Below are 139,234 nucleotides of genomic sequence, written 5' to 3'. Positions count from 1 at the left end.
CCGACGGAGCTCAGAGGGTCGGCGGCTGCCGCGCGGGGACCAAAGCCTCCTCCACCCTGGCAGCGAGCACCCCCCGGCCGCCGGCCAGCGCCTTCGCCCCGCGGCGCAGCGCCAGTTCGCATGCGCACAGCCCGGGCCCGCCCGTCCCCCGAGGCCACGCCTCTGGCCCCAAATGGGCGGAGGCCGCGGGGCGGGGCCGGGCCGGGCAGGCCGAACCCGGGGAGCCGGAGCCGGAGCCCCCGCCCCAGGCCCGTGCGCGCTGGATCTCCGGCCGGAGCCCGCTCAGCCTCCGGCCCGGTGCCCGCGCAGTGCCCTGCATCTCGGAGTCTGGCTCGGCCGCGGCGACGCGGCAGGTAGGAGGCGCTGCGCGGAGGGAGGCGTGTGCGAGCGCGCGCCCTTAGGTGTGTGTGTGTTTCGGGGGCGTGTGTGACGGTGCAGCGCGGGCCACAGCGTGCCCCGGCAGCACGAATCTGTGTACCGGGTTGGATGTCGAGCGGACCCGGGGGGGGGGGATGGTGAGCGCGGGCCTGGAAGCCTGGGGGACGGGGATCTCGATGATCCCTCCTGGCCCCCGGGGCTGGTCCCCACCCCCACCCCGCGGCGAGGGGCCTTTTCCTACCTCCCCTCGGGTGTTCCAGAGGCGTTACCTAGTGCAGATGCGCTGGGGCGCGCTTAACACCCGGGGCTTGACTGTCTCCTCCCCTCTTCTTCCTTGCAGTTCACCTTTCCTGTCCCCCCCCAGCCCCGCTCCACCCATTCAGTCCCCCTCCCCGTTCTAGGTCCCCTCCCCCATGGAGGCTTGCGGAGGGGGCAAGGCCGAGGCTCCTGGCTGTCCGAGCCTGTTCCCCTTCCTGGCCCTCCTCTCCAGGTTGGATAGGGGCCTATCACTTTTGCTGCAGGGCTTGGCTGTGTGGGGGTGGGAGTATCCCGGAGAGAATGGATCTTCAGCTTCTCTGATCCTGCCCAGGTTTCCACCTGCAGCCCTCAGGGTTGGGGTCTGGGGGGACCCGCCTAAGGGATCAGAGATGAGGTAGAACAGACCATTAACAGGTGCCAGGTTCTCTCCTGGCGTCATTTCATGTGGTGGGATTCAGCCCCAGACCCCACACAGATGAGGAGGTGGGGCACAGAGGGGTAAAGTCAGCTGCCCTCTCAGGGCTGCTGAGCCAGAGTTTGAACCCAGGTCCACCAGGCAGGCTCTCAAGCCAGGATCTCCTCCCTGAACCTCCAGTTGGAGAGAAGGACTGAGGGCAAGTATCCCGGGGATTCTCAGGAGAGAGGGTTCTGGGCAGACTTCTTGGAGCAGAAGGGCCGAAGGGTGAGATTCAACCAATTGTTCCACAAGGATTGAGATATCCCAGGGTCCTTGGGCGGGTGCTTTCTCTTGTCCCCAGAGTCCTGGGGGGAGGTTGGGGAGGCCTGTCTGCTTTCCTCTACTGAGAGGCTGGGCGGGGTAGGGTGGGCCCAGCTGCTGCTGCTCCAGACCAGGCCAGAGCTGGGTCCCAGCACTGAGAGGTGCTAAGGCAGGGTAACTGCCCTGAGGAGCCTCTCTTCTGACAGGAGGAGCAGATGCGTCAACAGATTAGCCCCTGCCCAGAGTTGTACCCAAGTGCTGGGAGCTCAAGGCAGGGACTGATACTGGTCCGGGAGGTGGGGATGAGTTCACTTGCAGATTCATCAGAGCAGTGTCTCAAAGTTCACCAAGCTGGAAAGAAAAGGCAGGGCACTGCAGGCCCAGGGAACAACATAGGCAAAGGCTTGGAGGTGTGAAACTGAGTGCTGGTCCAGTGGGTCAGGTATTAAATAAGTCAGCTGTGTGTCCAAGAAGGGTATCTTTGGCTGCTATAGTGGGTGGGCTTCTGTCGAGGGCAGTGAGGAGGAGGTCATGGCAGGGAGAGGCATCCTCCCCTTCCCTCTCCCCTCTGCTCTCCCCAGGCCCCACCCAGGGCTAGGCTTGGCTGGAGACGGTGGGACCTGATGGGGGCTCCCAGAGCAGGGGTGGATGGGAGGTGCCAAGAGGCTGCACAGGGCTCCAGTGCAGGGGAAGGATGGGTGGGGGCACCTCTCTGAGATGGGGACTACCATTGGGGGTGGAGCAGGTCTGGAAGAAGTCCACAAGATGAGGTTTGGACAGAGTGGTTGTGAGAGGCCTGTGGGCTTTTGGGGAGACATCTGGGACACTGCTCCAAGGCCAGTGCTGTCTCTGGATGCTTTTGCCTCTGCATTCACTGCAGGCTCTCAGGACAGCCCTGGTCCCCAAACAGGAGGCCCCCTGGGAATCCCTAGTGGGCACAAGGAGGCCTCTCCACCACCCATCCTAGCTGCAGGGCTTAAGCCTTCTTCCTCACTGTGGAGACTGGCTCTGTACCTTCCTACCTGCCTGTGACCTTGAGTCAGGGAACTTCTGTCTCAGTTTCCTGTGTATGGAATGGGGATAAATGCTGCCTTATCACAGGGATTTGGGGGATGATGAGGATGAAGTTAGATCATGACACTAAAAGCACTTTACTAAGTGCTTGGTATTTGGTAGCTGTTATTATGAATGGTAATTAACAATCAGCATCACTTAGTCCCTTCCCTGGGGAGGGAGCCTAGGAAGACTGAGAAGGGTGGAAGGAAACAGGGTCTCTTCCATTCAAGTGGAAGCCCCTCTTCATTGTGGTGGGTGAGGGAAACTACTGACCCCCTCACACCCCTCCCATGAGTAGTCTCTCTGCCTGACCAAATCCTGGCCTCCCAAATGCTCCTCTCTCCTCCAGAGAGGCTGGGGCTGGGCAGCTGATAGCACCCCCAGAGGACATCACATGAAGTTTGTACAAGAAGCTCAGCCATTTGCCTTGGGCTCTCCTGGCTGCAGACAACAGGGTCAGTGACCCCTGCCCATGTAGCTCTGCAGCCTGTCTCTCCCCCATCTATTCAAGCGTTTTGAGTGCCTTTGGAGCCCCTCCCAGACACCCCTGGAGTCCCCCAAGAGACCTCTTCTGCCCCTTCATCCCTTGCCCTCTCTGTTCAAGATACTCCTTGGCTCGCCAAGGTCCCCCGTGGCTTGGCCTATGAGGCCCCCCAGCTCTGCAGCCTCTTCTCTGCGTTGATGAAGACACCCTGGGATTGCCTCACTTCAGTTCAGGCCTTTCCACTGACTTCCCTCTGGCCTCAGGCCTTGCCTTTCCCTGCTCACTAAAGGCAAAATGGGCCAAGTCCCTTTGGGGTTCTAAGCCGAAATGTTTTACAAAGCTGGCCCTCAGGCTTGGATGTGAAAGTTGTGGAATATGTGCATTTGCCTGTAATGGCCTGAGTTACTACTCCCCCCTCTGATTGTTCAGACATATGTTTCTAGGGGCACCCAGCTTTCCCAAGGATAGGAGTGTGGGGTGCCAGTGGCTGAGGCTATGGTAGCCCGTGGGTGTACACTGTGGTTTTCTGCTGCAGGGGAGCCTGTGGTCAGCCGTGGGAGAGGGGACTGATGGCCAGAGCAGATCAAAGCCCACCCATTGGTACCCAGCTGACCATCAGGGTGTGCCCGGGGAGGTGGACAGAAGGCCGAGATCCTGCTAGAACCGTCTGCCTGCCCTGCACTGCCCAGCCGCCCCTGCCCCAGTGTCCCCCACTGCTGTGTAACTTCTCCTGCCAGTCAGGGAGGCAAGGGCAGGTGATTTGGTACTAATAACAGTAACTAAGACAGTGGAGCGTGGGTGACTTTGTTTGACGCTAGAGCAATTCAGGGTGTGATAACTTCATCCTTACTCACTGGCTTCCCTGAGCAGGAGAGAGGGGCGGGACCTGTCACCCACCCCGTCCACTGTTCGCCAAGAATGCTATTCGTTTCCTGTGGCTGCTATAACAAATTACCACAAAGTTAGCTTAAAAACAGCACAAATTTATTCTCTTACAGTTTTGGAGGTCAGAAGTCCAACATGAGTCTTAGGGGGCTAAAATCCAGGCTGGTTCCTTCTGAAGGCTCCAGGGGAGAATCTGTTCCTTGTCTCTTTGGCTTCTGGTGGCTGCTGGTGTTCCATGTGACTGCATCACACCGGTCTCTACTTCTGTCCTCCCGCTGCCTTTTCCTTGTCTGTAGTCAGATCTCCCACTGCTTCCCTCTTCTAAGGACACTTGTGATTGCATTTAAGGTGCACCCAGATAATCCAGGATAATCTCCCAATCTCAGGGTCCTTAATTGCATCTGCAAAGTCCGCTGTGCCATCTAAGGTCACATTCACAGGTTCTAGGGATTCAGACATGGACATCTTTGGTGGCCGTTATTCAGCCTACCGCAGGACCAACTGCAGTGTCATTGCAGGCACCATCCCCAGCCCCCCACTCACCCTGGGCATGCACAGCTGCTGGCTTCCCTGAGTCACAGCCGTGCTTGCCCTGGGAGGTCACTCTCAGTGTCTGCCTTCCCTCCTGCCCAGGAGCCTTGCTCAGGGAGGTTTGGAAGAGGGGAAGGTGCTGGTGTGTCTCAGTGGGTTGCCCAGTGACTGGACCCTGTCCTGCTCCTGACAGTGCACTGGGCCTTTCAGGGTGGAGCACAGCTCGTTTCAGACATTCATTTTCTGAACCCAGTGCTCTGCAGGCTCATTTGGTCTTTATCATCACCCTATGAGGGCTGGGGCCAGAAGGGGGCCCATTTCGCAGATGAGAATCCCAAGGCCTATTGAGACTGAGTCCCGAACGTAGAGGAGTTCGAGAGTGGGGTGGACAGGTTGGGCCAGCAGAGTGGAAGAGACTTTATTTTACAGATAAGAAATCTGGGAGACAACTGCTGGGCCCCTCCCTGGGCCTCAGTCTCCCCATGTGAGGATAGGTGTATGGATGGGACATCTCTTGCCCAGCCTTACATTCTGAGGCTCTGAGCGGCCCTCTGCCTGGACATGGGAAGGAGGCCTTAGCATTCAAGGCTGCCATGGGCAGGAGCCGTGCTCGGGACTTGCCCTGAGACGTGGTCCACCATTTTGGGCAGTGGTGAGCCTCCTGGCGCCTCCAAGGAGGAACCCAGCCCAGCCCTGGGGAGCACCTGGCCTGTGTGCTATGGACCCTGCCTAGCATGGGTCTGCATTGCATCCCCGTGGCGAAGGCCATGCCATGCCAGGCCCTGCTTCTCCGTCAGGGCCGTTTCTACAGCCTGGTCTCCCTGCCTGTGCCCTGGGCCTCCTTTTTCTTTGACTCTCTCTTGAATCGTCACACCCCATCACCCTGCTAAGTCCTCGACCTGGCTTTCAGGGCCCGCTATGACCCGGCCGTGGCAATATTTCTGAACTAGCTCCTACTTCCTTCTTCCTCTCCCCTGCACCTGTCCTCCAGCCTTGCCTAAATAGTTTCTTCTGCTCAGAATGTCCTTTCCTGCCCCAAACATTCTGCCTTCATCTCTAGAAGTTGCAGTCTACCCTTTGAGGAGATCCTGCTTTGATACCGCCTTCTCCATGCAGCCTTCCCTGCCCCACCTGAATGAACCACTCCCTCTAGAGCCGATCTGTCTGCCTTGGCTGGGGTCTCTCTCTCCTCCACCAAACCAACCTCTGGGCAGAGCCCCATCTGACTCCTTGCTGCTTCTTGGCCAGACACAGAGCAGGTATGATGAAGGGTGGAGTGGGTCACTGTCTTTGCCTGAGGGAGAGGGTGGTGGGTCAGGCAGAACAGGACTGTGACATGGGACAGTCTCGTGCCTCTGCCTTGAATGGTCTTCATCCCCCTCTGAGCTTCTGTCCCCCATTTTTACAGTGAGAACAGCACAGCTCATTTCTGAGGTTGTGCAGGAGCTGGAGCTGAGGAATGGCACCTCAGTTTCCTAGTCTGAGATATGGGCACCGTCTAACAAGCTTTCAAACCTTGAGTATTTGATGCAGGTGGTGCAGGAAGCGGGGTGGGGAGTTGGGAAGGCTGTCCTGGTGACCAACTCACAGATTGAAAAAGAGCAAGAAATGTTCCCTGCCCACCTTTCAATGCTGAGAGCCTGCAGGCCAGAGGGCAGGTCTTGCCTGGAGTCACACAGCCCAGTGGGGCAGAGGTGGCCTCAGTGACCTGATCAAGTCTCATTGTGTCAGGTTGTCTCCCCTATAGGGAAGTGAGCGAGCACCTGTGCCCTGAGGCGCCGAATATCATGTCCCCACCCCACCTGGGTAGTAGAAGAAAGAATGCTCCCTGCTGGACATGCTCAGCCACCTCTGTCCCCCAGCCCACACCTTCTCTGCAGGCTGTGTACTGGGCTGGGCACCCCCACATGGGGTGACCCACTGCCCTGGGTTGCCCAGAACTAAGGGGTTTCCCAGGATGCGGGTCTTTCAGTGCCAAAACCATGATGAGCTAATCACCCGAGGCTGAGCCTGCCCACAGAAGCCCCAGGAGTGCGGCCAGGTTCTTGGCTGCTTCCCGTCCCTGCCCATGAGCTAGAGCACCTTTCTGGAGCTTGCTCTCCAGTGTACACCCTGCTGGTAGATGCTTCCCAGCTCCCTCCTCCTCACCTGGGCAGGACCCAATTCCCAGATGAGGAACAGCTGTGGGGCCAGGTCTTGTGACTCAGGGCCAGCCCTGGGGGGGGGGGGGGATCAGAACTCCAGGAACACCGTCCCCCAAGGACCTGTGCCCCACGTGCCTGGCCCTGCCCTCCAGGCCCTCTGTGTTTCCTAGGAGCGACCCGTGCAGATTTATGTTAGAAAGATCATTGCAGCTGGGTGGAGATTGGAATGGACACAGACAGAAACGATAAGGGGTGGAGAGGGGAGAAGAAAGACAGGATTTCCCAGCCCCGGTGCCAGCCTGCCTGGCGTTGGCTAGAGTGACTCACTGGGCCTGGCCGCCTTTACTCCGGTGACAGAACCCAGGAGCCCGGAACCCTGGGTGGCCCCAAGCCCAGCTCTCCCTCCCCCACAATCTCCCTCTCCCCTCCTGCCATCCATGCCTCAGTACATGGTACATGGGAGAGATGGGGTCCTGGAAGATCACAGCACACCCACAGTACGACAAAGAGGCACATGAGCATCTCATTAAAATGGTGGCTTATGGGGCAGGAGGAGGATGGCAGTGGTGTATGGAATAAGAGGAAATAAATACGTGATCAAAAACAGAAGCACACAAGTAACCAGTTAGTCACTAAACTCTGAAGCTCTGCCCTTCCCAGGACCCCTCCCCTGGCATCTGGCTTCCCTGCTCTGGCTCAGACCATGGCACTCCCTGCCTGGGTTGCTGCACCAGTATCTGACCCTTTGTCTCGCCCCCCGGCTCCCCCATGTCCCCAGTGTGAGCCGATGCCTCTCAGCCTGGCATCCTCAGCCCTGCAGTGCTAGTCCTGCCAGCTCCCTCAACGGGGCTCCGCCTTGTCCCCCAGCTGTCACTTGGCATCTCCACCTCCTCCCTCCACCTGCACTGGTTCTGCCCTGCTGTCTCTCGCTGAGATGATCATATGGTTTTTGTCCATTCTTTTAATGTGGCGTATCACATTTATTGACTTGTGTATGTTGAACCCTTCCTTGCATCCTTTGGATAAATCCCACTTGATCATGGTGAATGATTCTTGAAATGAATTCAGTTAGCTAGTATTTTGTTAAGGATTTTTGCATCAGTGTTCATCAGGGATATTGGCCTCTAATTGTCTTTTCTTGTGGTGTCCTCGTCTGGCTTTGGTATCAGGGTAATGTTGGCCCCACTTTTGTATTTTATATGAATGGAATCATAAAATATTCTTTTGCTTAATGTTAGGCTCGTGAGATTCATCCATGGGGTTGCATGCAATAACAATTTGTTTATTTTATTATATGAATATACAACAACATATTTGGCCATTCTTCTGTGGAGGAACATTTACAACTATAACAACTACTACTGCAGTAAACATCGCACATGTTTTTTGGTGAATATGTGTATGTATTTCTGTTGTACATATTCTTATGAGTGGAATTACTGGATAATAGAGCGTGCATTTGCTCAGCTTTAGTAGATATAGTCAAACGGTTTTGTAAAGTGATTGTACCAATTTACACTCCCACCACCAATGTATAAGTGTTCACTTCAGATTTTGTGTGTATATACGTGTGTGTTTATGGTGTTTTTCACTTTAGCTATTCTAGGGGGGTTATAGTGGTATCTCACTGTGGTCTTAATTTGCATTTTCTTGATGTTTAGTGAAGTTGAGCACTTTTTCTTCCATTTATTGGCCATTTGGATATGCTATTTTTCTTACGTTTTCTTCTAAAAGCATTATTGTTTTACCTTTCGGTTATATTTACATTCTATCTGTAACTTTTTTTTCTATCTGTAATTAGTTTTTGTGTGTAGTGTGAGGTAGACATCAAGATGGATCTTTTTCCATCTGGATAACCAGTCAACCCAGCACCATTTGTTGAAAAGACCATTCTTTCCCCAGTGCTCTGTGGTGTCACCTTTGTCCTAATTCAGGTGTCCCTATACTCATAGCCTATCTCTGACCTTTCTGTTCTGTTCCATTGGTCTGTCTACCCCTGCGCCAGTGCCACACTGTCTTGATGACTAGAGCTGTAGGATAAGTCTTGTTAACTGGTGGTGTAAGTCCTCCAGCTTGTGTTCTTCAAGTGGCCTTGGCTATCCTTAGCTCTTTGACTGCTGGTTTTGGGGCCCTCTTGCTGCACTTGGGCTGAGCTGTGTCCTCTAGTTCTTGTAATACTCCTGAGGCTGATTCTGGCTTCATTATCCCACGTCTCAAAGGCTCAGAGAGGTCAGTGACTCGCCCCTGCCACACAGCTCTAGAACCGATCTTGGCTCCCGCCTCAGCAGTACACTGCCCTTCATGGCTTGGTGTAATGCTAGGGTCCCACCTACACCACTGGTAACTTAACGTTTTTCCTTAAATCCATTTTCTTTTCCTCTTTCTTTTTCTTTCTTTCTTTCTTTCTTTTTTTTAGTGGTTGGCCGGTACAGGGATCCAAGCCCTTGACCTTGCTGTTACCAACCCTGCACTCTAACCGACTGAGCAACTAGCCAGTTCCTCTCCTAATATTTCTTAAAGGAAACTGTATGTCTGCTGTAAATGAAAAATCAGTATTAATGTCCATAAATACAAGATAACTTGAAGAATCTTAATAAAGTTTAAAAAAAATTATCCCATTCCAGCCAGATACTGTTGCTCATGGAAGGCTCTCAGCCTGAGGTCTGCTTCTCCTTTGTTAAGTGTGAGTTGGGCACAGGCTGTAAGGGGCTAAAGACATGCTGGGCCAAACTGAGCTCTCCTCAAGAGAGAATTGGGAGGGAGATAACATTCTCGATGACTTCTTTATGGCTGTCTCAGGGTGCCCCCTAAAATTATCACAATATTAACCCAGGACCTGCTTTGGGAAGCCTTGGTGAGATAGGGGTCTGGAAGGCTTAGGATCCATGGACTTTGGACAAGGTCCTTGGTGTTCCCTCTAATCAATGGCTTTGGTGGCTATGATGTCCAGGGAAGGCTCCCTGGGCTCAGCCCTCCTCCTCCTGCACCTGGTGCAGCATGGCCTGTCAGAATACAAGCCTTTTTTCCACCCCATGCACAGCTAGGCTGTCTTCACCGTCTCCAGCAGGTCCAGGGAACAGCAGACTAGCCCACTATCTCCTGAAAGGGACGTTCACACCTTTCCAAAGTGAGCTTCTGTGGGGCAGGCCCAGGAGCAGATGCCACTTTCTGTCCTCTGCCACCTTAGAGGCAGGAACCAAGTAGGGACTGGGGGGCGTCCTGATTGACAACAGCTCAGAGGGGCTCCCGACTTGCCCAAGGACACAGAGCCGCGAAGTGGTGTGGCTGGCACTCAAACTCAGGTCTGACTGACTTGTCTCCAAGCTCTGTGGCAAGCACTCCCAGCCCCCCGATTCTGACCCAGCTCAGCACCTCCACTGTCATCCACGGGACCCTCCCTGTGCCAGGCCAGGTCTGAATCGCCATGCATTTTCATGCCTCTGAGCCTTTGCTTGAACTGTTCCCTTTGCCTAGAATGGCCTTTCTCTCCTAAAGAATAATCTGCTTCTGTGGCCAGGCCTTTGGGAACGCTTCTCTGCATTCTCGCTGGAACCTCTGAAATAACATATTTTCCATTCTGCCTTGTGTCTGTTGGTCACAGTAGACCATGAAGTTTCATGGGCCCCTGATTTGTCAGGGGCCTGGAAACATGTCAGTAAACCCCAGATGTTCATTGTCTGGTATTGACAGTCCACAGGGGTACAGGGCATTAAAGTACACTCATGCGCCACGTAACGTTTCACTGAGCAAAGGACTGCATGTATTCGAATGATGGTTATCCCATAAAATTATAATAACCATATTTTTACTGTACCTTTTATATGTTTAGATACACAAATACTTGCCATTGGGTTACAATTGCCTGCAGTATTCAATACAGAAACATGCTGTACAGGTTTGTAGCCTGGGAGCCATAGGCTATGCCATATAGCCATGTAGCCTTAGGTGTGTCATAGGCTGTGACATCCAAGTTTCTGCAGGTGTACTCTATGCTGTTGGCACAGTGATGAAGTTGCCTAACAAGGCATTTCTCAGAAGGCAGAAGGACTGGGCCACGGCAGAGAGTACCAGGGCCACAGCCACCCCTCAGCCTGGACAGTGGGGTGTGGGCACTGGCTGGCACCCAGCCATCAGGAAGAGGAAGAATGGAGAGCAGGGCTGGTTTAGTGGGAAGGGGCGGGCCCAGGCTTCAGCAGACTGAGTGTTGGTGGCTGTGACTTGGCAAGCTCATTGTCCTTGGGAGTCCCTGCCACTCTTTGAGCTGTTTTAACCACCTGTGAAGGAATTCCTCCTGCACTCACCTTTGTAAGTTCATCCAACACAGTTACCAAATCCCCTACACCCCTGGACCCTGGGGATACAGAGGGGAGCTGGACACAGGCCCTGTCCTGGAGGGGCGAAGGGTGGGCTGGGGAAGTGGACAAGTTGTGTGTGGGTGGGGTGCAGTGTAATGGCGCTGTCCCAGGGGTTCCAGGACGGCAGAGGCAGAGGGGGGACTGTGGAGGAACAGTGTGTGCAAAGGCTCAGAGAACACAGCATTAGGGGAACTGCGCGGTGCTCGAAGCACTGAACTGGCCCAGGTGGGGATGGCTGTGGCAAGATTGGCAGGAAAAGGGAAGAGGGCAGGCTGACAGGACAGCTGGGAAGCTCAGGCTGTCCTGAACACATCGTAGGGTTCGTGCCTGGCCCAAACACTGTGAAAACGCTATGAAAACCAGAATGCCATGGCCCGAAGCTCAGGCCTGGAAGGAAGAGGCTGGGCCTTGGAAGCCAGCTGTCCTGCCTCCTCATTTATCTGTGGCCTTCAGTGACTATGCCTGGAGCTTCTGGGAGAGCGCGGAGCTCAGCAAGAGGCTGTTGTCTCTGACCCTGTAGGGGTGTTGGCCAGTGGAGGCAGTGGGAGGTGACCTTGAGGCAGAGGGAGGGTGCAGGAGGGCAGTCTGCACAAAAGCCAGGGGCCAGAATTGCCTGGCAGAAGGAGGCCAGGGTCAGCCTGGCTGCAGGTGGTGGGAGGCTGGAGGGATGGCTGAACCACGCTAGACCCTCTGCCAGCCAGGCCTGGTGCCTGCTCTCCTGGGCCCGGCCTAGCAGAGCTTTTCTCGCTCACTCCCCACCTCCCTGCCGTCCTCCCCAGGAACAGACCCTTCCAGCAGTGTTGGTCCCTGTGTGTCCTGGAGAGTGGCCAGATCTTCATTCTCCTCCAGGTTGGCTGTGTGACCTCCCCAGCTCACTCCCGCACTCTGGGCCCTCTGGGCTCTGAAACACTGGAATTGCAAGAGCTGATTTCTGGGCACCTGCTTTCAGCTTCTCTGATCTAATTCTTGCAGCTTAAATTGCTTCCTGAGCTGACCCTGCTGGAAACCCACAGTGCTAATGACTCTCCTTGGTGACTGTGTGCCAGAAGCCCAGGAACTGGCTTCCCAGGCTCTCCCTTCTCTCAGGCCTCCAAGGCTGGGAAGGTGGGTGGAAGAGGGCAGAGCTATTGGCCTCCCTGGGCAAAAGGGCGGCCAGAGAGGTTAAGTGGTTGGCCTGAGCTCACACAGCAGCGAGAGAGTGAGTCCAGTATGGATGTGGGGGCAGAAGACAAAGTGGCTGTGGGTGCAGAGCAGGGGAAAAACCAGCTCTCAGCCCCCTCGGCCGGGGAGGATGATGGGCCCTTCCTGCCCTCCTTGCTGTCCATCCGTGTCCACACTCACCTCCCATTCTCACCTCCTTCCCTTCCGGTTCCTCCCTTCCCTATAGAATCCCCTCATCTTTTCCTTCCCGTGAGGCCCAGCTCAGCCAGGGTGTGTGTGGGGAGAGCCCTACCCAGGCCGGCGCTCAGCCATCCTCCTGAGTGGCAGAGCCACAGGGCAAGGTGAAGGCACCAGAGTTGGAGGATCTGGGTTTGAGTCCAGACTCCGCCATGGGAACCTGGGCAAGTCACCTCACCTCTCTGAGTCTAAGTTCTCTTTTCTGAAAAATGGCAACAATGTGCCTGCCCAGCACTGTTTGCAAATAATAGACACTAACCTCTAGCCAAGTGGTTTGCACATTGTAGGTGCCAGAGAAATGGAGTCTCTCTTGGGAATGAGAGGAGGTTTGGCCGCTTCTCTGTCGTTCTTCCCGTCTTGCCAGCTTGGCAGTTTCCTCAGCCTTTGGTAGATGACAATGGCATCTTCTGGTTATTGAAGCAGCTTGGTTCTCATTGTAGAGATGGGAAAATGGGGGCTCAGAGAGGTCAAATGATTTGTTCAAGGTCACCCAGCAGGTGAGTGGTGCAGCTGGGATTGGCACCCACATCAATCTTGGTCTCAAACTTCACCCCAGAAACCAGCCTACTTTGCCTCAGTTTTCTTCAGGGCTGGGCTGAGGAATTGTGGCCTGTACCTCAGTGGAGTTGCAGTGTTGCCTCGGGCAAGCCCCAGGAGGAGTAGATGCAGGGGGTGTGGAGCTCCGCTGCGGCCTGATGCAGTCTGAAGGAGGGCTGGCATAGATGGATGGTCATTTGGGTGCTTTTCTGTCTGAGCACCTGTCAGTGACTGAAGTGTCAGGCCCTGCTGGCTGCTCCCCCACCCCCACCCCCCTCCCGGAGGTCTTCCCTGACCATGTCAGTCTAGTCTGTGTCCCTTGCACTTGATCAGCACATTGGTTCAAGGTTCAGGGTGCTGGGCCAGGCCCACCTGGGCTCCAGGGAATGAAGGGAGAATTAAGGAGCCATGAGCCTGCTTTCTACAGAATTGGAGACATTTATTCCAGAGGTGTGATGAGGAAGACAGAGTGCTGGAGGGAGAAGAGACAGACAGGATTTCTGTGGAAGATGGCTGAGGGGCACCTGGGACAAGGTTTTCCTACGCTAGGCAGAAATGCACCATGCTCGGCTGGAGGTGAGGGTCCAGAGGAGAGACCTGGAGACGTATGCTGCCACTTTCCTGTGGGTGTGACACCAGCCAGAGGGGCTGGGTTGGCCACTGGTCTGATTCAGTCCAGGGAAGTCTAGGGAAGGCTGGTTAACCAAAGGAAGGGAGGGGGAGGCGGATGCGGCCGGGCCAGCTCTGGTGCTGTTGGCCTGCTGGGCTGGGATCACCTCTAAGCATCCGAGATGAGAGAATCCAGGCTGTGGAGTCAGGCCATTTGGATCCTATCTCGGCTCCCCGCATACCAGCTGTGTGACCTTGGGAGGCCTGTGCCCCTCTCTGAGCCTCCTCTCCTTGCCTGTCTGATGGGGTTGACGATGTGCACGTCACAGGGCTGCTGGAAGGGGAGCCCAGGAGAACGGTGCCCAGCAGGACTCCAGGCTTTCAGTGAGTGATGGTCTTGCCTTCCTGTCCCCCAGGTGTTTCCGCCTCCCCTCGCTGGGGCCGCAATCACCATGTTCTCGTGCGTGAAGCCCTATGACAACCAGAACTACTCGGCCCTGAAGCGGGCCTGTCTGCGCAGGAAGGTGCTCTTCGAGGACCCGCACTTCCCCGCCACCGACGACTCGCTCTACTATAAGGGCACCCCAGGGCCCACGGTCAGGTGGAAGCGGCCCAAGGTCAGTGTCTGTCCTGCTGGAGCTGGGTCAAGCAGGCGCAGACCTATCATGGTGTTCAGGGATGTTGGGTGGCCGGGAGGAGTCATCCCAGGGCCCCCGGCTGCCGAGACAGTGGAGGGGCCGATGCTGGGCGCCCTTGCGGTGGGACTTGACCTGCATGGGGAGCCCTTGCTCCCTCTTGGGCCTCAGCTTCCTCACAGGGAAAATGGGGCAGTAACCTCTGCCCTGCCACCTCCCTCCCAGGGTCGTTTTGGGGATAAAAATGAAGTAATGCGGATGTGACCGTTTTTTAATAAAATGGAGAGTGACATTCAAGCATAAGGAATTTACTTTCCTGATTATTATTGTAATGATTTTCAAATAGCCATTTGCTGCATAAATGAAAAGTGTTTATGATGATTAATCAGTAATAATAGTAGTAAAAAATAATAGTTCCTACCTCACAGGGTTGTTGTGAGGATTAAAAGAGGAAATGCATGAAGAGGGCTGGCACAGAGCCTGTCGCCCAACACAGGGAGCCATTACCGTGAGTGTCGCTAATGATGAATTGTGTGGCATCACGTGGGCCACTCCCCTGCCCTGGCCTTGGGCCCTGAGGCTAGATTGTGTCACACAGAAGTGTTTGGCCTCCTGCTGTGATTTCACCCTCTTCAACTTTGATTGCTGGGTGTAAGGGTGGGCTGGGGAGGGGGTCTGCTGCTTGTGTCTGTGGGCCCTGTAGAGTGGGTGTCCCTGGGGGCCTGGGGGAGGGCCAGGGTGCTGGAGGTCATCGCCCCAGGCCCGTCTCCAGTCTCCACGGCTGTGCTGATGGGACATTAGTGTGGGAGCCCGTGCTGACGCTCAGGGCCTGGAGGAGGCTGGGACTCCTACCACCCAATAATCGAAGAAGGCGTCTCAGAGCTGAAGGGTGAGGAGGCTTTTGCAGGAAGGGCTGTGCAGGAGGAGGCACAGAGTGAAGAAAGACGTTTACACTTGAAACCCTCAAGCTCATCTAGGAAATGGCAGTGCAGCTGGAGCGTGTGGCACGTGGTGCAGAGTGAGGCTGGAGAGGAGGCCCAGCATGTCCTGGGGCCAGCAGGTCTGGGCCGAGGCTGACGTGCCAGGCCAGGATGCTCAGCCCTTGCTCCAAGGGCAGTGGGAGCCATCGAAGGCAAGGTTTTCAGCAGCATGTGACAGGGTCAGATTTGCGTTTTACAAAGTTCCTTCTGGCTCCCTGGACTTTTTGGGATAATGAAATTTCATTTTCTAGTTCCTCTCCTTGGCTATGATCTCAAGTCCCTTCCAACTGAAAAATCCTGTGTATTTTCTTGGACTGGGACTCTTGAGATGTAGAGAAACCGAGGCCAAGTGGGGAAGGCACATGCCCCAGGTCACCCAGTAAGCTGCTGGCAGAGGCAATCTAGGACCCAGGAGTCCTGCCTCTCCTGGCTCTGCCTCCCTGGCACTAGATAAAGGGTCCCTGGTGCTTTGACCTCAGCCCCATGAGCTGCAATAGAATCTCTGACCACTACACTGCTTCTCCAGATCTCCCAGGAGCCTCCTAGCCTGGCCACAAGATTTCTGCCTCTCAGGCCTCCGCTCTCCCATGCCTTCCTCTCTCTTTGTCAAGAGGGTGGGGAAGGAGGCCAGCCTCAAAGGGCCTTTGTGTGGCGTTGGGTCGGGGGAGGAGGGTGGACACTTGAGCTCTTTGCCCTCTTCTCATTCCTCCCCCTTGCTGCCCCCATTCTGACCCTCTCCTGCCCTCTGGCCATCACTCAGACGTTGTAAGTCTTAGGAAGGAGGCTGGTGAGGCCTGGTTGGGGCGGGCAGGGCTTGGTGCAGAGAGAGGAGGAAATGCCAGGCTGGCTAGCTCACCATTCCCCTGCTGTGTGACCTGGTGGAGTCACCTGCCCTCTCTGAGCCCCTTTCCTTGCAGGTTCAGGGGTCCTGCCCTGCCTCCAGTCCTTCATTGCCTTCCTCGCTGGGCACTGCCCAGTGCTCTGCCCTTCCTAGACTGGCTGAAGAGGAGGAGCCAAGCTGCCCCTGTCTTAGATGTGGAGGAGGGTGACAGATGGCGTGCTGAGGGAGACAGCTGGGTGGGGTCCACAGTGCGGCAGTAGGGGAGGTCAGTTCTCAGTCAGAGGCACTTCACGGCCAGCGCAGGCTGAACCGTGTTGGGTGGGGACGTGAGACTGTAGGCCAGGGTGTGATGATGGTCCATGTCACTGCGTGGATTTAGAACACCATGGGTGTAGGCAGTGCCTGTGGGTGAGGGCAGGCCCGAGTGACAGGAGGGCTCCACTCTCCATTGAGAGGATGGGAGGTTGTGAGCAGGGTGTCAAGTTCATCTTGGTTCAGGGGTGTGGTGGGTCCAGCCTAGGGGTTGATCATTAACTCCCAGCTGCTTGGCCCTTGGCCAGCGAGATGAAACTTTGGCCTGAGACAGATGTGTTTCTGTGTTCCACTTCCTGGGCCCTGTGACCGAATGTTTACAAATAGGGCAGAAAGCCAACATTTTCTACAGCCCAGGGAAGCCCTTCCTCATTCCCATCCTCACTCCAGCTCCTCTTTAAGTTGGTCACAGTTGCTGTGGCCTCTGTGATCTTGGAGGATCTCCTCAGCCAGGCTCCCTGCCTTCCTTCCTCCCAAATCTAATGAGGAGGCTGGTTTTTGAGCCAGGTGGACTGGGCTCCAGCCTTGGCCCTACTTAACTGGAGGTGTGACTTTGAACAAGCCACTCCCACCCTCTGTGGCCTCAATTTCCTCATCTGTACATGGGGAGAGTAATTCTTGCTGATCATGGTTTCTGGGGGTTGAAGTGATTGAGGTATCTGTGATGTCAGACATGGGAGGCAGGTGACAATCTTTAGTTCCCCTCTCTTGCCCACCTTCTCCGTGCGTGCCCTGTGTTGGGGACCCAGAACCAGCCCTGCCTGGGACGTCCCATCTGTTATTTACTCTGCAGTTGGGACCAGGCCTGGTCTTCTTCAGTCCCCACCACTGGCTCACTGTTTTTTGCTCTTTCCAGTGCAGTAGGCACCTGCTGGCCTCTCCCACGGGCCTGGCCAGGGAGATAAGAGGAGAATGGGGACTGTCAACAAAGCCTGGGAGCTCAGGGAATCCCAAGGGTGTGGACAGGAGCCACCTTCCTTCTCTCTCGGGCCCAGGGCCATAGTAGGGCCTGCCATCCCTGTGGGGTAGTGTCCCCCCATCCAGCACCCTGCCTCCTCCATTCCAGGCCTAGAGGTCCTTTGGTAGAATGCAAAAGGGAAAAGTAGGGGTCCTACGAACAGATGTCAGTTTTGGAACCTCCCAGAATTCTATCAAGGCAGTCTGATGGTCCCAGCCCCATCCCCTGGGGCTCATGTTCATCCAATGGTTGAACATTAGTCCCCTCTGTGCTGCGACACAGCCAATTTGCACCAAGGCCTGGCAACACCCAGCCTTCTGAGCCTCTGCCCTGCCCAGGAATGATCCTCTTCCAGGCATATGTTCAGAGATAGAGTTCAGTGGGGTCAGGGAAGGCTTCTTGGAGGAGGTGGACTTGAAGGGTGGGGGTTGCCATGGGAGGCGATAGGGGGTAGGGGTGGGGGGAAGCAAGTCTGTTGCAGAGGGGGCAGGCCACAGGCTTTACCTCCTGAGAACGCTGCCCTTCTTTCCAGTCCCAGGCAGAGGTCCCTCTTCCCTCCTGGGCCTCAGTTTCCCAGTTGCCTGTTGGTTCCTTCTGTGATCTTAGATTCTAGGAGGGAGGTGACTGGGATGCAGGTGGATGGACAAGGGGAGGGGGGGGAGGGAGGAGGCTGTGCAGGTGCAGTGGACGGGTGTGTGTCCTGTACCCGCTGCCCTGCTGTGTTCCTGTTTGCGCACCGGGACTGGAACCTGAATTTCCTGTTGTTGAGGGAGGGGAGTTACATGGGCAGTGACCTGCATCTGGTGGAGCTGGTCTAACAGGCTGGGAGGGGCCGAGGAGGTGAGAGGTGACCACAGGTGCAAAAGGCTGTGCCCTAGAGGCGTGTTGACCAGAGGAGTGGTCACGCCCCAGCCCTCAGGGATGGGTCACAGCAGGCCCCCACCCAATCCAGTCCTGCGAGACACTTTGTCCTCCCTTCCTCCCAGGGATCCTATCTGTAGCCCCAGGGGAAGCTGCCAAGCCCCACTAATCCTGGAGGTGGGCAGAGTCAGCTCTGCCCTGGAGCACACAGGCTAGTGCAGAAGACCCAAAGGCACAGCCAGCGTGGACAGTGATGGAACGGAGCATAGGGGCCAGGTGCGCAGAGGAGGATCATTTCCTAGGCAGCATCTGTCTCGAGGGTGTGGCTGGACCCCACCTTAGGGGATGTTTGGAGTCTCCATTCCCCCCTGAGCCTCCCTCTCCATGCCTCTCCCTGCCTGCTCTGCCGGAGCCACTCTCTTCAGGCAGCATCTGATTTCTCTCTGGGCTCTTGCTGTAAGAGCTCTCTTAGAGGGTCAGGGTCTGACCTGCTATGGCTCCTCCTTCTCAAGGGCCCTGCGTGTGGGCAAGTACCTTCCCTGACTCACTCTGTGGCCCATGTCCAGCCAATGGTCAAAGAAAGGTGGCAGGACAAACACTGGTCCTGAGAAGCCTGGCCCATGGTGGTGGTGTTGAGGGCCTGAGTATTCCCTGACCCCTTGGTCTCATTGCTTTATAGCAAGACCCCCTAAGCTGGGCTTAGGACAGGTGCAGGGGGACAGGTGAAGGAAGGGTGACTTTGTCACCCATAAAACCTAAACACCTGGAGGCTCTGGAGCCAGACTTCCTGAGTTTGAATCTCAGCTTACCTCTTCCTGTGTGGCCCTGGACAAGTGACTTAACCTCTCTGTGCATTGGTTTCTTCATCTGTAAAAAGGGGATGCTAACAGTACCTATCTCACAGGTTGGTTTTGCACAGTGCCTAGCACATAGCAGGTCCCAGTCATTGTGACCTGTTTCTGTGAGTGTTCCTTTAGAGGAGTCTTAAGGTAGCCTCTGGATTCCAGGGCAGACCCTAGGTGCCACCAACTTCAAGTGGTTTCTTTTGGTTAGAGTTGGTGAACCTGAGCCTCTCCCAGCAGTGGGAACACGCCAGGAGCCACCTCTTGTCTTCTCCCTCCCAGGCTGCCCAGTTGCCCCCAAGGTCCCTGCAAGTCACGACTATAGAACCCAGGAGTCCAGACTCCTGAGCTCAGCCTCTCTTGGTCCCTCTTTCGAGAGCTGGGGAAGTGTATGGGGCCGGAGCCCTATTCAGAGGGCCAGGGCCAGGCTGGGATGGTTGGATCTGCCCCACAGGTCTGCCCTGACAGTGTTGTTTGTGGGGAAGAGAACCCTGATCGGGAGCCCAGCAGACCTGAGTTCTGTCCCATCAGTCTACGTTGTTGCCTTGTGACCACGGCCATCACTGCCCCTTCCTGGGCTCAGCCTCCTCTGTGGAATGGGGGTGTTGTGTCTCTGTTGCAGGGCCCTGGTTAGGAGGGTCTGGACTGGAGAAGCACCTCGGAGTCATCTCCTGCTGCAGTTCTTGGTGATGCCAGGTGGCAGGCCGTAGCACAGTGTGGCCAGACATTGAAGCCCTCCTCTCACCCCATCCTGCCTGCCCTCCCAGGCCTCAGAGAGGCAGATGCTAAGTCATAGCTCCCTCTGGCTCAGAAGGCTGGGCTGGGTGTGTGCCAGGCCTGGGAGATAAGATAAGGAGGGCAGCAGGGAGGGAGGCCAGGTGCTTCTTCCTGCCTGTGCTTCCTGAGAGTGTAGCCTTGGGGACAGGATGAGAGCAGATGGCTGCACTGAGTTTCTGTGACCTAGAGAGATATTACCAAGACTGTGCTCTGGGGAAGCTGCCCTGCAGCTTGGCCCTGGGTCACCCTGCAGTCCCAAGTGGAAGGAGGGGTCAGGTCTCAGAAGCTGCTCATGTCCTCTGGGGAGTTAATGGCCCTTTCTCTGGACCTTGAAAATGAAAACATTTGTTTTCCTGGAAGCGGGGGCAGCAGGAGTCCTAAAACCTTAGTGAGAACTGAGGGCTCTTTGTCCCATTTCTCCCGCTGAGTGCTCCGCCTCCATGATCTGTGGAGTTCTTACACAGCCCTGCAGGATAACAACCTGTCTTCTTTGCACAGGTGAGGAAATGGAGGCACAGAGAGGTTGAGCCACTGGCCCAAAGTTGCACAGCCAGTAAATGGGAAGCAAGAATTCAAGTTCCGGCTTCCTGGCTCTGCTGCCCTCTGCTGGCCACCTGTGGCTCTGTTGTGATTGAACTAGCTCAGGAGCACCTGCTGAGGTGGAGGCAGGCGAGGAGGCCTGTTGCCATCGCGCTGTGTGGCTAGGTGTGCTATTCAGCCTCTCATCTGTGAAACACGCATATTGACCACCTCTCAGCACCACGGAGAGATTTGATCGTGGTGCCAGAAGGATGCTTGGCGCATGGAAGGCATGTCTCAGTGGCTGCCTCCCCCACCCCATTGTAACCCCGCCTTGGAGGGCATTTACTCCCTCTCAGCTCTGTGGCGTGAAGGTGCTGATGGGAGAGGAGGAGAGCCTGGGGTGGACCTCCTGGACACAGGTGACACATGCACGCCCCAGGCAAAGACTGGGCAGGGGAAAGGGAATGCTCTCATGCCCAGCCCTGCCTCGGCCCAGCCCGTTGGGCCCACATCAGGCACAGACAGGGCACTCAGGGAGCTCTGTGGGTGTCTGCTCAGCCCTGCTTCCTGGGCTGTGCCGCACACTCTGCTGCCCTGCAAAGATCTAACCAGCCCCTCAGCTCAGGCCTGGGGGTGGGATGTACAGCTGTGGTGAGGCTGGGCAAGCGAACCCCTCCAGGTTGCATGTCGTGGTGCTACAGCCACCCATGTAGGTCTGGGCTTAGCTTCCTGGCACCTGCAAATTCACACACTCTCATTCTCTTTGGGTCAGGCCCTGGGCTTGGCACTGCGTACACTGATTCCTCACAAAGTTGAAATTATGCTTTCTGCCTTATAGATGAGAAAGCCGAGGCTCAGAGCTCACCAGATTGCAGAGTGAGCAGCTGGAATTCAGTCGCCAGTCTGAAGCCAAAGCCCATGTTTTTCTCACTCCACAGCACTGCCACAGGGGGGTGGGGCTTTTAGGGAGAAAGCTCCCAAAGCACGAAGAGGTGGAAATCCCAGAGGGCAGTTGGAGCCCACCCAGGCTGGCTACCTCTCCACAGCAGAGCAGAGGGCCTCCAGAAATAGGAAGGGCAGGGCATGAATCCTATCCCTGCCCAGCGGCCGCCCCACCTGGTTTCCTGGCCATGTCCCAGGGAGCAGCCCCTCTGTGTGCCTGCCTGTCTCCATGGAGAATCAAAAAGGAGTTTCTGCACGCTTCGGGCATTTGCTTGCTAAGTGCCTTTGAGAAGTCAGGGCCACTCTCTGAACTTCCATTCCTTTTTTTTTTTTTTAAGTTTTATTTTGTCGATATACATTGTGGCTGATTATTGCTCCCCATCACCAAAACCTCCCTCCCTTCTCCCTCCCCTCCTCCCCCACAACAATGTCCTTTCTGTTTGCTTGTTGTATCAACTTCAAGTAATTGTGGTTGTTATATCTTCTTCCCCCCCCCCCCCCGGTTTGTGTGTGTGTGTGTCTATGTGTGTGTGTGAATTTATATATTAATTTTTAGCTCCCACCAATAAGTGAGAACATGTGGTATTTCTCTTTCTGTGCCTGACTTGTTTCACTTAATATAATTCTCTCAAGGTCCATCCATGTTGTTGCAAATGGCAGTATTTCATTCGTTTTTATAGCTGAGTAGTATTCCATTGTGTAGATGTACCACATTTTCCGTATCCACTCATCTGATGATGGACATTTGGGCTGGTTCCAACTCTTGGCTATTGTAAAGAGTGCTGCGATGAACATTGGGGAACAGGTATACCTTCGACTTGATGATTTCCATTTCTCTGGGTATATTCCCAACAGTGGGATAGCTGGGTCGTATGGTAGATCTATGTGCAATTGTTTGAGGAACCTCCATACCATTTTCCATAGAGGCTGCACCATTTTGCAGTCCCACCAACAATGTATGAGAGTTCCTTTTTCTCCGCAACCTCGCCAGCATTTATCGTTCAGAGTCTTTTGGATTTTAACCATCCTAACTGGGGTTAGATGGTATCTCAATGTGGTTTTGATTTGCATTTCCCGGATGCTGAGTGATGTTGAGCATTTTTCCATGTGTCTGTTGGCTATTCGTATATCTTCCTTAGAGAAATGCCTACTTAGCTCTTTTGCCCATTTTTTAATTGGGTTGCTTGTTTTTTTCTTGTCAAGTTGTTTGAGTTCCTTATATATTCTGGATATTAATCCTTTGTCAGATGTATATTTTGCAAATATTTTCTCCCACTCTGTTGGTTGTCTTTTAACTCTGTTAATTGTTTCTTTTGCTGTGCAGAAGCTTTTTAGTTTGATATAATCCCATTTGTTTATTTTTCCTTTGGTTGCCCGTGCTTTTGGGGTCGTATTCATGAAGTCTGTGCCCAGTCCTATTTCCTGAAGTGTTTCTCCTATGTTTTTTTTAAGAAGTTTTATTGTTTCAGGGTGTATATTTAAATCCTTAATCCATTTTGAGTTGATTTTAGTATACGGTGAGAGGTATGGATCTAGTTTCATTCTCCTGCATGTGGATATCCAGTTATCCCAGCACCATTTGCTGAAGAGGCAGTCCCTTCCCCAGTGAATAGGCTTGGTGCCTTTGTCAAAGATCAGATGGAAGTAAGTGTGTGGGTTGATTTCTGGATTCTCTATTCTATTCCCTTGGTCAGTGTGTCTGTTTTTATGCCAGTACCATACTGTTTTGGTTATTATAGCTTTGTAGTATAGCTTAAAGTCAGGTAGTGTTATGCCTCCAGCTTTATTTTTTTTGCTCAGCATTGCTTTGGCTATGCGTGGTCTTTTATTGTTCCATATAAGTGTCTGGAGAGTTTTTTCCATTTCTGAGAAAAATGTCTTTGGAATTTTGATGGGGATTGCATTGAATTTTTATATCACTTTGGGTAGTATGGACATTTTCACCATGTTGATTCTTCCAATCCAAGAGCATGGGATATCTTTCCATCTTCTTGTATCCTCTCTAATTTCTCTCAGCAGTGGTTTGTAGTTCTCATTATAGAGATTTTTCACCTCTTTGGTTAACTCAGTTCCTAAGTATTTTATTTTTTCGGTGGCTATTGTAAATGGGCAGGCTTTCTTGATTTCTCGTTCTGCATGTTCACTATTGGAGAAAAGAAATGCTACTGATTTTTGTGTGTTGATTTTGTATCCTGCTACTGTGCTGAAATCATTTATTGAACTTCCATTCCTCATCCATACAATGGAATAACAACCCCTACTCCTCAGGCAATGTGAGAGTCAGATGAGACAGCATGAGGAAGAGCCACACAGGGCCTGGCCTGCCAGCTTCCCGCTATCCCCTCATGCTGTGCTCGTCATGTGTGATTTTGGTGCTTTTCTCATCCCTGCACACCCATTCCATTGCAGGAGGGCTGGCCGGGGTGGGCACTGCAGGTCTGTGGGAGAGTGAAGGGAACTGAGCCCTTGTTGATCAGGGAGGGGCAGAGGCCAGGAGGAAGGTGGCGGCCCAGGGTCTAGTGCCCTCACGTCCCTTACAGTGTTCGCTCATTGTCAGACCTTTGGCAGAAGAATGTCTCTGGCTAGGGAAGGGGAGAGGGCATTCCAGGTGGGAGCTGGGGGAGGCTGGATTGTTGGGGGAGGTGGGTAGGTCTCCACGCTGACAGTGAGGTCTCCTTTCTGCCGTGGGTGGGCATCCGGTGCGCCTTGGCTCCTCATGTTCTCCCCTCACCATCTCTGCAGGACATCTGCGAGGACCCCCGCCTCTTTGTGGATGGCATCAGCTCCCACGACCTGCACCAGGGCCAGGTGGGCAACTGCTGGTTTGTGGCAGCCTGCTCGTCACTCGCCTCTCGTGAGTCGCTGTGGCAAAAGGTGAGGCCGGGGGTGGGGTGGGTGGGTGGGAAGCTGGGGAATGTTAACGCAGCCTGCAGCCCTCACTGCCAGACAGGTGTAGCCTGAATGTGGCAGATGAGACTTTCGAAAGCCTTTGTCAGGGATGGGTGGAGGCAACACCAGGGCCCCTGGTACTGGCCCAACATCAGAATTGCCTCCCCTCACCTGCCAGCTGCGGATCTCCTGGGGCAGGTGCTGGGAATCTGTGTAGCTTCCAAGGCTACTCTGATGTGCCCCCTCCTCACTGTTGGGGGCCCATAGTGTGTCCTTGGAGCCACTTAGCAGAATACACACCTATGAAATGTGGAAGCTGCCGGCATCATGTTCACTAAGGGAGTTCAAGAGACCCCTGCCAGTAAACTGCTGTGTGAATTTGGGCCCGTTGCTGTCCTTCTCTGGGCCTCACTTTTCCCAGTTGTTTTGCAGAAGTGGTCCAGACGATGCCCAGCTTTGTGATCCCTGGTTCCAAGCTGCTGGTGTTCTGGACCAGGGCCAAAGAGTTTGTTGGAAAGAATGGGCTCTGGTCCTGCCAATTCGTTGTCCTCCAGCAGCACTTGGCAGTGTGGCCCTTAAATCCAATGCTCAGAGCTCCCCTTGTGGGGAGGTGGGAGGTGGGTGTGGAGGCTGGAGTGGAGGCTAGAGCTTGGCTCTCTGAATTATGGCAGAGATTGCAATGGAAACAAGGGGCACCCCTCCGGGCAAACATGAGCCATTGCCCTTTGCCATCTGTATTAGTCCGTTTTGTGTTGCTATAACAGAATTTCCTGAGACTGGGTAATTTATGAAGAACAGAGGTTTATTTGGCTTACGATTCTGGAACAGCTGCATCTGACCTGTGCCTCAGGCTACTTCTACTCATTGCAGAAAGTAGCAGGCAGCTGGCAGGTACAAGCAAATCACATGGCAAGAGGAAGGAAGAGAGAGAGAAAGGAGGTGCCAGGGTCCTATAAACAACCAGCTCTCGCAGGAACTAATAGAGCGAGAACTCACTCATTAATCCCCCCACTCATGGGGAGGGCATTAATTCATTCATGAGGGATCTGCCCCCATGACTCAATCAGTTTCTAACACTGCCACACTGGAGATCAAATTTCCACATGAGTTTTGGAGGGGACAACACATCCAAACTCCATCATCATCTCTGCCCTTTCTGCTCTCCCTAAGAAGGGGCTGGCAGGGGGCTGAAGAACACAGGGCATCTGAGTCTCCCAGGCTTGGGTTTGAGCCCCACCCTCACCATTTGGTAGCTTTGTAACTGGCCTCAGGTAACACATCTACAAAATCAGGATAATCAGTGTAGGTGTCTTTCGGGAACCTGTGAGGGTGAAACGAGCTATCGTACTGAAAGTGCTTTGTGCAGCGTGGTGTTTAGCAAATGCGGGCTGCGATTACCAGTGTTATAATTGATTTTTACAGAGTATAGGGGTGTTCCTGTGCAACAGGGCACAAGCAGCAGAGGGAGTGTTTCCTCGTCCTCTGAGGTGTCCCTCAGCCGTTAGAGGGAGCTGTGCCCTCAGCTGAGGCTGGGCCTGTGGTAGGCGCCCTGTTTGCATGTCTTCCGAACAAGGGTGACCAGGGTGGGCATCTGTGGAGCCTGGCCCCTGATGGTACTATGAGGGTAGCGGCAGATGCATGCCATCGAGGCCTCAGGGGCTCAGCACAGGCCACTGCTATGCCTGGATATTTGTGGGACGTCTGAGCTGGGAGGGCCTCAGAGAGCCACATGTGGGATCATTTTACTCATAGGTCTCAGGCCCAGAGAGGGTCGGGGCCTGGAGCTGTTCTCTGGGTGTAGGGCTGGTCACCTCCAGCCTCCAGGCTGCTACCACCTTCTCTGAGCCCAGAGCACCATCTCCCTGCCTCGGAGCGCCACCCCAGCTAGGTCAGGGCTCAGCCTAGGGCTGGTGGTGGCACGTGGGAATTCTGCAGCCCCCACCTCCTGCCCTGCCCTGTAATTGCCTGTTTGTCTTGTCATCTCCCCTCTTGAGGTGAGCTCCCACACGCCGAGCTGGCCCAAGTTATATCTTCCTGGTGAGCCCAGGAGGGACCTGGTGTAGAGAAGGCTTAGGAGAGCTTCAGGAATGGAGCTCCTCCTCAAACTGTTGGACCCAGCTACTGACCAGCAGCCTTGCTGCCCCAGACCTTGCAGGGCCGGGCCTGACTTCACTGTGTCCTCTCCTGGGGAATAGGTTGTCTGGTCATTTGTAGGGAGGAGCCTTAGCTTGCTGTACATCCTGTGTGGTCCCCTGGTACAGCTCCCCATCCACTGAGTGGAAGAAATGGCCCAGGACTGGCAGGCAGGAGGCCTGTCATTGATGCTGTGCAACCTTGGGCAGGCCTGTGTTTCTCTGCATGCTGAAGGTTCCTCCTGCAGGGTGTCAAGGCACCTGGCCCAGGTGGTCTTGGAGGCAGCCAGGGCCAGGAGGCTGATCTCCGCTAGTATGGGTCCCCGGGGAGGCTGGGGCAGGGCTAGGTGCTCTTGGCTAACTGCATTTCCTCCTGTGCTGCTCTGGTGATAGCCCCTGGGTCCCAGAAGGAGGCACAGGGCTCCGGGGAGCTCATTACTGTGCCTTACCTCCCTCCTGTCCCTGCTGACTGCACCCTGTTTGTTGTCACTCCTCAGTTTCTGGGCCTGTTGCCCTTCAGGGCCTCCCCAGCCCAACCTTGTTTTCTCCATGGAAGGGCAGCGTGGGGGCGGTTCTCAGCCTGAGCTGCACCCCTGCTCCCCCCACCCAACCTCACACTCTGGGGATGCTGAGCCTCAGATAGGGGCACATCACATCCTTGACACACATGCCCCCTCCTCCAGGAAGCCCCCCTTTACCTGGGGCCAATGTGCACAGGGTTCGAAGCCAGCCAGACCTAGGTTTGATTCTGGCTGGGTCGCTTGCTAGTTGTGTGACCTCAGGCAGGCCACATTCCTTCTCTTGCCCTCAGCGTAAACCTGACCTTTCCAGCCCCCAGGTTGTGGGAGGATTAAAGGTGCTGAGGAGGGCAAGACCATGGCATGTAGGGACAATCGTTAGGTCCTCTCCCCGCCCCCTTCTCTGGGCTCCCCACCTACTTCTCTTTCTGTCAGGCCACCTCTTGGCAGCAGGCTTCCCCCATCCTGTGGGATCCCTGGTGGGCAGGGCAGTGGAATTCAGGCGATCAAGTTTTGTGAACCTGAAATCAGGATGTGACAGCAAGATGGAGCAGCTGCCAGCAGCTTGTCCAAAGCCAGACCCAAGGTCCAAGGTGAGCTCGTCTGCCCTGGAGCCTGAGCTCAGGGACAAGCCTGAGGCCTGCTCTGAGCCACAGTGTGCCTGGCCCTGGGCTGGGCCCAGGCCCAGATGGAGTCAGTCAGGCCGGAGGAAAGCAAGTACCTGGACCTCCGCAGGACCGAGTGCTGGATGCGGGCAGTCCTGGGGCGGGGTGTGGGGAGCACGAGGTGGCAGGGCCAGGCTATCTTTTAGTTCCATTTAAAAATGTTTCCCACCCTCTCCCTGCCCTTGTTATAGAAGCAACTCATGCTCTTTAAGTGTATAGCAAGCCATTCACCACGTGTTAATTGAGCACCAACTATGCCCTGAGCACCATAGTAGGGACCAGGGACAGAAGATGTGAAAAAGTACAACAAAGTACAAAATTGCTTAAGGTTTTCGTTACTCAGAAACAACCAGTGTTAAGGGTTTTTTGTATTTCCTTCTAGTTTTTTTTCCATTTGGGATTAAAGAGGCTTTTGTTTGTTTCGTTTTATTGTCTTTTATATACATTTTTGCAACCACATATGCAAGTTTGGAGCTTGCTTTCTCCTCTGTATTCATTCCTATGACCAGGCTTTTGGTGGGTCGTCCGAATTGTCTTATGGCTGGTCTATGGACATCAGTGGGCCCAGACCCCCTGCAGCCTCCTGCCTCCTTCCTGCCCCCTTGGCCTCAGGCTTAGTACATCCCCCTCCTCCTGCTCCCCTCCCCCTTTCCCTCCCTTTCCCCCACTGGCCTTCCCCTGGCTCCCCAACCCTGCCCTCCTGCCCTGTCTGTGAGACCCGAGTCCTGATCACAGCACTCTCCACCTTCAGCCCCAGGCTGAGGAGACCAGGCCCTCCCCAGAGGTCCTCATCAGTGTCCCTGGATCCTCATCAGTGGAGGCTGACCCGCCTGAATCCCTCAGGATCCAGAAATAGGGAATCCTCTTCCCCTAGTGCTGCTTCCAGACTACGACCTCTCCGTGCAGCGCCTGGCTCTAGCATGCTATTTGGCTTCCCACCCTCAGCCCACTCTACTGCCCTCCCCTGCCAACCAGCTGCCTGGCCTGTCACCCAGGCACGAAGGGCTTGGTACCTCCAGCTTCCCAGCCCTTTCCACCCCAAGTACTGTTGTATCCCAGGGATTACTCTGTCTGTGGCTCATACCTTGTCCCTTCCCCTTACCCCCTCCCCACAATTGTCCTGGTCTTAGTTCTTGGTTTCATCTCTGTCAACCTTCACCTTCAGCCACCTCTGTCACTTGCTCCCATAGCCACAGCCTGGGCCTAGAACTGATGTCCCTGGAGGTCTTCAATCAAAAGATCTGACCTGACCTTCCAAGCATCTTGCTCACTCCCCAACTCCAACACACACCTGCCTAGTGCCCGTGTGCTCTCTCCCCACCTGCCCACCTTCATCTAGTTGTCCTTGGCTTTCATCCCTATGGTCCACCGCATCAGCTGTTCTCTTGTCTGTGCTATTCATTCATTCATTCATATATTCACCAAGCATTTCTGAAGGCCTCTGTGTGGTGGGCCCTGTTCTGGGTGCTGGCTTAGCATGATGAACAAGACAGACATGGTCTCTGCTCTCTCAGGGCTTACTGTCTAGTGGGGTGGGAGAGGCATCACAAACAAAAACTGAGCAGACACACAAATGAAAAGCAAAATTTAGTGCTGGGAAGGATAGAAAGAGCTCCTCCCGATGGAGGAAGGAGAAGCCCCCAACTGTAGCTCCTCACCAAGTTGTTCACCTTGGGAATTGCTGCCAAAGGCCCACAGAACTGACCCCAGTGCTTGAGGTGTTTTAACAGGACCAGGTGCTCTGTCTATCTTGTGCCCCCCTCTGTTCACGTAGCCCAAGATCTCGTGGATTTACTTGGCCTCTGTCTAGCAATTGACTGTGCTTGTGGTCCCCTAGACCCTTCAGATTGTTTTCAGTTGTTACACCTTGGCCTGTGCCTCTGCCCTCTTTTCTGTGTCTGGCATGTAGTGGCAGTGGCCCCTGTCCCCTACTCCACTCCCGACTACACTCACATGCTCCTGTTCTTTTATTTGCCCACATATAACAGCTGAGCTCCTGGTTCAGCACCTTGGGCACTGGGATTATAGATGTTTGCCAGATTTTTCCTCAGCCTCAAGTCTCCTGGGGAAAACTGAGGTTTATCACAGGTAGAATAAGTGGTGGGATTTTAATAGAAGTGAAACCCGGTCATGTGGCTGCCATGGTGCAGGGCTGAGTCAGGGCTGGCAAGCCAGAATCATATAGGTCTGTGATTCTCAAAGCATAGTCCCTGGACTGGCAGCATGAGTATCACCTGGGAGGTTGTTAGAAATGTAAATCCTTGGGCCTCTTCAGCAACCTAATAAATCAAGAACTGCAAATGGGCCCAGCTATCCTTGTTTTAAGTTCTGCAGATGATTCTGATGCTCACTAAAGTTTGAGAACCATGGGTCTAGCTGAGCGATGATGGTGGCTGGGCTGGGTCCTGATGGTGGGAATGGAGGGGAAGGTTCCCAGGGTATTTGGGAAGCAGAATCGACAGGCCTTGGTGACTGGATGTGGAGGACTGAGGGTGAGGGGTGGTCAAGGATGGCTCCAAGGTTTGGCTTGGGTGACTTCAGATCTCAAATCAGGCGAGCCCTCTCTAGTCCTTGTTCCCTCCCTCCCCCCTTGCTGCCCTTATGAAGTGCTCTCTTCTGCACAAACAAGCCAGCTCCCAGCCCATCTGTGGTAGTCAGGGCGGTTGCCACAGCAATTGACATCAGCGATGTGCTCCCGGAGGAGACTGTCACCCTCCTGCCTGCCCGCGGTGCCCGCATTACCACTTCTGCCAGGAGTGGAGAGGAGGCAGTAGGGGACTTCCACTCCTCACACCCCATTTGAGAACTGGGTGGGGCTGGGAAGGGCCAGTGGCAAAAAGGGGAGGGGAGGTGGGGAGGGCGGAAGGGTGGGCAGGGCCCCTCCTTGGTGGCTCTTCTTTTGGCACCGGAGGCCCCAGCCCACTTGGCTCTTCGACGTTGGCGCAGCAGCAACACGTGGGCCATGGCGGAGGACAGGCCACAGCAGCCACAGCTGGAAATGCCGCTGGTCCTGGACGAGAGCCTGACCAAGCAGATGCGGCTGCGTGTGGAGAGCCTGAAGCAGCGAGGGGAGAAGCGCCCTGATGGTGAGAAGCTGCTGCGGCCGGCTGAGGCCGTGTACCGCATCGACTTCACCCAGCAGCAGAGGCTGCAGTTTGAGCGCTGGACCGTTGTGCTGGACACACCGGGCAAGGTCACCATCACGGGCACCTCGCAGAACTGGACGCCCGACCTCACCAACCTCATGACGCGCCAGCTGCTGGACCCCGCCGCAATCTTCTGGCGCAAGGAGGACTCGGAGGCCATGGACTGCAATGAGGCCGACGCCCAGGAGTTCGGGGAGCGCCTGTCCGATCTGGCCAAGATCCGCAAGGTCATGTACTTCCTCATCACCTTTGGCGAGGGGGTGGAGCCCGCCAACCTCAAGGCCTCCGTGGTTTTTAACCAGCTCTGAGGACAGCTGCTTGTTGTGGTCCTCCCTGTCACCCACCTGCCCTGTCCCTTACCCATACCTCCTCCCTCAGGTGTGCTTTGGGGACATTCTTCTAAATGCTCAGCCTGTCCTCGGCTTGGCCAGAGGCCCCCCGAGTCCCACATCCTTCCTCCTCTCCTCTTCCCTGGTGCCAGCACCCAGCCCACAAGAGGAAGATTCCAAGGCTCTGTAGTCTAGAAGCTGGACTGGCTGCTGTTGCTGCTGCATAGACGGTGGAGGTCTGGTTGGGGCTAGTGTGGGCAGCTGGGGAGGCCGTGGGCATCTGCCTTCTCTCTGCTTCACTGTTGGAGAGAGACTGAGAGAGACAGACACAGACAGAGTTCCAGGAACAAGCCATCGGCTTCCTCCATTGACAGGCCCAAGACAGCAGGAGTGGCCCCCTCAGGGAATCCAACAGGCAGGCATTTGCTGCCCACATGGCCACAATGCCCATGTCTGGAGTTCAATACCCAGACTGAGGACCCTGGAAGGCGCTGCTCCCGGCTCAGGCTGGTGTGGTCCTACAATGCTTTGAGGGCCCTCAGGATATGGGGCAGGGCTGCTGCAGGGGCTGACTTGGGCAGTCGAGAGTGACTGGCACCCTGGAGGCTGTGTAGGCCCAGCTCTGGCTCTTCTGGAAATGACTTCAGGAGTAGAGAGGTGAAGGGGGAAGTATACAAAGTCACACAGAGATCTATCTATCGACATATATTGAGAAAGAACATGTTATATTCATATGGATATATTCTAGAGATTTATACCTGCCCTATGAACAAGTCCAATTTTAGTTTATGTTGTATGATTGCCCCTGGTTCCAGGGTGGCTCTCAGCAGGGGCTTGGTCTGGATGACCTGGGGTGGGGCTTCCTGACCTAGAAGACTTTGAGGTTCATAAGTGAAGTGGGGAGTGGTTTTGTAAAGGGGTTTCTCTCTGCCTAGGGGAAGATGGAAAAAGGGGGCTCAGGGCCCTGGAGCTGGAGACAGTGGATTCTCTGGGGCTCAGGTGTCCATGCTGGGAAGTCAGGCTTTTTCAGCTCACTGGTCAGGGAAGGTGGGTGTTTCATCCACATCTGTTGGCATTTCTTGGGCTTTTTTAGTGGAGCTGAGGATCAGGTCGGGGGAGGCCTAGTGGCGTTATGATGGCTGATGGTCAGAAGCAGGCTGAAGGCAGCAGTGGTGTGACAGCAGAACACTGACCTCTGAGGTCATCGTGTGCAACCTACTCACCAGACAGGGAAACTGAGGCACAACTGTCAGCAGATTTAGTTCCCACCCCAAGCTCATTCCCCTTCACATTGCACAGACCCAGAGACACCCCGCCCCCCGTTGGAGCGAGGGGCCTGACCTGCTGCCTGGCATCAGCAGATGTCCCAACACCCTGTCTCAAGGTCAGCCCTATGTTTTGTCCCTGGCCAGTCAGAGACATGCTGAGGACATTTCCCCTCATGAAGCAGAGCCATCGAGGGAACTCAGGACCCCGGGAACAGATGCCCTGAGAGTCAAGGGTCAGAGCCGTCCCCAGTGGCCGGGCTGCTGAGAGGGCGAGCCCACACCTTGGAGCTGTGTGTGTTGGCGTCTGTATTCTGTAGGTGAGAGATCACCTGTGGTGTGAGCTCTCTCCTTTCTAACTCGCAGTCTGGGGCCTGTTCTGGAACAAGCTTGTAGAAGCCCTGACCATTGCCTGCCTTGTTCTCCACTGACTACTTGGGGAGGCAAGACCCCTGGCCAGTGGCCCTTCTGCCTCTTTGCTTGACTTCTTCCTGCAGCTCTGGGGACCCTATTGGTCAAGACTGCCTGTCCCTCTGCACCTCCCATCTGCCCAATGGCTGGAGTGCCTCTGCTGTGCCCACCACGTGTCCCTAATAAAGCCTGTGTGCCCTCCCCTGGTGGTATACAGTCTGTCACAATGAGCACTCCTCCTCTGCAGGGGCTGTCTCGTCCCATGCCCTCACAGCCCTAAGTACCCTCTTTTCCCATACTCCCTACCCACCTCCCAGGAGCTTTCAGGGATGAGGCTCAGAAAAGTCGGGTGACTGGTCAAAGTCTTACATCAGGATTGGGTTTAACTGAGTCTCCTGGTGCCTAGCCAGGAACCAACGCCCCGATTGTTTCCTCCGAGACCGGCCTCTATATGGGGTATGGAGAGAGCCGTGCTGAGGCCATGGGAGCTGCAGTCCGGGCTCTGCTCCTGAGGGGTAGGGCAGGGCTGGGTCAGTCCTGTGCCTGGGTTTAGTCTGGTCTCTGTCACCAATTTGCTGTTTGTCCTCAGGCAGCCCCTCATCCTCTCCCAGTCTCAGGCTTTCCATAGGAAACCTGATCTGTGCAGTCCATTCCAGCCCCACCCTTCTGGGATTATCCAACCCATGAGTGGATAAGACTGATTGGCATTGACACAGCCACAGGTCATGTCACCTTAGTGCCCTACTTGATCCTTCTCACAGCTCTGTCCCCTCGTCATCACTCAAACTCACTCATTTTGGACAGGGACAACTGAGGCCCAGAAGAGGAGGCCTCCTGCCCATGTCACAGAGGACATGGGGGTGCTGGATGTGGGGTGTGGGCAGACCAAGCTCTGGGCCTGTGGACCTTTGATACCATGACTCTGGCCCCCTGGGATGGGCCAGTGTGATGTCCCCCACCCCACTTGAGAGCCCAGGCTCAGGCTAGGCTGGCTTCCCTCCCAGAGACTGAGGTCAAGCCCTACGTCAGGGGCTACACTTGTGGTTTTGCTTGGGGATGACCCCTGTTTCAAAATGCCCCCTGTTTTAGTCCGTTTTGTGTTGTTACAACAGAAATACCTGAGACTGGGTAGTTTATAAAGGAAAGAGGTTTATTTGGCTTACGATTCTGGGACAGCTGCATCTGGCACGGGCCTCAGGCTGCTGCTACTCATGGTGGAAAGCGGCAGGCGGCTGGTAGGTACAAGTAGATCACATGGCAAGAGAGGAAGCAAGAGGGGGGGTGCCAGGGTCCTTTAAACCATGAGCTCTCGTGGGAACTAATAGAGCGAGAACTCACTCATTACTCCCCCCTCCCCCAGGGAGAGCATTAATCCATTCATGAGGGATCCGCCCCCATGACTCAATCAGTTTCCAACACTGCCACATTGGGGATCAGATTTCCACCTGAGTTTTGGAGGGGACAACACATCCAAACTCCATCACCCACCCTCCAGGTCTCACAGCCCTTTTCCTCCTCCACCCCAGAACAGCCATTGCCGCCATGTCCTTTCCCCCTGCACACCCTTCACAGCATCCAGAGGACTCTTCCCCGGCCCTGCACACCTCCCCTATCTGAGGCGTCTCTTCCCCCACATACCCCTCCCCAAGCTTGCCTTCCAGCCACTTCCTCCAGCCACTCTTGGAGATGCTGGGAGACTGGGGGAATTGAGACAGAGGAATCCAGCCCTCTGCCCCCTAGGATAGCTGTAGAGGCCTGGCTCTGTCCCCAGAGTACAGGGAATGGGAAATGACCCCTTTTCCATGGAAACCACGAAAAACCAGAGATGAAGGAACAGACTTGCCATTTTCTGAGTTTCTGCCGCCCAGAGAGGCAGTGTATGTAGCGGTGAGGGCCCCGTTCCGCCACCAGCCGGCTGTGTGACCCTGGGCAACCTCTCTGAGCCTGTCTCCTCATCTGTCAGGTGGGGCTAACAGCAGTGTCTCCCTCACAGGGTGGCTGTGAAGAGGAAATGAGTTCATTATGAAGCTCTTGAGCCCCACAAAGCTGGTACACGGCACCCCCTCCGGGTTTGCTCCTTTTTTACCGTCCTAGTCACCATAGAAACATGGTCTCACCGATTTTTCAGTTTTTCTGAGAGGAGGGGGTTTGGGGAGCCTGTTTACTGAGGAGGCGTTAGTGAGTCACCTCAGGTAACACAGCAGGCCAGTGCCTCTGGCAGCAGGTGGGGTGGGGTGGGGGTGGGTGGGTGCCAAGCCTGGCTCTGTGGTTCCAGAGCGCAGTGGTCGGTGGGCGGGGAGTAGGGGAGTGCTTTCTCCTCCACCGCCTTCACCAGGCCCAGAAGGGCCCACTGAGGGAAGCTTTGGCCCTCACATTATGGCTGGGGAGCCAGAGGCCTCAGGAAGGGGGCCCTGTGCATGTCTCTCCTGCCCTGTCAGCAGGAATCACTGTGGCTCCTTGCAGTGTGTCAGCGTCCTGGTCTCCGGGCATGAGCAGAGCCCAGTTCTTGGGTCTGGGTGGGAGTCTCCAGGAAAAACCCAGGGTGCCTCCCCGAGCCAGGGCACTAGGGGATGCTGTGGTGCGCCCATCAGTGGGGCCCTAAGGTTTCCAGGCCATTCTGCAGTGGTGGCTGTTGATGAGGGAGGCTCCAAATCCCACCCAGGTAAGTGCTTGGCATTTCCCGTCTGCTCCAGGGGTTGGTGTTGAAGTTTTCTTTTCTCTTGGGAAGAAGGTTGACCAAGTTGTCTCTCTCCCAACCCTGAGGCGTTCAGACTGCTGTAGGAATGCACTCACGTGTACTCCATACACCAAAAGGGATGGCCCTCTTGTGTGCACAGCCCTCTGTAGTTTAGGAAGTACCTCCAAGGCCATCTACTTTAGTTCTCATAACAGTCCAGGGTGAATAGATGAGTATCAGGCTCAGAGAGGGGGTCTAGTCGAAACCTAAGTCCCTGCCATGCACTGCAATTAGTAATATGGTATTAAGTAGTGTGTACAAGGTCACCAGCCGGTCAGGGACTTCACTGTGACCAGCATTGGGGATTTTCCTCCCAGAAGGACTCTAGCCAGCTTCGGAGCTGGGCCAGGCCAAGGGTCAGGTGCTGGGGATCTGGGGATGAGTCAACCTTGGCCCCAGTCCCTAAGGAGCTCCTCCCCATGAGCCAGAAAAGAACCACGCTGGGGAGCCAGGAGGAGGGGCTGCCTAGCTGTACTTGGGAGGCCCCTGGAAGCTACTGCTCAGCCAGCCCTTGAGGGACAAGGGAGGGGGACAGGCACTGGCAGAGAGAACCGCATGCCCATGGGTGAGGTGGCATGAAGCATCACGGGTGTTTGGCAGTCGTGGTAGATTTCTGTGGTGCCCAAAGGAGGGAGTGTGGAAGGATGAGGCTGAGAAGGTCAGCAGGGCTGCCCTGCAGGGCTTCGACTGCCAAGCCAGGTTGCTGTGTTCGTGGTGGTGCCAAATTACATCTATAGACACCTTAGAGTGGAGAGTACAGCCTGGTCAACTCCCTTGTACCCATCCCTTCGCTTCAACAATTGTCCACTCGTGGCCAGTCTTACTTCCTCTACACGCCCCTCCACTTCCCCCAGGCAGCATATCATTTCATCTGTAAATGTTTCTGGATGCATCTCCGAAAGATAAGGACTCATTAAAAAATAACCATTATAACACCATGGTCAAGGGTTCGGATCCCTGTACCAGCCAGCCGCCAAAAAATGGGTAATAATAGTAATAACCACAATGCCAATATTGAAATATTTTCATATCATCAAATAGTAAGTGTTCTCATTTCTAGTTTGTGCCATAAACCTGCATGCATTTTACAGTTTGCAATCCAAACAAAAGTTCATCCTTGTAATTGGTTGATTGCCTTTTCATCCTTTTGTTTTTCCTTGTAATTTATTGAAGAAACTGGGTCACTTGTCCTGTGGGATTTCCCTCCATCTGGGTTTTGTTGACTGCATCCTCGTGGTGGCGTTTAACATGTTTTCTGTCCTCTGCATTTCCTGTAAGCGAGGACTTATCTCTAGAGGCTTGTGAAGGTTCAGGTACCAAATTTTTGTTTGTTTGGCATGACTGCTTCATAGGAAATGTGTATTTCATTCAGGAGGCACATGATGTCTGATTGTCTCTTACATGTGATGTTAGAAGCCGTCAGTGATCATTGCCTAAATCCATTAATTCTTCAGTGGTTGCACGGTGGTGGAGTATAATGTCATTTCTTGCTCATCTCTCTTTTTTTTTTTGTCAGCTGGCCAGTATGGGGATCCAAACCTTCGACCTTGGTGTTACTAGCACCACACTCTAACCAGATGAGCTAACCGGCCACCCTCTTCCTTGTTTCTTAGCTGGAATTCTTTTCCAGTTAAAGACTTCCCTTCATCTGCTATTTGGTTACTCTCCAGTACAGTTTTTATAGAGAAGGCAGGATAAATATTTCTCTTTCCCTTCATTTTCCAGTTTCAAAAAAAGGAGTTGATTCCCTACCTTACTCCAATAGTGGCTAATTATTTGTTTTTGTAAGTATCATTATGATCTCATGACTTTGAACGTATTTGATGTGTTTTAATCCATTGCAGTTATTATCCTTACTGATGCTCAGATTGGCCTATCTTTGGCCAGGTTGGTTCCCGAATCCTTTGACATGGCCCCAGGAGGGTGTGGGTCTTCTTTGAATTCTTGGTGGCTTCTTTGAATTTTGGTATGGCTACATATGGTGTGGGAGGGTTTTTAGTGTGTGTACACGTGAGCACACCTGCCTCGACAGTCTCCTCCCTCCTGCTCAGTGCTCTGCTGGCAGCTGAGGGGTGAGAAGGCTGGTCTGGGGCCCACCCCATGCCAGGTCCAATGATGCAGGAGTGGGAATTGAGGCCCATGGGATCCCTGCCTCTGGATCTCCAGGCCCTGGAGCCTCATTAGCTGCTTCTTGAGCCACAGAGGTTCAGGGCCAGGTCCTGAGTTTGGCTAATGATCCTCCTGAGGTCCCAGCAGTGCCTCCCAGCACCATGCAAGTCTCCCCTTTCTCCCTCCCCACACAGTCCAGAGCACTCAGAGCAGGGTGGGAGGGGAGGAGGGGCAGCAGAGGCTTCCTGTCTCTCTGTGCCCTTGGGCGGCTTCTTGCTTGTCTGTGGACCTCAGCCTTAACCCCTGGCGTGCAACCCATTTGCAGTACAGTTTCCTGTCTTGGAAACAAAGTGGGGAGAGAGCGCTAGGAGTCAGAGCAGAGCCTGGCCTGGGAGTTTTACTTAGAAAGGATGCGGAGTTGATGGAAAAGGGAGGTAAGGAGGTGGGGAAAAGGAACCAGCTGGTATTGAGGCCTTGCCAGCTTCTAGACGTGGTGCAGGGCTCTGAAGACCTGGGTTTGAATCTGTCTCCCCACCGGTGCCATGGGCAGCCTTCTGCCCGCGACTTCCCCGGTAGCATTACCTTGAAGCTTGCTGTGAGGCTTTGGAGCGACACAGTAAACAGCCTGGCCCGGCGCCTGGCACCCAGCAGGGCTCCATTAGTGACTGTAGCACCTCTGGCTGTAGTTAGCATTTTCATTTTCTTGGTCTCAAATGTCCCACTAGGGAACATTTCCCTTTACCAGCATCTGTGCTGATGGTAAGAGGCATGCAAACAAAAGCATCCCCAATGAGTGTGGGGTGAGGAGTGACTTTGGGCTAAGTCTGTGTGCTGAGGCTGAGGCAGGCCTCTGCATTTAAGGTCTCCTGGTGCATCTCTGTCTCCTCAGTGTGGATGTGCCTGACCTCTACCTGGGGTGGTTTTCTTCTAGAAGGAGCTGGCTCGGTCCCAAGTGGTCCCATGCCCAGCAGGGCCAGAAGGTCACCCCGACTTGGCAGGGTGAGGGCTTTCCCTTCCCTGCCCACCTCTTGCTGCCCCGTTGCCTCTGTGTGTCCTCATCTGCCGCCGGCCAGCTCTCATTTCCCTGTCCAGAGCTGCTGCTGGCCCCCAGCGTAGGGCCCACTGCCCCCTTCTCTCAACGGCCCCACATGTATCCTGTATCAGCGTCAGCACTTGCCTGTGTGCTGCCTCTCCCACCAGACTGGGAGCCTCTTGAGGGCAGGGACCATGTCTGATTCATCTGGGTCCTGGGTGTCCAGCATGGAGCTGGGCAGAGTGGTCCACAGGGCTGAAGAGCTTCTCCTTTGGAGACAGACAGACCTGGCTTCAATCCTGTCTTCAAACCCAGGTCTGTCTGCCTCCAAAGAATGGTTGTGTTTTCCAGCTATGTGACCCTCTCTGAACCTCAGTTTCCCATCTGTAAAGTGGGGATGGATAATAGTAATCTACTCATGGAGTTATTGTGAGAATTGCATTGAGATAATTCATGGCAGTCACAGACATGGGACCTGGCGTTTCCAAGATGCTCCATAAATAATAGAGATTATTAGAGTCCCGATCAATTTCTATGAATTTACCCATTCAGTCAAGATATGCTTATTAAGCACACTCCTGCACCAGACCCCCGGCTAGGTGTTAGGTATACAGCAGTGACTAAAACAAATATGTTCTTGCCCTCAGACAGCTGATGTTCCACTGATAGTATTAGATATTGAGCACAGTGTCACACAGTTGTTTAATTATAACGCAGGAAAGGCAAGTGTCTCAGATGAGAAGTGCCAGGGGCCATCAGACTGATGGAAGGGGTCCTGGCCTAGTCTGAAGAGTCAGGGAGGGCTTTCTGGAGGAGGAGGATGGACACTAGGGGACGAATGGAAGTCAGCTGGGTGAAAAGGAGGTGGAAGAGCAGGTGCGGAGTTTCTGACCAGAGAAAGAGCCTGGAGCAGGGAGTGGGGGTTGTCGTGGGGGGAGGTGGAGAAATGGAGAGGTGGGAGGCAGAGCACGTTAAGCATTTGGATCTTATCTTCCAGATAAGTGACCTGATCAGGTTGGTCTGCTGCTTCGTGGGGCAAGGGCAGGTGTAGCTTGTGGGTGCTGTTAAAGAGTGTCCTGGCGTGAGTGGGCCAGGGTGGTGCCAGTGGGATGGAAAGGAGGAGGCGGATTTCAGAGACATGTAGGAGCTCGGATTGGCCTGATCAGATGGGGGGAGGGAAAGCGCGAAGGCCTGCGTGGCTGCCAGCTTTTGGCTTGGGCTGGATGGTGGCTGGTGGTAGTTGTGTACAGATGGGGGAAGATGCAGAGGGAGACATGGGGACGGGAGGGGAAGCTCAGAGAATCTTAGAATGACGCAGCTGGAAGGAGCCTAAGGGAGCCTCCATCCCCCACAGAGATGGGGAACCGGAGGCCAGATAAGAGAAAGATTCGCCAAGTCCCTTCTGGTTCACGGCAAAGATGGGACTCGAACCAAGTATTCCTCTCCATTCTGATTCCCTGGAGACTTGCAAGCTCAGTACCTCAGGAAGACAGGGATACCCCTCAATGTGTCCCCATCCTGTCCCCTGCTCTCCCTACCAGGTCATCCCAGACTGGAAGGAGCAGGAGTGGGACCCTGAGAAGCCTGACGCTTATGCGGGCATCTTCCACTTCCACTTCTGGCGCTTTGGGGAGTGGGTGGACGTGGTCATCGATGACCGGCTGCCTACGGTCAACAACCAGCTCATCTACTGCCACTCCAACTCCCGCAACGAGTTCTGGTGTGCTCTGGTGGAGAAGGCCTATGCCAAGTAGGTGCCGGCAGTGGGTGGGAGGGCAGCCAGGCTGGGCTGGCTCTGCTGATGGGCTCCACCTGGGTGGAGGCACAGAGAGGCACAGAGAGGCAAGGGACTGGTGCAAAGACACACAGCGTGCTCAGAGCCCAGGCCCAAGGGCATAGCCAGCGGAGTCTGCACTGGGTGAGGTGGAGGTCTGGGCCCCATGAGGGGAGGAATATTTACTCTACTTACAGAAGAGAAGACTGAGGCCAGGCATGTGTCCTGCAGGTAGTGGGGAGAGAGGTGGACAGGGACTCACATTCAGGATCCTTCCCAAATGTTCTCACTGCTGAGCCCTCCCTAGGACCTTTGTTGGGGATGTAATAACTCAGAGACCCACAATGGGTTGTCGAGGGTGGGCCAAATGCCTGCCTTCCCTGCTTGCTAGGCCCCTTTGTCCACCATCTGTCCATCTGCCTGACTGATTGTCCGTCTGTGCTATCTTTGCTGACCCCTCCTCCTGCACAGAGCCTGGCACAGAATGGGCAAAGCTAAAGTGCTGAGCGTGGAGGGCTGTGGGGCAGAATGACCTGCCCAGGCCCTTGCAGAGCTGGGGCAGGCCTGGGGCAGGAGGTCCAGTGGGACTTAGCCAGCTTGGTGGGAGCCACTCCCTGGGTCCTCCTCCCAGGCCCATTTGTCAGCCTCTTTGCAAAGTGTGTGTGTTGCTGGGGGTGGGGTAGGGGGGCCGACCGGACCGGACGGGAGGGAGAGGAGAGAGGGGACGAAAACAAAAACTCCCAACATCAAAAATAAACCCAAGAAAACAACTTTGGCAGGCTCCGTTTTTAATCCTAGCAAAGCAAAGCTCGCCCCCTGGTGGCCACCAGGTCCTCACCACCCTTGGTGCAGGCCGCCCTTCCCCCGCTTCAGGAGGGCCCACTCAGTGGTCTTGCTTATCTGTTTAAAAAACAAAAACAAGCAAACAGTCTTATTGTGGCAAAATATACATAGCTCAACCCTTTTCGTTTTAACCAAGTGTAAGTCCACAATTCAGTGGCATTTACATTTTAAGCTCGGGGTGCTGTTGGCCATCACTGATATCCAACACTTCATAATCCCCAGCAGAAACTGTAATCACTAAACAATGGCTCCCTCTTTCCCCTCCCGCAGTCCCTGGGAACCTCTATTCTGCTTTCTGTCTTTATTAATTTGTCTATTCTCGGTAGCCAAGGTCCATCCATGTTGTAGCATATATCAAAATTTTATTCCTTTTGATGGCTGAATAGTATTCCATTGTACGTATGTGTCGCGTCTCCTTTATCTGTCCATGGACACTTGGGTGTTTGCACCTTTTGGCTACTGTGATTAGTGCTGCTGTGAACATTAGTGTGCCGATGTCTGAGTCTGTGCTTTCAGTTGTTTTGAATATATATCTAGGTGTGAGTGGCTGGGCCAATGGTAGTTCTGCAACGGTACTTCAAAAAGTTTGTGGAAAGATTCATATTACCCTTTAATTGTATTTTTCCACAAACTTTTTAAAGTACTCTTGTATGTTTAGCTTTTTGAGGAACCACCAAACTGTTTCCACAGTGGCTGCACCATTTTATGCTTGTTTGTTTTTTACATTTATTTACTTTTTGAATTATAAAATGAATATATGCCTGTTATAGCAAATCCAGAAAGCATAGAAAACCATGAAGAATATACTTCTGCGTATTCTCCCAGCCCCCTGCTTTGCCCTCCCCTTTTTGGGCCATCCGAGTTGAGCAGGTGCCTGCCCTGTGGCCGCCCCCATGCCGTGTCTCCATTTACCCCCTTGCTCTCTGTGCCCCTCTCCCCAACCCTTCCCCTCACTGACAGCTCTTTTCACATCTTTGATGCATTTCTACTTGTAGGCAACCTAGCAAAATCCATGTTGCTGTTTTGTGGGTATATATTTTCTTTCTTTTTTTTTTTTTTCAAGTTTCTGTAAAGATTTTATTTTGCACAGAAGAGAGAAAGGGCTCAGTCCTTGGCAGCCGCTTTCCTCATGGCCCCTGGGACGTTGCTCAGCTCCTCTTGCTTCCTCTTGGCATAGATATGTGTCCCCACCCTTTTCTTGATGGATTTGAGGGCCTGTTTGTCCTTGGAGACCTTGAGCAGCTCCATGGTATATATAGCCCTTGTAAGGGGCAAAGCCACTCATCTCTCGGACCATGTCCCACGTGAACTTTGTACGTTTGATGAGGCACCCATGGGGCGGCTGTACCGTGGCTTGCTCACATTCTTGGTCACCTGTGGCCCTCGTTGAGGCCCATGACACAGAGCCATGGCTGCTGCTCTTCAGTTTCCAGTTTATGTAAATAGTGTTGTGTTACGTATCTCACCCTGCCTCTCACGGCCTCTCACATTTGCATTCAGAGCTTTGCCTTGCAGACTCCGGCCCTTTTCCTACTCATTTAAATAAGGACGGACAGCTGTGTGCCCAGCATCTATGTAGTACCTATTTAATAAACACTTATTAAATGAATTATTGTATACATTTTAAACTCAGCTGGAATCCAACTCTATTGCTTTTTCAAATGTAACGAGCAAGCACTTACATTGTCCCTATCACAGGAATTCTTTTCCAGTGTTTTTTCCATGGCTGCTTAATGTTCCAGAGTATAGACACAGCGTTAGTTTTTAAAACCAGTTCCTTGTTGTTAGACATTTAGGTTATTTTTGGTTTTACATCATTATACATCATGTAACTTATCCAGAGTTGGTGTGTCAAAAGATGTATGAGTTTTAATGCTTCTGAAAAAAAATTGCTAGATTTGGGGGCAGTTAATTTTTGAAGATGGAGCTGCTAAGGCTCGGTGGAATTTGAGCGATCAGTGGTGTGGTTTGGTGGGACAGATGTTGGCCTGCGAGTCAAGGGTTGGCTCTGCTGTGGCCTGCTGTGTGACCTCGGACCCTTGGCCTCTCTGTGGTTCAAAAATCTCCCCTGTAAGGTGAAAGATTTAGACAGGCTTGGAAGCATGAGCTGTCCACATTGCTCCCCAGGCTGGCGGGCTGTTACCAGGCCCTGGATGGAGGCAACACGGCAGACGCGCTGGTGGACTTCACAGGTGGCGTTTCTGAGCCCATTGACCTGACTGAGGGTGACTTCAGCAATGACGAGGCCAAGAGGAACCAGCTCTTTGAGCGTATGTTGAAGGTGCACAGCCGGGGAGGCCTCATCAGTGCCTCCATCAAGGTGAGAACACAGAGCAGGCCCCACAGGAGGCTCCTCCCCTTACTGACCATGACTGGATGGAGGCAGCTGTGACATCGCTGCCCAGGCAGCTCCTAAATCCAGATGCTCAGCCTCATGGGGGAGGAGGGCAGTTGGAGGGTACAGCCCCCTCCCCAGTGCTGGGCAGCACAAGCCACGGACCCCCTGCCCTAACCCCCTGTGCTGTGAAATGCCTCCTTCACACTGTGCAGCCATCACCCCTCTTTCTGACCCTCTTGATTAAAGGGTGTCCATGCATCTGAGAGTCCCTCAGTCAAGGTGTTCAGTCCTGGAAGCTAAGGGGTTACTGGAAGAGGGAAGGAAACCCCTATTGCATGTGGCACAGGCCTGGGTGCTCCAAGAGGGTCATCTGATTTCTTTCATTGCTCATGTTTCAGATGAGGAAGCTGGGGCTCAGTGAAGGCAGAATTTGAACCCGGGTTTAGCTGACCCTGTGGCATGCCAGTACACTGGCTCTCTAGAAAAATAAAAACCCCTGCTGGCTGGTTAGCTCAGTTGGTTAGAGTACATCCTTATAACACCAAGGTCATGGGTTCAGATCCCAGTACCAGCCAGCTGCAAAAAAAAAAAAAAAAAAAAAAAAGCCCTGATTTGTAGCATTTGCTGATTTCTGTGGTATGAATACTCCCACCATGGTTGATTTCCAGCTCTCAGAATATTCCCGAATATTCAACAATCAGTGAGCCGGTGCAAGCTGGCTCCAGCACGCCCCTGGGCTGACGCCACTGCAGGTACCTTCCTTCACCCAGACTGCCGCCCCACGGGGGTCTGTGAAGGCCTGTGAATACAGCACTGCCGCCCCCAGTCACAGTGGAGCAAGGTCTCCCCTTCGTGTGGGGCTGCAGTTCCTGTCCCCACCTTCAGGGGGCGGTGTGGCCTCCTGGCTGTAGCCTCAGCTCCTGAGTTCCACCTGTGTTTGGTTTCCATCTGGCCCTGCCTCTCTGACCAGCTGTGTCCTCCTGCAGGCAGTGACAGCGGCTGACATGGAGGCCCGCCTGGCATGCGGCCTGGTGAAGGGCCATGCGTATGCTGTCACTGATGTGCGCAAGGTGCGCCTGGGCCACGGCCTGCTGGCCATGTTCAAATCGGAGAAGCTGGACATGATTCGCCTGCGCAACCCCTGGGGCGAGCGGGAGTGGAATGGGCCCTGGAGCGACACGTAAGGCTTGGGGACAGGGGTGCAGGCACAGGGCACAGGGGCTTAGGTAAGATGGGGTGGGCTCCCTGGAGGAGGTGGCACTGGGGCTGGGCCTTGAGGAACTGGGGAGAGGATATTAGGAGGAGAGAGGAAGGGAAACTTATTTCGGAGTGGGCATGTGGAGTGGCGGATTGAGCACAGGAGGAGACCTGGAGGTGGGGGCGAGCTGGCCTTTGTGGACATAGAGATCATCTGGTGAGTGGGTGGGGGTGGAGAGCAGGAGGGATACCCCAGTGGGGAGTGAATGGGGGTGACTGCTCTGTATTTGGCTCATGGCCCTAGTGAGACCAGGAGGAGAGTGGAACCCAGGTGCCCAGTGAAGGAGCCCTGTCCATTGGGAGTCACGTCCCTTGCCGCAGCCTGCAGCTTTGCTTCCAGACCTCCCAGCCCTGGGCATGGTGGCAGCCCACAGTTCCCTATAGGAGGAGCAGACAGGGCTTCTTGGTGCAAGGCTGGCTGTCTCACGGGTGCCCCTAACCACACCACCTGATGGAGGCCTGGGGGCTCCTCGCCCTTACGGAGGTGGTCCTGGGGGACCCTCCTCTTAGATTGCTCCCTCTCTCCTCCCCGGCACTCACATCCCAGTTCAGAGGAGTGGCAGAAAGTGAGCAAGAGTGAGCGGGAGAAGATGGGCGTGACCGTGCAGGACGACGGCGAGTTCTGGTGAGTGTTCCTGCCAGGTGTCTGCGGCTGAGGGTGGAGCCTCCTACGGGCCTGGCAGGGAACGCCAGGCAGGGAGTTGGGAGCCAGAGCTCCAGCATGTGCCCCATCATCAGCTGGCTCTGTGGCTCTTGGACAAGCCACACCATCTCTCTGAGCCTGTTTCCTCCTCTGTAAAATTAGTTGGCCAGTGTAATGGGCCCTTTTATCCCCAAAGTCCCCTCTGCCTACCTGAGGGTATCTTGAGCTTCCCTGGCCCCTAGCTGAGCCCTTGGCAAGCAGCCCAGGATGCCAGCAAGTGGGTGATTGTCTAGAGCAGGGAGGAAGGGAGAGACCAGCTCCTAGTCTGAGGCTTGGTGGCAAGGACAGAGACCTGGCCCTGAGGTGAGAGGGCACAGCTGGGTTTGGAAGAGTGAGCTCAGGGAAGAGAGGGGAGCTGAGGGTGTGTGTGGGTGGGAGGGCCAGGAAGATGCAGCTGCTCAGCCGATAGAGCCCGTGATCACTGCTGCATTCAGTCCACCCTCATTCAGTCCCCTCTGTGCGCTGGGCTTAGGGTCATTCTTCACACAACACTTGATTTGGAGACTCAGCCACTTCCTGGAGGGGTACGGGGTGGTCTGTGTCTGGTGGAGGCCATGTGGGCCCCCAGGCAGACCAGGGGCAAGTGGCAATGATCCTGGCACCCATGAGGATCCCTCTTGCAGGTGTCAGTCAGGGAAGTCACCACAGGAGGCCACCCAGACCCTTTGGTCTGGACTCCTGTAGACAAGATCTACTATGTCCAGTCTGGCTCAGGGATCAGTAGAATTAAAACATGAGACTTTCTCATACATGGCCACACTCAATGTTCTTCCCTTGCCCCTGCCCCAGCTGCTGGAGGCGTGCACAGCACACAGCGATTGATCATGGTAATGCCCTGGCCACTGCAGCATGCTTACCATGGGGTTCCAACCACCAGTTGATTCAGGCCTCACAACAGCTGTGGAAGATAATGGAAGGAAGCATGCTTTATAAACTGTTGAGGGCAGTACACATTAGTTACTGATAACATTAATAATTGTGACAGCCAGGCTCTGCCAACAGCTCTGTCTGCTGGAAGTTGTGCTACGTGCTTTTATTGCGTTACTTTAATTCCTACTGTAGCTCTGCAAGATAGGCAACCATTGTTAGATTCATCCCCATTTACAAGTGAGGAAATTGGGGCCAAAAGAGAAGTTAAGGGTCCTTGTGATGCCATGTTTATACTCACTCCTGTGTGGGCCATGGTTTGGAGCACGTGGGGTGGGTGGGTGGGCAGGTCAAGGGGGCTGCTTGGCTCAGCCCCTTCCCACGCTCAGGATGACCTTCGAGGATGTGTGCCGCTACTTCACCGACATCATCAAGTGCCGCCTGATCAACACATCCTACCTGAGCATCCACAAGACATGGGAAGAGGCCCGGCTGCGTGGCGCCTGGACACGGCACGAGGACCCGCAGCAGAACCGCAGCGGGGGCTGCATCAACCACAAGGACACCTTCTTCCAGAACCCGCAGGTGGGTGTTCCCTGAGACCCCTTTGCCACTGTCCTGCCAGGGACTCCTGCATTATCTTGGGTGTACCCTTGCCCCTCTTTGGGCCTCAGCTTACCCATCTGCACAGTGGGGTTGGATGGGTAAATTGGTCCTGTCTGGGGGTCATGAAGCCCCCAGCCTCACAATCTGACCCAAAGATAGTAAAAAAATGAGGTAACTGTGGCTCCGAGGGACTTATGAGTGTCTCTTTCAAAGTTACAAGGACATTTAGAGGTCGAGCCAGGGACTCAAACCTCTTTTGCCACAACAGCACAATTCTGTCCCCCTGGGGGACTTGGCCAGGCTGGGCTCTCCCACAGGGACCTCTCCCCTGCAGTTTCCTTAGTCATGACCCATGGCAACTACTAAGTCGTCATGCTCGATGTGCCTTTATTGAGCACCAATTGTGTGTAGGCTCCGAGCTGAGCACCTGCTGTCTCATTGAGTTCTCCCAATCTTCATGCAGGACAGCCATGTAGGCATTCGTGGGCCCATCTCACAGAAGAGGGACCAGGGCTCAGAGAGGTGATGTAACTGGCCCATGCTCATGCAGCCCACAGTGGCCAGGGCCTGGCTGTGAAGTCCAAGCCTACAGGAACCAGTGAGCCCATCTTTGCCATGGTCTCATTGCAGTGTCTCTCTTTCCTTGGCCATACCTGTAGTACATCTTTGAAGTCAAAAAGCCAGAAGATGAAGTACTCATCTGCATCCAGCAGCGGCCGAAGCGGTCTACCTGCCGCGAGGGCAAAGGCGAGAACCTGGCCATTGGCTTTGACATCTACAAGGTGAGGCCAGCCCTGGCCCCTGCTGTGGGTCAGGAGAGCGAGGGAGCTGGAGTCTGGGCTGCCTGCAGATGGGGCAGAACACTCTAGAACACCGTGGTCACTGCCAGCCGCCCTGGCTACATTGGCTGACATTGTGGGGATGCTGTGGCATGACCCCTGTTTGGAGTAATTACAGAGGGCCCTGCCTGCCTGGGATTGGCTTCTATGGGGGCTCTTGGCCTGATTTCTTTCTGCTCAAGACTCATAGTCCTGGGCTCTTTGGTAGATGAGGTGGGAGAGGCTTGCTGGTGTTTGGGGCCAGGCTCTGGGAAGTTCTGGGTATCGAATGGGCCCCTACGGCTCCTCCCTCGGGTCTCAGGGCCTCTCAGCTCCTGCAGCCTCCCTGCATTGGAGGCCTTGCTGGGCACGGGAGGAGGTGTCCTTGGGCAGAGCCAGGTGGGCTCACCCCAGGCTGCTTCTCCTGGCCTGGAACCTGAAGCCTTTCACATGTTTCGATGGCCAGTGCATGGTGACAGTCGGTGTAAGGGACCCCATGAAGTCACATGGACATGCTGGATGCCTAGTCCTGGCATTGGATGTGCTCAGTCATGTCATGGCAAATTGTCCCCATCATTGTGCTGTATGCTCATTGCATGCTGACGCTGTTGTGACTGGCATATCATGACCGTCACTAGTGTGGCCATAGCATTTCATGTGCCACTTGTTTTGGGAATCGTCTAGCATGTCCTGGTGGTTTGTGATGTCACCTCATGGACACATGCTGTGACTGAGGCAAATCATGATACTTGGTTCAGTTCTGACAGTCAGTAACCCTCTAGTAACAATGTCTGTGGGGTTCGTATCACCCCCTACCTTTTTAACAGCTTTTATTGAGAGAGGATTCATAGTCCATACAATTCGCCCATTTAGAGCATGCAATCTAATGACTTTTAGTGCAGTCACAGAGTTACGGCAACCATCACCACAGTCAATTTTCATCAGCCCCAAAGAAACCCGCTCCCTTTAGCCATCACCACCCAATCCCATTGACTCTCCACCCCCTCAGCCCCAGGCAACCTCCCCTGTCTCTATAGATTTGCAGATTCCGGACATTTCATTTGAATGGGTTCTATCGCCCCTTTCCTGGTGGCAGGGAGGTGGGCGGGCTGGGTGGAGCGGGTGGGGCTCCGTGTGGCCCAGCCCCGCCGCTTACCCGCTTCCGGCAGGTGGAGGAGAACCGCGAGTACCGCATGCACAGCCTGCAGCACAAGGCCGCCAGCTCCATCTACATCAACTCACGCAGCGTCTTCCTGCGCACAGACCAGCCCGAGGGCCGCTACGTCATCATCCCCACCACCTTCGAGCCAGGCCACACTGGCGAGTTCCTGCTCCGAGTCTTCACTGACGTCCCCTCCAACTGCCGGTGCGTGGGGCTGGGTTGGGGCCAGGGTTGGTGGGGGCGGGGTCCACACTGGGTCCACCAGGAATCTGCAGCTCCAGAGATGCTCAGTGTCTGCCCAGGGCCTCCAGCCTCCCTGGGCTGACACTAGTGCCCAGCTCCTTCCTCTCCTTTCTCCTGCTTTCCTGTCCCACTGTCCCTGGGCCGCAAATAGGGACAACACAACAGCTCATATGTGCACTGCACTTCACAGTTTGCAAAGATGCTTTCACTCATCTCATTTGATCTTCCCAAACCCCTGAGCAGGTCTGACTACTCCATTTTACAGATAAGATAGGGGATTGAGGCTAAAAGGGATATCCAGGGTCATGCAGCCAGTGGTGAAGTTGGGCTGGGCCACCCAGACTGTCTGATTCCAGGGTCCGGTTCTTATCACCACAGTCCCCTGTCCCAAGAGGCTGATTCTCGAGTCCAGTGGACTGCTAAAACTATCCCCATCCCTTCGGGGGTACAGACCCTGTGCGTTCTGCTCTGCCCTCCCCACCTTGGTATGCAGCACAGACCAAGTGTCCCCAGAAGGAAAGGTGAACCCTGCCCACACCCAAGACCAGGAGGCAGCTTGTGGTGAGATAGAGTCAGATGGCCTTGGGTCCTGCCAGCCTAGGCTAGATCTATCACCTTCCAGCTGTCTGGGCAACTCCCTTCACCTGGGTGAGCCTGATGCTTCCTAATCTGTGAGATGGGCATAGTAATAATCACTTATCCCCCAGGGCTTTGTGAGGATTAAAAATAATACCTGTAGCACCCTGGCAGAGGGCTTGGCACACAGTAGGTGCTCTGAAAATAGCTTTCCCCTTGGGGGAGGATGGGGCACCCTTGGGTAAGGATTGAGAAGGCAGGAAGCCTATGGGAGCTCGATAGTTGGGGACTGCCCATGCAGATTTTCCCAGGACTAAATGAAATAAGTGTCAGGACTAAACGCTGCTCATCTCCTCTCCCTCCTTCATCACTCACCCCCTCCTCTTCCTTTCCCCGCATCAGGGAGCTGCGCCTGGATGAGCCCCCCCGCACCTGCTGGAGCTCCCTATGTGGCTACCCCCAGCAGGTGACCCAGGTACATGTCCTGGGGGCTGCTGGTCTCAAGGATTCCCCAACGGGTGAGTTCACCCAGGGAAAGTCCCTGGCCATCCTGCCGGTTGCCCCGTGTCCTCTCCCTGCCAGCACAGACACCCAGCCTCCAGTGCTCTCCCACTCCCACTCAGTGAATCAGCAAACCTTTCCTGACATCCACTGTAGAGCCAGCCATCCCTGGGGTGATGACATGCACATAGAGAGGAACAGGTCTACCTTCTGCTCTCAGGGACCTGCCAGTGTCAGATACAGGAACAGACAGCTGGCAGGGAGGGCTCAGGGAAGGCTTCCTGGAGGAGGTGGCCTTTCTCCAGCTGAGGAGGTATTAAGGAATAAAGCCTGGTAAAACGGGGTAGGGGGACAGGTGCTCTGGACAGAGGGAACAGCATGGGTAAAGGCCTGGAAGCCAGAGATTACCAGTATGCCCTGCTGGTCTGCCTGTCTCTGTGAGATGGGTCATTCTCTGGTCTCCCCTTCTCCTGAGTAACTGAGCCCAGGTAGACATCTCACCCGCCAGACATCTGTCCTATCTGGGCCCCATTCCAGCCCCCACCCTCACCCCATCTCCCACTCCCTCTCTGTAGGGGCTAACTCTTACGTGATCATCAAGTGTGAGGGGGACAAGGTCCGCTCGACCGTGCAGAAAGGCACCTCAACACCTGAGTACAATGTGAAAGGCGTCTTCTACCGCAAGAAGCCAGGACAGCCCATCACTGTCCAGGTGAGCCCGCCTGTCCAGAGGTCCCCTCCTAGAGCCCCAGCCTGAGGCTTCCCCAGTCACATGGGCAGGACCCAGAGTGGATGAGCCTTTGAGGGGGACCCAGGCGTGCCAAGTTCTGGTTCTCGTTCTGTCCTGACCCTGGTGTGGCCTTGGGCGTTCTCTTGCTGCCCTTCCTGCTGCTCCAGAGTCCCCCTCTGGAAGTGGGTGAGTTGGCTTAGCCAGTGTGATTCTGAGACCCAGCAGGGTCAGTCTCCTGGCTGGGGACAGTGGTCACCTCTGCTGACCTTGTCCAAAGCCTCAGTAGCTGTTCCTCCAATTCCCCCGTCAATGGATCCACCTGGAACAGTTGCACTGAGACATCTGTGGTGGAGGTGGCTGTCTCCTAAGAGCCTTGAGCAGGGACCAGAAAGCCAGGGTCCTTGGGTATGGGCTTCCTTCTCCTCTCAGTGGACAGTGATTCTGAGCTTGTTAACAGGAAGCTTTCTGTCCCCCAGGCCCAGGTCTGCATCTCTCGGGTGAGAAACCATCTGTAAACAAACACTCGGGTACCCTGGGGGAGCTGCTGAAGCTTTTCCAAGCTTTCTTAACGCTGGTCCCACTAGATCAAATCACACACTCGTAGGTATAGGGACTGGAAGGACCCCTAGGGGCAGTTGATCCAACCTTCATATTAAAGGTGGGGAAACTAGGGCAGGGGGTGTGTCACTTGTCCAAGTTCACACAAGGTCAATAGCAGAACTAATAATAACATTTAACTTTATACGTGGAAAGGAGCTTTGGCAGATGGAGAGCCTGAGGCTCTGGAAGGGCCTGGCCTTTCCCGAGGTTCGCGGTAGGCAGATAGTGCAGGGCTCCTTTTCCTCAGCCAGCCGTGCATTGCCACCACCACCCACACCTCTCATAGACCTGTAGTCCTGGTCTCGGAGATAGCCTCTCCCACCATCCTGTCTCCTCCCAGATCTGGAACCACCGGGTCCTGAAGGATGAGTTTCTGGGCCAGGTGCACCTGAAGGCTGACCCAGATGACCTCCAGGCCCGGCACACCCTCCACCTCCGAGACCACGATAGCCGGCAGCCCAGCGACCTGCCGGGCACTGTCGCTGTGGACGTCCTCAGCAGTGCCTCCCTGACAGCTGTCTGACACCCGCCCACCCACCTGGCCCCAACAGTTCTCACCACCTTCTGCATGTTCCCGTCAGGCTTGGGACTAGCCTGGGAGCGATGACACTTGGGATCCTTTTCCCACTCTTCTACTGACTTACTGTGTGACTTTGGGAGGTCTCTGCCCCTCTCTGAGCTTCAGTGTCCTGAGGGCCCCAAAGCATTCCCGTCTCATGGAGGAGTCTTCTTGCCTGAGATTTAAAATAGCACCCCCCTCCAACTGTCACCACTGCAAAGGGACTCTATCCGTTGAAAACATTTTCCCAAGGCCCTGCTGTCTGCCGAGGAGTGCCAAGATGCCACTTGTTTACACACAAACTGCCACGTCCCTAAACGCCATTCTTGCCCCTCATGTCCTGGGCATGCCACTGTCTCCCAGACCTCACTTTCTCTTTCTCTGTCACCTTCACCTGGTTTTCTAGCCACCTTGAAAGGACTTGGCTCCTGCTGGGTTCCTGCTCAGGCTGGAATTTGGGAAATGCGCAGGTGACATTTGTTTGTTCTCTAATCCTGTCCACTCACTCATCCACTTATTCATTCAACAGAGATTTGCCAGATGAATACACAACACCCAAGAGGCTCCAGGTGAAGCCGGCCCCTCCCCCACCTCCGCCTTGGGCCTGGCTTCTGTCCTCAGGTCCTCTCACAGGCAGACACCCCAAGGAGCTTCAGCTGCCTTCTCACGCCATGTTCTAATTTTATTCTCAGCCCCTGGTTTAAGGTCCCCGGAGAGATGGTGGCAGTGGTGGTGAGGAAGGGCCATCTTCCTGCCTCCACTGCCTGATGCTGGAAGAAGCATGCTCGGGTTAGTGTGCCTGGGGCCAGACGGGTAGAAGGGTCCTAGGGCGAGACACATGTTCCCAGGCCCCTCTGCTGCAAGACCCTGGTTTCTCCTGGGAGAAGGGAGTCTGGGCTGGGTGGGGTCAAGTCACCCACTGGGCTTGGCAGGAGATAGGTGACTCCATCGCCTGACCAGAGGCCACGTCCACCAACATTCCCCCCAAATGCAGCCAAGTAGGCCACAGTGCACTTCTTTCTGCTCGGACCAAAATGTTCCTTTTAGTCCTCAATGTTTTATATTCTTTCCGTTTTAAAAATCTCAAATTTAATCAGGGGTTTTTAAGGAAAACTGAAAGCCTAAACATGTTTTTCCTTCTTAAAGTCCAGTTTTGCTGGTCATCTGATTTTATTTTGATTCTATGTGGGAAGGGGTGTGGGGAAGTTGTACCTTCTCAGAGGAGGTCTGGAGGTGGATGAAGAAGAGGAGGTTTTGTGCTTGACACCGAGAGTCTTGCAGAACACTTGTTGAGTGTTGGTGCCATGACCCACTTAGGGTTCTCTCTTGCCCTTCTTGGGCTTCCAGACCAGGAGTGACAAGTGAAAAAGTGCGGTTGGTTCAAGAACGGGAATTCCTATGGTCTCGCTGGGAATTCCTTCTCAGAACCTGAATTTTCGACTCCAGATCTCTCTGGTCCAGTGTTTGGCTGGAGGTGCTGGATTCTCTCTGACTTTCCCTCCCCGAACTGCGGCTGGCCATGCTCCTGCGTCCTGGCCCTGGGTCACATGAGAATGAGAAGATTCCTTTTCAAAAGCGAGACTTCCCTTCAAGAACCTGGACCTGGGGCCGGGATTCTGCACATGACCAGGACCAAGTCATTTAAACCTCCTGTGCCTCAATTTCCCCTTTCTTCAAAGTGGGGTCAATGATTCTTGTTTGTCAGCACTCTTACCAACAAGTGCTGAGTAAGGGCAAAATGACACCCCGCTCTCTCTGTATCTCTGTATGCATACACTGTACACATTCATGTAACCACTGCTTCTCAAAGTCCAATTCACATTAAGACTCCAGAGCTGGGGGTGGAGAGGTGAGCGCTGGGGAGGCCAGCATGGGCCTCGGGGGCTGACACGTGTCTTTACTCAGCCATGTCTCCCTGGGATATAGTGGCAAGCCAGGACCAGTGGCAGACCTGTGTGAGCTTCAGCCTGGGGCCAAGCAGTGTTGCCCACCGCCAGCAGAACCAGTTCGACAGTCCTGCTCTTGCTTCTTGCCCCTTGAGGTAGGCCAGGCTGGTTTCTGGCTATGCAGCGATTGGCCTTGGGGACTAGGCAGTGAGGATGTGGTGGGGGAGCAATTGCTTTGCTCACCTTATGCACCCACAGGGGCCTCACAGCCCCCACTTGCAGAGGGGTAAGGCCTCCAGCCCACACCACCCAGACCAGGGCTTCACTCCCCAGGACCCACTACAGGTTCAGGGAGAGGAGGCCTGTCCTGTTCTCAGAATAAATGAATGTTGCCACAATTCCGGAAAGACCTTCCTGTGTCTGTCTGTCCCTTGGGAGGGAAGGGACAATGAAGGGAATATTTCCCAGGACTTGGGAGCCACAGCTGAGGCTGGCCCCTGCAGCCTGCCCAGGGCGTCTATGAGCTGAGGTCACAGGGGTAATCCGGTCACTGCTCCCTCATCCAGCAGATCTGTATGGGGCAGGCTTTGTGCCGAGCTTGTCCCAGTCACTGGGGATATTAAACCAGCCACAGTTCCTGCTCTGGGGCTGTCCACAAGCTAGTGGGAAGACAAAGACAAACACTCTGAATGTGACAAACATGATGCAGAGAACCACTGATGTGTGTGGGGCTTCCTGGAGGCTGTTTGGCCTGCTGGGTTAAGGAAGACCTAAGCCCTGATCTGCTTGAAGTACAGGCAGCCCTGTGAAGGGCCACAGAAAGGGGCTGGGCTTGTGGGAGCTCAGGTGTGCATGGGAGACTAGAGCAGAGGCTATGGAGGGGAAGGTGCCAGCAGCGGGAGCAAGAAGCTGGGCAGCGATGGGGAGAAATGGGATAACTTGGGAGGCAGAGTGGACAGAACTCAATGATAGATAGGATTGGTGGAAACAGGTGCATGCAGTGCGGGGGCAGAACGAACCACGACTGGCTCCGAGATGTCTCCATGGGGCTGTGAGAAAGGACACAATTATTGACCTGCCTAGCATAGTGCCCTGGTTCATAGCGGGTGTTGAGTAAAGTGTCACTGTCATCATGGTGTTTGGAGATCACCCATCCCCCACAACTTTCCTACCGCCCCACCCCCAACAGCTCACCTGTATTCTGTCCCAGCTGCCAGCCATGTGCCTCAGATACCCCTGTGTTCCTCTCCGGGTCTCATTTTTCCCCTCTGTGTAGGGCTGATGCCACTTGCCCCACCTGGCCTGGGAGGCTTGGAGAGAGGTGACTGGAGTGGTAGGTACCAAGTAGCAGCAGCAGGTGTAAGTCCAGGAGTGGGGACGTGTTCCAGAACAACTCCTGTCAGGGCCACCAGGCTGAGGTGCACTCCAACATCCTGGGGTCTTCAGGGCTCAGGACTGTGGGGTTTGCAGGAGCCCAGCCCCAGCAGAGGCTGCCTCCTGACACCATCGCTCCATCAAGGCTCAGCCTTGCTGCCACAGAAGAAGGTGGGCAGTGACACCTGTGCCCAGCAGGTGGCGGGGTTGGGCCATTAGTCCTCTCTGGGCCTCATGGGCCCCCTCCCATCTTCTAGGCAGCAACAGACACACCCCAGATATGGAGGCTGGGGATCCAACAGAGCCCCTCTCTCTGCTGGGCCAAGCTGCCCCTGGACCCCAGAATGGTGCATGGATGGGGATGGCCACCAGGCATGGCTGTTGGCAGGGTGGGAAGGATGTTCCAAGTCTCAGTAAGGAGCCTTGAGGTTGCTGTCCTCACCAAGGCTAGTGACAAGGATTTTGTGCTCCCTTCCTTGTGTCCCCCACTTTAAATCACATATTTCACATCCATTTGCATGTGTCCCTGTTGCATGTGGGGTTGCTCCCAGTCATCTGCTTTGGCAGTCTCCGGATGACTATAGGACCACATGCATCCCCCCAGCCCCCAGAACAAGTTGTGGGAGGCAGTGTGGAGTTGGTGAACTTCAGGGGGACACACCTGAGGGGAGCCCTCAGGAAGTGGTTCTGGGGCAGGGGTGATGCATGTGTGGGGAGGGGAGAAGGCACCAGAATGCAGAGCTTGCTCCGCACTCTACCTCCTGCCCTGCCCTGCCTGGCCATTGCCTCTCAGAGTCTCAAACAGCCATGTCATGGAGGAGGAAACAGGTCCGGAGGGGCAGGCAGGGGCTGAGACGCTGGCAAATCAGTGACCAAGGTAGGATCAGAACAAGGGTTGCTGCCCAGATGCTGAGACAGCAGGTAGTGGTACCACAAACAACAGAAGGCCCAGGCCCAGGTCCCATGCTGGTCAGTAGCACAGCCAGAGGGAAACCCCAGTGCCCCTGCCTCCCCACTGGGTGGCCAGCGCTCCACACAGAGCCCTGGGCAGCCTCTGGACATTAGTCCAGCCCCAGCACAGCCCGTCCCCCACGCTGATGTCACCGCACCCAGACCTTGGAGGCCCCCTCGGGCTCCGCCTCCTGGGAGAAGGCTCTGGAGTGAGGAGGAGAGGGCAGCAGTGCCTGCTGGACAGCCACCCTAGGCAGGAAAGAGAGAGAAACAGAGACGCTGAAAAACTGAGAGGCCCAGACAGACACCCAGAGCAAGCCTTGGAGCAAGATAGAGGAGGAGAGGAAGCGTGTCTGCAGTCTCTCCTAGACTCGTGACTCCAACTTCCCCGTCCTCCGTGCAGGTGGCAGCTGCACCCAGGTTGGTGGGCAGCTGGCACCCAGGTAAGGATGGCTACTCACTGTCCTGGGCATTGGGGGAGGGTTTATTGGACTTAGAGGGAGTCATGGGCTTGGGCCATGTCTGGAGCCCCTGCTCCCACATCCACTTGCTGCAGGGCCTGGGCTTCCTGCCACCCTTGGGGGCTCAGCCACAGCAACTATTGAATGAAACTGTCCTGAGCCTGGGAAGATGGAAGCTTGTGCCCTGGAAAAGGGAAGAGCCAAGGGGCACGGTGTCCATAGATTGTCTCTGAGCTGGGGCTGGGGGTGGGGGCATCCTGGAGCCAGAGGAGCAAACACACTGGGGTGGGAGAGAGAGAGTCCTCTATCCCTGTCTCTTTGCCTCCTTTGGTCTCTCTCTGACACTCTTTATCTCTCTCCTTGGATAAGTCACTTCCTCTGTGCCTCAAATTTCACTACTGTGAAATGGGTGTATGAACCAGCCCGGGCTGCTGTGGGGGGGAGGTAAAATCAGGCATGGGCATAGAAACACAAATGCAGTCTGTGTTCCCTGTTGTCAATTTGAAAAGGAATTAACTTGAACATGGTCTAGTTCTTATTTTTAGAAATAAAATATGTATCTCATAGTTTTTCCTAACATGTGGCCCTTAAATTCTATGCCCTCACCACCCTTCTCCATCCTCCAAAGCCCCAAATCTTTAATGAAAGCACTGGTTCCGGCCCCAGCTCTGTGGCTCATGCCGGTATATGATGCCAGCCCAACAACCCGGGTGTCATCTTCTGACACAGCTCCCATGCAGCTGCCTGCTGGCCTTTGTGGACTTGACTTCCCGGGCCGGTGCAGGTCTCCGGAAGAGCCGGGTACCTGCTGTGCCCCAGAGCTCCAGGGCAGGGGTCAGGGCTCAGGTGTCAGGCAGTGTCATGAGCAGAGGATCAAATGTCCCAGCTCCTCTGAATGAGCCCTTGTGAAAAATTGATGCTCATCATGGGGGCAAGTCAGGGGCCGGGGGGGCTTCACTCCAGGGCCTGCAGGTTGGGGCTGCCTTTGATAGCTGCATTCACAGGTCCTTCCTGAGCTCATCTCTGGGCCTGGCCCTGTGCTGGATGAGGCTAGAGACAAAGCAATGCTCAGACGCTCTCCCTCTGGTCATGCCCAATCCTGGATCAACTCCCCAACTTTGAAGGCAGAGGTGGGGACAGACCCAAACCCAGACAACACAAGGAATATTCTCAGGGCTGAGATTAAGGAAAACAGAGAGGCTTTTGGCAGCCTGTGGTTGGTTATGGAAGGCTTCCTGGAAGAGGTAACATCTGAACTGAGCCATGGACCATAGGCGGAAATTTATTAGTTAGAATTCCAGGTGGAAGGGCCAGTGTATGCAGAGGCCAGGAGGTGTAAAAAGAGCTGGCATATGTCAGGAATAATGAGTCGCTGAGGATGGTTCAAGTGCTGGGGCGGGGAGGGAAGAAAGCAATGAGAGGAGAGACTGAGACATCAGCGGGGGCCTTCAAAGCCAGGATGGTGGGGATAGGGCTGGGGCTTACTTCCTCCGTTCTGAGGGCACTGGGGCTCTGGAAGGGTTTTACGCAGAATGCTCTGTAAGCAGGTCATGCTCAGCCCATGACCTTCCCCTCAGGCCATGTTGCCCCTATCACCCACACCCCTGGGACAGCTTTGAGCTGGCAGGCCCAGAGACCAAGTCCTAGTCCTGAATTTGCCCTGCCCTTCTGTGTGACCTTGGGCAAGTCTTGGTCCCTCTCTGAGCCCTTTGCCCATATGTTCAGGGTGGCGCTAGACTTGCTGCTTTCTAGGAGCCCTTTGGGAATCTCTGAATGACAGTGGCCAAGAGAAGAGCTCAGCTGCTCTGGGCAGTGGAACTGGTAACGGTGGCTGAGGCTCAGGTCATGTGGGCTGGGCTGTGGCCAGAGGGAGAAAAGCCAGGGAGGGTTCCCTTGAGGGAGGAGGAGCTGGGGCTTTGGGAGGAGCCTCAGTGACCCCAGCAGGCTCTAGGCTTCCAGGGCCAGCCTGCTCAGAGACTTGACATGGTCTCTCCTCCCGCAGAACCGTTTCTGCCAGGCAGGCAGCAGGAGCGTCCGACTCAGGACCATGGTGATTCTTCAGCAGGTGAGTGCTCCCCACAGCCCACTGGCCTTCTTATTTCTATACTCTCAGAGCCAGGAGTAACCTTGTTGGGGGGCTCATCCTACCCCCATCCCATATTCTCTCATCTATATCTTAACCATGGAACACCCTCCCCAGTCCTTGCTCTTGGAAAACTCCTACTGAGACTTCAAAACCCAGCTGTGAAACCTTCCCTGCTTCTCACAAGCCCAGTCTGGAATCTGTTCTCTCTGATGTACCTGCTGAAGTTCCTTCTCTCATTGACTCACCCCACTGGGTAGAAACAATCCCAGGCATTCCAAGCAGTGGAACAGCATGTTCAAAGGCCCAAAAGCGGCAAAGTCCTTGAGGAGGGAGAAAAGGAGGTTGGCGAGGCTACCAAAGCCAGGCCAGGAAGGGCCCTGAGCCTGATTCTTTCTGACGGCCTTGGGGAGCAGTGAGTGGAGGGTGATGTGGCCTGAGCGGTAGCCCCCCTGGGGTTTTATGGGAAGAAGCAGAGGGGCTTCCCCCAGCTGAGTCCTCCAGCCCCGCTTCCTACCCAGGGCCACACCAGCCCCTGACCCTCAGCCCTTCCCCGTGATCAGCCTGAGGCTCTAATGAGCTCCTGGTCTCCAGAGCAGGAGCCAGGAATGTGGGCCCTGAGCCAGGTGGGCCGGGCACTGGCCCTAGGGCTTGCGGGTCTGTGTGCTGTGGGGGCTCGGCTGGCCAGCAGCTTCCCGTCCTCCAGGGTCATCTAGAGCAATGGAGCAGACTTATCTTGCAGTCCTGAGGCCACATGGGACCAACCAGAGTGTTTGTGTGGGAGTTTGTGCAAGTGTGTATGTAGAAGGCAGGCGTCAGGGCAGGATCAGGACAGTCTTCTGTCCCAGAGGAGGAGACCCTCTCTCGAGCCCCTTGGCCTGACAGCCTGTTCAAAGGCCCATCAGAGATGGCTAGAATCTAGAAGAGAATGAAAGTCACATTCACTGAATGTTTGCTGTGTGCCAGTGCCTGGGTCACAGGCGGGGCTGAGTGTGTGGGGACATGCACAGCCCCCCAGAGGGAGGGCCTAATTCCCTGATAGCTCCCCGGAGGGGGTTTCCCTCAGGGGCCCTCTGAGGCAGGCCTCTGGCTGACTGGACCCCCCATACCCTCTCTTCTCCCACCCCCTCTGAATGCCAGCCCACCTCACCCTGTCAGCAGCCTGTGTTGGGAGCACATATATGTACATGAACACTGTGCTGCCCGACCCTCAAACAGAAAGTAACTTTCTGTTACTTCTTTGATCCTGGAAAATGTCCCAGCTCTGGGGAGTCGGCCAGCTCTGTGGTTCCACAGGCAGAGCCCACACACCTGGCCTCCATCTTGGGCTTTGCTATTGATGAGTGGGAGTACTTTGAGTATGTTACTCAGCCTTCCTGAGCCTCAGTTTCCTCATCTGTAAGGTGAAGATTATAAACCTCTTTTCCTGGCACTGCTGCTCTGAGCCCTCACAGGGTACAAGGCACAGGAGATACCTTTACAGAAATGGGCTATGAACCCAATTCTCTTCACTTATGAGAAGAGTGTATTCATTTGTTAAGGTTCTAATTCATCAGAAGTAGCAGCCATGGTGGTCCTACTATGTGTCAGGCACTCTATATAGCATCTCATTTTATTGCAATAAAGCTATGAATCAATTAGGGATCTTCGTGCCCACATCACAGATGAAGGAACTGAGACTCAGAGAGGGTAATTGAAACATAAGCTGGGGTAGGTCCAGACAGGATAGGGAGCCACCAGGAAGAGGAGGCCTTGGGAAGGGCTGCTGCCCAGGGCACAGAGGTATAGCACAAGGAGCAGGCACAGGGCTTGGGGAGGAGAGGTCAGACTTCCCAAGCTGGGTGACATTTGCAGGACATGGGCTCTTTCCTAGGGACCTTGTGGCAATCTGGGAAGACCCATTGTGTTGATGGCTTCAGGAGTAGGGTGGGGTTGCTGGGGATTCCCAGTGTGTCACAGGCTACCTCCTCCAGCCACACTGTCACGCACCTACCCAGCAAAGTGCCACTGAGCCCCTTCTCTGTGCTGGGTTGGACACAAAAGATGTAGAGATAAAGTGACTATTCCCTGCCCTGGAGGATTTCGCAGACCAACTGGGGAGACACCTTTGAAACTCAGAAGAGGGTACCTGTGAATACAACTGTGACAGCCAGAGTCCCAGAGTCCCAGAGTCCCAGAGTCCCAGAGTGGGATGGGAGGGAGCCTGGGAATGGGGGAGGCTCCTGTCCTGCCTGGAGGGGAGTAGTCAGGGAAGGCCATGAGACTATTGCAGCGGCCCCTTACGAACATATGGGGACTGAGGTCTCAGAGAGAAGGACTTGCCCGGGGTTTCAAGGCCAGCTGGTGTCAGGGCAGGAACAAGAACCCAGAGCTCAATGTGCAGTCCTTTAAGGGCCTCAAGGAGGGCTGCTTTGCTTCGCTATGACATGATTTCCAGCTCTGCAGTGGGGGCAGGGCAGGACTGTACGTACTTGGCCCAGATTTGTGGGCAGAGGGTGGTTCGAAGATAAATTTGTGGGCTGTTCATGACAGTTGGATTGACACTTTTAATAAAATATAATGTCCTTTTTTGTTGTTCTCGTAACAATTTTTGACTTAAGGTCTATTTTGTCTCATAGTATAGACATCCCAGATCTCTTTTGGTTACTATTTGCATGGAATACTATTTGCATGAAATCCTTCCACTTGTAACCTATTTTTGTCTTTGGATCTAAAGGGGATCTCTTGTAGGCAGCATATAGTTGGATCATGTGTTTTCATCCATTCTGCCAATCTCTGCCTTTTAATTTGAGAGTTTAATCTTTACATTTAAAGTAATTACTGATAAGGAAGGATTTCTGCCATTTTGCTATTTGTGCTGTATGTCTTGTATCTTTTTCCTCTCAATTCCTCCATTACAGCTTCACTGTGTATTTAATAGATTTTTTTCTAATGTATTATTTGATTCCCATCTCATTTCTTCTCTTGTATATTTTGAAAGTTTTTTCCTTAATGGTTATCCTTGGGTTTGCAATTAACATCTTAAATTTACAATGTAGTTTGAGTTAAGACCAAATTAGCTTCAATAGTGATTAAAAATTATGCTCCTATGTAGCTCCATCCCTCCCTCTTCGTGTTGTTATTGCCACAGATTACATCTTTGTGTGCCTATTAACACAGATTTATCATTATTTTATGCATTTGTCTTTTAAATCACATAGGAAAAAAGAAAGAGGAGGAGTTACAAACTAAAAATACCATAATTCTGGCTTTTATGTTTACCTAGGTAATTACCTTTACCAGTGTTCATTATTTATTTGTATGTCTTTTAGTTACTGTCTAGTGTCCTTTAATTTTTTTCCAATCTTTTAATCGTCATAAAATACACAGAACAAAATTCCATCTTAACCATTCTTAAGTGCACAGTGGCATTAAATACATTCATAACGTTGTACAGCCATCACCACTATCCATCACTTTTCATCCTGTAAAACTGAAACTCTCCCCTTTAAACAATAACTCTCCACCCCTCCCTCCCCAACCCCTGGCAACCACCCTTCTGCTTTTTGTCTGTACCATTTTGACCATTCTAGGTACCTCATATAGTGGAATCAGACAGTATTTGCCTTTTAGTGACAGCTTATTTCACTTAGCATAATGCCCTCAAAGTTCATCCGTGTTATAGCATGTGTTAGAATTTCCTTCCTTTTTAAAATTGAATACTATCTCATTGTATGTATATACCACATTTTGTTTATACATTTATCCATTGACGAACACTTGGGTTACTTCCATGTTTAGCTACTGTGAAGAATGCTGCTATAAACATGGGCCTACAAATATCTCTTTGAGATCCTGCTTTCATTTTTTTTCAGTATACAAATGAGAAGTGGAATTGCTGGATCCTATGGTAATTCTATTTGTCTTGCTTTAAGGAGCCGCCATAGTGTACTATTTTACCCACCATCAGGGTACAAGGGTTCCAATTTTTTCACATCCTTGCCAATACTTACTTTCTGTTTTTTTGATAGCAGCGATCCTAATGGGTATGAGGCAGTATCTCATACTAGTAGTTTTGATGTGCATTTCCCTCATGATTAGTGACGCTGAGCATCTATCTTTTCATGTGTTTCTTGTCCATTTGTGTATCTTTTTTGGAGAAATGTCTGTTCAAGTTCTATGCCCATTTTTGAATCAGGTTGTTGGTTTTGTTGTTGTTCAGTGTCCTTTAATTTTTAGCGTTTCTTATAGGGCAACCAGTGACAAACTCCCTCAGCTTTTGTTTATCTGGGAATGTCTTAATTTCTTTTTTACTTTTGAAGAATTGTTATGCCAGATACAGAATTCTTTGTTGACAGTTTTTTTTTTTCCAGTATTTTAAATATATCATTCTACTGCCTTATGGCCTCCATGCTTTCTGATGAGAAACAGCTGATATTCATATTAAGGATTCTTTGTATGTAACGAGTCATCTCTCTCTTGCCGCTTTCAAGATACTCTCTTTGTCTTTGCCACCTGTGGAAGAGGGGCCTAGTCTCCAGGCCTATTCCTCTCTCTCAGGGGTGGTCTGGGTGAACAGTGGTTCTGGGTCTAGGCAGGGCCAGGCTTTCAGTGCCTTATAGGGTCTCCCCCAGGGGGCATCTCTCCAGCCACCAGACCTACTTTACGATCTCTTCCCTATGATTCCCTGTGCTTTGCTGTTCCCTTTTCCTGGAATGCCCTTTCCCCTTATGTCTACCTAAAAAGTCGTAACATCCAGCTGTCACCCCTAATATGACTCCCTCAGTTAATAATAAGCAACACTTACACAGCATTTGCTCTAACAGGCACTGATCTAAGTGCATTACACATCTTACATGTTAAATCCTCACAAGCACCCTGAGGTACTGTCATCCTGTCATCTGACAGATGAAGAAACAAAGGCAAATAGAGGTTGAGGAGCTTGCCCAAAGTAACATAACTTGTGAGTCGCTGAGCTGGGATTGAACTTAAACCATCTGGTTGCAGAGTCCACGCACTTAGCAGCCACGCTGTCCTGCCTCTCCAGGGCCAATCCGCCCCTTCTCTGGTGGTATTATCCTTATCTGTATCTGGGTCTGTCCATCCCACCAGGCTGGGAGCTCTGAGGCTACGTCTTGTTAACAGTATCCTTTATGCTTCAGTCTGAGCCTGTGCTCTGTGAAGGCCGGTTATATGGACAGATGAAGGAATGCCTGGAAGCCTGCCACCAACACTTCCTTATGTCTGAGGGTCTGCTTCCTGTTCCAATGGACTCCCATGGGTGGGTGGGCAGGGATAGGAACGTGATTGTTGGCTTGATGGGGGAAGGACCTCTCCTGAGAGCAGGGTTTCTGAGAGAGCACAGGAAGTGGGCAGGAATCACTGCAGTCAGTCAGCTTTGTGCTGGGTGACAAAGCCCTGGGTCTCCAAGGCTGGCCCAGGGAGTTGGGTAGAAGGAGGACCTGGGCCCAGCCTGGGCGGCGCTGAGCTCTGTGAGGCACTACTGTCTCTTCCTTGCCATTCCTCCCTACTCCTGGCTGTTGTTTGTTGAGGTAGCTGTTGGGCTTCCAGGATTCCAGACAATGCTAAGAGCCAAAAATGGAGACCGGAGGCCTTGAACAGAGAAGAGAAAAAATGGAGGAAAGAGGGGAGGAGGACAAAGATAAGCAGGGAGTGGTGAGAAGGAGGGAATGGGAGAAGAGTCACAGGGCCTGGGCCTTCCAGGCCCTCTGGGTGGGAAGGTGGCCTCTGGCTCATGGCCCAGCGTGAGCCTAAGCAGGTGCCCAGTCCTGTGTGGCTGCCAGGACACAGGAGCCCAGCTTGGCCCGTTCCAGGGTGAGCTCTGAGCCAAAGGGGTGGCTCAGCTCTCCTGGGGAATCCAGGGGAGCCCCCACCAGGCCTCTGTGGCCTCTTCTGCAGGCTGGACGTCACCTGCTAGCTGACCTCAGGGACTGGGTGAGGAGGACAGAGACAGGCTCTTCAGGGGCTTCCCCAAAGTTGCCCCAGGAAGATTTCTATCTGCCCTCGCCCTCCAGAGGCCAGCAAGCCAGGAAGGTCTCTGATGCACTTTCCCTCTAGCCCTAAAAATTTCCAGCGTTTATTGTGTTCTTCTCTGTAACATTCCGCTTACCTTCTCCAGGAAATATACTGATTTTCTCCAAAACTGCAGTCAGGGTGGGGTTCAAGGCTCCACTTTTATCCAGGGACTCGAGGCTCGCTCGGGGCTGCTTACTCGCTGCTGTCCCAGTGAAGCCTGCCCGGAATCCTCGACGAGGTGGGGGTGTCGGGGGTCCCGCCGAGATGGGAGGGGGCCAGGGCGGCGCGGGTGCCCCCTCCCCGGTCCCGCCCGCGGGCGTCACCTAAGCCGCCGTTGCCATGGGCCCGCGGCAGATGGCCGGGTTTAGGGTTCCCGGGCGGGCGGCGCGCACCGGATTAGGTGAATTAGGGAGCCCCGAGCCGGGCCACCGCCGCCGCTGTCGCCAGACCGTCCGCGCCATGGAGCACCCGGCCGACCCCGCCGAGGCGCGCGCCCAGCAGCCCGGCAAGTGGGCGCTGGTGCGCAGCCTGAACCAGGCGTTCAAGACCTACGCGGTCATGCCGGTGAGGCCTGCACCGGGAGGGGGAGGGCGCGCCCCGGGGATCCAGTCCCGGGCCTCAGTTTCCCCGCCTGTCGCAAGCCCGGTGGGCCGCAGGGTCCCGAAGCCCAGGGTGCGCGGACGTGCACTTCCTGACTGCCAGCGTGAGCTTGCCCCAGGCTGCCCCTCCTTTGGGGGAGGGTTTTGCATCTGGAAAACCCAAGCCGAGTGGGCCAGGTCCGAGGAGGGACTTCCCTCCTTTGCTGGCACCCAGAGCAGCGAGCGCCTGCAGGTGCACAGAGGGGCCTCGGCCAGCGTTTGCACACTGCCTGACCCGCTGGCAGCAGGAAAGCACGGCCGGTCTCCTCTACCACCCACGGTTAGCGGCTGGACACTGCTCCTGCTCGCAGGAGGCTCTGGCAAGACACTTGGCTCATTTTTTCCACCCATGAGAATGGGCTGATAAAACCAGTGTCTCAGAGTGATTTCGAAGATAAATGAGGGGGAAGTGTTCTGAAACAGACTCTTCATTCTACAAATAGGGAATGAGCCCCAGGCCTGGGGGCAGCAGGAGGGAAGAGGCAGAAAGAACTAAGGCCCTGGGGGGAACTGATATTGATCTGAGAGGACTTGATGCCTGGGAGGAAGCAGGGTAGACATCAAGGACAACTTGCATTTGCACGGTCCTCTCATCTTTACAGGTACTGGCTCCTTCTATTCTAAGACTGAGAAGACTGAGGCTCAGAGAGATTGAATGATTTACCCGAAGTCACACAGTAGTAGTGGCAGAACTGGAACTAGAATTCAGATCTCTTGACTACATGTTCACTGTGGATGTGTGCTGGCTTTACTGGGGTTTGGGGGTATCCTTGAGACCATCTGGACAGACCCATTGTAGGAAGTCACAACTCTGGGGCTGGCAGCCCGCAGAGCTGATGGGGGCCTGGGACATCCTCTGCTCCAGCCACTCATTTGACAGCAAAGTTGGGACTTGCCCCAACTTACACAGCTACACTGAGGCAGGTGTCATGTCACAAACCTTGGATTCAAGGTGAGGTCTCTGGTGGGGTGCCCCTCACAGTGCCCCTCAAAGTGGTCACCTAGCAGTGGTGGTAGGAGTGGGGCCAGATGCAGTCATCGGCTGCCTGGGGACTGGCGACAGAGCTGGTAGAATTAGACCTGGAGGGCCGAGCCCGTGGCGCACTTGGTAGAGTGCTGCGCTGGGAGCGCGGCGACGCTCCCGCCGCGGGTTCGGATCCTATATAGGACTGACCGGTGCACTCACTGGCTGAGTGCCGGTCACGAAAAAACGACAAAAAAAAAAAAAAGAATTAGACCTGGAACCCAGTTCTCCTTTCCTCACCTCCCCACTCCTGCCCCTCGGTAAAGTGTCCTTTCTTTCACATCTGCCTTCCTTCCTTCTTTCCCTTACCCAGCCAGTGACTCCTGACCCACCCTATTTTTGGTTCCGGCTCTATTCTTCAAATGCTAACAGTGACTGATTTGATGAGTGACTGTGGCCAAGTTCCTTTCTCTCTTGGGCCTCAGTTTCCTATCTGTAAAATGAAGACTCTTACTTCCTGGCTGCATTCTGCTCCATGGACTTTCCCTGGGGCCACCGGAACGTTCCCCCTGGGAGGTTCTCAGGCCCCAGAATTCTCCCTGAAGCCTCTTAGCTGCCATTTGAAACTTTCCTCAAGCTCTGACCTGGAGCAGAGATAGTTAAGTCACTGCCCTCCTGGGGACAGCCCTAGCTAGAATTGTTCTTGTTACTTCTGCTTTCTGTGTGGGCTTGAGCACCTCACCCAGCCTCTCTGAGCCTCCACTTCCTGCTCAATGAAGCTTTTTATTTTGGTTATTCTGTTCTTCCAGTGGGAAACAAATATTTTCTGTGTGCCAGGCCCTGCGCTGGGCCGAGGGATACAGATAACTGAGAGAGACCCCTGCCTTCCAGCGGCACTCAGTGAAGTTTCCAGCTTGCCTTTTGGGCCTACGGGCTATCTAGGGCCAGGGACCCTGTCGGTGCTTCCTGTTTTGCTCCCCGAGCTGGGTTTGGGGCTGGTCCCAGGGCATGTCGGGAAAGAGCACTGGAGTTTGTCAGGCCTGGGCTTAGTCCTGGCTCTGCCACAAAGCAGCTGTGGCACGTTTCTTGAGAGATGAGGTGGAGACAGAATCCTCTGTGTAAGGGTTTGTCTTGAGGTTCCCTGAGGTGGTTATCACAGGGGAACCTCTAACTTACCACCGGGCACACGCTCACTCCTCTCACACTCTGTCACATGCTCACTCCTCTCACACTCTGTCACATGCACACTCCTCTCACCCTCTGTCACATGCTCGCTCTCTCTCACATGTTCAGCCGCCCCCACTCTGGGCCCCCTTCTTTCTCACCCTCTGTGCTTGGCTCTGGGGAGCCACAAAGGAGAGACTGGGACCCAGCCCTGGCCTCGGGGAGCTGCAGGCAAGCGGGAAGGGAGCAGACCCAGGTGGTGCTCGCTGTCAGGGGAGGCCCAGGGCTGTGGAGGGATGACTCCATTCTCCACACAGCAGCCAGAGTGAAATTTTGAAAATGGAAATCCATCATGCCGTCCTCCAGTGGCTTTGCGTCACCCTTACAAGAAAATCCAAGTCTGGCCTGTGGCTTGCAAGGCTCTGTGTGACCTGGTCTGCAGCCTCAGGCTGCCCTCACTGCTCTGGGCACTCTGGCTGTCCCTCTGTACATGCTCAGTCCCCAGAGTTGGGAACAGCACCGGCCACAGTAGGCTCTCTACAAATAATGAACGAATAAACTCTGGCAGGGGTTGGGGAGGAGGAGGAGGGTGGGGAGGCAGGGATCGGCCAGGGGAGAGCTGCTGATATTCGCTCTGGGTCTCCGTAGAGGGGTGGGCATCCATTCAGTGGAAAGGTAGGGGAAGCAGGTGACCATGGGCTGGCACTTAGAGTGGGTGAAGCATGTGGCAGGATGTACAGCTTGGGTCTGGGTCTCAGGCAATTTATGGGAAGCAGCCATGGAGCACACAGAGGACGCGCAGTAAACATGAGTTCTCCTCCTCTCCCAAGCCTCTCCAGTTTTTCTTACTTTTTCTAGGAGAAATCTTGGGTTTGGAACTAGCCTGTAGCCCACATGTGCCGGCCTCCCATTCATGTAAGGCGAGGGCCCACAGTGACAGTCATGGCTGAAAAGCAGTTGGTCCGAGAGGAACAGGGGGAGGCCCAAACAGTGATGAGTGGGGTGGAAACTGAGGCTCAAAGCGATCAGTGGCTCATCCAAGGCCAAGCAGCGCCTGGGACCCAGTCTCCTGACTAACAGGCCAGAGCTACTCCTACTGGGCCAATCCTACAGGTTGACTTTGTTGTGAATCAGTTTTATCAGCTGTGATGTTTCTAAGGGCCACTTGATGGTATGTTATATTTTTTTAAGGTTGTCTAAGTTCTTCCACACTCCTGGAGAGTTTGGGAACCACCCCCAAAAAGAATACTTTTATTATGATTAGAATAAAATCTAAACTGTTACCCTCCAGCCAACAAGGGCGTACATGTCCTGGACCCTGCCCACCTCTCCGACCTCCCTCTCCCTCATCAAGTTTTGCCGCAGCTGCCTCCTTGCTGCTCCTTCCTGCCTCAGGGCCTTTGTACTTGCCACTCCCTCTGCCCAGATTGCTGTCCCTGCTCTTGCCTTGGCTGGCTGCATCTTACCCGCAGGTCTCAGCTCAGAGATGTCCTCCACAGATGGCTTCCCTGGCTACCAAGCTTAAGGATGGCTGGTTTTGTTCCTATCCACCATTGGCATGTTTGTTCCCTCCATAGCACTCACTGACATCCAAAGTGATCACATTAATATATTTGCTCAGTTGTTTACTTTTTGTTTCCTCCAACTAGAAGGTTGGCTCTGTGGTCACTGCTCTATCCCCAGCAATTTAGATCAATCAGTGCCCTGTACTCAGTAGGTGCTCAATACATGTCTGTTGACTGTATTAGTGCTGAACATGGGTATTCTGAGTCCATTTCTCTGGCTGAGTTTTAGATTTGGCTTCCATGAGCCCTTACTGAGTGTGTGTGTAATGAGAGCCAGGCCCTGGGCCAGGGGACACAGAAGTGACATTTCTCCCTCAAGGTCGGGACTGTCCCCACAAGCCAAGAGAGAGGAGAGTGTGGCTGAACTCTTACCACAGGCCCAGGACAGAGCAGTGTCACTGCAAGGAAACGATGATAAGAATTGACCCTGGAGGTGATGGAGGCTGCCCTGTTCACTCACAGTCTGGGTGTCCTCTGGTGTCACCTCCTTTAGAACCAACTACTTTTCAGCCACAGCTGCCTCTGTGGGGCCTCATTTCATATGAAGCTGGTGCCTGTTACAGACAGGCTAGTCCCAAACTCAAGCTTTCTTCCAGAAAAAGCAAGAACAATTGGCGAAGCTCTGGAGGGGAGGAGAACGTGTGTTTACTGAGTGTCCACTGTGGGCCTGGGGCTCCATGGCTGCTCCAAAAACTGCCCCATTTAATCCTCAGAGAGGAAATGGTTTGGGTGTGTCAGTGTTTCTGCCTGAAAGCCCGGTGAGTCTGTTATACTCGTGTAGGGTATAGAGACGGCGGAGAGCAGGGCTGTAGACAGTCTTGAGTTTGAAGCTGCCCAGCAGTGTGGTGTGGGCTCTTCCCCTCTCTGAGCCTCTGTTTACTCATCTGTAAAATGGGAGGGCAGTGGCTGCTACAGAGGGGGACCGATGACATAAGTGCCCAGCCTAGGGCCTGGCACAAAAGGCGCCCAGGGAGTGCCGTTCCCTTTTCTTCCCTCTTCTGTGGTTGGCACCAGAGCCTCCAGTGGTGGTGGTGGGAGGGGGGCGGGGAATAGGGCTGCCTGGAAGGAGTGCCCAATCACCCTCCCTGCTCACCTGGCCGAGACTCTCTCTTGCCCACAGGGGGACTATGTGTGGATGGACCTGAGATCTGGGCAGGAGTTTGATGTGCCCATCGGGGCAGTGGTGAAGCTCTGCGACTCTGGGCAGATCCAGGTGGTGGACGACGAAGGCAATGTGAGTAGCCCACTCCCCTCCTGCCCTGCGCCTTAGGGAGGACCCAGGCTGACAGGTGCCATGAGGCAGGGGCCAGGCAGTGCCCGTGCCCTCACTTCTGCCTCTCAGACACCCCTCATCCATGGAGCTTTCCCCACTCCCCCAGCAGGAGGAAGCTCCCCTTCTGCCCCAGGCTACCTGTTCTATTTCCACAGTGCTTAAGTCCATTCTGCCTGATATTAGGGGGCGTTGTGTGTGTGTACACACAGAGAGTGACACCATGCTGGAAGCTCATCAGGCAGAGGGGTGCTTTGGGGTCAGACAGACTGGATTCAAATCCCATCTTGCCCACTTATTAGCTGTGCAACCTTGGCCAAGCCTTCTTCCCTCCCGAGGCTCAGTTTCCTTTTCTGCAAAATGGGGATAACAGTAACTATTGGGTTACAGCATCATATGAATTCATCTATCCACTTTGATACTGTCCTGGGAATTGGTCTAACAGATTAACTGTATCTCGTGGCCCAGAAGGAAAGGGACACAGGAAGTGTAAGTTTGATAGGTAGTTACAATGGGGCCTTGGGGAGGGAAGGAAAGGTCTGAAGTCAGGGGCCCGCCCTGAGGAGGTGGGCGGTACCTATGAAGGCCCAGGGAAGCCCTGGGGCCTCTGAGCATGTGTGCATGTGTACAGCGTGTGTGTGTTTTTGTGTGTGTGGCATTGGGGACATATAGATGTGGTACAGAGCACAAGGACATGAAGGATCCTGGGACACTCAGTTCCACCATAATTTGGGTTGTGCCCAGTTCCGTGCTGGTGCTGAGGACAAAGAGATAAGCAGAGTCCCTGTCTTAGCCTTCTAGTCTAGAAGGGAGGGAAGAGTCAGGAAAAAGAGTGCAGTTACTTGGAACAGAAGGCTCTGTTGGGGGTGAGGGGAAGGCTCAGGATCCTCGAGGCCTGGTACAGGACATGGAGGGGGCAGGGGTACCACCCATATCCCTGAAGCCCTTGAGGGTACCCCGCTCAGGGTTTACAAAGTCTTTTGACCCAAGTTCTGTCTTTGGATCCTCACAGTATCTGTGAAAGGCAGGGAGGGCAACAACTGTTACCCCATGGGGAAACTGAGGCACAGAGCAGGACCACATGGTTAGTCCACAGCTAGTAAGTGGTAATTCTGTAAATAGAACCCAGAACCTCTGGCGTCTAGGCATGAGTTTCTCTGTCAACATCTCGGTAGCAACTTTGGGGCTCAGGTTATGCTAAGCATGCTTTTGTCCCCTGGGCTTTAGAACCCAAGGTCCTGCAACATCATTCCTGAGGCTCCACTTTTAGGACCCTCTAAGAAGCCACTGTGCAATTGGCCATATTCTCTCCCCTCCCCCACTGGCATTCCTTCAGGGCCAGGCCTCATCAACTGCCCTGCCTGTCCTCGGGCAGCACACGACAGGCCCATTGGAGCCCCCAGGGTGGGGACCAGGGACTCTGCCTGCAAGCTTGAGTTTCACCTGGGTCATGTTGCATGTCAGATGGTGTCCCGTAACTCTGTGATACTGGATCCTAAGGGTGCCCTCCCACCCCGCCCCCCAAGGCCCTGAGAGCGGGGGCTGCAGGAGGGGGAGGGGCATGACTGGCTGATGGGGGAGGTGAGGGAGGCTGGGGTTTTCTTCAGCCGCACTGGGCCCCAGGACTTCTGGCACCCTCTTTCACAAGCCCTTCTCACTCCCATCCCCTCCTCTCCCATCCACACCCCCCAACTCCAGGTTGTCATCCTTTACCCCTCTGTCCTCCTATAGACTCCCAGCAACTTGAAAGGAGGGACCAGGCAAGTCCCATCTGGTTCCCCAGAACTTAATAGAGCATCTGTCCAGGGAAGGCTCTTAGGAAAGACTTGCTGAATGAATGAACGAAAAATGATGGTTCCAGTCCTCGCTGGAATCCTAATGCTCTGCCTTTGTCCAGAGGTACCCCTCCTTCCTCTCCTCCACAGAGCACATTGTCCCTGTCCCTCTGAGCTCAATCCCAGGCCAGCTCTTTCCCAAATGGGTCCCCAGTCCCTGGAATTGGCCATATTCTCTCCCCCCCTCCCCCCACTGGCATTCCTTCAGGGCCAGGCCTCATCAACTGCCCTGGCTGCACTTTGGCCCGGGCCATAGGTGCTGTGGACCTTGACCCAAAAGGTGCTGGCCTCCACTGGGAGTCCTCCCACGCAGGAAAGGGTGGGACCACCTCAGCTCTGCCTCTTAACTGGGCAAGTCATTGTACCTCTTGAGTCTGACTTGTCACTGTAAAATAGGGTCAGTAATTCTCTGTTCTGAGGAACAAATGACAGCATGCATCTTCTTTGTAAAAAAAAACACATTAGAGCAATCATACCCAGCACTGGTTGAGTGTGTACCAGGCACCAGCGCTTACCATGGCTTTATAGAGCTGGCAGGAGAAAGCTACCAGCAAAGGTTGGCCATTACTGTATCCATTAAACCTCCCAACGTCCCCAGGAAGAACGGATTGTTATTCTCATTCCCATTTTACAGATGTAGTCATGGAGGCACAGGAAGGTAAAGTATAGGGCCCTAGGGTCATGCAGTGGCTGAGCCACCTCCTAACATCTGTGCTAAACTGTCACAGGGAAGAACTGTGGGGGCCAGAGGTTGGGGTCAAGTGAGGAAGGTAGACAGCTTGCTCAGGAGCCCTCTCCCCTCTGGCCCACACTGGGGCCTAGGACCAAGTCAGGGAGAGGGGACCAGGCAGAGGGAATTTTCCAACTGGATCAGCTTTTATCAAGAAATAGGGTGCCCGGGAGAGAGGAATGTTCCATATGGGATTGGAAAGTCCAGGCAGGTTCTTTGACCTTACCACTTGGCCCTGTCATGCCTTGGGGAGGGCTCGTGAGGATCTGACCCGGATCGAAATGTGCCTGGCCCAGGAGGGGCTGTGGAATGTCAGGGAAACTGGAGTGGTGGGCTCGGGCTTGCCCTGCTCCCTCTGAGAGTCTTGGGCAGGCTACACCCTGCTCCAAGCCCATTTTCTCATGTGAAGTGAAGGGGCTGGAGGAGGGGACTTCTGGGGTCTCTCCATGCTAGGACTTCTGCTTCTAATTCTGACCCAGTCCCCAGAAGTCACCACCAGCCATCTGTCCCATCAGAGGCCCCCTGCTACATCATTTGTGCCTGACCCTGTATGATGCACCAGGGCCTGAGGTGGAGGTGGGGGTGGTACAGGGGAGCACGGGGCATGGGCAGCATTGTTGGGGCAGGCTTTAGAAAGTGGGGAACATCTGAGCCTTATGAGCCTCAAAGGCTGAGTGGAAAGAAGGTAGAGGGAGGAGTGTGAGCGAAGTCACACAGGAGTTTGGGGACACAGAGACCAATCTTCCCTGGCTTGGAAGTACAGGGGTGGCTGGAGCAAAGGCTATCAGTCTCCATGTCCAGCTCATGCTGGCCCTTGAATGCCAGGCTTAATATGGGGGCGGGGTGGGGGGTTAAGGAAGGGCTCAAAGCCCCAGAGTGACAGGGTCAGACTTGTGCTTGAGGAAGTTCCCAGGTGGATGAGGGATTGAAGGGGAGAGCTGGAGGTAAGGTGGGGGATAGCAAGAGGCAGGGCCAGGCAGTGAGAGACGTGGTCTAGATCAGGGTGTGGGCTTGAGGCTGGCAGGGAGGGCACTGCCCACTCCATAGTCCTTTAGAGGGTTGAATAGGCAGGACTGGGTGACCAGTTGGACCAGGGGTGGGGTGGGGATGGGATGACAGATGCCCAGACTCCTGTTAGTGTCTAGCTGTTCAGGTTGGATATGCCAGAGGGGGTCTGGGGGACAAGCAAGTGTGGGAGGACATGACGTTGTGCATATCTACTCAGCAAGTCTGAGGGCTTGAGCTGGGAGGTGTCAGAGAGGTCCCTTTTCCCCCCAAAGTGTCTGCCTGGTCCTGAGACTCCCGAGTCCTGGCATTTGGGAATGGGAGGTCTTTGGGGGCTCACTCAGGCTGTGGCTCCACCCTAGAGCACAGGTCAGACTCTCACTTTGCTGAGAGTCTGAGATTGTGAGGAGAAGGTGCTGGAGCCCCCCTGGTGGAGGGGAGGAAACCAAGGCTTTGCAAGCTTCTGGAAAGCTCCCAGGCTCTTCCCAGGTGCTCCCCCATCTACCACCTCGAGGCAGCAGGGAATATTGCAGGGGAGAGTAATGGGGGCTGGAAAGGCAACCTATGTCCCGGTTTCCTTCAGCTCACAAGTACTGAAAGTCCACATATGTCATCAGCCCTGTGACACATACCCCGGGAGGTCCACCTCTCCCCATGTCACTGCCACTGCCCTGCCTTCTGGATTTCCCTTGAACGTACCAAGTCCTCGCCAGCCTCAGAGGCATTGTGTTCACTGTTCACTGGGCCTGGAATTCCTGCCCCCCACATCTTCTTACAGTAGTCTCCTCTTCATTCAGGTCTCAGCTCAGATGTCATCTCCTCAGAGAGGTGTTCCCTGACCACCCTATCTAAAGTAGCTCCCTCTTCTTCATCACATATGCCTGTGGTTTATTCTTGGCTCTGAAATTACTTTTTATGTATTTGTTTACGGTAGTCTGGATTTGAAGTCAGGCCTGTGTAACTCCAATCATTACACTTTCCACTCCATCCTGCAAAGTGACTGGGGTTGGGGGGCTCTGATCCCCTTGATGACAGGCGCCAGACAGGGCCAAAGTCCTCATCCTGCCAGCTTCTTAGGTCTGCAGAGAGAATCCCCTCAGAGGAGGAGAAGCCGTCCTTGAGGGGAGAAGGCAGGGAGGTACCATCCTCCAAGTCTCAAGCCTGTTAGTACTGATAGCGTGTGGCCGCGAGAGGACGAGGCCCTTACCGGGTCGTACAGACCGCGGGCTCCCACCGCTTCCCGGCCCCTTCTCTGGCCACTTCCCTGCCGCGCAGCCTAGGCCCCAAAGCGAGGTGACGTTAGCCGCCCTGCCTCCCGCAGGAGCACTGGATCTCCCCGCAGAACGCCACGCACATCAAGCCCATGCACCCCACGTCGGTCCACGGCGTCGAGGACATGATCCGCCTGGGGGACCTCAACGAGGCGGGCATCCTACGCAACCTGCTCATCCGCTACCGCGACCACCTCATCTACGTGAGTGCCGCCACGCCCATGCCACGCCGCAGGCCCCCGCCACGTCCAGGCCCCCTCCACGTCCCCGCCCAGGCCACACCCACCCCGGCCACGCCCCACCACACCCAGGCCTCGCCCCGCCCCGCCCCTCCAGCTTCGACCCCGCTCCTTCCAGGGGTCCAGCCTCCGGAGACTTTGCCAGCTCTGCAGCTGGTCCCGCGGGGGCTGGGGCTGGGAACTCATCTGCCCGAAGTCGCTTGGTCTGTGGTTCATTCTCTTGGGCATGGCTTGTGTGGTCTGTGGTTGGGGAAGTGGGCGGTTTGTACTACAGGTTCACGTGCCTCCCTACGCCTTGAAACCACTGAGAAGCCAGGGTGGGGTGGTGAGAAGCTTAGCGCTTTGCTCAGGAACCCGGGAACTGCTGTCCGTCTGAGCGTTTTTTATGGGATTGGGGCCTGCCAGTGGGTCCGGGTCCGAGGCCATGAGAGTAGGGAGTCTGCATCCTCAGGAGGGGGACGGAGGAGGGAACATGCTTCTCCACCCCTCAAAACCTTGATATTAGAACCAGTCGCGCGTACACACACACACACACGCACACACGCACACACACACACACACACCACACGCACACACACACCACATGCACACGCACACACACCACACACACACCACACGCACGCACACACACCACATGCACACGCACGCACACAGCACACACGCACGCACACACATCACACACGCACACGCACGCACGTACACACCACACACACGCACACACACATCACACCACACGCACACACCACACACACACACCACACACGCACGCATACACACACGCACACGCACGCACGCACAGAACACACACACAAACAACACGCACACAACACACATGCACAAATGCACACACACCACTCTTCACCTTGAAACTCAATAGGACAAAAAAAAAAGACCATCTTACTCAGCCACGACAGAGCTGATCCCAGGAGGGTGGACTCAGAGAACATCAGAAGGAGAAGGGCCCGTGGAGATTACTTAGTCTAGAGGTGCTCACACTGGTTGGTTGCAGGAATGCTTTATGCTCTTCAAAATGATTGAGGACCCAAAGAGCTTTTGTTTATGTGGGTAATATCATTGATATTTTCCATATTAGAAATTAAAACTGAGACGTTTAAAAATATTTATTAATTTATGTAAAAACAACCATAATAAATCCAGTACAGGATAACATAAATAATACATTTTTATGAAAAATACCTATCTTTGCCGAAATAAAAACAATTACTGAGAAGAGTGGCATTGCTTTACAAGTTTTGCAACTCTCTTTAATGTCTGGCTTAAGAGAAGACAACTGGATTCTCATATCTGCTTTGTATCCAGTCTGATGTGATAGTTTGCTTGAAGGGTATGAAGAAAATGTGGACTCACAAATATATAGTTGGAAAAGAGAAGACTTTGCAGGCTTCCTGAAAGGGACTTGGAGACCCTCAGGGGTCTTTGGTCCACACTCTGAGAACTGCTGCTCCAACAGCCTCATTTTATAGACTGGGAAACTGAGGCCCTGCAAGGTTTAGCCAGGCCAGAGCTGTGTGCTGGGGTCACGGCATGCCTCTGATCCAGCCTCACTCTCAAGCAGCTCAGAGGTGAAGGAAACCAAGGATGTGCAGCAAGGAGGAAGCGGGAGGAAGCACCTCGAGGCAGGGCCCTGCCAGGCCAGTGAGCGGCACAGAACCACTCAGGTTGTCAGGACCACAAAGGGGAGCCAGGGCACAGAACAGGAAGAGTCTGAGGGAGCCCCAGGTGATATCCCTGATGAATCACAGCAAGGGGCTCTCGGGGCCAGGGGCCAGTCCACCTCAGAAGCTCTGGAATTATGGCCCCTCAGCTGCCAGAGAGGCCCTAGGCCACCCTCCCCACTCTGGGTCCCTCTGTGGCTTCAGGCTCCCAAGGAGAGATTGTGTCAGGGTCCTTCACGTCCGTTGAGTAGGCACAGCAAGCAGCTTTTGCAGGGAGGCATTCAGCACTGACAAAGCCCCTGTCACTCTGTCTCTTACTTGGGGCAGGGCACGGATGGCACCTCCAGACATGATCAGCGTCACCCAGCCAGGGGGGTGCAGGTAGAGCTCGGCCGGGGCAGAGATACCTCACTGTACCTCAGAGGGACCCACTGCTGTCTGCTCCCCACTTCTTGGTGGCTCCCTCCTTGCTCCTCTCCCTGGAGGGCAAGTGGCCACAGGTGGGTCCTGGGCTCTATGTGGCCACTCACCCAGGCCTGGGCAGTCTGACACTTAGGTGAGGGGGGGAGCCTACCTGTCCACCTGCCTGCCCAGCGAGGCCACTGCCAGAGCTGACGCTCCATTATTGTTCCCGTGCCGAGGTTGAACCTGAGACCCATTCTCCTGCCAGAAGGAGGCTGAGGGCCCCCTTCCCAGGGAGGAGCTGAAGAAGATGGGGGTCTCCACTACAGACCCCACCGCACAGTGACTGAGAATAGCTCAGAGGCATGCAGAGTGCAGTTCAGTGATTTTGCAGGCACATTGGTTCCTCACCTGTGAGGGAGTCAGTTGGTGGGCGAATCAAGGAGCAAAGGCAAAAATGGGAATTGTCAGAGGGAGGGGAGGGAAAAAACTGCAGACAGTCTGGGAACAGCGAATCTTGCCTGTAAAATTGGGGAGTGGAGTTAAACTGGCAGCTAGCAAAGAGATCAGCCTAGACGCTAGTCCTCGAGTAGGCTGACTAGGAGATCACAGATAATAATTCCAGAGGTTTATGGATTCTCCAGAAAGCTCCCAAATCTGCACCATTTGCCTCATTAGAAGCTCTCGCCAGTAACCTTTCTGACACCTTTTCTGTGTGAGGGAGAGGGGGCGGGGGCCGTCCCCTGTGGAGGGACAGGGAAAGGAGCTGAGATGAGGCTTGAGCTGCCCTCTTGTCAGGGACCCCTGGCTGGGAAACCAAGCCATGGTGCCTGGAAGGGCCCCAGCATGGGTAGTCTGGAGAGTCTGTGGGCCTGAGAGTCTGGGGTCTGTTGGTCTGGGGATCCCTGCCCAAGAATCACAGGGTTCAAAGAGGTTCCCTCGACTTGCTGAGTCCATGATTCTGTGACCTGGTGGATGAGGTAGGATTAGAGCAGGGTTCTGAAGAAGCAACTAAGCCATTGTCCCCCCCGCAGAAACCGTACCTGCCCCCAGCCATGGCAACCCTGGTCACTTCGTGGATTGGGTTACCCTGGGCACAGCCCCACGCACCGAGGATTTCCTCAGATTACCACAGCCGGCTCACAGTGTGGGCCAGTGGATGCTTTGTCCCTGCCTGCCTGCCCTGGGCTTGCCTGCCTCCAGCTGGCCTGCCCCCAGGAGCCTGAGGGACAGCACCCCAGAGCCACCAATCAGCCACAGGTACCCCAGAATGGGGGAGGGCCCCCGAAGACACCTAGCAGCCCCTCAATGGGTGATCCTAAAGACCAAGAATTGTCGTCCCTGGCTCCTGCAGAGAACAGATGGCAGGGCTGGTGGGGACCCAGGGCTCCCTGATGCTGAGCAGAGGCTAGATCCCTGGTCTGGGAGGTGGGAGGCCAGGGCCTTGGCATGTGGTCTCAGGAGAGTCCCCTCAGGCATAGCAGGGAGACTGCATGGGGTGAGCAGCTCTGTGACTCTGAGAAGATGTGTGAGTCCCAAGATGTGATCTTAGTCTCCATGACCTGCTAAATGCTAAAGGAAAAGCCCCCAGGGCTGGCAGGCCTGGGGGCTTCCTGGAAGAGGGGGAGCTGGAGGTGGAATTGATTCCTTCCACATCTCTCTGGACTAAGGGAGGCCCCCTGATCTCCACCTGGGGACTTGGAGGCCCCTAGGCATCATGTGCCATGTCCTTACCTTGGGAATAGTCCTTATCTCTCCCCCACCCCAGCCTGTGGCTCCATAGGGCAGGTTTTATTACTGGACTTGAGCAAGAGGCCTCTGCTGGGCAGTTGGGCATTAACTCTCTGTTAACCTGGACCCTTATAGGGGACCAGGAGGGCTCAGGGAGCAATGCCAGGACCTCAGAGGACTGATGGGCACTGAGGCCCAGAGAGGGCCACGTTCTCTTCCCACCACCCCCACTCCCAGCTCCACAGGCCCCACAGTGCATTCCTGGGGTTTGGGGAAGCCCAGTGGAGAGGCCAGAGCCCACTGGGCTAGAGTCTGTGCCAGGGTACCCCCATTCATCCCCCTCCTGCTTATCTGCTGGGTAGTCCCTTGGCAAGTGCCTCCTGTTCTCGGAGGCCCAGTTCTCCCATCTGAAAAGGGGGGATATGACCACACCTCCTGGCCTTCTGAGGAGTTGAGGAGTGACGGAGCAGAAGCCACAGGGTCCTGCACCCAGCAGGGATCTTCCTGGCAGTTGGTTTGTCCGTGCCACTTGCTGGGAGGGTCCTCCTCAGTGAGGAAAGAGGCCTCGTTTTTATTATTTATTTTGAAATGGGTATATGTGCTTCAAAGTGGAAAGTTTCCCTCCTACCACAGAGAGAACCACTGCTACTAATTTCTTATCCATCCTCTAAGAGAAAGATGTAGATATATAATATATATATACGTATGTGTGTGTGTGTGTGTGTGTATGTGTATGTATATATATATATATATACACATACATACTTTTTTTTTTTTTTTGACCAGTAAGGGGATCGCAACCCTCGGCTCGGTGTCGTCTGCACCACGCTCAGCCAGTGAGCGCACCGGCCATCCCTACATAAGATCCAAACCCACCGCCTCAGCTCTACCAGCACCACACTCTCCCGAGTGAGCCACGGGGCCGGCCTTATAATATATATTTTTATATAGACTTGTATATATAATTTTTTTCTACACAGAAGGTAGCTTCACTCCTCACGTTGTTCTGTGCTTTGTACACTTGTGACATCCCAGCCACCCTCCCATCAGAGTGGATAGGGCTGCCTTGGTGGTGCTGACAGGCCTGTCCCTAGCTCCCTTCCCTGCTAGTTCCTATGGACAGCAGGTAATGCTGTCCACGTGATACCTTCTCCACCCATCAATTTAGTCACTCAACAAACATTGCTGAGCATGTCCTGCGTGCTGTGCATGGTGCCAGGCTCTGGGGGACAGAGGCCTTGAACCAGGACTAGAGAGGAGTCAGGTGAGCGAACTGAAGGGGACCATGTGGGGTGGGATGGATCCCACAGGAGGGTGTCCGGCTTCATGGAGGAGGCGTCATCTCGGCGTGGATGAGAAGGAATTAGCTGGATGAAGGGGTGTGGGGAAGTGCGATCCGGCCGGTGTTCCAGCTGGGGATGAGGCTGGCAAGGGCAGGCGGTGGGGCCAAGGTAGGTGGGGGGGGCTGTGAGAAACTGCTGGAGGGTTTTCAGCAGGGGATGCCATGGTCAGATTTTTTAAAAGCTCACCCTGGCTCCAAATGAACGATTGATTGTAGGGGGCAAGTGTGTGTCTGGGAGCCCCATGGGGAGGCTCCCGCAATGGTCTGCTGAGGAGTGATAGTCCCCAGGCCAGGGAGGTGGCCATGCAGATGGAAGAAGTGGGGGAGGTGGAGGAGAGGGAGGCGTCGCGGGCCTCCCAGGTCTTTGCCCTGGGTGAAGGACAGTGGTGGCTCTGTTGGTAATTTGGGAAGGCTGAGGGGGAGGGAAGGGTGAACTCTGGTTTGGACATGCTGGTGGACATCAAGTGGGGGTGTCCAGGAGGTGGGGGCTGACAAGTCTCATGCTCAAGAGGGCCCTCTGGGCTCTAGGCAGAGTGCACAGAGCTGTGGGTGGGAGAAGAGGGTCTGGCTGTGGCCGCAGCCCCTGGGAGGTTTCTCATGGTGTCTCGGCAGCCCCCATGTCCCTCTCTGGCACTGCCCCTGCTCTGCACTTGGCTCTGACCTCCTCCTGTAGGCTGGTTCATTAGTCTGAGATAGTGTCTCTGCCTCCAGCCTTGGTGACCACCATTCATCCTCCCACGGTGGCCAGGGTGACCTTTCTCCAGCAGACCTCTCAAATGTCATGCCTTTTCATGCCTCTGTGCACCTGCCCACTGGCCAGCCCTCTGCCTCTCCCGCTCCCAACACCCCTCAGATCGAGGAATCCAGGTGCCTCCATCTGAGCTCCCACAGCTCCGGCTTCCCTAGGGTCTCAGTAAAGGGTGGTTGATGACTGCATGGAGTCTGCCTCGTGGCACGCAGTGATCACGGGCCAGATGGCTGAGCATCACGTTACTAAGCAAGTACTAAGAAGAAAGGCAGTGGCACTCACATACAGGCATCTGGCAAAGGTTATGTCCTTGCCCTTTTGTCTTAACAACAGCCCTGGGAGATGGGTACCAACTACCCTGTTTTACAGACGAGCAAACTGAGGTTTGCCAAAGGACATTTCTCATGGCTGATTCACGGTCTGGCACGGGTTCCCCACCCACTGCTTCCCACACTGGGCAGGGCTAAGCTGTAAGGGATGGAGGCTGAGGGGTCCTGGGTCAGGGCCTGGTGGGCTGGGGGTCAGCAGGTCCTGATCTGAGAAGGTAGCTCAACCCAGGGCCCGTGTGGTGGTGTTTGTGGAGATCGCCCTCATGCCCGCTTCCCCACTGACCAGCTCCTTTTCTCCTGCTGCACACTTTGCACCTCAGACCAGCTGCGGAGGGAGGGTGAGTGTGGCGCAGAGCTTCATAGCTTCCTCGCTTGTTTGCTTGGCCTCGCCACTCCCCTCAAGCTGCTTCCCCTGCCCCACTCCGCCTCTCCCTGCTTGGGCTGTTGAGGCACAGTGACTCCCAGCTGCTTCTGGCCATGAGCTGTTTGGAGGAAGAGACTTGGATGGGAAAGGAAAGTCCTGCTGGGCCCAGAGAAGGGTGGCACCTGGTCAGGGCTCCTGGTCTCCTGCTTTGCACAGCCTGGCCTGGCCCAGGCAGGCAGGCACTTCCCCAGGCATTTGGTGCCTGCAGCGGCTCTGGGGCATGGCTTCAGCTCTGGTGTGATGCACCGAGCCCTGGGTGGCAGAGGATGGGTGGGGCTCTCACTTCCCCTGTGTGGTCACATCTTTCTTTGCCCTGTCCAGGCCCCAGATGTCTATACATCCATCACCAATTACAGGCTGGTCCCGCCCTTTTCAAGCTGCGGGGGTGGGGTGGGAGGAGGGAGAAGTAAACCCTGGGTGCCTTACGCTGCCCTGGTAAGCACTGGAGGGCCAGGCCGTGTTGTCCCCTGTGTGGTTGGGCCCCAAATCCACAACAGGAAGTCTTGCCCATGGACAGCCAACCTGTGCCCTCACAGAGGAGCCCAAGTAGAGAAAGCCCCAGAAGGCTATGTGAAGTGCCTCTGGCCTCATGCCTACTAGGTCCAGGATGGCTGGAAGGGCTCCATCCCCCAGTGCACAGCAGCCCCCTCTGCCCTGGGGTGGTGCTGCAGAGACTGGGGCCCACCCAGCCCCCAAGCCACGTACCACCCCCTCCCCCACGGGCCACTTCAGTTCTTTATGGCTTGGTTCGCACTCCTTCCTCCCTCATCAAGCTGGTCTCCCCTCTGGGACATGGTCCACTTTATGAATTTTGCTCCAAAAATTTGAGATTCAGCACTCAGAGGCAAAGTGGGAGCCAACATTTGAAGAGTGCCTACTGTGTGTTACGAATTTTAAAATGTACCATCTCCTTTAATCTTCATAAACAATTATATTATACCCATTTTACAGATAAAGATAAAGAAACCGAGACTTAGAGACCCTCCCTCCTTCTCTCCCCACTTCCCGCCGCCCTTCGTCAAGTGTCGCTGAGCACCTACTTGGAGCCAGACCCACTGCTGGTCTGAAGGCCCTGCCCCGGCTCCTAAGGAGGCAAGATTCTGACCTCGGGTCCACTCATGTGACTCCAAAGCCAGAGCTCCTCCTTCTGGAGGGACAGAGCAGAGCAGAGCCTGAGAGCTTTCTAAAGTCAGAGCCTCCTACATGGGAAGTAGTGAGCTCCCCATCCCTTGTTGCCCACAGACGTACACAGGCTCCATCCTGGTGGCTGTGAACCCCTACCAGCTGCTCTCCATCTACTCGCCAGAGCACATTCGCCAGTATACCAACAAGAAGATTGGGGAGATGCCCCCCCACATCTTTGCCATTGCTGACAATTGCTACTTCAACATGAAACGCAACAGCCGTGACCAGTGCTGCATCATCAGGTGAGCGCCCCAGCACCTGCATGGAGCTCCAGGCTTAGCACCTAGAGCTCCAGCTCTGCACTCTTGCTAATACCTCCGGAGATTGCCTGCACTGTTGGAAATGCCGTGAAACTTCTCAGGAACCAGTGCCTATGCACTCCATGCTGTGCCATGATGTAGAGAATCTCCTTCTCTTTCCCAGGTCTCATGTCTCTGTTAATGCCACCAAAGCTCATGTTAGCTTTTGAGGCCAACCTTGTTTACTGATGGCTTCTGTTAAGTTACGGTCAGTTGAAATCTTGGGCTCCTGTTTTCTCTTGGGCAGAGGATAAAAGGACAAAGCGTTGACTGAGCATCTAATATGTGCCGTGCTCTATGGCACATATAGGTGGAGGGGTATGTATGTCTGAATGGAAGGGAAAAAAGTAACTTTCACGTGTGGCCGAGTACTGAGCTCCTTTACCCTTCCCTGGCCCTGGAAGATCTGTATCGTCAGCTCATGTTGCAAATGGGGGAGCTGGTGGGTGGGGGCAGCCTAGGCTATAAGGGCCGGATGGGCAAGGGGTCATTGTGGGCTGTGACTGGTCCTGCTACTCCCTCTGCAGTGGGGAGTCTGGGGCAGGGAAGACGGAGAGCACGAAGCTGATCCTACAGTTCCTGGCGGCCATCAGTGGGCAGCACTCGTGGATCGAGCAGCAGGTCCTGGAAGCCACCCCCATCCTGGAAGGTCGGGCCAGGGCTCTGAGGATGGGACTGGGCAGCTGGGTGGGGGCTGGCTTTGCCGGTGACCCTCGACCCACCTTGTAGCATTCGGGAATGCCAAGACCATCCGCAATGACAACTCGAGCCGCTTTGGGAAGTACATTGACATCCACTTCAATAAGCGAGGAGCCATCGAGGGCGCCAGGATTGAGCAGTATCTGCTGGAGAAGTCACGCGTCTGTCGCCAGGTGGGCTTGAGCCCCAGGGATGCGAGTGTAGACATTTTTTCCTTGGAGCAGAGCTGCACTTGCCCAGGACCCCAGCCTCAGGGATGGGTGGGCACACACTGTCTGTATAGTCCAGGTGTCCCTCACCTCCCATGCTACTGCCTGCTTGCCTTAGTGCCTGAAATCCCACCATGAAACCCACTGACTGGGCTTCTGCATGAAAGCCATTTGTTAAAGTAGAAAGCCATGTTCACAATCTTCCCAACCACACGGACCTCTGTGGTTCCTGATGGCCTCCTCCCGCCCTCCTCCCTGTGCCCCCGACACCTGTGCCCACATTTTCAGGCCCCTGATGAAAGAAATTACCATGTGTTCTACTGCATGCTGGAGGGCATGAGCGAGGATCAGAAGAAGAAGCTGGGCCTGGGCCAGGCCACCGACTACAACTACCTGGCCATGGTGAGGCCCAGGCAGGCACCCTGGGGAGGGGATGCCCATCCCAGGATTGTAGGGAGTGGGCTGCTGGGGCCTCAGCCTCAAGGGCTCACTGGTCCCAGGGTCCCAGCCTCTTGCTGCTGTCTGGACACCAAGGAGAAGTGGGCCCTGGGCCATTGCTGCCACCAAGCACAGGGTAGGGGCTCTTGGGGCCATGTACAGGACAGGCTGGCTTGGGAGCACACTTCCTTAGCCCTGGGAGAGCCCATGTCTGATTGCCTGGGCTGGGCTGGACACAAGTGTGGGCTCTGGCACCTGATGGGTGTGTAGTGTGTGTGTTGTAGGTGTGACAGCCTTCCTGGACACTTCCTGGAGCTGGATGGCACACTTGGAGACACGCGCGCATGCGCGCACACACACACACACACACACACACCCAGACACAGGTCTCGTAGACACACACACAATGGGACGGACCCCCTGTTGATGCCCTGCCTGTCTGCAGTTTCCCCTCCTCCATCCACACCAGGCTGCACCTGGTGAGGGGTTAAGTCCCTGAGAATGGGTGTCCCTGGGGAGCTGAGGAGAGCGTGGTAGGGTCTTGGTGCTGTGACTGCCAGGCAGGTGATCCTGCACCCTGTCTCCCACCCTGCCACCAGGGGAACTGCATAACCTGTGAGGGCCGGGTGGACAGCCAGGAGTACGCCAACATCCGCTCAGCCATGAAGGTGCTCATGTTCACCGACACCGAGAACTGGGAGATCTCGAAGCTCCTGGCCGCCATCCTGCACCTGGGCAACCTGCAGTATGAGGGTGAGGTGGCACAGTGCACATACCCATGCCCACCAGCATGGACCCTCTCTGGGATGGAAGCTGGGAGAACTCACCTGCGGGTAGATTCAAGCAGGTCTGCTAGCTTAAAACCATCCTCAAGTGTGGTGTCGCTGTGCTGAGGTTCCACCATAGAGATGTACAGATAAAGTATACTGAGAGTTGACTCTGGGCCCTTCCAAACTTAAGGTGGATGTCTTAGAGAGAGGGTAAATCCTTGAACTAATTCATACTAAGATCTGAGTGACTGAATAACCATCTTCTGAGGGCAGAAGGCTAGGGAAGGGAACATGTTCACTCATCTAACATTCCCTGGACACCTACTATGTGGCAGGTTGGGAGGTGGTCCCTTGAGGCAAGCACCAGGTCCCACACTGCTCTTGCCCCTGGTGCCCACCATGGGCTCTGGTCAGTGTGGGAGCTCTGGGAAATTTTCTCAGTGAATAAATGATCGTAAGGCTAAGAAAATCATAGTCTAGTGAGTCATAAAAGACTAAGACATGGAAAGGGGGTGCATCAGGCAGAGGAAAGAGCTTGTGCAGAGGTCCTGTGGCCTGAGAGAGCAGGGCACGTTTGGGGAAGGGTAGGTTCACAAAGCCAGTCTCATAGGAACCAGAGCTGCTGCCAAGAGCTCTGCGAGGCTGGGAGTGGAGGTCGGGAGAGAGAGGCACAGCTGGCCAGTGTCTGCTATTGGGATGCCAGGCATGGTGCTGGTGCTCCACATCCATGGTCCCTACCCTCATGGTGCCAACAGGCTCATGATGAGAATATTAATCAAACATACTCGTATATTGACCCAGAGAAGCATTTACTCATGGTGCTGTTGCCCTCTGTGGACGTGGCAGGCCCCCTGAGAGTGGGTATGGCAGCCTGGTGCTCCTAGGACTGTCCCTATGCCCGCCCTCCCTGCCCTGATGCCCCACCCCTTGCCGCCGACAGCCCGCACATTTGAAAACCTGGATGCCTGTGAGGTCCTTCTGTCCCCATCACTGGCCACAGCCGCATCCCTGCTTGAGGTCAGTGCCTGGACTTCTTCCCCCACCTCTGCTTCTGTCCCTCTGAAGATAGTGTTTATCTCAAGCTCAGTGGGGGCTGGGTTGTGGGAACCAGGTTGCAGGGTCCCCCTGTTTGGGAGAGTTTTGTTCAGTGTTGAAAACCACCTGTGCTGGGCACAGTTCCCTGAGGAGCAGAGCCCAGAGCCTGGGAGCCTCACTAGTCCATCCCAGCCCAGCTGCCCCTGGGATGGTAGGGTGACCTGGTTGAGTCATTCCTGCCCTCTGGGCTGAGCTTAGTCTCCGCACCTGGGTAAAGGGCACTGGTGTCCTTGAGTCAATTCATTGAGTCTGTCTGTCAGCCTTTTAGAAAACACTAGGCTCTGCCCTGGGTTGGGAAACTGGGATGAATAAAGCCAGAGCCAGGGCTGGCCCTAGAAGGGACAGGTAACATGCTGGGGTTGGGAGGGTGAGGGGGTTGTCAAGGAGGGAGAAATTCTTTCCAGGCAGCATTTGGGTGGGCTTCGATGGTTGGGGAAGACGTGGCAGTGGGGTCACAAGGAAGCGCATTCTCAGTGAAAGGAACAGTCCCAGCCAGGCCTGGGTGGAAGGTTAGGAGGAGGGTCTAGGTGTGGGTGGAGGAAGGGACAGGCTGGCAGGTGGCGGGTGGGTGGCTGGGTGAGCACCTGGGTGTCATCTGCACCAGGTGAACCCCCCAGACCTGATGAGCTGCCTGACGAGCCGCACCCTCATCACCCGTGGGGAGACAGTGTCCACCCCGCTCAGCAGGGAGCAGGCGCTGGACGTGCGGGATGCCTTCGTCAAGGTGGGCTGTGTGTGGAGGCGCCTGCTCTCCCCACCCCTCAGGAGGTTGGCTGTTGATGGGCAGATGCCCAGGAGTCCACAGAGCTGGGCGCCATCTGGGCCTCGACCCCTGCCTGCCCTGGGGCCTGACCCAGGCTCCGGCCACTGACTCTCTCCTGGACCTGGGCCAAAATCTGCCTTCTTCTGAGCCCCAGGCATTTATTCATCTCACAAGGGACTGGGCACTGGCGGTGCTCACCAGGGCCCTCTTAGCTCTGGTTCCCGTAGGCCCTCATCCCTTGGCCTGTTTTGATCAGCTGTGCTGTTTCCAGCCAGGGGACACCCTCTTTGGCCTCTCCGCAGAAGACACAGAAGAGGGGCTGGGTCAGGTGGGAGGGCCTCCAGTTCTTCCTGTCTCTACAGTCACACATTTGCCATTCATTGAGCCCTTCCTCACCAGCGGCATCCCCCAAACCCCACCAGGCCCGGTGCTGGTCACTGGGACCTTGGAGATATTCGGAGCTGATGAGAGAGACAGACAGACAGAGAGATGGGAACCCAAAAGAGGGCTCCTTCCGCTCCTGCAGGGGCAGGGAAGGGTTCTCAGAGGAGCTGATATCTCAATAGAGTTTGGGACACATGTAGGAATTGTTCAAGCAGGGAAGGGTGCTCCAGGCAGAAGGAGCAGCTTGAATAAAGGCTTGAGGGTTCCAGACAGCAAGTTGTTCCATGGAAGGGGCTGGGGCGAGGCCACAGAGGGTCCAGGAGCCTGGCCTGTCTCTGTGGCAGGGTGTGGCGGGGCCCAGGTGGCTGATGTGGCCGCCTTTCAGGGGATCTATGGGCGGCTCTTCGTGTGGATCGTGGACAAGATCAACGCAGCGATTTACAAGCCTCCCTCCCAGGAAGTGAAGACCTCTCGCCGGTCCATCGGCCTCCTGGATATCTTCGGATTCGAGAACTTTGCTGTGAACAGGTGCCACATGGGGCTGTGCTCTGTGGGGATTTCCTTCCACAACATGGACATAAGAAATGTCATATCTCTGCCTTTAAACCACATTTGGTTGGCTCCAAGCATACTCTGCCAGGCTGTTAGAAAATTTGACTTTGGACATCTGGTGGGCCCTCCCCGCTTTCTTCCCTCCCCTCCCCAGGGTCAGCTAAGTACAGCAGGGGTGGTGGGGGAGGTTCTTACACCATCCTGGACACTTGGGGAGGCAGCCTCTATTCTCCAGTCCCCACTGGCCACCGCGGATCTGCCCAGTGTCCAAACTACAAGGTGCCTTGAAGCAGATGAGGCCAGGCCTGAGTCAAGCTTAAGCATCAGGGTCTCAGCCACCCTTGGGGTCCTACACCTCTTATGGACTGTGTAAGGGGCTGATGTGTAGAACGGGCATGGGTGGATCTTGGGGCTGGAGATAGCCAGCCCTGTCCCCTCCCTAGTTGCGTGGCCCTGCAAAGTCACTTCAATTCCTGCAGTGTTCAGATGTCTCAGAACCCTTCCCCACCACCAAGACACCCACCTTGAAAGCACAAGGCTGTGTCTGCAGCTCAGTTCTGTCAGGTCAAGGCTCTGCCTGCCAAATCATGTCAGCCCTCCCCACCTCCCATTGATACTTTTGATGTCTCCTTATGGTCCACCTCCCAGCATCTTGGCTGTTCCCCTCCCAGGTGCTCTGCCAGGGGTCTGAGTGCCTGTCCCTCAGCCCCAGCCCTCCCTACATGGCCTAGTCATGCAGGGAAAAGGGTCCTGAAATGGGGGTCCTGAGCCCGGGGTTCTAGGTTTAACTCTCCTTCTGACTCACCAAGTGATCTTGGTCAAGTCCTTCGCCTTGCTGGGCCTCCTTTGTACACAAGGATGCTGCACTTGACAATCCTGCCCACCTCAGAGGTTGGACAGCACATGATGGGAGCACTTGCTGCGGGTCATGCTGCAGGTGGAGGCAGAGCCAGCCCCTGAGCAACACCCCTACCCCGCCCCATTGCCCCCCCAGCTTTGAGCAGCTGTGCATCAACTTCGCCAACGAGCACCTGCAGCAGTTCTTCGTGCGGCACGTGTTCAAGCTGGAGCAGGAGGAGTATGACCTGGAGAGCATCGACTGGCTGCACATCGAGTTCACCGACAACCAGGATGCTCTCGACATGATCGCCAACAAGCCCATGAACATCATCTCCCTCATCGACGAGGAGAGCAAGTTCCCCAAGGTGGTTCTGCAGCAGGGCAGGATCCTGCCACTCCCACCCACAGGCTGGGGGGAGAGAAGGTCCCTTTCCCACTCAGAGCCTCAGCTTTCCTCATCTGCAAAATGAGACTAATGAAACCCACCTCTCAGGGTGGCTCCAATCCAGTGCATTCACCTGACATTTGGGAATCACCTACAGTCCACTGGGTCCTGAACCAAACAATGAAGATCTAAGCACACAGTTGGCATAGAATAGGTGCTCAAGACACAGAATATGTCTCAGAGTGGGGGAGGGGGATTGGTCCCAAGATTTAAATGGTCCCGTGATTAAAATCATGGGAAATAGATTTTTTAAACTGAAATGTACTTTCAAGGTTTAGTTCCAGTTCACCCATTTAACAGATGGGGAAATGAAGGCCCAGAGTTCTCCTGTGTGGGGTGTATAAATAAACGGAGGGGAAGTCTTGAGATAGGCAGAAAAGGGGATGGAAAACCTGGGCAGGTGAGGCAGCAGGGCCTGGTGGAGAGTGGGGGGGGAGTGGAGGGTGGGCTGGGCAGCTGCCCCTGTGTTCCCACAGGGCACGGACACCACCATGTTGCACAAGCTGAACTCCCAGCACAAACTCAACGTGAACTACATTCCCCCCAAGAACAACCATGAGACCCAGTTTGGGATCAACCACTTTGCAGGCATTGTCTATTATGAGACCCAAGGTACCGGTGGGCTGGGGGGCGTCTGTCTCCCTTTGCCTGTGCCCTCTCCCTTCCCCTTCCCCAGCGGGAGAAAGACATTGGGGTCCTGGAATATAGTGAGGGAAGGGGCCTTAGGAACACTGGGCTCAATGCTCTTTTTTTGTTGTTGTTCCAGATTTTGGGTGATTTTTAAAGATTTTTTAAATTGTATATTATTTTATAATGTGTATCCATGGGGGATTGATTCCAGGACTCCCCTCAGATACTAAAATCTGCGGATGCTCAAATCCCTGATACAGAATGGCATAGTATTTGCATATAACCTGCATACATCCTCCCATCTCCTTTAAATCATCTCTAGATTACTTACAGTATGTAATGCAATGCAAATGCTATGTAAATAGTGGTTATATTGTGTCATTTAGGGAATAATAACAAGAAAAAATTCTGTACATGGTCAGTATAGATGAAACCATCCTTTTTTTTCATCAATATTTTTCATTCCCAGTTGGTCGAATCCACAGATATGGAACCCATGGATACAGAAACTGTATAATATAACATAGAATTTACCATTTTAGCCATTTTTAAGAGTATAATTCAGTGGCATTAAGTATGATCACAGTGTTGTGCAACCATCACTACCATTTACTTCCAAAGCCTTTTCATCATCCAGAACAGAAGCTCTGTACCTGTTAAGCAATAGCTCCCTTCCTTTCCGACCCCCAGCCCCTCATAGCCTCTATTCTGCTTTCTGTCTCTGTGAATTTGACTACCGTAGATACCTTGTATAAGTGGAATCACACAGTATTTGTCCTTTTGCGCATGGCTTATTTCACTTAGCATAATGTCTTCAAGGTTCATCCATGCTTTAGCATGTGTCAACTTTCTCCATTTTTATGGCTGAATAATATTCCGGTATATGGATACACCTCACTTTGCTTATCCATTCATCAGTTCACGGATGTTCGGTTGTTTCCACCTTTTGGCTATTGTGAATAATGCTGTTGTGAACATTGGTGTGCAAGTATCTGTTTGAGTCCCTGCTTCCAGTTCTTTTAGGTGGGCTCAATGCTCTTTTGGGGTAACTGAGGCTGGGGTGTTTGTGCCTGTCCTTACAATGACATGATGTAGCCTATTAGGCACAAAGCCAGGCCTAGAACCAGCCCAGTTAGCCATCAAGACTCTCAGCAACAAGTCTGAATGCAAGCTTTGAAGGGGACACATCTTCTTTTCTCCTGGGACATGCAATTGGGTTCATTTTAAAGCTAGAAGTTAAGAGAGGTGAGAACACAGGTTTATCTCACTTGGAATTCTTACAGGTCTCTCAAAAGACTAGACTGTCCTTGCCAACGCCATCCCTCCTACCCTGGTATAAAGGGCCGGCCTTGAATTGGCATCAGTTGTGGGGTGTATTGACATAGAGTTCCTGCGGTTCAGCCCAAAGTGTCCCACCCATAGTTCAAAGGCCAATGAAGTTCAAAACAAGCGAGCCAGGAACCATCAGGCTCATACTCCCTTGCTGGATTGGTCCAGACGTCGGTAATGTATCAGTGAGCCATGCTGCAGTGATGGGTATTATCACTCCCATCCAGCAGATGAGGGGACTGAGGCCCTTCCTGGGTCACAGAGTAAGTCTGGCATAGAGCTTTAATGAGAGCCCTATAATTCTGCCCTAACTCCAAAGCTCACTCTTCCATTGCTGTGTGCCCAGACACCTGGTGAGCAGCCTGGCACTGGGTCTCTATGCCGTCTATAATCTAGGGGCAGCCTAAGTCCCACTTCTCTGCAGTGGCACCCCTCTCAGGCATCCCAGCCCTTGGACACCACATCTCCTGCCTCATCTAGCAAAAACCCCATTAACCAGTTCCTAACTCCTCAGTCCCTGGAATGGCAGCACCCTCTGGGGTCCATGTGGTGCTGGCTCCAGGGCTCCTGGGTGCGAGTCTTAACTCTGCCTGTGGCTTGCTGCGTGATGTTAGACAACACACTTAGCTTCTCTCAGCCTCAGTTTCCCCCACTGTGGGATGAAAAAGATAATCCCTGCCCATCCCATATATACAGGGGGAGCTGTGAGGACACTTTGTAGAATATAATGTACTGTCCAGATGCAAGTTCATTTTAATTAATTCCTTTACTATTAGCTTATACTGGATCAACATGCGTTCTCTCCCAGGTGACACACTTACTTAACAAAGGCTTTTGACATTTTCATTCAAAAGACTCATGGTGGCTTTGGGGTGGTTCAGTCAGGAAGGTGGCCTCACTCTCTCCTGGGGACCAAGACCTCCTGCCTTTCTTGAACAGGCCTGGAAGAGGGGGCCGTGTGGTAAGGGAAACAGCTCCTCACTTTCTCTGTGATCTTGCGCAAGCTGCTGTCCTGTCCTGTCCAGGGCCCAGTGTCCCCCACTGTGAAATGGATGTGGTTGGACTAGGTGAATTTTGAATGTCCTCCTGGCTCAGATATCGTGGATTTGGGGAAGGCTTGAGTTTCATCAGGTGGGGGCTGCCAGAGCTGGCGAGGTGTGACTGCCCTTTGCTGCTCTAGGCTTCCTGGAGAAGAACCGGGACACCCTGCATGGTGACATCATCCAGTTGGTCCACTCCTCCAGGAACAAGTTCATCAAGCAGATCTTCCAGGCTGACGTCGCCATGGTAAGGCTGGCCGGCTTCCACTGGGTGGGAAGGGCTCCCTGAAGCCATGCTTGGGTCTAGGCCCCACCCTTGTCCAACTGCTTCGGCTGAGGCCCTCTGGCCACAGAGTGGTGACAGAGCTTTGCTGTGGTTCCAGGAGGGGCCTGCAGGGGCCTCCAAGATCCTCCCATCTGGTCTTCTTGTACTGATCGGGGGTGTGGCTAGGGTGCAAGGCCCAGAGAAAGGTCATGTGGGAGGTCACAGGGCAGAGCCTGATCAGGACTGAGTTTCCCATGGGGGTCCACCCCCTGGACCTCCCATAGTTAATGGGAGCAGGGCGAAGGGAGCAGGTCCAGCCTTGGGATACAGGATGGGCGTGGGCATTTGGAGACACTGGCACAAAGGGCATATCTGCGCCAGCCCTTGACCCTAGACAGATGGCAGGAGGATTTCCTAATGAGGTAGTCTGGTGGACTTTTCTCCTGCAGGGTGGTATGCCTTTTTACTCCATATTTTCCTCCTGTGCCCATGGCTTCCTGAGGGTGCACGGGAGGGTAGAGCCCCCACCTCCTCGGTGCCTGTCCACGCTGCCCCCTGCCCTTGGGACCACCAGCCATCGGAGAGCTGTCAGTACCCCGGACCTCTCCCTGTGGCTCTCCCTCTCTCCCTGGTGACTTTGCCCTCTGTTTCGGAGCCACGATGCCGTCCTCACCCCTCTGTCCCCATCTCACCCACACTGTGGTTCCCATTGTAGTTTCTCTGTGGTTATTCATCGGTCACTCTCCGCCAGTCAGCAGCTTCTGCGAAGGTAAAAGAGCCCAGCCGGGGCCAAGGATGGCGGGAGAGGCCTCAGTGGCCCTGGGCTGGGCTTGGGCCTCAGCCTGCACGGTGCTGACGCCTGGGGAAAGGGCTGGGCTTGGTCTTCTTTTTTGGAGTGTGTTTTTTTTGTGGAGTGGTTTGTGGAGTGGTTTTTGTTTTTGTTTCTCGAGTTGTGTGTGCTGTAGGCATCTCAGTTTCTTAAAGGAGAACGCTGAGTCCAAAAAGAGGAGCAAGACTTGCCCAAGGTACCCAGTGAACCTGGGCAGAGTGGGGACTCGAACCCAGGCCCCCCAGCTCCTCTGCCCTTGTTGAGTCTCTCAGAGGCATCAGTCCCTGCTCCTTCCACCTGGCCCTGGAGAGCGTTTCTGCACACTTGACTGGGTCACATCCTCTGATAACCTTGCGAAACAGGAGGGGCAGGTGGTGTTTTCTGCATTTTGTAGATGAGGGGCTGAGGCTCGGAGAGGGGATGTGACTCACCCCAAGTCACAGCATTCTGGTGGGGACCTGGGACTAGGAATCATCATTCCCTGGGCCTCCTTAGACCTGGAACACCATCCCTGGCGTGTCCTGACCTCCACCTTCTGATCGTGCCTACCAAGGTGCTGTGGATCCCAAAGGTGCTGGGTACCCTCAGCAACAGCTTAGCACTGGGGTCCCCTTTTGCCTCCCTTTTCTCTTCTCATCTGTCAGTTTCCTCTCTGCCTAACACTGATGTCCTCCCACATTTGGCCTAATGCTGAGTCCCTCTTCCTTCCTGCATATCTGGCACCCCCTGCTGCCCGGTGCCTCACAGAGTTCTGGAACAATTCACACACTCCATGGCAGCAGAACAGGGCACTGGCATGGCAAAGGCAAGGAGCTAGTCTGACAGTGGCCTCTCCCCTCTGCCCATGCATTGGCCCTGGATCCCCCACCATATACACACAGGCCAACACCTCGGCCCAGCCAGCTGGTGGAGTGCACGCAGGGTTGCCCTCAGAGAGGGGGCTCCCAGGCACCAGTGCCCAGGAGAGGCCTCATCCAAAGCCCAGTATGGGGGGGATGCAGCGTTGGCGAGAGATGGGCGTGGCCCTGGGCCTTCACCTGTCACCCACTCTTTGCTCTTCTCCCCCAGCTCCCCAGCCCCCCAACTCAGCCAGGCCCACCCACTCCTCGTGGTCTCAGGCACACCCTGGCTGAACCCTATCTTCCACCCCTTTTCTCTCTCTCCTCTCTTTCCAAAGCCTCCAGAGGCATCTGGGGACCCTTCATGACATTTCCTATTCTAAGGCTCCTTCCCCTGGGACTAGAACCCCATTTGCTGAGGGAGTGAGAGATCCAAGCGCAGACACCTCGGGTCTCCAGAAATGGCCCAGTCCCTAGGGAGTTTTAGAAGCAGAGAATTAGGATACAACGGTGACAAATTTGGTATCGATTACATCTACTGGGCACCTCTTTTGAGCCAGGCTGTGAGCTAAGCATCCATATTTATTACCTCAGCCACTTCCCTCAGCAACCAGTGAGTAATTGATATTACTCCCACCTTACAGGTAAAGAAACCAGGGCCCAGAGAGGCCAAGGTGCCTGCTCGAGGTCACACAGCTTGTGACACAACAGGGATTTGAGCCCAGGTCTGTCTCAGGGACATGCAGGGACTTGTCCAAGGTTACATGCAAGTGAGGGCTAAAGTGAGATTTTCTAAGTCCCTGATTTTTTTAAAAAGATTTTATTGATTTTCTTCTTTTTTAAAAAAATAATTTTTATTGTACTGTGTGTCTCTGTAAGCATCATCTCTAGGAAAGAAAAAGTATTTTGTAACTTCATTAAGTCACAGATTATTCGATGGCAGTTGCAATGCTCTTGGCAGGGTGGAAGCCTGTGACCCCAGCCCCTTCATGGCATGCTCAGGTGCCCTTCCTCAGAGCCCCTGGCAGAGCCATTTAACATTTAATTTGGGCTTTTCTCTCCCACCTTTACCCCATCCCCAAACATCCACAGATTATCTCGGAAAACAACAAATATCAGGAAATAAAACCAAATCAGAAACCCAGATAGCCCCGGACGTGAGAGCAGACCCCACAGCTCCATGGCCTCCATCCATTCATTCATTCAATCTACGAATATTTACTGAGTGCCCAGTAGATGCCAGACATTGATCATCCTAGGTCCTGGACAGTTATCAAAACAGAAAAATCTCTTTTTTTATAAGCTAACTCATAGGTAAAATACACAGCGTATTGGATGGTGATATGCGGTGCGGAGAAAGATTAAGGAGGGAGGAACGTGTGTGGGGCTCTGCGATTTCGAGTAGGGTCAGGAGGGCCTCGTGAAGCTGATAAGGAGCCGTGCGCTCTGGAGGGAGAAGAGCAAGTGCCGAAGCCCTGAGGTGCTTTCTAAGCCTGCTTGGAGCATCCTGGGCGGGGTGAGGAGGTGTGAACAGGTGGTGGAGAGACCAGAGGCCTGTGAGGACCTTGGCTTTCATGCAGAGTGAAGTGGGGAGTGGTTGGAGGGTCTCATGCAGGGAGAGACATAGTTGGGTCTGTTCTTACAGCCTTACTCAGGCTGCTGTGTTGACAGGGGAGTGCAGGGACAGAAGCAGGGACACCAGTCTGGAGGTCCTTGCACTGATCTGAGGGGGCGGTGCTGGTGTGGGTCCAGGCTGGTGGTGGAGGTGGTGGTAAGAAGGGGTCAGGTGCTGGAAGGATTTTGCAGGTAGAGCCAATAAGATATACAGCTATACTGGATGTGAGGGAAGAGGTGTTGAGCACAGTACCTAGATTTTTGGCCTGAGCCATTGGAAGGTGGACTATTTCTGTGAGCCCAGGGGCGGCACTAGGAACCAGTTCAACAGAACTCCAGCCGAGTGAAGTGTTGTTGATTGTTACTTGTGCCAGACCCTGGCAGCGCAGCAGTAGACAAGACAGACCCGACCCACCCCACGGGCACACAGCCCAGCAGGGAAGACAGACAGAGAGGCGTTCCAGTGTGATGATGGAAACAGAGAAGGGTGTGTGTGTGCTGCATGGTGTGTGTGCGTGCGTGTGCCGTGCCGTGCCGTGTGTGCACACTCTGTGCTTTGTGCGTGTGTGCTGTGGTGTGTGCATATGTCTATGTTGTGCTGTGTGTGTGTATTCTGTTTTATGTATGTATGCTATGCTGTGTGTGTGTGTATGTGTGTGTGTGCGCGCGCGCTGTGGGGTGTGTGTGTGTAGGCTGTGGTATGTGTGTGTGTGCTATGCTGTGTATGTGCATATGCTGTGCTGTGATATGTGTATGTTGTGCTGTGTGTGTGTGTGCTATAGTATGTGTGTATGTATGCTGTGCTGTGTGTGTGTGTATGTATGTATGTTGTGCTGTGTGTGTGTGTACGCTGTGCTGTGTGTGTGTGTGTGTGTTGTGCTGTGTGTGTGTTCACATGTGTGCTCTGTGTGTGTGTGTGTGCACTTGCTCCTGGCAGGGGCTCTCCCAAGGGCTGGGTACAGCCCAGCCTGGACAGATTCCCCTCCAAATGGGGGGCCACCCAGGGCTGCTGCTAGATCAGGTGCAGGAGCAGCCCTGTGGGCCACAGATCTGACCATCACCCTTCCCCATTGCAAATATGCCCCAGCTTCCCTGGGCAAAATCCTAGAATATATTCCAAATAAAACTAAAATGGAAAACCCTGCAAATTTCAGAAGAGCAAGTGTTTGCTCTTTCTTGGCAATTCTCATGACAGTCTGGTGGCATACTGTCTAAATTTAGTGTGGGTTAAACACATTTGCCTCCCCCCAAATACCTCATGCATCTACATCTGCACCCTTGAGCTTTGATACTACAGAATATCAGATGAAATTATAACTCTAAAAACATAAAATCTGTAAGGGGGGATGGGGAGAGGGTGGTCAGTGGATACAAAACTGTAGAGAGAGGAAGAATAAGATCTAGTGTTCTATAGCAATATAGGAAGACTATAGTCAACAATTACTGTACAACTTCAAGTAGCTAATTGAGAGGATTTTGAATGTTTCCAACACAAAGAGGTGACAAATATTTGAGGTGATGGATATGCTAATTACCCTGATATGATTATTACAATACTGTACAAATGTACCCAAATATCACATTGTACTCCATACATATATACAATTATCATGGGTCAATTAAGAAAAAATAGATTAAAAAGAAAAAAGGAAAAAATAAAATGATAAAATCTTACCATAATAATCAAATTCACCAGTAAGAAATTCTCACTCAAATGCAAATGGCCAGAACAATAACATCCAAATGGAGCAGAGCCTGGCTGCTTTGGAGTAGAGCCGGCTTCTGTGTCGTTTCCATCGGTCGGAGACATTTCGCTTCCTGTTTGTTTGCTGCTCAGGTCTTCCCCCAGCACTCGGCACCTCATTTCACAATATTCTGAGTGGGGACCCTAACAGGACAGGCAGGTGCAGAGGGGTTGCTGACCAGCTCACCAGGTAGGCTGGTGGAGCATAGAACCCCTGGGGGGCCTTGGTGCCACACGGTGCTGGGGGAGGCCAGCTCCTTGTGTGCCTTCCTGGGAGGATTATCCAGGTCTGCCCTGCCCCACCCCCAGGCTGCTGCTGCCCAGCTAATCCCACAGGAGGGCAGAGGTCACAGGCAGCCCCCCTCCCCTTCCCTCCCTCTGCCCCATGGGTTCCCAGTTTGTTGTTTACTGAAACATACCCTGACCTCTGACACTCACCATGACTCTGTCAGGCGGATAGATGCCATTATTCCCATTTAGGAGGCCCAGCACCTTTTAGTGACCTGCCCAAGTTCACACAACTAGGAAGTGGTGGGCCAGGGTTTGAATTTAGGTTTGTCTAGATGCTTTCTCTAAAGATGACCCCAGTGTCCTGAAATGACTACATCTGACCACCCATTTATACAGGGAGGGCAGGACCAAGACTCAGAGAGGGGCTGTGCCCTGCCCAGTCACCCAGCACACCAGTCCTGCCGGGCTCATTTCCTCCTGACCTGGAGGTGATACCTCTGGAGGTCTTGGGAAGCTCCCCAGAGGGGGTGTCTGGGGTCCAAGCTCCAGCCCAGACTGGAGAGGTCTCAGGAAACCCCATGCGTGCGTCTGTCCTCAGGCCCTGACCCTGCTGACCTCCCCTCCCGCTTCCCTCCGGGGCGGGCAGTGCTGGGAGGGCCAAAGGGGGCAGGAGCAGTCCCTCCCATCCCATGCCCGTCCCTGCAGGGCGCCGAGACCAGGAAGCGCTCGCCCACACTCAGCAGCCAGTTCAAGCGGTCGCTGGAGCTGCTGATGCGCACGCTGGGTGCCTGCCAGCCCTTCTTCGTGCGCTGCATCAAGCCCAATGAGTTCAAGAAGCCCATGGTGAGCAACTCTGGCCAGGATGCGTGGGTGGGGCCGGGGTGGGGTGCCATGGAGGGGCTGGGTTGGGGCTAGGTCAGGGCTGGGTCGAGGCTGGGACAGGGAAGGATGGATGATGTGAGACTTTGTCCTCTTTGGAGAATGGCAGGGCACCTGAGAGGTGTATGAAACAAGGTCCCTGATTTGCTGGATGCAGCAGATACACTGGGAAGAGCCTAGACTCTGTGGTGGGCCCGACGCAAGTTCAAATCCTGAATCTACCACTTATGAGCTGGGCGACTGTAGACAAGTCACTTACTCCTCTCACGATGACCATACCCACCTCCTGGGGATAGTCCATGTAATTATGCATGCAAACTGCCTGGCATCTAGAAAGCACTCAGCAAATGGCAGCCATGGTTCTTGCTGTGGCCCTCCTTTGAAAGACCCCTGTCCTTCAGCCCAGCTCAGCCACCACCTCTTCCCGGAAGCCTGCCCTGATTCCTCTGACTGGTTGGGGATGTCCTTCCTTTTAAGTCTTCTGAATGACATCTGTTGGGCCCTTGCCGTGGGCACAGGACAGGCTAGATTGTCTGTCCACAGCCTCATTCAACCTCCTCAAACAGCCTGTGAAGGAGGGACCCCGAGGCTCCAGTCAGAGATGCAGGACCAGGGCTCGGGGAGGCTGAGGGGCTTGAGCCTGGCCACACCTCACCGTGAGCCCTCTCCTTCCCCAGCACAGGCTCTGGGAGGTGTTGTTTACCCAGAGGACTGGGGGAGGCCGGGGGAAGCTGGGGCCAGTGGGGCTCTAGGGAGGGAAGGAAGGCCAGGGAAAGTGGCCAGAGGGAGAGGAAGCAGGCTGCGGAAGCCGGCCATCCGTACATGCTGTCCCCGCCTGCTGTCCCTGCCAGGAAAACATTCCCCAGAGTGGGAAGGCCTGTCCTCTTTAGACGCCTGAGGGTCACAGAGGGCTCTGGTGAGCTCTCCCTGTAATGTGGGGCTCCAGGGGGACCGAAGCCAGGGCAGTTGGGTACCATCTCCCTGGCTCTGAAAGGCCTCTGGGACCCTTCTCTCAGCCCAGACCTTGGCACCTGTGGCCTGGACCTAGGAAGCAACATCTTCACTAGTCTCCTGCCTCCCCTGCCTCCTGTCTTGGCACCCCTCGCCCCCCAACTGCAGTGACATGTTCTCCAATGCAAACCTGGCCTGGTCTCTCCCTGCTCCATCACCTATGAGATGAGGCCAGCCTCCCTAGACTGGCTTCCAAGGCCTCCCGCAGCCAGGCATCCGCCTTCTGCTTTCTTCCCCCAGCCGCTCCATGAACCTGCCGGCTGGCCCTGCTCTGCGGCCATCACAAAAGCCAACTTTGTTTAAGTTTAAGTTAGAAAATTGTGCCTCTTCCTTAAGGCACTCTATCACCAGCAGCCAGAAAGTTGTCTGAATAACTGTAATTCTACAATGGCTGCAATGTGAAGAGTGCTCCCTGGGATTGTAGGAAGCACCCACCACCTGCACTGCTGTAACTATGGTCTGAACTAGCCTCTGCAGTTCCCTAAAGTCCCCCAACAAGTCCTTCATGCTTTCACCTCTTTGCACATACTCGCCCCCCTCCAACCTTGGCACAACCACCCCCTCCATGAAACCCCATGTCTCCTCTGTGCTCCCAAAGCACACAGCTCCCCCACTCTGGGGGTCCTTACTTCATGCTGCTGTGTGGGTTTGAACTGCAGATCCAGGTTCTTGTTCTGGCTTTGCTCCTCATGTGCTGTGTGGCCTTGCCCTCTCTGGGCCTTTGGGGCTGGTCAAAGAAGAGCAGGGCTGGCCTCTCAGCAAAAGCCTCAGCCCTAATGCCCTTGGCTCCGTACCTGGCAGCTATTCGACCGGCACCTGTGCGTGCGCCAGCTGCGGTACTCGGGGATGATGGAGACCATCCGAATCCGTCGAGCCGGCTACCCGATCCGCTACAGCTTCGTAGAGTTTGTGGAGCGGTACCGCGTACTGCTGCCGGGCGTGAAGCCGGCCTACAAGCAGGTACAGGGCTGGGTGCACAGATGGAGGGAGGGGAGGGCCCCAGCTCTGGTCGGGCAAGAGCCATAGTTTTCTCATCGGGACAATGGGCCAGGCATGGCATCTGTGTGGCCCCTCAGGTATGGCTGGGAAAATTGTGGGTCAGGCAGTGGAATGCATCAGAGGGCTTTGATTGCCACACTCAGCTGGGGTGAACTTCACACGTGGTGGTGTAATGAACAAGACCTAGATGTCAGATGTGGCAGAGGGTTTTGCAAACTGATGAGCTAAGGAGAAAAGTGAGGATCAGAGAAGGCAGGGCCCACGTATTCAGTCAGGGGCAGAACTGCGACAAGAGCCCTGCCTCCCGGCCTCAGGAAGGACACTCAGAGCGCCTTCCCACTGGCAAGGCTCCCCAGCTTGTATTCTCCCCACCCCAGGACAATCTTCGGGGGACATGCCAGCGTATGGCTGAGGCTGTGCTGGGCACCCACGATGACTGGCAGATTGGCAAAACTAAGATCTTTCTGAAGGTGAGCACAGCTTTTGTCCCTGGGCTGCCTTGGGGGACTGTGGACACTCATCATGGTGTGGTTGGGTCCTAGGAAGTGGCTACAGAGGAACTTGCAGCAGTGCTTGTCCTTTCAGACCCTTCCTGCCCTGCAGTGGGTGGGGTAAGGCCTCCTCGCTAGGGAAGGGAAGTTGGTATTTGAGACCCCTAAGACCTGGAGCAGGATCAGAGCACCCAAGGCTGGAGGTGAGCTGTCTGTCAGGTCTGCAGCAAGGGAGGCCTGGATTCAAATTCGGACCCTGTGGTTGTCTGCCCAGGGGCTGTAGGCAAGTCACTGGCTATTTCTGAGCCTCATTTTCCCATCTGTGAAAAGAGTTGGGCCTTGTGGGGTGGGGATCCAGAGTGTATCTTTAGGTCCTTCCTGTGGTTTCCTGCCAGGCAGGGTTCGTCCTGGGCTGTGGTGAGCAGTGTGCCGCCATAAATCGCTCTGTAGTGCCCAGGCCTGTTTTGGCCACCCTGAGCACAGCAGCTGGAGCTCTCAGCTCCCACAGCCGCCTGGGCCGTTGTGGAGGGAAGCAGAAAGCTGGGCCATGGGGAGTCACAGCCCTGGGAGAGCTTGTGGGGAGTCAGTGGTGGCAGGGCAGTTGCGGCAGGGACAGTGTGAGCTCCCAGTTCTCGGCTTCCCCATTTCCATTTCTGCTGTACTAGATTCTGGCTGTCCTGGTGACAGGGCAGGGCCCTTCCTCTGGCATGGGGGATGGGGCCTGGACATTCTGGGACAGGTGGCAGAGGGAAGGGAGGAACCAGCCCGGACTAGAGGAAGTCTGTGGTCTAGTCTAATCCCTCTCTGGCCTCAGGGCTTCAGGCCAGTCCCTTCATCTCCCTGACCCTGGTTTTCTCATTGGAAAAATGTGTCGACTGTTTCCTGCCTGTGCAAGCCACAGCCGGCAGCTAGAAAGCACACGTGCTGTGTGTGCCAGGCTCTGGGTGGGGGCTTTTTGTCCATGATCTTGTTTGATTCTCCTGACAGACCTGTGAGGTAGAGACTATTATGGCCATTTCACAGGCTCAGAGAGGAGAAGTGAGTTGCAAGGCCAGGCAGCTGGGAAGCTGAGAGCAGAGCTTCCAGCCTGAGGCGGTCTGACGCCAGCCCCTGCATGGGCAAGGGAGGGAGGGCAGGAAGTGCAATGGCACCTAGCACCATAGAGCTCAGAGGTACATCAATGCCCCGTCCTCATCTCTCTGGCTCTTCAGGAACAGCCATGGTTTTGAGGGCAGAACATCCAATGCTCATTCGTTCATTCATTCAGAAAGCCTTGGCTGAGCAGCTCCTCTGTGCAGGGCCCTGCCTGCAAGTGATGTGTGTCTGTGGTTATGTGATGGATGTGGCTCCCCCTTGAGACTCTATCATTCCCCAGGGCAGGCCATGTCTGCCTAGTTCACTGTGGCACCCCCAGCACTTAGCAAAGTGCCAGCACATTGAGTCATTCCATTCACGTGTATTGAATGAAGCAGTGAGCTTTTGTCCAACCAGAGCGGGGATTGGGGCTTTGGGGGTGAGGAGAAGAGAGGGCTGGAGAATCTGGAAAGGTCTGGATCAAAGAGGGCCTTGAGTGCCAGGGTGAGGAGCCCAGGCTTGACTTGGGAACTGTGGGGTGTCACTGCAAGGTCACCTTCAGATTTGTGTGTAGGAAGGTCCCTTTAGCTGCTTGTGAAAGAGGGCCAGACGGAGACTGATGGAGGCCAGGAATCCTCTTTTTGGGAGGCTGCTGCTAAGATTCAGGAGAGATGATAGTGGCCTGGCCCAGGTCAGGGGCCCATGTGATGGGCACATCTGGAAGAGCAGGGGCTGGGGCAGAGACGGTGATGAGGATGAAGCCAGTGTGTGTGCATGTTGGGGCCATAGACCCCATCCAGTGAAATTAGGCTTCTCCTGCTGCATTTGTGGTTCTCCTTTGGGAAACACAACAACCCCTGTCTGTGCTGGTGGCTGTGGGAGGCCACTCCAGGGGGCCTAACTGGGGCTGGGAGCCTGTGAAGGAAGAGATAACCGGCCTGGGACTGAGCTGGTGCCCTGGAGGAGACATCAGTGGGATGCTGCTCAGGAGCTGTGCCTCCTAGGACCACCATGACATGCTGCTGGAGGTGGAGCGGGACAAGGCCATCACTGACAGAGTCATCCTCCTCCAGAAGGTCATCCGGGGGTTCAAAGACAGGTATGTGCCCCGACCAGCTGCTCTCTGCCTGTCTTAGTCCGTTTTCTGCTGCTATGACAGAATACCTGAGACTGGGTAATTTCTAAAGAACAGAAACCTATTTCCTCACTGTTCTGAGGGGTGGTAAGTCCAAGGTCATGGGGCTGGCACCTGGTGAGGGCCTTCTTGCTGTGTTGTAACACGGTGGAAGGTGTCACATGGAGAAAGGGCAATGCGAGGGTGAGAGATGGCGAGCAAGAGGGGTGGACCCACTCCCACAATAACAGCATTAGTCCATTCACGAGGCCGAGCCCTCGTGACCTAAAGACCTCTCAAAGGTCCCTCCTCTCAACACTGTTACTATGGCAATTAAGTTTCAACATGAGTTTGGGAGGAGTCAGACATTCAAACCACAGCAGCACCTAAGCCTACACACAAGCTCACTTCTCCTCGCACGTGGACACCAGGAATAATCATGCACACTGCACACACGTAGAAACGAGCACACACATGCATAGCACGCACACATGATCGTGTGAACAAGGAGGAACACACAGATACATGATTTATGTAGACTCATCTGTGCCATATAAGCCAAGTAACACGGTACCCTCACCTGCATACGTGAGGCATTCACCTACATACGTGAGACCCTCTGTTTGTCTCAGATGCTGATGAATTTTTCCCGAGAGGCAAGTTGAGATTTTATAAATTACAAACTGTGTCTCATATTCTATGTAAGGGCCATGTGTGCACCTGTGACAATTCACAAATAGGCAGGGTTGACTTCAGAATATGATTCAGGCTCCACAAAAATTCCATAAAACTCCTTTTGCAGTTCATGTGATCACTCCCTCCCTCCCTCCATCCATCCATTCATCTGCCCTTATGTTGGTTCTTCTGTTTGCCCATCCATCCATCCGTCTGTCTATCCATCTATCCACCCATCCCCTCGCACCATTGCTCATTTGCTCATGGGTGTATCGCAGCTCGTTGGCTCAGTTGCACACTGGCATATCTATCCTTCACTCCTCCTTTATTTCTACATGCAGCAGATGCCTGCTGTCTCGTGTGTGGTCTCTATCCTCCACTGGGCTAAAGATGACTGCTGTCCTGTAGAAGCAGCCCACTGTGTACAAGGAGAACAGCACTGGGCTCACTCAGAGTCAGTCAGAAGACATGGGCTCTAGTTCTAATCTCATCAAGTCTCAGTTTCCTCATCTATAAAATGAGAAAGTCAGACAGTTCAAAGCTTTTAATCTTTAATATTATTTCATTTACTTGTTTGCTCATACATTTATTCATTCAACAAATACCTTTTTGAATGTCCGCTTTAATGGGCTTATGTGACCAGCCTATGAGGCAGACAGGGCAGGCATTGTTCTATCTACCTTACAGATGGGGATGCTGAGGCACGGAGAGGGCATGTGCCTTGCTCAAGATTAAGTAGCTGGGAAGCCACAGAGTTGGGACTCAACTGTACTCTCCTGATTCCAAATGCACTTGCACCTTGACTGCCTCTGGGTACCAGTTCTCTGCTCTGAGACCTACCTGCCTCTCTGTTGTTGTTTCAGGTCCAACTTTCTGAAGCTGAAGAATGCCGCCACACTGATCCAGAGGCACTGGCGGGGCCACAACTGCAGGAGGAACTATGGGCTGGTGAGCCTCCCTGAGGGGGCCGCTCTTCATCCCACCAGGCCTTTGACCCTAGCCCCGTTGCCATGGCAGCAGGAGTTGCGTGCACCAGGGCAGCACGGCCTGGCCTGGTTGGCCTCCTGCCACTGCCCTGGCCAACCCTACTACTTCTCCAGCCCAAAGTCCAGCCTGGCTCTTGTGGCTTCTCCCAACTGGTCAGCAATGTTTGTTGCTTTTCTTCTGGAATGTTTTGGTGGTTGTGAGCACACTGCAGTTTTTAGAGACCTTGGAGGGGGCCTGGAGTGGCTGGGTCACATGGGCCTCTGTGGAACAACTGGGCTGCATCCTGGACTTATGGCTGGGGAGGCAGACAGGAAGACCAGTTGGTTATGGCTCCTGCTCTGTGGATAAGGATCCCTCAGGGAGGCCCCAACGCAGGGAGAGTCAAGGCCATGCCCCTCAGAAACTGCCACCCAAGAGGAGACAGAGCTTAACTATTGGTGTTCTTATCTGGGTGGAGACTGAGCCATGCCGGGGTAGGGGGGGATGCAGTCTGAGAGTAGAGGCCCATGCAGTGGAAGCTTGGCAGGCAGTGTCAGTCTGGAATGGGGCAGCAGGCTCTGAACGTCGGGCACTGTCCTTGCAGATGCGGCTGGGCTTCCTGCGGCTGCAGGCCCTGCACCGCTCCCGGAAGCTGCACCAGCAGTACCGCCTGGCCCGCCGGCGCATCATTGAGTTCCAGGCCCGCTGCCGCGCCTACCTGGTGCGCAAGGCCTTCCGCCACCGCCTCTGGGCTGTGCTCACCGTGCAGGCCTATGCCCGGGGCATGATCGCCCGCAGGCTGCACCGGCGCCTCAGGGCCGAGGTGAGGGGGCACCAAGCACCAAGGCTCTGAGCCCTGACGGTGTGTCCTCTGAGGTGTGTTCCACCCCAGGCGGTCGGATCACCCCCAGGTGTTGGCCGGGGAAGCTGAGGCCTATGCAGGGGACCAGAGGCCCTGAGAAATGCATAAAACTAGGACCAGACCCTCATTTCTATCCCCCCATCCAAGGACAGGGCTGGGACCCCCCCGTCACTCGTGAATTCTTGGGAGGCCAAGGCAAACCTGGTTTGGAGTTGAGATCAGTAGTGCCTCCAACCCATTGTGTAACCTGGAGAATTTCTCCGTTGCCTCAGTTTCCCTATCTGCAAAATTATCTAGCAGAGTTGCTCCCAGTCCCAGAACTGGGGCAGGGTGGGGGGTAGAGCGGGCCGGAAGCACTGTGAGAAGAGCTGCACCTGTTTCGGTGCCCACCCACCGCCTTCCCTCAGTACCTGCGGCGCCTCGAGGCTGAGAAAATGCGGCTGGCGGAGGAGGAGAAGCTCCGGAAGGAGATGAGCGCCAAGAAGGCCAAGGAGGAGGCTGAGCGCAAGCATCAGGTGAGCCGGGAGCCTCCCAGTGCCTCCCGCGTCCACCCCTGGTTCAGCAGCTCTCCCCCACCGCTGGCGCCCATCGCCTGTCCACGCAGCCTGCCTGCCTTCCTTCAGAAAGTGTCCCTCACTGGACACTCGGCACATGCTGGCTGAGCTCCCATGGGGTGCCCAGTCCTATCGGGCGAAAGGGCAGAGGCCCATGGCTACGGAGGAAGAGGGCCCATCCCCCAGCACTGCCTTTTCTGGCTGGGAGGCAGCACCCAGGAAAAAAAGAGCCCGAGCCGGGTGAGCACGTGGGAAGCCGCGTTGCCTGCTGTGGGAGCCACCAGCACGTGTGGCTGCTGATCACTTGAGGTGTGGCTCGTCCAAATAGCACAGTGCTGTGGGTGCGACATACACACAAGATTTTGAAGACTTAGTGGGAAAGAAAAAATATATATCTCAGTATTATCTTTATAATATTGATTATGTGTTAAGATAATATTTGGGGGAAACTATTAAATAAAATATATTATTAAAATTAATTCCACCTATTTATTTTTACTTTTAAAAATAAATACATGACTCACCTATTTCTCTCGGGCAGCCTCAACCCAAAGACTGTGGGATTTCTGGGCTGGCGTGGTCCCCTGGGCAGGCTGCCGGGAGGAGGTAGTCCCCCACTGAGCACTGGAGGGCAGACGGGATCACTGCCTGGGCCTGCTGAAAGGCCTCTCTGTGGCCCAGAGGGGCTGGGCGTCTGTCTGCCGTGGACTGTGAGGGCTGGGCTGAGCATGGCCAAGACGGGAAAGTCAGAGGCTCTGTTCTTGCTGGTGGTCAGGAGGGCCCGGGGAGGGGTTGGGACTGAGGCCCGGCTGCTGCAGGGGCTCCCTCAGGCTCCCCAGGCAGAGCTCTTTCCCTGAGGCCATGAACCCAGTGCTGACACTGTCTCCTTTGCATGACCCCGATGTCCCAGGAGCGCCTGGCACAGCTGGCTCGGGAGGATGCTGAGCGGGAGCTGAAGGAAAAGGAGGAGGCTCGGCGGAAGAAGTTGCTGCTGGAGCAGGCAGAGCGGGCCCGCCATGAGCCTGTCAGCCACTCGGACATGGTGGACAAGATGTTTGGCTTCCTGGGGACTTCAGGCGGCCTGCCAGGCCAGGAGGGCCAGGCGCCTAGTGGCTTTGAGGTACCAGGCTGAGGGCAGAGCTTCAGAGGTCCTGTAGTTGGTCTGGGGAGTCTAGGCACCCCTGCATGATGGCTCTCCTGCCTCTTGTGCCCCTTTGCACAGAGCCCACCTGGCCCCTCTGAGCAGAGGGGAGCAGTGATGAACTGCATTGGGGCCACAGGTCCCAGGCCCTGTCCAGCCCCAGCTGCCATGTGACCTCAGGCCAGCCACTGTCCCTTTCCAGAGCCATTCTCAAACTTTTATCCATTCATCTGTCGAGGACCTCCCATGTACCAGGGTCTGTTTGGGTAGCTCTTCCTGGAGGAAGAGCTGGCCCTGCAGGGACAGGTTAGGGGACAGTAGCCCAGCCCTAAGCCTGCCCCCAAGCCCTCCCACCCAGTTTGTCCTTCAGGACCTGGAGCGAGGGCGGAGGGAGATGGTGGAGGAAGACCTGGACGCAGCCTTGCCCCTGCCCGACGAGGACGAGGAGGACCTCTCCGAGTATAAATTTGCCAAGTTCGCTGCCACCTACTTCCAGGGCACAACCACACACTCCTACACTCGGCGGCCACTCAAACAGCCACTGCTCTACCATGAGGATGAGGGGGACCAGCTGGTGAGGCCTGCTTGTGCTGGGTCACTGCTGGCTGGGGCCGTGGGTCTGCCCCAGGTAGACGCAGTGGGTGCTGAGGGTGGTGGGTCCCTGGTGGGCAGGGACCAGGTCTGACTATAGGCTTCAGCCCAGTGCTCAGCCTGGAGCCAGACCACGCAGACAGGTGCTTCTCCAGCCCTCCCCTCAAGCTACCAGGTTATCTTGGCGGCTTTCGCAATGTCCTTTGCGATGGATCTCCGACATGTGTGCTGTGTCCCCAGGCGGCCCTGGCTGTCTGGATCACCATCCTCCGGTTCATGGGGGACCTCCCTGAGCCCAAGTACCACACGGCCATGAGTGACGGCAGTGAGAAGATCCCTGTGATGACCAAGATTTATGAGACCCTGGGCAAGAAGACATACAAGAGGGAGCTGCAGGCCCTGCAGGGCGAGGGCGAGGTAGGGCCAAATCTCCCTCTGGCCAATGTCTCTCCCAGGTCAGTGGGAAGGAATGCCTGGAATCCCCAGCTTCCTATAACTAGTCGCTGTCTCACCACCCCCTAGACCCCGCCTTCCTCCACCTGTTTGTGGCAACAAATGTGTGACAGTTTTGTAAACTGTAAAGTGCCAACTGTACCTGAGGGGAGCCACGTGGCAGAGCAGACAGTGGCTTTGCAGCCAGAGCCAGCTCCCGTATTGACTCGTGGGAAGGCCTTGGGCAGGTCACTACACTTCCCATCTGCCAGGTGGCTGGTGCGGAGTGTGGGAGCAGGAGTTAGGGGGTCGTAAGCTGGAGTAGACCTCTTAAGCATTAATATGGAGGTGAGATGGCCCCGGGCATAGCCCCCCTGTCAAGCAGTCTTGTCATTGCTTTCTGCCCAGTCACTTGACCCTGCTCCCTGCTGGTCCCGCAGGCCCAGCTCCCCGAGGGGCAGAAGAAGAGCAGCGTGAGGCACAAGCTGGTGCACTTGACCCTGAAGAAGAAGTCCAAACTCACAGAGGAGGTGAGAGCAGACCCCGGGTCTGGCAGCCCACAGGTGGCTGCCTTAGTGGCCCAGGCCAGGGCATGGCTGAGCTGAGGACATAGGTGCAGGAGCGCAATGGATAGTCCGTCCTCAGGGGTCCCAGCTGGCCAGGGGCAGGATGATGTGGGGGGCGATGGGGTAGACAGGAGTGCATGAAGAGGGGGTGAACTCAAGCTGAGGTCAGGGAAGGCCTCCCAGAGGAGGGAGCCGAGAGCCAGGGAGGGTCAGAGTGGCGGATTGTGAGAGGGAGGACATTTCCTGCCAGGGGATGGACCTGTGGTGACTGGTCCAAAGACCTTTCAAATGCAGGAACTTTTCTGTGAAAAGAGTGTTCACGGAGCTCCAACACCATTAGTGTATGAATTCATTCGTTCAGTCACTTCCCTTTTCTGAGCACTGCTCCAGGTTTATCCAGGCTTGTGGGTGCAGTGTCAGACAGTCACAGCTCAGGGGACTGGCTCCCCACACCCCCACATTTGCACACACCAGTCCCTCTGCCTGAAATTCCCCCTTCCCCTTCTCTGCCTGGGGCTCTCCTCCTCCAGGAAGTGTCCTCTGACCCTCTGCTGCAGAGTCAGGGGTTCCAAAAATCCAGTCCTGCAGCCTTGTGGCCTCAGATTTGAATCCCAGCCTGTTGCTTGGTGACCGAGGAGCCCTGGGAAGAAAATGCCTGCTCCATGGGGTCCTGGGATGTGGGAGATGGCGGTTGAGGTTCTCAGTGGACTATGGACCTTCCGTGCCTCTCCCTGTCTGCACACTCCTGCGGCCTGCCTCTCACTCACTCTGTGTCTTCTGGGCAGAGCTTGGGGCTGGTGCTGAGGGCTGTGGGGGACCAGAGAAGAGAAACATCTTGTGAGAGCCACTCTGAGGCTGGTCACATTGGGGCCAGAGGCATTGGTGACAGGGTGATGGTGACCAGGTGGTTGGAACCTGGGGTATACTCTGGGTGCCAGCATTGGGGGAGGCACACTGGAGAGAGGGGGATGCTGCTGGAGAGCCAGAGGAGAAGGTCTCTGTCCTCCCTGAGAGGGCCTCCCAGGGCAGGGGTGGGGCACAGGGTGTCAAGGAGGCTGCAGAGGAGCCTTATCCCCAGAAGCGGGTGGCACCAGGCCAGTACGCCCCGGCTGTGTGGGCCAGTTATTGGCCCAACGTCTGGCCTGCTCAGGGCGGGGGTAGTGACAATGGTTGGGGTTAGTGGCAGGGAACCCAGCTCTTCTGGCCATAACCAGGATTCTGCTCTCCAGGGAGAGGGCAGACTCAGGCACTGGTGCCCCAGGCTGGCAGAGGCAATGCCTCTAACTTCACCTACCCTGGTCAAGCCAGTCCCATCCCTCTGGCCCAGGTGACCAAGAGGCTGCATGACGGGGAGTCCACAGTGCAGGGCAACAGCATGCTGGAGGACCGGCCTACCTCCAACCTGGAGAAGCTGCACTTCATCATTGGCAATGGCATCCTGCGGCCAGCACTCCGGTCAGTGCCTGAGGGGCACAGGCACAGGGAGGGCTGCTGGATGGCCGGGGGGGGGGGCACCCTGAATTTCCAGGGCAGGGCCTGAAGGGCTTTCGGTAGCTGAGTTGGAGCTCCATCACGTTAGCAACAGATTAAGCCAAACAGGCCTGGGTTTGGCTCTGCTGCTAGCTAGCTGTATGGCCCCGGTCTTGCTGAATCTCTGCTTCCTGGTCTGTAAAGGAGGAACAATAACAGTACCTACCTCACAGGCTTGTGGGAAGATAGAACTGTGAGAAGCGTGTAACACAGGCCTGGGACATGGGAGGCACTCAATAAACAGTAGCTCTGATGATCATTAACCGACATGCACTTCCTGCTTTAACCTCGTCGCTGCCAGCTCCCCTGCAGTGCACCACCCCAGGCCCAGGGTCAGGGTTACTGTGGGCAGCATGTCTGGGAATCCTGCAAGTGCCTCCTTCCTGCCCAGGCTCCGGAGAGGACTTTACCCAGGTCCTGGGGTGTTGGGGAGGAGATGGGAAGATCCAGAAGTCACCACGAGCAAATAAAGAATCACCCTGCTGGGTCAGAGGAGGGCTAGGACTTCTCTAAGAACCATATCTGCACAGCACAGGTCGTTAGGAGAGCTGATCCCATGGACTTGTGTATGCCACTGGGAGGACAGCAGGATGGGCAGGGCGTGAGCCAGCCCCGTTTTCCTGATGGGAAAACTGAGGTCTAGAGTGGAGAAGAGATTTGCCCAGGGGTCACTCGGCTTCCCAGACCCCCTGCCTCCCCGCCAGACCTCCTTTAGTTGCCCCTTGAGGCTGGTTGTTACCTCACTGGAGATGGCCACACCACCCAGGGCCACCCACCCCCAGGAGGAAAAGGTAACTGCCCGAGGTGTGTCTAAGGGGCAGGAATCCACCTCCCAGTTATGTCACCATCATGCCTAAAGCTGACCCTTCCAGAGAATGCAGCACTGGGAGTCCTGGACCAAGAGTCAGAAAGCCCATTGGTGACTCCCTGAGGGACCATGGCTGATCATTCCCTTGTCTCAGCCTCGGTCTCCCTGTCTGCAAAGTGAATGGGGTCAGGTCAGAGACTCCCAGCTGCAGGTGATAACATTTTCACTGGTCTGTGGCAAAATGGGAAAAATAATAATATTTCTAAAGCTAAATTTGTTTTATTTAAAGGATCGCTCTTCTAAGATTTTGCCCTTCGGAATTTCTGGATATTTTAAATTACCTTTGTTTTATGACAGTTGGGAAAGCGGACATGTTATTTGCGTGTGTTTTGAATATTCTCATTTTGTTACGATAAAAAGTTGGCAACGTCCAGAATTTACTTTGAAATTATTGGTCATGAACTCTCTCGATCCGGAGCCACTGGATGAGATCGTCCCCTCCCACCGGCCCAGCCCTGCACTGAGGGAAGAGGAGCAGCGGGCGCCCCCTGGTGGTCACCGCGTCACTGGGGGTCCTGCCTTGGCTGCTGTTTATAGCACCGGGTTCAGGGAAGGGAAGAGACATTCCTAAGAACAACAACAATCTCAGCTAGCATTTATTGAGGGCTTACTGTGCTAGGTGCTTTTATAAGGCTTAGCTCGTTTTTCTTTACAGCAATCCTGTAAGGGTCCCTTTAAAATGAAAACCAAAAACATTACCTTCATTGCTTTCATCTCATTACAAACGTAATACATAGTCACTTAAATATTCAAACATTACAGAAACCTTTCAAGAGACAAAGTCCCTACTCATACCTCCCCAAAGATACCTCCAGATGTTTTTCCTGTTTCTGCTCAACTAGTTGCCATTGGTAGAAATTAGTGGGAATTGTACCTGCAGCTGACCACTATGGACTGGGGTCAGAGAGGTGAACTCACCTGCCGTGGCCCCAGGTGACACAGCTGGTCAGGGACACAGAGGCAGGGCCTATGTTTCCTATCAGTGTGGTCACCAGGAGTTGTGGCTGCTGTGCCCAGAGCAAGATACATACCATGCTCTGGATAGTGGGGCCCTGGCTGTGGAATCTGGATTGGAGTTAGGAACGTGCTTCATGCCTGATGATTCTGTCTCCAAAGCAAGACCCCTTTCAATGGCTCCCCAGGGCCTAGGGCTCAGCCTTTCCCCCCAGCCCCAGCCTGCCTCCTCCTGGGTGGTCTTGGGCAAGTGGAGAGGATGGCTGTGTTGTGAGGGCGTGGGGCCTGGGATGTTCCTCTGAGGCGATTCTCTCTTCCTTGCTCCTCCACCTGCCCAGGGATGAGATCTACTGCCAGATCAGCAAGCAGCTCACCCACAACCCATCCAAGAGCAGCTATGCCCGGGGCTGGATCCTCGTGTCTCTCTGCGTGGGCTGCTTTGCCCCCTCTGAGAAGTTCGTGAAGGTAGGGGAGGTGCCTGGCCTCCTGGGGTGGAAAGGGGAGCTGGGCCCCATCTTGGCATTGATGGGAGAGAGCCTGGTAGTGAGGCCTGCCCAGTCTCTCCTCGCAGGCCTGGCCACCTCCTGCCGGCCTCGTCTTCCTGGCACCCCTCCTCCCAGGCAGCTCTATTCTCCCCTCAGCCCCATTTTACTTGTGAGGTGCTGAGGCTGACAAGAGCCTGTGCTGTGCCCTCTGCACACCTGTCTCGTGGCAGGTGCTTCAGTTCATCTTGGTGCCAGGCCCTGGGCACCGAGAACACAAGGGTGGAGCCGGTCTTGGCAGGACCAACCTGACTGGTCGGTGCTATGAAGTGGGTGGTGGGGTCTAGACTGGGCCCTGGAGGAGGAGGAGCAATTAAGCTGGCTGAGAGGGGGAGATGGCATGTGAGGTGAGACTAGGCGGAACCAATTGTGGTGGCTTTCCCCCAAGCTATGGTAGGTACGCGGACTTGGCCCGAGGGCAGTGGGAGCCATGGAAAGCAGAGGAATAGCATGTGGGTGCAGGGACTTGGGGCTGCTCTAACGGTCCAGGAGGGGCAGGTCTGGAGAGGTTGGGGTGGGGCTGCCCCACCATGTCCCCTGTTGGCAGTACCTGCGGAACTTCATCCATGGGGGACCACCTGGCTATGCCCCATACTGTGAGGAGCGCCTAAGGAGGACCTTCGTCAATGGGACGCGGACACAACCACCCAGCTGGCTGGAGCTGCAGGTGTGGCCCTGGCCCCACCCAGGGTGTGTGTGTGTGTGTGTGTGTGTGTGCGTGTGCGTGTGTGTGTGTGTGTGTGTGTGTGTGTGTGTGTGTGTGTGTGTGTGTGTCCGTGCACACACACATGCACGTGTCTGCAATGCACTCTGGTGTCCCAGAAACGCTCCCTGCTTTGAGATTCTGTGGTTTCTCAAGCATCCATCTCAAGTTCTGGAATCCCAAACCTATCCAGAACAGGAAGTCCCCAAAGGGTGATTGACCCCCCTTTGCTGGCTTTATGGTCAGAGAGACTTTCAAGGGGGAGTCCCTCTACATCTCAGTGGCTTCACCTGCAATGTGGTGATAATGATGCCCACTGCGCAGTCTTGTGATGGTTATGGAAGTGAAGGCAAGGGCCTGGTCCGTGTCGGTGCCCGACCTCCCAGGCCCCAGGTCCCATTGGGGTGGGGCACACAGCGGGGCTTTCTGGGTACCTGTGATGGGGACAGGCAGTGTCCTGGCGGAATGTGGGGGGCCTGGGGCTCAGACAGCAGGGAGTCGGGATCCATAGGGAGTGAGCTGGCCTGAAGTGACGGGATCCCACAAACCCTGTTTGGTCATTTCCAGGCCACCAAGTCCAAGAAGCCCATCATGTTGCCTGTGACATTCATGGACGGGACCACCAAGACCCTGCTGACAGACTCAGCGACCACAGCCAAGGAGCTCTGCAACGCGCTGGCTGACAAGATCTCGCTCAAGGACCGCTTTGGGTTCTCCCTCTACATTGCCCTGTTTGATAAGGTATGGCCACCCCAAGCGCCTCCTCAGGTACTTCTCTGGGGGGCATCAGGCTGCCATCCCACTGCTGCTACCTATTGGATCAGGTGACCTTGCACAGGTTTTCTTAGAGAGCCGGTGGTAACCCGACTCTGCCTGACTCCTTAGGATTGTGGGGAGCTCTTAGGTACCTAAGGAAAAGTCCAACAGTGTGATGTAGATTGAAACCCACAGCTCCCTTCAGTCGTATGTGGCACATGCTGCCACGTGGCTCCCTGAAATCCAGCTTTCTCATGTGGAAATGGGAATATAATCTTCATCAGGTTGCGGTGGTGGGTGATGGAGAAACTACGCCACACATGGCAGCTCTTTTCCACTCATTCTTAACCAGTCGGAGCAGGAGCCTCCCCCGGCTCACATCTGGGACTGGAGCTGTCCCCTCTGAGCTGCGCTACACACCCAGCAGCATCACTCACAGCACAGGGGCCCCCCACCCAGCGGGTCCAGGGACAAAGCCATGTTGTTGGACACAGTTTGCCTGGATTTTTCTCACCTGCTGATACCTGCTTTGTTTTCAGTGTTTCAGTTTGTCCAACAGTTTCACAAGAGGTTTCCACCAGAAAATGGGAACTTCCACATAATTGCTAAAAATTGAGGTTAGAAAGACAATCATTGGGCATGCCGGCTCAGAGCCCATGGCTGGGATACAGGGGTCCCGTTCAGGTCTGCTATGTGGGGGACTTAGGGCATGTCCCTGCCTCTCTCTGAGCCTCGGTTCTCCATCTGCCAAGAACAGTGGCACAGCTGATGGTCCTTGTAGTCCGCCCTGACTCCATGCCTGCCCTCCCTCCCACTGAGCCCCGTCTGTGCCCATAGGTGTCGTCCCTGGGCAGCAGTAGTGACCATGTCATGGATGCCATCTCCCAGTGTGAGCAGTACGCCAAGGAGCAGGGTGCCCAGGAGCGCAATGCCCCATGGAGGCTCTTTTTCCGCAAAGAGGTCTTTACACCTTGGCACAGCCCCTCGGAAGACAGTGTGGCCACCAGCCTCATCTACCAGCAGGTGGTGCGAGGAGTCAAATTTGGGGAGTACAGGTGTGAGAAGGTGAGTGAGATGAATGTTCTGCTGAACTGTGAGCTTGCTTGGCCCACAACCATCTGTTTTCCAAATACGGGCTGAGTGTTACCACCATGACCCCCCATTAGCTAATGCTGAGCCTGAGTGTGGTTGGGCATTCCCCAGGCTCCTCCTGGATTGAACACTACCTACCTCATGGGAGTTGTGAGGATGAGGTAAAATTCCAGAAGCAAGGGCTTTGAAGAATATCCTGAATTCTGCTGGTGGAAGGCGTCCCTGAGCTGCTGCAGTGATTGGGCATGGTGCAGAGAACGTGTGCAGGACCTGCTGTACTGTTCTGAGTTCGTCTAGTAAACTCTGCTCTAAAGGAGAAAGAGATTCATTCATTTAGACCAGAGTTTGCAAGTCCTTCAAGAGCAATGTGGTTGTTTTGGTTTTGATAATGGTGGTGGTGGTTTTGATCAAATGTATGGTTCTGTGGTGATTGTGATGGAGGGATGAGCATGGAGATGATGGAAATGAAGAGGATGGTGGTTGTTGGTGGTGATGGTGGTGGTACTGATGGTGTGATGGGTAGTAATGATGGTGTTGTTGGTGTTGGTAATGATGGTGGTGTTAGTGATGGCGGCGGCGGTGGTGGTGGTGCTATTTATTGTTGGTGTTGGTGGTGCTGGTGCTGGTGTTGTTGAAGGTAGTGATAATGTTGGTAGTGACGATGGCATTGTTGGTGATGATGGTGTTGGTGATAATGACAGTGTTGGTGGTGGCGATGGTGTTGGTCGTGGTATTGGAAATGGTTGTGGTGATGATAATGGTGGTATTGGTGGTGGTAAGCTAATATTCAGACAGAATGCATTCATACAGCCGTATCAATTCATAAAATTCTGAAATACTTCAAATTAGTTGGAAAATAGCTGCTGCCTTTGAGGCCCCCAAGAGCCTTTCTTCATTGCTCCAGGGCTCCAGCCCTGGGTAGGTGTCACTGGGGCTACCATGCACCAGTCCCAGCAGAGAAGGGGCAAATGCCCAGCACCCAGCCGGCTCTCTGAAGCCTCTGCAGTAGCCTCTGGTTGTTAAACACTTTGACTGGCCCTCGGATGCTCAGTGTTGGTGATGGAGGCAGGAACGGTGACACACACCCCTCACTCTGTCCATCTCCAGCAGTCCCCAGGTCTTCCATTTTCCAGGGCAGGCACTTCCTCCTCTCTTCTTTGTCCATCCCAGTCGCTGTTTCACAGGGCTGAATGTGTAGTGACTGACCCATTACTGAGGGGTTGGCTGGTCTCTTTGGGTCAGCTTGTGTGCCCCTGGGCAGAGCCAGCTCTGTGCTGGTGTTAAAGGGACCAGGAGGAGGCGAGGCTGTGGCTCTGCCCTTAGGTAGCTCCTGGTTCCACTGAGCAGACAGGAGTTCTGAGGTGAATCAGTGAGAACTCAGGGTCTCAAAGGCCAGGGCCCAAGACCCACAGGAGGCAGGGCGGGAGGAGCCTGGGCCACAGGCACCAGCGAGGTCTCCTTCCCACCTAGGAGGATGACCTGGCTGAGCTGGCCTCCCAGCAGTACTTTGTGGACTATGGCTCCGAGATGATCCTGGAGCGACTCCTCAACCTCGTGCCCACCTACATCCCCGACCGTGAGATCACGCCCCTGAAGACGCTGGAGAAATGGGCCCAGCTGGCCATTGCTGCCCACAAGAAGGTAGGAGGGCTGGGAGGGGTCTTGGAGGAGCGGCGAGGACCTGAGCAATCAAGGAGGTCCCTGCTGGATCAGACCCAGTCCTGTGGCCTCAGGAGGGAAACCGTGGAGCCATAGGTGTTGGGGTTTTCCTGGCCTGGCCTTGTACCAGCGGCTTACCAGTGCTACAGCTTCCCAAGAGTGGGGGTGGATGCTGGAAGGAGCTTCTAGGGCATGCACCTCCTTTTCCCTAAAAGAACTCCAGCCCAAATTCCTGCCTGGGGAGCTTGAGGTGCAGCCCCCTCTGCTCCCCTTGCTCGGAGCCCCAGGCCATAACCAGCCGGGAGTAGTTCCCTCCCAAGTAAGGAGCCTGCCCAAGTAAGGGGCCTGTCTCTCACCTCTCCTAGTTGGCTCCCCATAATGATTAGGATCCACCCTAAAGACTTCATTTTATTTCAATTACCTCTTTAAAGACCCTATCTCCAAATACGTTACATTCTGAGTTACTGGGGGTTAGAACTTGAACACATGAATGGGTGAGGGGGAGGCACACAATTTAGTTCATCACAGAGAATTATTTTCAAAACATTTTATTTTGAAACAATTTCATACTTACAGAGAAGTTGCAAGTTCAAACAACAAGGACTGCTGTGTACACTTCACCCGGATCCACCAGCTGTTAGCCACATTTGCTGTGTGGCCTCCTCTCTGCATACACACCCCTTGTCATTTTCTCGGAACCATTTGAGACCAGGCTGGCCACACCTCACCCAGTCTCCCGCACACTCACCGCTCTGGGAGGCGCTGCTTCTAGGCCCTCTCCGCCACGGGAATGGGCCGTGTGTGCTGGTACACACGTCTGTCTCTATCCACGTCTGTGTGGATATACTGTAAAAACCACAAGTTCTTCCTGACCCTCCAATTCCACCTCAACACCACAAAACACCACAAAATTCTCATGGGGGCTTGGGGAGGATTTTTAGAGAAAGGAACTGCTGGTGCTTCTGTTTCCTGCCAGCAGCACCCCATGTCCCAGCTGCTACTGCTGCTCGCCCCACCTCCAGGCTCCAATCCCGCCTCCACACTCTGGTCTTCTTAGCTCCCAGGTCCACCTGGCCAGTTTCTGTCACTGCGGGTCAGCCCACAGTGTGGTGGCCCTGGCATCTCCCTTCCCGGCCTGTCTGCCACTCACAGCACGTGCCTCTGAGAACCAGGTCCTTGGGCCTCCCACCTGCGCTGGCTGGGACCTGTAGCTTTCCTGCCTCTGCTGAACGGGAGCTCCCTGGGGGAGGCACCCATGCTGTCTCTGACTTTGTGCCACCCAGACCTGCATGGAGATGGCACCCCACACATATTCACTGATGTTGGTTGAAAAGGAGAAAGATGGGGCAACGGGGGTGGCCGTGGGCTGATGGGAACAGGGAAAGGCAACAAAGCACAGGAAGGTTCAGTGGCCCTGGGCCAGCCTTGGCTGGAGGGCGGGGACACCTGATGTCCAGACAGAGCTTGTACATTGTCCTTTGTTCCTCTCTGTCCCCTCCAGGGGATTTATGCCCAGAGGAGAACTGATGCCCAGAAGGTCAAAGAGGATGTGGTCAATTACGCCCGCTTCAAGTGGCCATTGCTCTTCTCCAGGTTTTACGAAGCCTACAAATTCTCAGGTACCCTGCTCCCTGGTCTCCCAGCCCCTTGCTCTACAGCCCTCCCATGGCAGAGCTGGGAGCCAGTCTCCCCAGTCAGTCAAACTCCTGCCTGTGGGGCTGCTTGTTCTTTTCTGGTCAACATCCCTGAGTGGGTCCTGCCTCCCCACAGTCTGGTAGTGACTCCATGGCACATAGCAGGAGCTCAGTGGTGCACTGGATTGAACAATTGAACGAGGGCTGGAATCATGAAAGCACTTCCTGTGTATAGAAGAGGGTGGCCCAGAGTGCAGGCGGCTGGCTCTGCTGGGCTGCCTCCACTAAGCCGAAAGCGGCTGTGGCCAATGCCAACCCATGCAGGCCGTCTGCCCAGCCGTCCTCAGGCTATCATTACCAGGCATCTGCTCTGTGCTGTGTCCTGTGCGGGTGCTGGGCTTCACAGAATCACCAGGCATCAGGGCTAGAGTCCAACCCCTCCCCATAGCCCACTTTAGTGTGGGGCAAGGAGCTGTCCAAAGCTGCACAAAGACAGGTGGCAGGGATGGGACTCAAACCCAGTTTCCTGATTCAATCCTCTCTTCCCACTGCACCTTGGGTTTTAGCTTATAGGGAGATTGGGCTCGCTGAGCCTCGGTTTCCCTATCTGTAAAATGGAAATCATTATACTCCTGCCCTAGCCACTTTCCTGATAGTTATGAGGATCGGGAAGTGCTGGGCCCAGGAGCAGGGAGGCCTTCCTCAGTGCCTTGGTCTCTGCCCCAGGCCCCAGCCTCCCCAAGAACGACGTCATTGTGGCTGTCAATTGGACAGGCGTCTACTTTGTGGATGAGCAGGAGCAGGTGCTTCTGGAGCTGTCCTTCCCGGAAATCATGGCTGTGTCCAGCAGCAGGTGAGGAGGGGCAGACAGAGACACAGACAGACAGATGGGGAGGGAGAGGGTCCGGAGCTTTCCTGCGGGTCATGGGGAGTGCAGAGGCACACAGTTGGTGCTGCGCTATGCAGACCCCCTCAGGCATCTCCTCCTATCTGGAGGTGGGTGGGGCCTTGATGGCACATTAGTGGTTGTTCTGAGATGAGGGTGGGCCGTTAGAAGGACAATCGGGAGCAGGCCAGTGTGTACAAGAAGAGCTTGGCCTGGGATTTGGGGGCCCAGGTGGGACTTACCTCTGGGTCCTCATCCCTAAGACAGTGGTCTTAACCCTTGCCTTCAGTAACAGTGGTGAGGAATAAATGCAGTAATGTAGGAGAGAGCTCTTTGTCAACTGAAAAGTGCAGTGTGCATAGTGGGATGTGGGGGTGGGTTCCTAGAACATAGACTGGCGTTCCCAGCAGTGGGTGGCTCCCTCCCCTGTCCAGGGCTATGTAGGAGTGTCTCCTGGCTATGTCTGAAGTGGGCTGGGGTTGGGCCATGTCCAGCTCTGACCAGGCACATGCCAGGCACACAGGATACAGTGGTGACAAGATAGTTCTTGCCCTCTTGATCTTCAGTCGAGAAGGGAGACAGACATTGAACAGGCCGTTTTAAAGCAGAGCCAGTGTAATGGGGGCTGTGATGGGAGGGCACAGAGGGCTTCCTGGAGGAAGTGGCATGTAGGCTGGGACTTGAAAAGTGAATAGGAGTTAGACAGGCAAAGGGGAAGTGAGCTGGGCCAGTGTGGACCTCCCTCTGGACCATGCCTGACTCTGGCCGGGCCATGTCTGACTTAGACTGGGACCAGGCTTTGCCCTAGCCAGGCCACATCTCCCCCTGGCTGGGCCATGTCTGACTCGGCTGGCCTTGGTCTCCTTCAGGGAGTGCCGTGTCTTGCTCTCGCTGGGCTGCTCTGATCTGGGCTGTGCTACACCTCACTTGGGCCGGGCAGGACTGACCCCGGCTGGGCCCTGTTCTCCGTGTTGGTCCTGCAGGGGAGCAAAACTGACGCCCCCCAGCTTCACGCTGGCCACCATCAAGGGGGATGAGTACACCTTCACCTCCAGCAATGCTGAGGATATCCGTGACCTGGTGGTCACCTTCCTGGAGGGGCTCCGGAAGAGGTCTAAGTATGTGGTGGCCCTGCAGGACAACCCCAACCCTGGTGAGTGGCTGCTGGCATGGGCTGCCAGGCCCTGGGGGTCGGGGGCATTACGCAGACCACGCACCTTGGCCTTGGCCTGCCACTTGAGGCTGCTAGTGCCTTGTTACCCAACCTTCCCCAGACGAATAGCAGAACTCTGCCTGCAACCTGGGCCCTGTAGGGAAACTTCCTCGCCCTGCTCTGGTCCTCCAATACTTACCTTCTGTCATCTCCAAGTTAGATCGGGGGTCCTCCCCATTGTTCTCCAAATACCTACCATCTTCAGATGATAACAGCAGTAAGAACTACCCTGACTGAGCATGTCCCTGGGCCCCTAGGCCCTGAGCAGAGTGCAGAAAAGACAGACATGAGATGGACCTGCCCTGCCCTCAGTGGGGAGGAAGGCAGGAAACGACAGTGATGGCCCTGTGACAGCACAGTGACTACAGAAGCCCAGAGCTTGTGGGAGCCCAGAGGAGAGGCCCCCATGCAGCCTGGGGTCCAGGGAGGAAGCACGTGTGGGCAGAGCATAGGAGGCAGAGAGCAGAGCGGGAACCAGGCACGGAGGCGGGAGGAAGCCAGCATGTCCAGGGAACCGCAGATAGTTTTGTTTGACTGGAATGCAAGAGATGAGGGAAGAGTGAGGTGGGAAGAGTCAAGGAGGCCAGTCACAACAGGCTTAGGAGTGTGGGCTTTCTCCTAAGGGCAATGGGGAGCCATGGAAGGCTTTTGAGAAGGGGAGTGGCCCACTCTGGTGGCCAGGTCTGCATGGCCAGGGCTGTGACAGGTGGAGGTAGGGTAGCAGGTGAGAAGACCTGAATGAGACAGGGCCTCAGTTCTTCAGTGGGGAGCAGCAGCTTATAGATCGTCAGCCCAAATAAAGATGTTCCAGCGCAGCCCCTCTCTGTCCCCCCATGTGTCCCTGCTCACCTCTGCTCCACAGCAGGGGAGGAGTCAGGCTTCCTCAGCTTTGCCAAGGGAGACCTCATCATCCTGGACCATGACACGGGTGAGCAGGTCATGAACTCGGGCTGGGCCAATGGCATCAATGAGAGGACCAAGCAGCGTGGGGACTTCCCCACAGATTGTGTGTACGTCATGCCTACCGTCACCATGCCACCAAGGGAGATTGTGGTACGTGGTTTGCCAGCTGCAGATGGGTGGGAGGCTCCCCTAGACCCCTCTTTGTCCTCTTCCCATATCTGTAACATGGAGTGAGGGATTACGGTAGATGAATGGTCTGCAGCTTCTATGAAGACCATCTGGGGGTCTTAAAGGACCACAGACTTGAAGTAGAGGCAGCGATCAAACCTGTGCCAAGTGGGGAAGGGCCTAGAAACTGCATCAGATGAGGAAATGCCAAGGGGTGGGAATGCGGGGAGAGTGGCCTGGGGTAGGGGTACCACCCTGCGCTGTCTGAAAGGGCAGTAGGGGCACAGCTGGGAAGCGGGGCCCTGGCTTTTCTGGAGCCTCCCTGAGTGCAGTCCTGAGGACTCAGAGTCCAGCTGCTCAGGCAGCTCCTGAGCCAGGCTCCGTTGACAAGTCCAGGATCACACTGTGTTCCCCTGCCTTGTCCAGGCTTTCTGAGCAACCCAACCTGGTTCAGACACAGGGCACTGAGGGAAGGGTCCTGAGCCCAGCATGATGGAGGCAACAGTAACTTCAGAGACCCTCAGGAGGACAGGGGCTCCCAGGGTCAGAATGGGGCAGAGGCCACCCCTATGGGGACAGAGTCTCCCCCAGCCTTAGTTCAAAGGCTCCAGGCTTTACTATGTTGATTCCAGTGGCCTCAGGTGGACAGGTGACCTGAGCCCCTGCCTCTCGTCCCCTAGGCCCTGGTTACCATGAGCCCCGACCAGAGGCAGGATGTCATCCGGCTCCTGCAGCTGCGAACGGCAGAGCCTGAAGTGCGCGCCAAGCCCTACACGCTGGAGGAGTTTTCCTACGACTACTTCAGGTGCCGGGCTCCCGGGGAGGGGAGGAGGGGGCTGCAGGCTTCTGCTCTTCTCTGGTGGGGTGCTGGGGTTGCTCTGTGGTTCCCCACCTGTAACCAGGGCCTGGGTCAGAGGGGGTAGAAGGGCAGGTTCTGGGCCCAAGATGCCCCTTCTCATGCCATCATCTTACCCTTCTTTCATTAAGAGATGGTGACCATGCCCACCCCAGGCAGGTCCTGGGCACTCATGACTCATACCTGGGCCTGCCGCACTGACTCACAGTCCTGGTGGAGAGACAGCTGTGACCCTGTACACCCAGCGTTATGATGAGGATGCTTGGGGGTGGGGGTGTCAGAAGAGAGGCTTCCTGGAGGAGGTTGCATTTATGCTGAGCTCTGCAGGGGGGTGACGAGTGTGGGCTGGGGAGGCTGGAGCACAGCCTGCAGTGTTATTACCTCTGTTTCATAGCTAAGAAAGTAAAGCCCAGTGACTGCTGCCGACTCGCCCACATCACACGGTGGGGCAGGGAAGAGCAGGGCCTGTTCCCTACCCTCAGCCTCTGGGCACAGGGGTTTGGGGTGGTGGTCTCACAAGCTGGGGTTTCTCCCCTGGGGCTGCCTGCAGTGTTGACTGTCCTGTGCTGTGGCAGGCCCCCACCCAAGCACACACTGAGCCGTGTCATGGTGTCCAAGGCCCGAGGCAAGGACCGACTGTGGAGCCACACACGGGAGCCACTCAAGCAGGCGCTGCTCAAGAAGATCCTGGACAGTGAGGAGCTTTCGCAGGAGGCCTGCATGGCCTTCATTGATATCCGCACCAGCAGGGATAGGGCCTCGAGGAAGGGGACCCCAGGGCGTGCAAGGATTCGTGTAGACACCTCCTCCCTTCTGAGGGGCCGGCTGGGTCCTGAGCACACATGGGGGGGTATGCTGATGGAGGACCCCACCCATGTGCCTGGCACCTTATGGCAGGCAAGGGGCTGCCTCACCACTGTCTCCTTTGACCCTGTCATTCAGTTGACAGATTTGAATTGTGCCTTGTGCTGTGCTAGAAATGGAGAGGGAGTGGTGACCAGACACAGCCCTTGGCCTCACAGGGGTGACAATCTGATGGGAATGTGGTATGAGGGGTCCAGGCAGCATAGTGACCTGACCTGGCCTGGAGGAGAGAGCGAGGGCTTCCTGGAGGAAGTGGTATCTAGGCTGAAACCTGAAGGCTGAGTAGGACTTAGCCAGGCAAAGGGGAGATGAGTGGGGCGTGTTGCAGACAGAGCGAGCGTGCACCAGGGCTGAGGCAGAGCAGAGCCAGGCTGTTTCAAGGGCACACAGCGATTCAGCACAGTTGGAGGGCAGAGTTCATGAAGGGAATTGGGAGATGTGGGCTAAGGAAGGGCTATCAAGCCCTGTTAAGAAGCTTGGGTCGTGTCTCAAGGCCAGGGGGAGCCTCTGGCCAGGGGGTGGCATGGTGAGATTAGCAATTTAGAAACTCCATCCTGGCTGCCGCGAGGACTTGGGATGTGGGGTTGGAGGCCTGAGGCAGGGTGGCCTGTGAGGAGGTGGCCAGAAGAGCTGAGGAGAGAGGGTGGGTGGTGGGCACAGAGATCAGGGTTGTCAGATCATGCCCATTTCATAGTAAACAAGTAGCCTAAGTCCCGGGAACCTGCCCAGGGTCATACACTTCTGGGGAGGCAGGCCCTTTTGGGGAGAGTGGCCTCCTGCATCCCTGGCCAGTGTCCCCCCACTCGGCTACAAGCTCTTCCTTGACAACCCCCCACCCGTGCTCAAGTACATGGGTGACTACCCATCCAAGAGGACACGTTCAGTCAACGAGCTCACCGACCAGATCTTTGAGGGCGCCCTGAAGGCCGAGCCCCTCAAGGATGAGGCATACGTGCAGATCCTGAAGCAGCTGACTGACAACCACATCAGGTGGGCTTGGCATGGTGGGCAGGTCAGGGGCAGCCCCCCTGTTGGGACAGGGTGCTTACTACCTCCTGAGGCGGCGGCTGGCTGCGCCTGGAAGCAGTCCTTCCTCCCAGACCCCACACAGAGCAGCGAGCTGCCTTCGGGCCCCTCGTGTCCTAGCTTGGCCTTGAGGCCCAAGGATGGCCTGTCAAAAACTAAGAGGTGGTGGCTGGCTGTACCTCTCTGAGCCTGTCCTCTAAGTTGAACAGCCCCAGCTCCTCCAAATGGCCCTCCTTCCACCCTGCCTGAGCCTCCTCTGGATACCCCTACACAGCCCAGCCCAGCCCAGCCCCTGCAGGCTCAGCTCATAATCAGTGTCCATCCCTGGCTCAGGCCGAGCTGCCCGTCAGTCAGAAGCTCTGGATGAAAATTCTCATGGGGTAGGGGTTGAGCCCCAGAGGGTGTCACCTTCTCCTCCCTACCGGGCCAGCCTGAGGCAGGAGTGGGAAATCAGGTGCATGCTCATCTCAGAGCCTGAGAGAAGCTCCACCCTCTCCCCTGACAACCCAGCCCCCTCCTCCTCCCCAGCTCTGTCACTCTGTACATTTCTTTCACAGATCCACCCTTGAACACACATCAGATCTTTTCACACTGCCAAACCTTTGTGCATGCTGTGCTCACAGCCAGGAAAACCTTTCCTCCCCTTCTCTGCACATCAGAATTTGCCTCATCCTTCAAAGCCTAGATCAAATGCCACCTCCTCCTAGAAACCCTCCAAGCTTCCCTCCTGTCAGGCCCAAGGAGCTCAGAGTGGTCCCTGAGGGAGCCCAGAGGGACTAGTTTAACTCAGTGCTACTCAAAATAAACATGAGTTAAAGAGCTTCTTCCAGAATAGAAATCACACACTGCTTCCTTCACAGGGAGTCTTGCTAAGACAAAAAATCTCAGCTGAACCTAACCTAGTGCTGGGTGACGTAGTGGATTTCCATTCTGGCACAGGCATGTTGTCTCCACCCGGACTGGTAGTGGACAGTGTGAGGCCTGACCTGGATTGGCTGATCACATTTTGAGCTGCACTAATTATATCTGGCTATCGGGAGTGGGGCCGTGTTGGTCCTCAAACAGGGTGAGGGTCAGGGCAGGCATGTGCTGCTGTGGTGAGGAGCTGAGGGCTGTGTGGCCCCCGGGGGTGCACAGGTCCTTGTGACCCCCCTGCTGGATGCCACACCTCCTCCTGCAGGTACAGCGAGGAGCGGGGCTGGGAGCTGCTCTGGCTATGCACCGGCCTCTTCCCGCCCAGCAACATCCTCCTGCCCCATGTGCAGCGCTTCCTGCAGTCCCGCAAGCACTGCCCACTCTCCGTCGACTGTCTGCAGCGGCTCCAGAAGGCACTGAGGTACAGCGGCCTGCCAGGGGCAGGAGGCAGGCTCTGGGATGGGCTCCTTGGGGATGAGGACACGACCACACAGCAGTTGGGGCCCATCCCTGGGGTATCTCAGCTGCCAGCTAGAAGAGTTGCAGGGCCCAGCATCCCATTCTGAGTACAGTTTGAGAGTCTGGTGCTCAGAAGTGCTTTGCTCATCCCTTCAAGTCTATTGGGTAGGCACAGACACCTGGGTGGCACTTTGTACTCTGCAAAGTCCACTTGCATCCTTCACTTCATTTGGGCCCCTCCACAGCCCTGTGTGGTGGGCACTGTTATCACCCCATTTTATAGATGAGGAACTCAAGGCTCTGAGAGGTTCAGTGGCTGGTCACACAGTAGGGAGTGGTAGATGGGGATCAGAACGGGGTTTGTCTGCCTCCATAGTTTCCTCTGTTTCCTGGTCTCCATGGTCCCATGAACCTGTGCCCCCTGACCTGGCTCCCTCCCCATCCCATTTTCAGAAATGGGTCCCGGAAGTACCCTCCACACCTGGTGGAGGTGGAGGCCATCCAACACAAAACCACCCAGATTTTCCACAAGGTCTACTTCCCTGATGACTCCGATGAGGTGAGGGTCGCTGCTTCTCAGTCTGTGGACTCTGCGACAGGGCTGGGCTGCCTCGGCTGACACAGAGGGTGGCCCTGACACCTCTCGCCACTGCCCCTGCATTGGCCTCCTGCCCCTCGGTGGAGTCAGGGCTCAGTCAAAAGACCATAGACTCCCCGGGTCAGGGGGGCCCTTGGTTCCTGGCCAACCCCCATGCTTCCTAGAGCAGCTTCCTTGGAAAGGGCTTCCCTCCCTCAGTCCAAGGAGGATCTGCCTTGGAGAAAAGAGCTTTCTCCCTGAGCTGGGCTCTGTGCTGATGCCACCTCCCCAATCCTAGCTCTGTTCCTGGGCACAGGGCTCCACTGTCCCCAGCTCCAGACCTCCCCTATTGCCCCAAGCCCACTTTCCTGAAGACAGAACTCCCAGACCATGTCCTCCCTCCTCATCTGATGTGGCTGGAGTCCCTTCCACCCTGGTCTTATCTTGCAAAGGTCTTGTGTGTCTGTTTGTCATGCCCATGGGGTCAGGCTGCCTGGTGATCCCCATCACCTGCCCATCTCAGCACAGCGTCTTATTCAGATAAGCTTGAGTCCAACATTTAAACTTTTAGTTTGAAGAGTAGTTTTAAAACTTGTCTGAGACAAGAGACAGAAATCCCATGATAGGATTCTGGTCACAAGGACAGAAAAACTTCCTGAAATCCTTTCCCATTCCAGGCTCTCAAATCCTCTCACCCATCTCCCCGCTCCCCGTTTTGGAATTTGCTTTTCCTCTTCCTTGGTCTCTGCTTCTGATCTCCCCATTGCTGTTGTACCCTTGGCCTCTGTGGGCTTGTACAGCCAGGCCAGGAGCCTGGAGGCCACAGCCAAGTCCTGCTGGGAGGACTGAGGATGATGAGATCTGGGAAGACCCAGACAGGAGTTGCTTTTTCCTTTTTTTAAGTGCTGTGCCTGACCCTGGACCCACAGGGGAAGCCCCCTCAGCGGGAGGGTGTCTTGCATGGGTGGGGGCTCAGTCTAGGAGGCATACCCAGAAGGGCAGGGGAGGACCAGGCCCCTGAGAAAGGCCCTGCAGGAGCCAAGTGAGCACCACCGCCCTCAGGCTTTCGAGGTGGAGTCCAGCACCAAGGCCAAGGACTTCTGCCAGAACATCGCTACCCGGCTGCTCCTCAAGTCCTCTGAGGGATTCAGCCTCTTTGTCAAAATTGCAGACAAGGTGGGTTGTTGGCTGTCTCCCCGCCTGCTGTTGGCCCATCTGCTGGGAGAGTTGCTGGGGCCATAGGAACGTATGGGGCAGCAGGGGGAGGAGAGGGAGAGGGCAGAAGAGAGGGAGAAGAGAGGAAGGAGGAACCCTCGCCTGCAGCCGCCCCTCACGTGAAGCAGCTGCCCCTCAGTCTCTCTCCTCTCGGGCATTGCACATGGTTCCAGACTCTTTGGGGAGCCATGTGCCCTGGCACTCTATGTTCTGGACATGCCTCGCTCCTCGTCCTGCCCCAACATACATGTACTTTCCAGATTTGCCTTGACTGGGCCCTCAGCTGCCATGCTGGGGCCAATTAATACTTGAAATAACCTGCGAAGGGAGGTGTGATTATCCCCACCTAATAGATTACAAAATTAGGGCTCAGAGAGGTTAAATAACTTATCCAAGGTCACACAGCAGGGACTCGGATCCAGGGGCTGACTCCACAGCTCATGCCCCTGCCGCATCCCGCATCCCCCAACTTCTCTGTCCACTGAAGTCTTCAAAGCCCAACTTTAAAGCCTCTCCCGTGGGAAGGCTTCTCTGACCGTCAGGCAGAAGTAGCTGCTCCCTCCTGTTGCTTGCTGACAGTTCTGTGTGCATCCATGTCTGTCTCCTCACTTTATGACTATCCCTTTGCCAGACACTGGGGACCCAGAGGTGACCCCAGTGAGGTCCTGGACACAGTGGAGTTCAGAGCCTGTGGTAGGAGCTGGACACAGGTGCCAGAGAATGTTCAAGGCAGGGATGGGCCTTGTTCTTGGCCATTTTCCCTTAGGTCTAGGGCAGTGTTTGGTGTCACTCTGGACACAAGTGCACTGTGTTCTGGAGACACTCAACAGGCACAGTTGGGGCAGGGTGGGTCTGATACATGGGAACCTCTTCTGGCTGGGAGTGGAGTCTTTCTGGAGAAAGGGCCACCAGGAAGACCTTGGGTGGGGAAGTCAGAAAACTCTGTATTGCTTGAACTAAAATGAGTGGACCGCAATGGCCATGTCCCTAGGTCATCAGTGTCCCTGAGAACGACTTCTTCTTTGACTTTGTTCGACACCTGACAGATTGGATAAAGAAAGCACGGCCCATCAAGGATGGTAATGAGGCTGGGTCCTGGGATCATCTGAGGCCCAGAGCAGGTGCTGGTTCGGGGCCAGCCTGGGAGGCCCACCTGGGAGGGCCTTCTCTAGGGCTGGGTGGGGCATGGACACCCCTCTGTGCTGGGACCCTCTGCATGACCAACTGCCCTGTGCCACAGGAATCGTGCCCTCGCTCACCTACCAGGTGTTCTTCATGAAGAAGCTGTGGACCACCACGGTGCCAGGGAAGGACCCCATGGCTGATTCCATCTTCCACTATTACCAGGTGAGCTGCCCATCGCCTCTCTGCTCTTGCCCGATGGCCTTTGCTGTACTTTGACTCTGAAAACAGAGACCTGCTGCTCTTGGCAGGGGAGGGGCATACAACAGCCTGGCCTAGAAGGGATTCCTGCCAAGACAACTGGAAGCCCCAGGGAGTGGCTCAACCTCAGATCCCTCTGTCTCCTAGCCCTTCAACCCTTAGGGGCTTGACAGTTCTTCCGCTGAACTCCCAATCCCTTCCTATGGAGGCCCCTCCCTCAGTGCAAGGCTGTCCTCTGAGTTTGAGATTCTGCTTTTACAACTGGCAGTTCTGTAAACATTTTCTAGTGTGGGCACGCACCTGCAGGGAGCCAGGAGGGAAGTCATGTGTGGCGCCTCTGTTATGTGTCTGGTACTTTTCACTCATTCTGTCCTCCTAACCAACTCCATGAGGTAGGCATGTTGTTCCTATTTTATAGAGGGAGAAACTGAGGCTCAGAGAGACCAAGTGATGTAATTAGGACCACAGAGCTGATGGAACTGGGATTTGATTCCAGGTTTTCATGGCTACAGATCAGTGTTCTTTTCTGGGATCCAGCCTGCTTACCATTCCCGGGAGAGACAAACCAGGGAAGGGCGGAGGAGGTGGGGATCGTGTTTGCAGTGGTGGAGAGAACACGGGCTGGGAGTCAGAAGGCTACCCTCAACCAAACCTGGGGTCTGCCACTCCCCTACATCCTCCCCAGCCCACCCCACACTGCCCATTTAGTGCTGGGCACCCTTGGCTGCCAGTTCCCCAAAGGCAGAAACCTGAGTCACCTTGATGTCTCCTGCTCCCTCTTCTCTTATGTCCCAAATCACTCACCTAATGATTTTCTCTCTTAAATATCTCTAAAATCTATCCATGTCTCTCCATCACCACCCCTACCAATCCAGGTCAATTCACCGTCACCTCTCCTCTGGATGATGGCAGTGACCTTCTCCCTGGTCTCCCCCATCCATTTTTGTTCCCCTTTACTCCACTCTCCCCAGGGTGGTCATCCGCCTTCCAGATCCTCTCAGTGGCTTCCCGTTGCTCTTAGGGTGTAACCCCAAATCCTGACTGTGGCAGGTATGGGGGTGTTCTGCTGCCTCGTCTGGTACCTGGCACCCCTCAGCTCAGTTCACTCCGGCTGCACTTCTCCAGATGGTCCAGTATGCCACAGGGCCTTTGTAATGTTGTGCTGTCTGGGGTGCTCTCCGTCATTCCTTCCTTCACCTACTGAGCTGTGAGATGTCAGTTCAACCATCTCATCTTAAAGAAGTCTTCCCTGTCCCCAAGACTAGATCAGGTGTTGACCTTGTTATATGCGCTCATAGCACTATGAACAATTCCTTCGAAGATGTGAAGTATATCAGTTTGGTGTGATTATTAGATTAATGTCTGTTCTTGCCTTGAGACTACAAGTTCCATGAGAACTTACAGTATGCATTGTTGCTTAAAGGGCCTGGCTCATAGTAGATGCTCAGTAAATATTTGTTGGATTAATGGATGGGTGGAAGGATGAATAATGAATGAATTTAAGGCTGGATATTGGTGGGTGCATGGGTAGGTAGGTGGGTGGATGGATGGGCAGATAGGGAAACGGATGGGAAGGTTGGTATGTGGGTAGGGAGACCCAGAAGTGGGTGGGTGGATGGGTGAGTAGATGGGTATGGATGAGTAGATGGGTGAGTAGATGGAAACGTAGATGGATAATTACTGACTCAGGTCTCTGATCAGCAGTGTGTCCTCAGGCCAGCCTTAGTTTCCCTACTGTTCAGATAGTGGATAAGACTGTCCTAAGGCTGCAGGAGCCTGTGGACAGTGCTGGCCTGTGAGAGGCTGCATCTCTGCTTTTGGCACTCTCTCCATCCTCAGTTGCTCTGGCTCTGGGTCTGGAAGTTTAGGGTGGGTGTGAGGGCTGGTGCAGCTGAGGAAACCAGCCTTTCTCAAAGGAACACAGTGGGAGAAGGCCAGACTGAGAGGTTCTTCCAAGGGAGGACAGGGCCGAGAGGTGAGAGGTGTGAAGAGTCTCAGGTTCACCAGCTGCTCATCCGAGCTGCTTCATCTTGGAAGTGGTGCTGCTCACCCCACTGGACAGTGATGAGGGCAAGTGAGAGAATATACAGACCTGGCTGTGCTTTCAAACTGTGGAGTGCTGAGTCCGTGCAGGCATGCTCACCGTTCCTGTCTGGTGCCATCTCCTCTGGGAGAGCGGTGTCAGCTGAAGCTGAAAAAGTGGGTGGGCCTAAGGAGCCCCCCTCCTCCAGGCCCCTCCACACGTGTGACCTACTCCGTCTCTGGCAGGAGTTGCCCAAGTATCTCCGAGGCTACCACAAGTGCACGCGGGAGGAGGTGCTGCAGCTGGGGGCGCTGATCTACAGGGTCAAGTTTGAGGAGGACAAGTCCTACTTCCCCAGTATCCCTAAGCTGCTACGGGAGCTGGTGCCCCAGGACCTCATCCGGCAGGTCTCACCTGATGACTGGAAGCGGGTGAGCATGGGGGGACAGTGGGAATGGGGGTCCCCTTGAATGGGTTTCTGGGCACCCCGGGGGACAGGTACTGGCCACCAACCCAGGAAAGTACCTCTTGTGGCTCCTGTAGGTGATAAGGCCACCCTCCATTCTTTTTTTTTTTTTTTTAAAGATGACCGGTAAGGGGATCTTAACTCTTGACTCAGTGTCGTCAGCACCACGCTCTCCAAAGTGAGCGAACCGGCCATCCCTATACAGGATCCGAACCCGTGGCCTTGGTGTTATCAGCACCACACTCTCCTGAGTGAGCCACGGGCCGGCCCAGGACACTCTCCATTCTCCCTCCACCTGCTTTATTCTCCATCCTTGCGCAAAGGAGTCAGTGGACAGTTGGCAGTAATTTCGCCTGTCCTGGTTACCATGGTGACCTGCTTTTACTTGACACCTTTTGGCTGGCCTGCCTGGGGAAGAGAAGGGAGATCCGGAGTCCATTAGCTGGAATAAGGGGGGAGCCCCTCACAGCCCACAGGACTGTACATCCTATGCCTGGCCCTGACAGTGCAGCTGGGACAGGAGTGGGCAGGAGTGGCAGAGAGAGACTTTGAGTGGCCTGCCCTGACCCCCTTTGCCTACAGTCCATCGTCGCCTACTTCAACAAGCACGCAGGGAAGTCCAAGGAGGAGGCCAAGCTGGCCTTCCTGAAGCTCATCTTCAAGTGGCCCACCTTTGGCTCAGCCTTCTTTGAGGTGAAGGTACGTCATGGGGGGCTTCTCAAAGAGGAGGAAGAGGGTGAAGAGGGAGGACAAGAAAGCACAGGGACTCATCCCCATGACTGTGGGAAATGGCAATGGCCTTGGACATCTGCCCTGGCAAGGAAAGGAGGGAAGCAACTTGCAGCCTTGTCCCAGCTAAATATCTCAGAAAAAGGCTCAACCCTGGGCTCTGTCTTGGGGACAGAGGGACCAGAAGCTCTGCCTGGCGGGGGAGGCAGACATGTAAATAGACCACAGCAATGTAGAATGGCCTATGCGGTGACTGCGAGGAGCCCTCACTGAAGTGGAAGAGCCCAGGAGGCTCTGCCCAGACTGAGGAGAAGGGCTGGGGAAGCTTCCTGGAGGAGGGGACACCCGAGCTTCCAGGGAGACCCTAGGGAGAGTGCTCCTGGCAAGGCCTGCTTGTGCAAAGCCTCAGAGGTGTCAGAGCTCAGGTCTGGGCAGGACAGGCAAGCAGTTGAGTGTGGATGGGCATAAGGTGTGAGGGGAGCAGATTGCAGGGAGAGGCAGGTTGGCAAGCAGGTCTCCCGTGCAGGTGGAGGTGAGCCTCGGAGGGTTTTGAACAGGGTTGACAAGGCCAGAAGGTCACTCTGGCTGTGGGCTGGAGGATGGCTCTGAGGGGCATGACCGGAGGCAGGAGAAGGGTGAGGAGGCTGGGGTGAGAGGACGAGGGATGGCCTTGCTACACACCTGGGATGGGAGGCTTTTGGAGAAGTGCAGCTATACGAAGACAAGAGAGGTAGGTGTGTAGCTAGTGGCAGGTGTAGGGTTCAAGGAGGGCTTTTAAAAAATGAGAACTTCGGGCTGAGAGAAATGACATAGCAGAGGCTCCTAGAAAAGCAGGAGAGAAAGGATGGAGCTGCTGCTGGGGAGGGTAGGACAGGGGGTCATTCGGAGACTCAGGAAGAGGTGTGGGGTGGCACTGAGGGCCCTGCAGAGGTGGAAACACAGGTCGTGGCAGGGCTGCCAGTGCCTCTGCATCCTACCACCAAGTAAGCAGCAGGAGTTGACTTTATCCCAACTGGGGGTGGCTTCATTCTTGTCCCCAAATGGTTTTCCTGCTCTGAGCCCCTCATCTGAGTGTTTCCCATCTTTCTTTGCTAGCAAACAACAGAGCCAAACTTCCCTGAGATCCTCTTAATTGCCATCAACAAGTATGGGGTCAGTCTCATCGATCCCAGAACCAAGGTGAGGAGGGACAAGAAAGAGTGGTGGGGGTGGGCTTCTGTGCCCGCACCCCTTTGTAAAGGTCCCAAACCCACACCCTGCAAGCCCCTGCCGGCCAGGCCCCGACACCCCTCTGCCCCCTCACACGTGTCTTGAAAGGTTGTCTGTGATCACTGTGTCTACATCCTTACCCCGCACGGACTCCATCAAAACTGCTCTGCTAGAGTTACTGACAACTCCTTGCTCCTAAATCCCATGAGCCCTTTTTCGTACTTGTCCTTTCAGCATCACTGGATGCTGCCAACTGCTGCCTCCTTGCAAAATGCTCTCTGCCTGCATCAGTCAGGTCAGGACGGCAGGCTGTGCACTGCAGGGCACTGCTGCTCACTCTATGGGCCAGAGCAGCACTGATGAGGGGCTGGGAAGCACAGTCTTACCCAAACCCAGAAGGCATGCAGCCAGACTGGGGTGAAGAGCACTAATGACCACCATCTTCCTCCGGGCTTCACGTGCCCACGTTTCAGGTTTTCCTGTACCTTTCGGTCATTCTTGCTCTGACACTTCTGTGTGCTGCTTCTCTCCCCAGCCCCTGCCTACTGTGCTCCCCAAGGCTCTGTCCTGTCTTGTCTCCCTCCTCAAACTCTCCCTGGACCATTTCATCCATGCCCCCAGTGTCAGTTCCCTCAGGCCTCCCAAATTTCCAGTTTCATCCCCAAGTCCCCAGTAGCCCCCTGGACCTCCTCAAGTGTCCGACCAGCTGGTCCAAACCGATGCATGGAGGGGAAGGCACGTGCTTCCTGCAGCAACTCCTGGCAGAGCCGGCCGTACCCTCTGGCTCTTTTTCTCATCTGCGGGCCTGAGGCCTTTCCTGAGGGGCTGCCTGTGGGCTGGAGCTGGGGCGAGTGAGGCCAGAGGACCCAGGCTGTGTGGCTTCATGCCCTTTCTGCTCCCCCAGGACATCCTGACCACTCACCCCTTCACTAAGATCTCCAACTGGAGCAGCGGCAACACCTACTTCCACATCACCATCGGCAATCTGGTGCGTGGGAGCAAGCTGCTCTGCGAGACGTCACTGGTGAGCACTCTTCCATCTGGGCCTGGCGGGTTTCCCTGCCTCGCCTGCAACTTCAGCCATCCTCCCAGCCCCAGAACAAACACAGGGGTGTGCAGTTTGGCCTGGGGTCAGAGTCAAGGATCAGGTTGGGGCCAATATCAGGTCAATTAGAGGCTCAACTTAGGTCTGGGGAAAGGGCTTAGCCTGGGGCAGAGAAACAGCTGTTATTTGAGTGCCTTCGGTATCTGAGGATTGAGCCCATGGTTGCAGCCCTTCAGCCCCAAGTTCAACCGTAGAGCCATTAGCAATGAGACCTCCCTGACTGAACTCAAACTTGCATTGTATCGCTCAACTGGAAGCCTTTAGAGCCACTTCTGGAGGGAGGCACCCAGGATTTGAGGGACCCACAGTCTAGGGGCTCAAAGTGGGGTCATCACAGCTTAGAACCTTAGCCATCTGGCTGGATGAATCCAACCCTTCGACTGTGCAGATGGTGAGACTGTTTCTTGCCTTTGTCCTTGGTTCTGCCCGTGGCAGAGATTCCTGGGGACTGTGTTCTAGGTTTGAGTGGCTGGCCCTGCCCCACGTTGTGCACCACTTATCTTCTTTCCCTGCTTCCAGGGCTACAAGATGGATGATCTCCTGACTTCCTACATTAGCCAGATGCTTACAGCCATGAGCAAACAGCGGGGCTCCAGGAGCGGCAAGTGAGCAGTGGGGAGGTGGTACTGGCTCCATGCCTGCACGCTATGCAGCAGCTGGCTCAGGCCCATCAGCTACCCCTGCAGCTGGGGAAGATCTCTGCCATACAGGCAGGGAGGCTGTGCCAGCCAGCCATCACTGACCACACCTCCAGTGAGGCGGCTTCTCTGGGATGCAGAACTTTCCTCCATGCACTCTTGTGGCACCTGGGTTGGTTCTTGTCCTAGCTTGCTGTGGCCTTCCCAGTTTTAAGAGCCTGTGCTCCTTGGATGACTCTTCTGTCTCAGACTAGTCCAACAATGCAACCTCCTTTGACTTTCTGTGTACCACTGGGACAGAGGAATCAAGAGGACAACACATCTGTCCATCCTAGAACAACCAAACTAAACATGCATTCAGTAGAATACTCTGACAGCTAATGGACTGGATTAATTCCCCTAAGTCCAGGATCCTCAGCTGGGATGAAACAGACAGACCACTTTTATACATTGCAGTGTGAGTGCTGGGCCCCTCAGGGCATAAAGCATGTGTTTCATTGTCTGGCCCTACAGTGTCTTTGCTGGGGGAGAGGGAGGGTGTGTGGGGTCAGGACAGGGCCCTGTAGGGGAGTAACCTGTTTAACTACATCCTTGGTCTGTTCCTGATGGGCCACTGATCTGGGTTTGGAAATTGGGGAGCTTGAGCCCAAGGGGTGCTTCTAAGTGGCTTAAAGGGACCAGCTGGGACTGGGCCATATTGGGGGGAAATGCTGGACATCAGCCTCGGAGGTGGGGACCTAAGTGTGCATGGCTGGGTTTCTAGAAGAAGCAGCAGCTTCTGGGCCTTAAGTAGAGACAGTGGAGCCAGAGTGACCCCTGCACCCTGTCAGAAACTTCTCCTTGGGTCATTAAGACACGTCCAAGAACCCCAAGAACAACACTGCCTTAAGTTAAATCTTTATATCTAGTGGATGCCTGTAAAATGTTGCTTTGTGACCAAGACGGGAAAACCAAGTTTGGGCATGACTGGGGCAGGTCTGGGGGTGGAAGGTGTGATTTGGGGGTGGGATCCTTCTGGGCTATGGCTAGGATGAGTGCCTGCAGAAGAGACAGCAGAAATCCCCCTGGTGGCGGGTGTTTCTGATCTGCCCACGAGGGCAAGCAGAGCAGGTTCTGCTTGCCCTCACACACTCAAGTGTCTGGGTCATCAGCATCTGTGTGCCCAACCACCCCACAGGGAGTGCTCTTCCCCATCTCCCCAGCAGCCTGTGTAGAGCAGAGGGGCTGCTGTGTGTAAATGGAGGAGGCCCAAACCAGACAGCCCTGCTTTCCAGGATGACAACATGGCTGTCTGAGGAGACAGCCCTGCCCCACCCATGTTTACATGGTTCCACAGTCAGCCCAGGATAACTGAGCCAGAAGGGAAGTGCTGCGGTGGTCTGCCCCTCCACCAGCATCTCACAGATGGGGATGCTGAGGCCCACAAAGGGAGCGTCAATGAAGACGACCACACAGTGGAACTCAAATCACTGCTAACTTTGAGCTCCCAGACAGAAGGTGCTCCAGATGCTTGTTCTAAGCTCTAGTTTACCCTCAAGGCTAAAGGCTATTGGGTGAGCTTGGGCTCGTGCCCACCATCCGATTGGGGAATCAGTGAACCACAAGCTATTAGGAAACATCCCACTGCACACTAGATCAGAAACTAGGTGTGGGGGATGAGGTCTGGCCCCTGGCTCATGCCCAGGCCACCTCATTCTCCAACTCAGGATGGCATCACTATTGCACCCTTTCCCCAGTCTTTGTCATCCTGGGTGATCGCAGAGGGGTCCAAAGAATACGCCTTTACCTTCTGGCTTCCTGAGAGGTTGCCTTTGTTTACATGCAGTCACTCCTTTAGCAGAGAATACAATGGAGGTGTTAGGATGCGACAAACCCTGGAATGCCAGAGAGTAACCAGCTCTGCTTCCAAGACCACACCCAACTGTTTTCCCCTTGCCCATTCCCTTGAGATGCATTCTTTATAGAAGCCTGGACCAATGATTCTCCTGAGAGCCTTGATGGCCCTTCTGCATGCCTTTATTGACCACTCCCCACCATCACCACCTTTAAGCACAGTGAGGAGGAGGAAAAAGGGGGTGAAGTGTGGCTAACTTTTCTTTGAAGGCATCTCATAGGAGGAGGGGGACATGCTAGGGGAGGAAAAATGTACTATATGAAAGGATTCCTGGGAGGAGGATACAGCCATGGGGGTTTCTTCGGATTGAGTTTAGGAATGGGGGGGGCTCTTTGGTAGGCAATGTGGATCCTAGGGTCTTCGTGGTGGGGGGAAGGTTGTCAATGTGGTTCAGGGGGGAGTCTAGTGATGCCCTGGGTGGGACGCTGGTGGTGCAATGTTCTTTTCAGCAAGCCCTGGTAGAACATTTGTCTCCTTGGGGGACACTGGTGGTTTGACATCGACATCTCCCATTGGGGGTACTGGTGGTTTAGTGTCCTCCTTGGAGGACTTTGAGGGCTGTCTCTTTGGGTGCTGCTGTGAAATAAAAGGAGTTTGGGTATCTAAGCGTTCTTCTGGTCCAGGCTGGCTGGAAGGCGGCTGGAGTCCAAATATTTTCCTTGACTCTTTTTCTGTCATAAGGGCTGTTTCCTGAATGTCTGTGAAGGATAGAAAAGACAAACACAGACTCCTCAAGTGTCACCTTTTGTTTGCTATGTGGTGAACCCACAGTCATCTTCTAAATGTTACAAACTGCTTCCACCTCCTCAGGCCATTCTTCTAAGCTTCTGCTCCCAAGATTTTGTGCAAATTTATACATGGCTCTCCACTTCTGCATGGGGCAAAAAGTCCACTATCTGAGGCTAAGGCTTACCAAGGAAGCACTCTGAACATAGGGACTAACATTTGCTTCAAGATTTCACATTTTATACTAATTGCTTCCATATTAGCTTATGAACACTTTTCCCAACTAAAGTGTGAGTTTCTGGAGGGGAGGGACTTTGACTTGCTTACCACTATATTCCCATCGCCCAGAAGAGAGCTAGAGAATTCTTATCTAACCTTCTGCTCAAGACAAACTTTAAAAGTGGATAAAATACAAAACAAACAAACAAAAAACTTCTTAAAATTATTTAAGAATTATAATACAGTGAGGAATTGTGGGACTCAAATAAAGAATGTGAGAATCCAAAGAGGTAAGCTCAGACACAACTATATGCTTCCTACAAGAAACTTACTTTAGATAAAAAAACACAAATAGATGAAAAGCAGAAGGATGGAAAAAGATATACTATATGAACCCAATGAAAACAAAGTCGGAATTGCTATTAATATCACACAAAGTATATTTCACAGTAAATAATATTACCAGGAATAAAGAAGTCATTTCGTAATGATAAAGAGGTCATTTTCATCAAGAGGTTAAAACAACTCTA

The 139,234-nt window shown here is 54.8% G+C and overlaps 3 protein-coding genes across 5 annotated transcripts; all 3 read left to right on the top strand.

The window, feature by feature from the left end:
- Positions 1 to 231: 231 nt before the first annotated feature.
- CAPN5 (calpain 5) lies at positions 232 to 51,808 on the top strand. The gene is made up of 13 exons (XM_063095359.1): positions 232 to 353; positions 13,770 to 13,970; positions 23,766 to 23,897; positions 39,799 to 40,007; positions 43,002 to 43,194; positions 44,199 to 44,392; positions 45,017 to 45,094; positions 46,429 to 46,624; positions 47,305 to 47,427; positions 48,633 to 48,829; positions 49,847 to 49,962; positions 50,521 to 50,657; positions 51,616 to 51,808. Exons 2-13 carry the CDS (start codon positions 13,806 to 13,808, stop codon positions 51,796 to 51,798), a joined length of 1,923 nt encoding a protein of 640 aa, XP_062951429.1. The 5' UTR covers positions 232 to 353; positions 13,770 to 13,805; the 3' UTR covers positions 51,799 to 51,808.
- On the top strand, positions 30,190 to 30,681 carry OMP (olfactory marker protein). The gene has a single exon (XM_063092636.1). It carries the CDS (start codon positions 30,190 to 30,192, stop codon positions 30,679 to 30,681), a length of 492 nt encoding a protein of 163 aa, XP_062948706.1.
- An 18,250-nt stretch (positions 51,809 to 70,058) lies between the features above and the next one.
- MYO7A (myosin VIIA) lies at positions 70,059 to 135,836 on the top strand. Of its 3 annotated transcripts, none has more exons than XM_063092803.1 (47): positions 70,059 to 70,169; positions 75,097 to 75,249; positions 83,180 to 83,364; positions 83,949 to 84,070; positions 84,151 to 84,293; positions 84,618 to 84,731; positions 85,367 to 85,520; positions 86,478 to 86,554; positions 87,237 to 87,356; positions 88,165 to 88,307; positions 89,326 to 89,536; positions 90,093 to 90,228; positions 92,756 to 92,862; positions 98,843 to 98,980; positions 100,829 to 100,987; positions 101,404 to 101,496; positions 103,596 to 103,690; positions 105,244 to 105,328; positions 105,951 to 106,169; positions 106,616 to 106,723; positions 107,673 to 107,882; positions 108,274 to 108,477; positions 108,735 to 108,911; positions 109,367 to 109,456; positions 110,820 to 110,947; positions 113,183 to 113,309; positions 113,934 to 114,053; positions 114,657 to 114,830; positions 115,683 to 115,910; positions 117,408 to 117,578; positions 119,098 to 119,215; positions 119,957 to 120,083; positions 121,100 to 121,269; positions 122,192 to 122,382; positions 123,081 to 123,205; positions 123,832 to 123,989; positions 124,957 to 125,110; positions 126,327 to 126,482; positions 126,974 to 127,079; positions 128,160 to 128,273; positions 129,304 to 129,391; positions 129,553 to 129,659; positions 131,964 to 132,149; positions 132,767 to 132,877; positions 134,009 to 134,092; positions 135,027 to 135,146; positions 135,747 to 135,836. In XM_063092803.1, the coding sequence occupies exons 1-47, from the start codon at positions 70,071 to 70,073 to the stop codon at positions 135,834 to 135,836; spliced, it is 6,495 nt and encodes a 2,164-aa protein (XP_062948873.1). In that variant the 5' UTR covers positions 70,059 to 70,070. The 3 variants fall into 3 exon arrangements, with proteins under 3 accessions (XP_062948873.1, XP_062948872.1, XP_062948871.1); XM_063092802.1 differs by having other exon boundaries at positions 132,767 to 132,883; XM_063092801.1 differs by having other exon boundaries at positions 120,986 to 121,269; positions 132,767 to 132,883.
- The last annotated feature ends 3,398 nt before the right edge of the window (positions 135,837 to 139,234 follow it).

Source organism: Cynocephalus volans, chromosome 4, assembly GCF_027409185.1.
Source record: "Cynocephalus volans isolate mCynVol1 chromosome 4, mCynVol1.pri, whole genome shotgun sequence".
Classification (NCBI taxonomy): Eukaryota; Metazoa; Chordata; class Mammalia; order Dermoptera; family Cynocephalidae; genus Cynocephalus; species Cynocephalus volans.
This window is presented reverse-complemented; position numbering and strand designations above follow the sequence as displayed.

What these genes read in the sequence shown, in the direction of transcription:
- CAPN5 (XM_063095359.1), top strand. Translation starts at nt 13,806, where the DNA reads ATGTTCTCGTGCGTGAAGCCCTATGACAACCAGAACTACTCGGCCCTG. An exon ending in TTGGCTTTGACATCTACAAG is followed by an intron (nt 47,428 to 48,632) that starts GTGAGGCCAGCC and finishes CGCTTCCGGCAG; the next exon opens with GTGGAGGAGAACCGCGAGTA. An exon ending in GACAGCCCATCACTGTCCAG is followed by an intron (nt 50,658 to 51,615) that starts GTGAGCCCGCCT and finishes GTCTCCTCCCAG; the next exon opens with ATCTGGAACCACCGGGTCCT.
- OMP (XM_063092636.1), top strand. Translation starts at nt 30,190, where the DNA reads ATGGCGGAGGACAGGCCACAGCAGCCACAGCTGGAAATGCCGCTGGTC.
- MYO7A (XM_063092801.1), top strand. Translation starts at nt 70,071, where the DNA reads ATGGACCTGAGATCTGGGCAGGAGTTTGATGTGCCCATCGGGGCAGTG. An exon ending in GCAGGACAACCCCAACCCTG is followed by an intron (nt 121,270 to 122,191) that starts GTGAGTGGCTGC and finishes TCTGCTCCACAG; the next exon opens with CAGGGGAGGAGTCAGGCTTC. An exon ending in AGCACGGCCCATCAAGGATG is followed by an intron (nt 129,392 to 129,552) that starts GTAATGAGGCTG and finishes CCTGTGCCACAG; the next exon opens with GAATCGTGCCCTCGCTCACC.